Source organism: Panthera pardus, unplaced genomic scaffold (assembly GCF_024362965.1).
Source record: "Panthera pardus isolate Hobbes unplaced genomic scaffold, ASM2436296v1 HiC_scaffold_11, whole genome shotgun sequence".
In the NCBI taxonomy this organism is placed as follows: Eukaryota; Metazoa; Chordata; class Mammalia; order Carnivora; family Felidae; genus Panthera; species Panthera pardus.
The window spans coordinates 63,093,795-63,208,783 of NW_026526666.1; the positions used below are offsets into that span (position 1 = coordinate 63,093,795).

The following is a 114,989-nucleotide window of genomic DNA, read 5'->3' on the forward strand; positions in this document are numbered from 1 at the left end:
TCTATACTGACAGCTTGGAGCCTGGAGCCTGCTTCGGATTCTGGGTCTCCCTCTCTCTCTGCCCCTCCCCCACTCACACTCTCTGTCTCAAAGGTAAATAAACATTTAAACTATATATATATTCTCTAAATAGTAACTGTAATAGTTTCCTCTAAGAAATAGTCCAGGTGGGATTCAAATCCAGGCAGCAGATCTGCCTGCAAAGCCCAGGTCTTTTACTAGAGCAGGCGGAGGAGCCAATAGAAACAGGTCACAACCGTAACTCGCATTTGTAGCTGTAACAAGATACATGTTAGACGTTAACGTTGAGCACTTTGCACTTGGTGTTATTCTCAGGATCTAAGCGCGTTCCATAAATTAAATTCATTTAATTCCTTGCACTAATGCTATGAGGGGAGTACTGTTATGAGTCCCATTTCACAGATGAGGAAACTGAGGCACTGAGAAGTCAAGTAACTTGCTTGAGGTCACACCTAGTAGCTCCCGTCGGGTGAAGACTAATGCTGAGAGCCAGGAATCACTCTAGACACTTCCTATGCGCTAGCTTGTCTAGTCCTCATGACAGAGGAGCTGAGGCACAGAGGCTGTGTATCTCATCCACGGTCACATGGCTGGTGAGTGGTGCCATCAGGCCTCAAAACAGGTGGTCTGACTTCAGAGTCCCCGCTCCTAACCAGTGGCCCTAACACTTCTTGGCACGATGCTCAGTGCAGGGCCTGAGCTTGGGAAGTGTTGCCCAGTCTCAGCGTGAGGCTGTAAAATGGGTTCTGGGCTCCTGAGGTCTCGGAGAGGCCCTGACAAACTGCTGCCCATCACAGGTGCCTTGTCAGAACCCAAGGCTGCTCCCAGGGGAGCCTTCTGGGACCTGTGGCATCCCCGGCCACCGGTTCTGCCCACGTAGTCGCCAGAACACACAGTGCTGAGCCAGGCCCGGCTGCCCTGGACACTGAGCCTTAGGGCCCTCCAGAGCTGTTCCACATTCCCCTCCAAAGTCAACGAGGCCCCGGCTGGCTTTCCTCCTGGAAAATCAGTGGGGCTCACTGCCCTCTGCTGGCTTCCTCCAAGGCCGCCCGGACTCCAGGAGCAGCGGGCACTTCGGGGAAGGCTGCCCCAGCTGTATCTCTGCACCCTGGTCCTGCCTGGGCCTGCATCCTACTGCTTCCCTGAGCTCCCCTGGCTGTGGCTCTGGAGGGAGCCGTGATACCCCTGCCCTTGGAAGCGCTCGCAGAATTGGAGCTAGAGCAGTGACGGCTCCCGTTCCCTGAGCCCCTTGGGGAACACGGGCATTTAACCGCTCTAGTCCTCAGAACCACTCCGCTTAACAAACAAGGAAGCCGAAGCTCAGTCTAGCTGATGGGTTTGCCAGAGACCACCCAACTGGTAACTGGTGGAGTGGGGACCCGAATCCAGTTCCTTCCGGGGGCTCTTTCCACGAAATCGAAACCACATGGACTCTGTCCAGATGGCCCCCCTGCTCTCTGTGCTGAGGACTTCAGGGGTATTTATTCATGCCTTTGAGTGCCTAGCACTGAACTGGTAAGTGTTGGGGAGACAGTGGCAATGCAAGTGGTGTGGGTAGGCCTCCCCTAAACCAACAGTGACGCAAAGCAGGTGGATAGACGAGGAAACCCCACAGTGCCTGGAAGCAGCCTGAGTCCCTGGAGGCAGTGATGCCCCGGGCAGGGTGTGGGGAACGAGAAGACATTAAACTGGTGACAGTGGGGAGACGCAGGGAGAAAGGGCATTTCGGGCAGGCAATGGCTGGAGATTAGAGATTCGAGGGCCTCGAGGGAACCCCAAATTCACCAGGTGGCTACAGCACAGAGTGGGAGGAGACAGTGGAGGTGACAAGGCCGGGAAGGCAGGTGGGGACACAGCCTAACTTCAAGAGACTTCCCACACAGTGGCCATGTCGGTTCTTGGGCCCCGTTTGGTGCCCTCGGGATTCCTGTGTACAAAGGGCTCCCCAAATCATAAATCCGGTACACTGGCTTTATAGCTGAAGCTTGGAGAGAAGGTGATTGGCTTCAGGTCACCCAGAGGAGCCAGAATCACACCCAGGTTACCTGATTCCAAGGGACACCCTGTCCCTGCAGCACCATCTCAAAGCCCTTCCTCCTTCCCGGGGGATGAGTTTCTGTTCGGTCACCATGGGGGGCAATCAGGGCCCACAAACCTTGGGATTCCCCTGGCAACTCTGTGGATCAGGCCCGCCCATATCACCTGGGTGAGGGAGTTTCCCTGTCTTTGAGATCAAACACAAACCCCAAACAGAAACTGCCCCACACCTGAGCTCCAGGTAAATGCAGCCCGAGCCTGTGAGGTATACACACCTTTTGGCTCACACCCAGAAGGAAGCTGTTTGAATAAAAACTCTCCTGGATGGGTGCCCAGCGATTTATAGTTTGCAAAGTGCTTTCCCCAAATGTTCTGCCTTTTGATCCTCGCACCTGTCCTGAGAAAAAGGTGCTGCCCATTTTACAGAGGCAGAAACTGAGGCCTGAGAGGTGAAGTGCAATGCTCAAGGTCACAGAGGGAGGGCGCTCTAGGGTCAGAAACAAGTGGCCCCAGGAGGCGGCACGTGCCGGACACACATCGACTAAATGGCCCATCTCTGACGAATGCGGTGGGTAAAGCCAAGAGTGGTCATAGGAGGTGTCGCTGAGGTCCTTTCAAAAATGCATAGCAGTGACCAGGCAGAACTCGGGAGTGGAGCCTTCTGGGCCAAGGAAAGCGTGAGCAAAGGCCTGGAGGTAGGAGAAAGCAGGCAGACAGGAAACAGGGAATACTCCAACGGGACTGGTGCACAGAGTATGGGCGTAGCCGGGGGTGGCTCCCCTCCTTTCCCAGGGACCTCTTCTCCCCTCCCCTATCTCCCAGCTGCCTCTCTCAACATCTGCTCTACTCTTGCTGTTGGTGTTCAGATCTGTCTCCCCCATCCTTCTGGAAGCTCCTGGAGGGCAAGGACCTTATCCAGTTCATTTCTGTATCCTCAGTCTCTAGCACAAGGCTGGCCTGGCACAGAGATGGAGCCAGTTAATGAATAAGGATGAATGAATGAATGAATGAATGAATACACAGTGCCAGCTACATTACATGAAATAGCAGCTGAGAGTTTTTTGAACACTAACCACGTGCCACCAGGTGCTTGGCTAGCTACTTTTTATACACATCGTCTCTTTAATCCCTGCGAGGCCTATTATTTACTTTTTATTATCATCAAAATCTCCATTTTATAGGTGAGGAAACCGAGGCACAGAAAGGTGAAGTAACTTGGGTAAGGTCACAGAGTCCGCAAGTGTCCTTGGGATTTGAACTGAAGCCACAGGCTCAGTTGAGCGATTTTGCACACACTCTCGGCCACGTGGGGACACAGCTGCCTGCACAGGCACACACACACACACAAGAGCACCCAGGCCACAGCCTTGTGCTCCTAGACACCCAGTCCTCCCCAGATTTGCTTACCCCCTAGCATGGAGAAGGAGCTCACAGTCCTGGTGCCGGGCTGGGGCAGGGGTGGGGTGAGAAGGAGCCAGGTGGGCTCTGAGACGTGCTCACTCCCTTTCTCTGGAACGCAGCTTCCTGTCATTAGGCACCTCCAGCTCAGGAGTATAGAAATCCTTTCTTTTGTACAGTCTCCCCTTCTATATAATCCCTGCCACAAAATAAGGATTCCCTGCAATAAAGGAAGCAAAGATTTCCCATATGCCTCTGGGTGTACCAGGCCCTGTGCGGGTCTCCTTACAAACCCCGGGAAAGGTTTCTCAGTGTCCCAGGTCACCCAGGCTCAGGTGGAATGGGAGTTCCGATTTAGGTGGCCAGACCCTCTAGGCCAGCTCATCTTCCACTGCCCAAGTCCTTCCAGTACCCCCACGACCCCTTAACATCTGATAGAGGACAATCCAGCCTCAGGGAACAGGGAAGGGACCGGAGAGTGGAAGGCCTTGCCTGAGGTCACACAGCACAGCAGGAGCTGGAACCCGGACCCGAGGTGGGGATGGGCTGCAGGAGCTTATTTCCAGCCAGAGCCGAACTCGGGGCTGACTGGGGTGCAGTCTGGAGGTGTGGGGAGACCCTGCCTGGGCACTGGGCCTCTTTGCCAGCTCCATTTCATAGCAAAAGGGAAGGAGGGGCCCGCTGGGCATCAGGCGTCGGAACCAGGCCTGCCGGTCTGCGCAGCAGGGCGAGTTCGTGGGCCGTGGGTCCTTGTACTGCTTCACATGCATAGCTGCACATGAGCTCTCTCATGTGTGGCTGGGGCACAGGTGTGAGGGGCTGCGTGTTGCTGCGTGTGCAGGTGTATCTGGGTGTGTTTGAGAGCATCTGTGTGTGTGTCTAACATTACCCCCACCGCACTCTCATGAAACCTCATCTCTTCCAGTGTCTTATCTGATCCCCGTCGTAGGGCAGTGAGGGAGGCATGGCAGGGGTTGGGGAGAAAGAGAGGCCGAGGGAAGCTAGGGTGAGGGAAGGGCACCTGACTGCAGGAGGTAGCCCTGCGTGCCTGTTCCTGGATGGATGTTCCCATGCGTGTGCGGGTGCCATCTCCAGAGGGACCGGAAGTGATAACCCTTCAGGTCCGTCCTGGCTCTGCCCAGCATGTTCCTGCAGGGCTGCAGGGTCGAGTGTGTTTGGGATCTATGTGGGCAGGGGAGTGTGTCTGAGCAGATGTGTGCCTGGTGAGAGAGAAAGCCTGTGCAGACTGTGGGTGTTTCGGGGCGTCTTCTTCCACCAGACGGCTCCCAAGCGCCCAAGGCCTCAGAGAGGGATGGGGGAGCAGGCTCTCAGCGGGCTGGCCAGAGGCTCTCCAGGCCCCTCTGCCCAGCTGGGCAGAGGCCTGGGCTGGTGTTGGGCACAGCGCCACCTTGTGGGGCCGCAAGGAGGGATCTGTGGCATGTCCGGGAAGCTGATGGCCTCCGCAGGGAGAAAGAGGGATGGGGATGGGGAAGAGTGGTCCCGGGGAACCTGGAAGGCCAAACCGCTCCCAGAACCCGGGCCACCAGATCCGGATTGTGCCAATTTCCTGGGACAAAAGAGATCCAAGAGGCTTCCCTGAGGTTTTCCCCCTCCCTTCCTGGCTCCTCCTGGAGGATGCTCCTTCCTCTGACTCTTAAATGCTATTCCATTGACTAGGGAAGTCAGACGCTAACCAAATTCTTAAAAGTGAGAAAAGCCAAAGGTGGCCACGTGTCCTGCTTTCCCTTGGTTTGCCTGGGACTGACAGGTCTCCAGGACACAGGACCCTTGGTTTTAACATCAGGGAAGTCCTGGGCAAACGGGACTAGTTAGTCACGCTAGAGGAGCACGTGTGGCGGCGGGGAAATAGTGCAGACGATTCCTGGGGACCTAGGTTGGTCTGAAGGGTCAGAGGAGGCCTCTGTGCCCTCACCCCAGCAGGGGTCTTGTTGGCCACAGACGCTTTAGACAATCTCTTCTATCCTGAGGGTTTGTTACCATCTCCGTGGGATCTGGTGACTCCCAGTTGGGCCTCCACCCAGACCTCTCTCGTGGGTTCGGTCCCTCATCTGCTCTGAACTAGTGGGCCAGGCTGTCACACGGGCGTAGCCACCCCACAGGCCTCAAATGCGATTATGATGTCCCCTGAGCCTCTTTCTTCTCCTGTGTTCCTATCTCAACGAGTGGCATTCCCACCCACTGGTCACCCAGCCAGACATCTTTGATCCCTCTTTGATCCCTCTGAATCCCTCACCTTCCACATCCAGTCCTTTCAATTCCATGTACCACCATCTCTCCAGTCTACTTCTTTCTCTCTCATCCCCGCTGCCACTACACTGTCACCACCATCCTCCCCTGGCCTTGCGGTCTCCAGCAATTGCCCTGCGTTCATCTAGAACAGGCCAAAACGTGGAGTCTGGTCCCAGCTTAAGGATGAGTGAGAATGCTGGCTTGGACTCGGTTCCAGGTCCTCAGTCCTGAGAATTCTTGCCATGCCAGTCTGGGGACACTCTCTAGCCACCCTGCACGAGAGGAATGTGAGGGCCCTGTTTTTGTCCTTCAGGGCATTTGGGAAGGCTGGCCAAGGCCAGCTCAGGCATCTCTCTACTCCATATCCACTCTGCAGCTGGAGTGTCTTCCTGCTCAGGCCCCTCCATGGCTCTCCGTGGTCCTCAGGATGAAGTTGCAGCACCTGGACCTTGCTATGTGACGAGTTCTTATTGCCCTTAGAGTTACATTTCTAACCATTGCTCCACCTGTACCCGTTGTGCTGCTCGTTTTCTGTGTCCTGGTGAGAATGATGATGGTATGGGTGCAATGGTGTATATGTAGCATTATTGGTGTGTGTGTGGTGGTTGGGATGGTGTGTTTCTAGTGGTTGTGATGGTGTGTGTGTGATTGGGATGGCGTGTGTGTGGTTGGGATGACATGTGTGGTTGGGATGGCGTGTGTGGTTGGGATGGTGTGTGTGTGTGGTTGAGATGGTGTGTGTGGTTGGGATGGCGTGTTTGTGGTTGGGATGGTATTTGTGTGGTTGGGATGGTGTGTGTGGGTGGTTGAGATGGTGTGTGTGGTTGGGATGGCGTGTGTGGTTGGGATGGTGTGTGTGGGTGGTTGAGATGGTATGTGTGGTTGGGATGGCGTGTGTGGTTGGGATGGTGTGTGTGTGTGGTTGGGATGGTGTGTGTGGTTGGGATGGCGTGTGTGGTTGGGATGGCGTGTGTGTGGTTGGGATGGTATGTGTGGTTGGGATGGTGTGTGTGTGGTTGGGATGGTGTGTGTGGTTGGGATGGTGTGTGTGGTTGGGATGGCGTGTGTGTGGTTGGGATGGCGTGTGTGTGGTTGGGATGGCGTGTGTGTGGTTGGGATGGCGTGTGTGGTTGGGATGGCGTGTGTGGTTGGGATGGCGTGTGTGGTTGGGATGGCGTGTGTGTGGTTGGGATGGCGTGTGTGTGGTTGGGATGGTGTGTGTGGTTGGGATGTTGTGTGTGTGTGTCGTTGGGATGGCCTGTGTGGTTGGGATGGCCTGTGTGGTTGGAATGGCGTGTGTGGTTGGGATGGTGTGTGTGTGGTTGGGATGGTGTGTGTGGTTGGGACGGTGTGTGTGGTTGGGATGGTGTGTGTGGTTGGGATGGTATTTGTGTGGTTGGGATGGTATTTGTGTGGTTGGGATGGCGTGTGTGGTTGGGATGGCGTGTGTGTGGTTGGGATGGCGTGTGTGGTTGGAATGGCGTGTGTGGTTGGGATGGCGTGTGTGTGGTTGGGATGGCGTGTGTGGTTGGGATGGCGTGTGTGTGGTTGGGATGGCGTGTGTGGTTGGGATGGTGTGTGTGGTTGGGATGGCGTGTGTGTGGTTGGGATGGCGTGTGTGGTTGGGATGGTGTGTGTGGTTGGGATGGTGTGTGGGGTTGGGATGGTGTGTGGGGTTGGGATGGCATGTGTGGGGTTGGGATGGCGTGTGTATGTTTGGGATGGTGTGTGTGGTTGGGATGGCGTGTGTGGTTGGGATGACGTGTGTGGTTGGGATGGTGTGTGTGTGGTTGGGATGGCGTGTGGTTGGGATGGTATGTTTCCAGTGGCTGCTCTGGTGTGTCAGTGTTGGTAGGGGCAGAATAGAGCTTTCAGATCGCTCACATCTACTTTGACCAGAGCAGTTCCAATTGTGTACGTTTTATGGATTGGGGTTCCTTACGACTTTGTTTCTAAGAAGGCTTTTGCAGCTTTGAAAGGTTTGCAAAGAGTCATTGCTCTAAGATGACTAGTTGTTTTCTGCTTCTCCTCCACACCAAGCAGCTTCCCACCCCTGTGCTTTTACCCAGGCTCTTCCAAAGACCTCCATCTCTCTCTGTAGAAATGTTACCCTCTGAAATGGCCCCACCTCCAAGAAGCTTCTGGGGCTCAGTGGCAGGGACAGGATTGCTCCCTCCTCTACGCACCACTGCCCTTCACATCTACCCCCTTTGTGTCCTTGTCTTACACGCCTAGACTAAGAGCTCACCGCCTCAGTAATCTCCACACTAACATTCTTCTTTCTTCTCTGCTGACTCATGCACAGAGGTGAATAAAAATCGCGTCAGCGGTTTTGTGCAGCACACAGCCTGGTGGGAAAGACGGACACATAGCACTGTGACATCAGTGCTATAATGGAGGGGAGCTAGAGGCCCCTGACCTGGGAGCAGGGAGGCAAAAAAAGGCTTCCTACAGAAAATCATCCCCAAGCATAGTTGTTTTTTTTTTTTAATTTTTTTTAACGTTTATTTATTTTTGAGACAGAGAGAGACACAGCATGAACGGGGGAGGGTCAGAGAGAGAGGGAGACAGAATCTGAAACAGGCTCCAGGCTGTGAGCGGTCAGCACAGAGCCTGACGTGGGGCTTGAACTCATGGACCGCGAGATCATGACCTGAGCCGAAGTCGGACGCTCAACTGACTGAGCCACCCAGGCGCCCCCCCAAGCATAGTTTTAAAGGATGAAACATGCCCCTGGAGAAGAAGTGGGGAAAAATATCCCGGCAGAACCACCCGCCGGTCACATCGCACCCTCTCTGCTGCCCGTGTCCCCCCCTCACCGGCCTCACCGTGCTGAATCTAGATTTTTTGGACGGTGTGCAGCGAATGAACAAGCGGCAGCTGTATTATCAAGTCCTAAATTTTGGAATGATAGTTTCCTCGGCACTAATGATCTGGAAGGGGTTCATGGTCATAACTGGAAGTCAAAGTCCAATTGTAGTTGCTCAGTGGCAGCACGGAACCTGCATTTCATAGAGGAGATCTTCTCTTTTTAACAGAGTTGAAGATCCCATCCGAGTGGGAGAAACTGTTTTTAGGATAGAAGGAAGAGAGATTCCTATAGTTCGTGGAGTCTTGAAGATTCGTGAAGAGCAAAATGGACATATCAAGTTTTTGGCCAAAGGAGATAATAATGCGGTTGATGACAGAGACCTCTATAAACAAGGACAACACTGGCTGGAGAAGAAGGATGTGGTGGGGAGAGCAAGGGGGCTCCATGCTCAGCGTGAGCCCAACACAAGGCTTGAACTCGTGACACTGAAATCAAGAGCCAGACGTTCAACCAACTGAGCCACCCAGGCACCCCCCAAAAAATACAATCTTTGGGGCGCCTGGGTGGCTCAGTCAGTTAAGCGGCCGACTTCGGCTCAGGTCATGATCTTGCGGTCTGTGAGTTCGAGCCCTGTGTCAGGCTCTGTGCTGACAGCTCAGAGCCTGGAGCCTGTTTCAGATTCTGTGTCTCTCTCTCTCTGACCCTCCCCCATTCATGCTTTGTCTCTCTCTGTCTCAAAAATAAATAAACATTAAAAAAAATTTTAAAAAAAAATTAAAAAAAATACAATCTTTAAAAAAATAAAATCAAATCCCAACGTTGAAAATACAAAAAAAAAAAAAAAAAAAAATGTGCGAAGGCCCCAGCATCAGAAAACACGGTTGGCTTGTGCGACAAACTGTCAGCAGTTGAGACTGTGGAGTGACGACTGTGGGGAGCAGGGCATAAGGCCTGAGAGGTGGGGAGGCTGCGTCCCAGGGGACTCTGGGTGCCCAACTGTGGAGCTGGCACTTCGTCCCAAGAACAGGCCATGGCAGGGAACTGAAAAGATACTGACAAGGTCAGATTTCCTTGTTAAAAAAATGCTGTGGTGACATACGGCCTAAAATTTGCCACTGTAAACTAGTATTAAGTACACTCACACTGTCGTGCACCATCACCGACCACCCATACCCAGACCTGTTTGTCCTGTAAAACCGAAACTCGATACATAAACCTCCCCCCCGTGCCTGGCAACCCCCATAACCATTCTGTCTCTGTGGATCTGACCACTCTAAGCACCACATATAAGTGGGATCATACGCTATTTGTCTTTTTGCGTGTGTGTGTGCCTGGTCATTAGCATCGTGTCCTCGAGGTTCACCCGTGTTGTAGCATGTTGCAGGATGCCTTTTATTTTTAAGGCTGAATCATATTCCGTGGGGTGTATTTACACCACGTGTCATTTATCCATTCATCGGTCGATGGACGCTTGGGTTGATTCCACATTTCAGCTCGTGTGAATCGCGCTGCTAGGAACGTGGATGTGCGACGTGGATGTTGCTCTCAGTTCTTTCGGGTGTACGCCCCCACGTGCAACGCCTGGGTCGTGTGGTATGTCTATTTCTAATTTTTTGGGGAACCACCGTCCTGTTTTCCATACGGGCTGCACCGCTTTACATTCCCACCAACAGGGCACAAGGCTTCCCATTTCTCCACATCCTTGCCAACGCTTACTTTCTTTTGCTTGGTCTTTGGTTTGGTTTTGGTAGGAGCTATCCTAATGGGTATGGGGGTGGCATTTAAAACAACTAATTCACCGAGGTGAAGTTCGTAAGAACATAAAATTAACCTTTTTTTTTTTAATTTTTTTTTTTTTTTTACATTTATTTATTTTTGAGAGACAGAGAGAGACGGTGTGAACAGGGGAGGGGCAGAGAGAGAGGGAGACACAGAATCCGAAGCAGGCTCCAGGCTCTGAGCTGTCAGCCCAGAGCCCATGCGGGGCTCGAACCCATGAACCATGAGATCATGACCTGAGCTGAAGTCGGACGCCCAACCGACTGAGCCACCCAGGTGCCCGTAAAATTAACCTTTTTAAATTTTTTTTTTAACGTTTTTTATTTATTTATTTATTTATTTATTTATTTATTTTTGAGACAGAGAGAGACAGAGCATGAACGGGGGAGGGGCAGAGAGAGAGGGAGACACAGAATCGGAAACAGGCTCCAGGCTCTGAGCCATCAGCCCAGAGCCCGACACGGGGCTCGAACTCACGGACCGCGAGATCGTGACCTGAGCCGAAGTCGGCCGCCCAACCGACTGAGCCACCCAGGCACCCCTAACCTTTTTAAAGTGAACGGTGTGGTGGCACGTAGTACATTCAAAGTGTTGGGCTACCTTCCTCTCTATGTAGTGACGAAACATTTCTATTACTCCAAGTAAAACCCCTTACGTGTTATGTAAGTAGTTTCTCTCCAGTGTCCCTTCCCCCAGTCCCTGGCAACCGTCAGTTCTCTGCCTTATGGATTCGTCTGTTCTGGACATTTCACACAGATGGAGCCATGCGATACGTGACCTTTTGTGTCTGGCTTGCCTCCCGTAGCTTCGTGTTTGTAAGGTTCACCGGCTCGTCAGTACTGCATTCCTTTCTATAGATGAGTAATACTCTGCTGTGTGGATTTGCCACTCATGGAGTATTCATTTGCCTGCTGACGGACACTGGGCTGGTCAGGCTTACTCTTGACCCCTCGAGCTCTGTCCATACAATGGTTTGGAGGGAACAAAACAGGACGAGGAAGAAGGGCTGGGGCCGTGTCAGGGGGGCAGGCCGAGGGCTCTGGCCGTGGGAAAAACAGAGGAGTACATTATTTAGGGAGGCAGATGGTTGTGAGGTGCCGGAGGGAGAAGTGAGACATGTCGCCCCAGTTGTGTAAGACAAGCCATGAAGGAGGACAGGTGGGAGAAGACGGTCACGGGTTTGGTTTGGGCCTTGCAAGTTTGAGTTGTTTGTGGACCATCCAGAGGGAACTGTCCTCCATGCAGTAAGAGCTGTGGGCCTGGAGCTTGGGGGGAAGTTCTGGGCAGAGTGGGGCTTGGCAGTCAGCAGTGTGTCGCTGAGATGAACAGAAGAGAGCGGGGAAGAGGGAGATGGGAGGGCTCAGAACAGAGCCTCTTACACCGTGTACTCCCAAAGGCAGGACCTGACCACCTTGCTCCCCACTGATTGCCAGACCCAGCCACAATGACTAGCATATACACACAGCCACTTACAGCCCGGTAGGATGAATGAAGGAGTCCACAGAAGCCTGGGACCTCGCAGGAGAAATCAGAAAAACAGGGTGTTGGAAAAACTGAGAGGAACACGTTTCAAGGATAAAGTGGCTGGCTGATGCTGCAGCTGTCAGTCTGGGTAAGAAATTTTTTTTTTTTAAGTTTATTTATTTTTGAAAGAAAGGGACAAAGATAGAGTGCGAGCAGGGGAGGGGCAGAGAGAGAGGGAGACACAGAATCCGAAGCGGGCTCCAGGCTCCGAGCTGTCGGCACAGAGCCCGGTGCAGGGCTCGAACTCACGAGCTGTGAGATCATGACCTGAACCGAAGTCGACGCCTAACCTAACGCCACCCAGGCGCCCCGATAGTCTTTTTTTTTTTTTTTTTTTTTTAATTTTTTTTTCAACGTTTATTTATTTTTGGGACAGAGAGAGACAGAGCATGAACGGGGGAGGGACAGAGAGAGAGGGAGACACAGAATCGGAAACAGGCTCCAGGCTCTGAGCCATCAGCCCAGAGCCCGACGCGGGGCTCGAACTCACGGACCGTGAGATCGTGACCTGGCTGAAGTCGGACGCTTAACCGACTGCGCCACCCAGGCGCCCCTACCGATAGTCTTGATTTATGTGTGGAAATGGAGAGAGCACTGGTGACCCAGGCAAGTGACGTGGTGGAAGTGGAAGCCGGGGGTGGTGCCCAGTGAGCACGAAGTCAGATTTGCAGAGTTGGGCCAAGTCGGGGTAAGCCCGAGAGCCCTTGCGGGAGAGGTGCATGGAGTGGAGACAGTGAACCGAGAGGCCTCATCTGGTCAGTCTAGGCCAGTCAGGGAGCCAGGATCCAACTGAGTGACCTTGGCTGGGTCCCTCCCCTCTCGGGTATTCGAACAGCCGCTCTTGAGGGGTCTGCGGTGACTCAGCTCTCTGCTTCACTAGCTGTCCCCTCAGGTGACCCTCCCCAGGACCAGCCCTCACTTAGTGCTGTGACTAGGCCCTTTGGCTCTGCAGAGGGAAGGGCTCCTTACCTCAGGGAACCTTTCTACGTAGACTCGGGAAGTAGTTAGGTGGGGAAGACATAACTAGAAGTTTCTGGCTGCTATGCCAGAGTTTCCAAGACCAAAATAGTTTCCTTTCCCCAAAGCTGAGCTTTTTCATAAGCCCCAGGCACACCAGATGGGAAGGGAGAAGCATCTAGAAAAAGCTGAGAGGGGCGCTCAGTTAGACGTCTGATTTCAGCTACTGATCTCATAGTCTGTGAGTTCGAGCCCCGCGTCGGGCTCTGTGCTGACAGTTCAGAGCCTGGAGCCTGTTTTGGATCCTGTGTCTCCCTCTCTCTCTGCCCCTCCCACTCCCCCATCTCAAAAATAAACATTAAAAAAAAAAAAAAAAAAAAAAGGCTGAGAGACCTCAGGAGCACCTAGTGTCACAGGACTTTATCATCTTGCATCCAGACGGCTCAAAAGACCCCTGTCTCCACCTCACTGCTGGCCCAGAGGAGACACCCAGCAGTGGTAGGGGAGCTCTGAGGTAAGAGGAGGGACACCAGGTCTTTGCGTATGGTTTGATCACTTCCTTGCTGAGTAACCTGAGGCCAGGGGCTCCTCTTCTCCAGGACTGTTTCTTGTCTACCATGGATTCACCTGACTGCCAGAGACTAATAGCAGACAGCACAGCACGAAAGGTGCCCTGGAGAGGCAGTGACCAGAAAGGGGTGTGAGGCTTAAAGATTCCCTGGTTATTTATTGAGGGTCTACTAAGTACGGGGCACTGTGCCAACCACAGATGCAACAGCCTGGGAGGTAGGAACTCAGATTCGAGTCCCAGCTTTGTCTTTAACTCCCTGTGTGGCCTAGCCTCAAACATGAGCATGCAAGGAACAGAATCACCAGGCAGTGGCACGGACTGCAGGCCTTCCCCCCAGAGTTTCTGATTTAGTAGGTCTAGCTTCGGGCCCAAGAATTTGCATTTCTAACTGATGTTGCAGGGAGGAACCGTACTTTGAGAATGGCTGGCCTAACCATTTGTCTGAGTCTGACTTTCCTTGGCTCTCAACAGGGAGAATCGTGCCGGCCCGGCTTACCTCCTGCCAAGGGGTGCTCTGGGGTGCGAATCAAAAAGCTGTAGAATTATGGAACTTCTGAGAGAGCTGGTTGGGACCTCAAGATCCACCTGCTTTGAACTCCCCACTGGACAGGAGACGAAACTGAGGATCAGAGATGGCACAGACCAAGGTCACAGTCAATTTGAAGGCAACAGAGCTGGAGTTAGAACCCACAGAGCCTCCCGCCTTCTCCCAGGTTCCCCCAGCCCAAAGGAGGTGCTTTTACTATCTTTCTTGTAAGATGAAGTGACACTACATGGTATTTGCAGCAGATGCTCTGAATGTCCTGCCTGTGTCTCTTGGTGTCCACCATTTCTGTGCATCTCGACCCAGCAGCTTCCAAGTGCCAGCCCCTGCACTCTCCCTGAGGACCTTTTCTGGCCTCAAAGCCCACTTGGCCCGGCCTGCATTTGTGCAGGAACGCTGCCAGAGACCTAACATCTACTTCCTCTGAGCAAATCCCAGCCAATGACAGGTGGATACATACTCCAGCTTCCTTGCCCCTTGATTGGGACAACACTGAGGCACATTCTTCACCATTATCCAGAATCCCTTAGTGGAACTGAGCCCGGGCTGGTTCCAGCAGAATCTTGCTTGATAGTATATTCTTTGTTTCTTTCCCTTCCCTTTCTCACTTTCTAGCACAACCTCTACAGGGGTTTCCTCGGATTATCTTTCAAATCAACTGTTTCAAATCCTTGTTTCAGGGTCTGTTCCTGGGGGAATCTGGCCTCAGACATCATCGTTATCATCATCATCATAATAGTAACTGCCATTTATTGAACACCTACTATATACCAGGTATCATGTACATATGACCTCATGTGATCCTCATGACAATACTCTTATGCCTCTATGTTAACGGTTGAAATGATTCAGTTCAGAGGCCTGACCAAGGGCTGTCAGATGGTAAGCCTTTAGCAGGGCTGGGTGTTGAGGGACCTTGGTTCCCTCCCTGCGTGGTCACACCCAGAGAAAAGGCAACCTGGGGCATTTTTAGGCCCTGACACTGTCCCCACAACAGGCACTATTCACAATGGCAGCAGTGGGACTCCTTCTAAGGACCTCAACTAGTTGAGGATATTGATAAAGGAGACAGCTGGAGAGGAAGAACAGGCCAATATTTTATGATAACTGCAATCGACAGACTGGTCTGTGGCTACTCTTGGAGAGTCCCAGGAATAACTGGGGGACTCTTTGGGGATAATTTCTTCCTTACGTAGAACGGGGCTCAGGGCCATTGTCTTTGGACAAAAATAAACCTCCATTTTGTAATCACAGATTGGTGAAGCCGGGCAATGTTTAGGCTGCACTGAATACACTCCTAATGTGTTTGTGCAGACCGAATAGGGTCTTTGTTTATGGACGTGCAATGTTTTGCTTTAGGCTTCAGTTTCAAAGAGCGTGTTTCCATAGCAATTATTTTTGTTGTATAAAGAGAAAGCTATTGGGGTAATAAAATCATACACTCACATACAGTACAACAAACTCCCGGGATGGTACTCAGGGGCCTGCATTAGACTTCACACTGGGCCCATTCTCCCTGGTGGGAGCTTTGAAAGTATCTCCCCATTTCTGGCCTCAGTTTCCTCATGTGTCACAAGCGAGGCAGCTGCACGGGCCCTACGCTCTCCGAGGCCCCAGGTGACAGGGTCCATGGTTCTCCCTCAGGGCCGCCTGGCAAATCTAGGCAGCTTTGCTGCTCCAGTCCAGCCTGGAAGCAGATCTGTAATTGAGCCTGCAGGGTCCCTGTGACAGGCACAGCCTGTAAATCTCCACTGGGGAAGCAGCCCAGGGAGATAAATTGTACCGCAGCGGACTCTCCTTGCATTCTAGGAGCCGCCTGTTTCTGGGGTTAACGTGGAAAGAAGGGAGGGCCAATAAAGCCCTTCCCCATGATCAGACACTCAACAGGGTGGGGGGAACGAGGACCCAGGCCACCGCTGGCAGGGAAGGAGTGGTTGCAGCGTGGTGTTTGCTCCTTGGAGCCCATGAACACGGGCACTGGAAGATTTAAGCAAAACAGTGACTTGGTCCGAATGAATGCATTGTCATAGGGTGTATACATGCCTCTCTCCTCCCTCAGCTTCTGAGCCCAGACACTGTGTCTGAGTCAGCTCGGTGTGCCAGCGCAAGGACTGGGACAGGGCAGGCATCCCTGAATACAAGTAATGGAAAATAATCATGATAGCTAATGCTAATGAGCTAACGCTCAGTCTGTGCCACGCCCTGAGCTTATTGTTCTGCATGTATTATTTACTCCTTGCAATCCTAGAAGGCACAGCTCCGTGACACAGAGATGCTAAGTAACTTGCCCACGAGCCCTCAGCTAGTAAGTGGCTGGACCAGGATCTAAACCCAGGTAGCTTGGCTCCAGAGCCTGGGCCCCGAAACACTCTGCAAAATGATCAATACAGTAGTGACAACGACAATGGAAATTCACTGTGTCAGGTGTCTGTCACGGGGACTGTGGGAGGAATTGATGAAGGATAGGCAGAAGTCCACCGGCTGGCCTGGCAGAGGGAAGTAAAGGACAAGGGCTGAGAGGTCACCGCTTGTCTGAGGAATGAAGAGATACTTGAAAAGACCAGAGTGTAGAGGGGCAAAGTGACAGATGAATCTGGGGAGGAAGGCGGGGCTAGATCCTGCCAAGCCTGCGGTGCTGGGGGCCAGGGAGAACAGGTCTGTGGCATGGGCGAGGGCAGGGCAGTGACAGGCCAGGTGTGAGGACCGCACCACCTCTCACCGGCTCTGTGACCTTGGGCAAGGCACTTCTCCTCTTGGAACCTCAGTCTTCTCATCAGTAAACTGGGGTTGCTAATCCTGCTGCCTCTCAGGGCTTGGGCAAAGATTAATAAGGCAACAGATGAAAAGGATTTTATAGACTGTAAAAGATTTCACAAATGCAGGCTTGGGGGTGGGATGGAAAGAAGTGAAGCGATAGTCATTGTGAATTTAGCCAGCTGTCTTTACATAGAGACTACCAGATTCACTCCAACTTTTATGGTTATTAAAAATAATGACATTTGCATGTGGCACTGTTACTCGCCCTTTGGCCTTTACCTCACTTGAGCATCTCCAAACCTTTTACGTGAGATGTAATCATTCCCACCTTATGAGTGAGGACACTGAGGCACAGAGAGGTGCTTGGCCCACCCCAGTCATGCAGGCCAGAGGGGCAGCTGAGGCACGGTCTAGGTTTATGGCTGAGCAGTTGTGTTTTTTTCTATTTGGTCTCACAAAACTTGATTCATATTGAACGGCTTGTCTGAGCCGATGCCTCCAAAGGGTAAACCAAGGGCACAAAGGTACAGGAAGGCAAGTACAGCAAGACAGTCATCTAGGGGTATTTAGGATTGGAATGTTTGAGGTCTTGACTATTGGTCAATAACCTCAGAGGTTTCAGACAGGTCATAATCTGTCATTTTACTGAGGCCCAAACTTGAATTATTTTTTTTAATTAAAAAATATTTTATTATTTTTGAGAGAGAGAGAGAGAGACAGAGAGTGAGCAGGGGAGAGGCAGAGAGAGAGGGACACACAAATCTGAAGCAGGCTCCAGGCTCCGAGCTGTCAGCACAGAGCCCGACGCAGGGCTCGAATTCACAAACCACGAGACCATGACCTGAGCCAAAGTCGGATGCTTAACTGACTGAGCCACCCAGGACCCCCCTGCAAATTTGAATTCTCGAAGACCGGTATGTGGAGGAAAAGCCTGCCTGGCCTACACTTCTTAGCTCAACTTACTGGTTTTTCCTCCCCAGAAGAGGCAGGGTGATCCGGGGAGAGAATGCACGTGGGGTTAGAGGCAGTCCATCCGGGGAGAAATCCCAGTTCTGCCACCCAAAGCTGTGTAACCTTGAGGAAGCAGCCTCCTGTCTCTGAACCTTGGTGTCCTGATTTGTAATACAAGTATATTCATATCTACCTCAAAGGGCTGTTGAGGACTAGTGAGATCACAGTCATTCACGGACCCTGCAGGATACCCAAGGAACAGGTCACAGTGGGCTCTGGGAGGGGAAATGGGAGACAGGAGTCTTCACATAATACTCCATAAATGTTAGCTTTTATTGTTATTATATATATTGTTATAAATCAGTTTTTAAGAATCCGTTTATTTGTGGAAAATAACACCCCCCACCCCCGCCAAAGCTAAATGCTCCTTCATGGAGCTAAAGAGGAAGAGGCTAAAGCAAGTGATGCTTCTGAGTCAGAATGTAGGCGTTTCATGGGGCAGACACCTGCCTTTGACTGGGCTCCTTGCTGAGTCAGGTGAGGCTGATGCCTGGGCACCTGGAAGAGCAGGGCAGCTTTGCTGAGAGAAAGGCTCGTCCGCCCACGAAGGGCCTCAAATGCCTGTCAAACAGTCCACAGCCCTGGGCTTGGCACCTGTCCTTGTTACTTGCTGGCTGAGTAACTGTGGGCAAGTCACTGAACCTCTCTGAGCCATCAGATTTTCATTCAACAAATGAGGACAGAGTTACTCTTCTGCCTTGTAAGGCTGCTGAGAGGCTCTGACAGAGTCAGGTGGCAGCTACCTTCATCACATCTTCATTATTACAAGGCCTTTGGGCTTCCTTGGGGACAACGCAGACCAGAACAAGGCTTTTCACCGCTGTGGTGAGGTTGGATTCTAGGGGTTAGAGAGGTCACTTCAGAGGCCGGTGTGGGGCAGGGACTGAGAAGGATTGTGTGTGCGACCCTCCGCACTCCCACCCCATCTGACCTCTCTGGACAACACCTTTAGCCGGGAATCGAACGACCCCAACAAAGGGCTGATTCTGGATTGCGGCAGGGAAACAAAATCTGAATGTAACTAACAGAGCTTTACCTTATCCATTTGCCAGGGATGGTATTTATGCTAATCCTATTCCAAGCGAAAGCAACTCAGACTAATAACAGCCGCGCCTCGGTTCTGGGTTCCCCACCATCTGTCCGTCCGCCCGCTCTGGGTTAGGTTTTCCCATGGAGCGCAAACAGGGCCGCTCAGTGGTGTGGGCGCTCATGGGCCAGCTTGAAGGTGTGCAGGGGGAGACACTCATTCAGGACGTATGTATGGAGCCCTGCCAGGCACTGGAGACCCAGAGGAGGGACAGACAAAGTCACCGCACCCATGAAGCATGTGCTCTGGTGGGACAGGCAAAGGAATAAATGAGTAAAGAAGTGGAGATGGGGTTAAACCCTAAGAAGAAAAAAAGCATCGATGTGTCAGAAAATGACTTGGGGGTGAGGGCCTAATTAGAGAGGTGGCCAGGGAAGTACCTGTCTGAGGAGGTGAGATCTGCACGACAAGGAGTCACCACTGGAAGGTCAGAGTGCATGAGGCAGAGGGAGCAGTGGGGCAGACACCCCAACAAAGGGCCACGGTTTATGAGTGTGACGGACAGAAGGCCGGAGTGGCTGCAGCCGGGGGTAGGAGACAAGATGGAGACAGTGCCAGAGGTCAGGCCACCGGGGACCTTGTAGGTCACCGTAAGGGCTTTGTGTGATGGGAGCCACTGGAGGGCTTTGCACGGAGTGACCTGACCTGCAGTCTGTTTTAGATGTTCACTCTGGCTGCTGGGCGGAGAACCGATTACAGGAGGGCCAAGAGGGCCCCCAAGGAGACAAGGTCAGAGGCTCTGGCACTAGGGGTGGGGAAAAGAATAGGATTGAGGTTACGTTTTGGAGGTAACAGTGAGAAAAAGATACGGAGGGTAGAGTACCTAGCACATTCTCTAACATGCAGCGGAAGCTCACTATGTGATGGCTGGAGCTTAGATTAGTTGATACTCTGCCACACAGCCTTTCCAAAATAATACCTTTGAAAAATCCTGGTATTTGATCAGCTCAAGTACTGGCCCAGAGGCCCCCACGACAATGCTACCGCGTTTTCCCTTGTGGGCTGTCCTCAAATCATGTCCCCAGTGGCCACGTGGGCTGCTTACCTCTGAAATGAACCTCCCATGGGCCATGCATTTTCTGGCTCTGAAGCAATCCAACCCTTAGTGCTTCCTCAGGGAGCTCTGCTCTCTGCATCAGGCAGGAGAGGATGAGACTCTTGCATGTATAGAGAAACTGCAGAACCATGAGAGACTCATGAAAATCATGAGGGAGGGCTTGGCCCCTATCCTGCACGGTGAGAACCTAAACAGGACTCAGGCACCGGGTCTCACCCGGGCTTCTAATTCCCTCATTTCAGTGTGTGCGTGTGTTGAGTTCCTGCTCTGTATGAGACTCTGCTGGGGACACAGAAATGAATGAGACACAGTCCCTGTCCCAAAGCTCACCGTCAGGGTGGAGGAGGAAACGAACAAGTGCCTCGTGATGTGCCACAGGAGCTCAATATTTGTTGATTAACAGTTACCTGAGTAGTAGGTCCCTGATCCAGGACCTCTGCTTTTACTTAGGTAATTTCCTCATCTCAAAATATCAAAAATTCCCCAAGTAGAAATTTCCAGCCCAGAATTCAGGCCTTCACAGACTGTCCCCCACCTCAGTCTCCACTCTCACTTCAGGCCATTCGTCCTCTGTCTGCACTTTGGCTCTAGCCATATCATGCATATTATGGTTCCCTGTCCTTTGACATTTCTCTGGCTTGCATGTACCTTTCCTTGTGCTGGAGCACCACTTCTCCCATTCCCTGCCTGGTAAACTCCTATATAACTGTCCCTGGCCGGCTCCCAAATTAGCATCTTTGCAAAGCCTTTTTCATTCTCTCCAGACCAACCCCCTCCACAGGCACACCTAGCCCCTCCCTCCATAATGCTCCCACAGTCCCCAACCCATTCCTCTAGATGACAGATTGCTATGGATTGATGACCTGGTTCCATTGGAAGATGGGCTAGGACACAAAGCCCCTATCCGGCTCATCTCATCTCAGGGCCTGCCACAGAGGAGGGAGATATTCAGTAAGCGTTTTCGTTCATGAGGGTGATAAGGACATCAGTGTGGTCATAGCAGAGATAGATGAGAGGCACAAGAATGAAGCCAGAGGTCAGGAGACATCTGTAGGACAGGGCTCCCAGTGCCAGGCCTCAGGGTTGACTTCAGCCACTGGAGAAAAAGCTGAGGGAGAATAGGAAAGCCAGATCCCACTCAGAGGTGAATGAGTAGGGCAGGAGAACTATTTGGGGTTGTGATAGGGGATGTAAATATTGATTATGTTTACGTCATGTTCTCAAGGGCTATTAGCTCTGGGCTCATCTTCCAACATAAATAAGAGAAGATAACACTCGCCATTAAGGACTTAATGTCTATTAGTAGGCAACAAAATACCTGTAATACAAACATCATCCCCTTCTTCACCTCGAGACCATTTCATGACACATTCTCTTATTCAGATGGGGTACTGAGAGCTGCAGAGTTGAAATAGCGTGTCTAAAGCTGCTAGTTGAATAGTAATGAGCCAATGATTATCCTCCTCAAAGGCAGTCTTGAAGAGCTGTGGAGGTAAAAGTCTTGCCAATCACAGAATTTGTGTCTCACACAGCATGGTTGCTTGTGTTTTCTGCATTAAAAACATCACAATACGTGAATTTATATTCATTGTGAAAAACAATCCAATTGGATTACAGCTGAAAGTATGAAACAAATATGTGAGTCCATACTGATAGCTAGCTAGCTAGCCAGACAGACAGGGGAGAATGGACAGATCTTCCTTGGGGCAGAATTCCAAATAATACAAGTAGATACTCCACCCAGGAGAAAGGAGTTTAATCACCACCGCCTTTGAGGAAGGTCTGGACTTAGTGACTTGCCTTCAAAGAACAGAGTAGGGAAAGGGAAAAATCGTAACATTTACAGTGGAGAGACAGGGCAGACACTACCTTAACCAAGCAACAAATGTGAACATTCCCAGGGATAAGGTATATGGATGTCCTATACCCCTGGATGTGCTGTGACAAAGACAGCTCACCTCTGTGGTATTCTTCCCCAAAACCCATCACCCCAGTTCAGTCAGGAGGCCTTCTTCAGACAAACCCAAACTTAGAAACATTCTACAAAATGCCTGGCCAGCACTACTTAAGACGGTCATAGTCATAGGAAACAAGGAAAGACTGAGAAACTGGTCAGAGAGCAGAGAAGACTGGAGAGGCATAATGACGAAATGCAGTTCAATCCCAGCATGAATCCGGAACAGAAAAAGGACACTAGTGGAAACACTGGTGAAGGCCGAATGAAGTCTGGAGTTTAGTTCATAGTCGTGTGCCAATCGTGGATTTTTAATTTTGACAAATGCGCCACGCTGATGTACAATGTTAACGACAGGGGAAACTGGGTGAGGGGCAAATGGGAGCTCCTTGTATCATCTTTGCAACTTTTTTGTGAGTCTAAAATTATCCACAAATAAAAAGTTTATTGTAAAAAATCAGGTAAGGAGAGAGTGAGTCCCTCCATCGCTCCACGCAAAGCCTCATTCTAAATTGGGTACACATGTGTATACATCTTCTTCTTCAATATGTTTGTGGAGTGTTTCCCCTTCACCGAAGCGGTTCATACCAAAGTGGTACCTTCCCTTTTTCACTAAACCATATATGTATCAGTGGCATCTCCGCGGCAGTAACAGATTTTCAGTACAGATCTACGCCGTCCAATACAGTAGCACTAGCCACACATGGCTACTGAACACTTGAAAATGTGGTTGGCCCAAATTGAGATGGGCTGTTAAATGTAAAATACACATCAGACTGCAAAAACTCAGTACAAAAAAAGAACGTAAAATATCTCATAAATAATTTTTATGTTAATTACATGTTAAAGTGATAATATCTTCGGTGTAGAGAGCTCAAATATATGTCTCCTTTTTAAAAATGTTTATTTATTCTCGAGACAGAGAGAAAGAGAGAGAGACACACACAGAATGCAAGGAGGGGAGGGGCGGAGAGAGAAGGAGATACAGAATCCAAAGCAGGCTCTAGGCTCTGAGCTGTCAGCACAGAGCCCAACATGGAGCTTGAACTCAAAAAACCACGAGATCATGACCTGAGCCGAAGTCAGACATTCAACTGACTGAGCCACAAAGGTGCCCCTCAAATATATTCTTAATTTCATCTGTTTCTCTCTACAGCTTTCATTGTGGCTCCTGGAAAATTCAAAATTACGTATGTGGCTGGCTCATGTTATATTTCTATTGGACAGTGCTGCTTTATAGATCTAAACTCATTCTTTTTATATGCTGCATACTATTCCAAAATCTATAAATACCACAATTTATGTAACCTTTCTTTTTTTAGTGTAAGATTACTTCTAAAATTTTACTACAGACCATGCTGCCATTAAATTTTTGTAATGCCTACTTGGTACACTTGTAAAAATATTTCTTTAGAGTAGGGGTTGGTGAACTAAGGCTGTGGACCGAATGCCACCTACCACATGCCTTTGGAAAGTTTTTTGGAATACAGCCACACTCATTCATTTATGTATTATTTATGGCTGCTTTTGTACTATAACACCAGAGGTGAGTAGTTGTGAGAGATCATATGGCCTGCAAACCAGACTTTTTCTGTCCCTTTTTAGAAAATTCTGCCGACACCCGATTTAAGAGTTGTTACCAGCAATTAGAAGAGCTATGTTGCAGGTCCGTTCCCTGGAAGGTAGACCGTGAGATGGAGATTAGCGTACAGGAAGTTTGTTAGGGACTGTGTGACTTTATGATTTGGTGGATTTGATAGAACCCAGCTTATGATGAACAGCTTTGGCTGCATGGTCAAATACCATGGATTCTGCTAGATCATATGGTTCACAAGTAGCATGGCTACTTGTATTTGTTTAATGCTTCTTCTGTGGTATACATTCTCTGGTGGGTGTTAACATGGAATACAATGAACTTCACACTTGATGTCCACTCTCGTAGGTCCATCCACGTGCCTCTACCCCAGACCTCTTTGTCCCTGATTTTTCAATCTTATCCTTCCAGACCTCTGACCAACCAGCCAAGCCATTCACCACTGCCCACTAGATCCACGTGTCTTCTAACGATGGGCCCTCTGTCTCTCCACAAAAGGTGGATGACTGGGTGTACTATTCAGAGCTTGTCCGCTGGAAGAATTTCCTCCTCTACTGTCTTTCAAGGACACTGCAGTGGGGCCTGCAGTATAGCAACAGTCTATTTTTGGCTTACTCACACATACTGAGCTGACCCACCCATGAACAAAGCTTGGCTTTTTTTCTCCTCCTGCTGGATATAAGGAGCTCCTCAGGCAGCCATAGGTGACCTCAGGGAGAGGCACTGGTGCAAAGATGGTGGATGACATAAATGTCTGGGCCACCTGCTCATGCAGCTGTCTTGTGCCCTTCGGCCCTGTTGTGCCAAATCCCAGTTGTACCATGTCTATCCTGATGAATTGGGCCTTGTGTGACCCTATGATTTGGTGGATCTGACAGAATCTACCTTACGATGAACAGCTTTAGTTCCATGGTCAACTTGATGTTCTGCAGTCAGATGATCTGTTTGGTTTCCACCAGAACGCTCAGCAAACCAGAAGCTATTTTTTGAAAAGTGTGTTATTCCTGGCTACAGATGGCATGGCCCTGCTCCAGAACCCCAAGGGTCTATATTGTCTCCTACTCAGCCTTGTCACGAACTCCATACGTACCTTTTCCCACTACATATACCTCAAATACCATGGTTTCTGCCAGATTATATGGCTACTTGTATAGTCTGGTTCTGCTGCTGAGCCCTTTCCCATTCTGGGCCAGCATCAAAACTGGCAGCCTTCTGTGTCATCTGATATGGGGTGGAGCAGTATTCCCAGGTGGGAAATGCACTGCCTCCAAAACCCAAGGGGGCCCACCTGACATTGAGCTTCCTTCTTCATGCGGGGTGGAGGTGGGAGGTGCAATCACCATTATCTTTCACTTTGGAAGATATGTCCCTGGCATATCCCAGACTACTGGTCCCTAAAAATTTCACTGAGATGTCTATCAGGCCTCTGAATCTTCATAGCGTGTTCTTCCGCTCTCTGCAATGCATGTGTCTCATCAAGGCTTCCAGTACACTTTCTCATTGCTCATCTGGTCCAAGTTGATGTTCTGCAAGGTATCTAGGCAGTATAGGTCTTCTCAGACTAGGTCGTGAGAGGGCAGGAAGCTTAACAGCCCTGGGGCAAGATGGTAATTGTGTACTTTTGTCTGTTCCAAGGGAATATGAACTCTGATCTTTGCTTCTGATGGGGAAGGAGATGAAACACACTCACTAGGTCCACAGCTTTATACCGTGGACCTGAGAACATGCGAACGTGCGCTAGGACAGACGCCACATCTGGCACAGCACCGCAAGCAGAACCAGCACTTGGTTGATTTTGCCGTAATCCACAGTCATCCTCCAGGAACCACTTGATTTGTGCAGGGGCCAGATCAGTGAATGGAATGAAGACGATGAGAATCACTGCCCCTGCATCCTTTACGTCCTCAAGGATGGCATTGATCTTTGCCATTCCCCTTTTATTAGTAAGGTTGAGCATCTTCTAATATGTTTATTGGCTTATTTCCTTTCCTTTGAATTCCCAGAATTCACAATCATTTGTCTTTTTTTAATGGTTTATCTGTTTCTTTCATTAGACTGTGGGGCCAGAGACTATGTCTCATTTATCCCTGTGCCCCCCGGACCTGGCTCGTAAGAGCTCAATACATACACACTGAGTGAGTGATCTTAACAAGATGAACAAGTAGCATTTGACTGGACATCCTGGTATTCTTGGGATCTTGAGACTAAGCTCCTTTGCTTTTGGGTAAGCCTATCCCTGACAGCAATTTTATTATTTTGGTTGACTTAAAAGAAAATACAATGTTATCCAATCAAACCATCTCTCTTTTGAAACGAAGGCAGTGTCACTGACCTAATCAAAGCTCCCAAAGCCTTGTTTTCTGGATGGACTCCCTTTGATAGCAGTAATGGGCAGTAACAAGCCGAGCCCCCGCCCCATTTGCCTGTGATAAACGCATCCAAAACACATTACAAATCTCAGAGTGAGGCTCTGAGGCCTGAGGCTGCAGCAAAAGAAAACCAAGGTTGACATGCACAAGTTTAAGAACCTGATATTCTATAAATGAAAAAAGGCCAGCTGCCTGTTCCTTCACCACTGAACAAAGTAAATGCATTATCTCAGCCTCCTGCCATTTTTCAAACCTGGGACTCTCTAATGATATCTGTTTGGTCAACTCTAAACTTCATTTGTCAAAAAAAAAAAAAAAAAATCTCTCATTTACTGAATCTCAAGCGTGTCTTTCCTTTGTCTTAAGCTTTTGGGTTAACAATTTTTTTTTTCTTAAATACGTTTTTACGTAGGAACATTTTGATCTTTGTAGAACACACACCTTACTAGGTCCCTCACTTCCTCAAACACATCTCATGGCCTCCCATTATTTGAAGGTCAAAGTCCAACTCCTGCATAATGTCTCCACGGCCCTGGCCACTTTTTTTTTTTTGGCCCCATTTCTGCCCACCATTCCAAGAGCCTTATGCTTCCAACACACATTTGCCTCTAGTGAAACAAGCCTTTACACCTGTGCCTCTGAGCACACGCTGCTCCCTCTGCTAAGAACTCCTACCTCTACTTCAAGATTTGGTTCAAACATCAATGCTCTGTGAAGACTTTCTTTCCTTAGAATGGTGTGAATCATTCCTTTTCCCACCTTCTCAACATTTTAACTAAATATCTACAGTAAATACCTATTATCTTATACTATAATTATTTACCTATGTAAATATATGTATAATTATTGTGTGTGTATATATATACATGTATAGATATATGTATAATTATTTACCTATGTGTCTGTGTCGCCACCAGACTAAGAGCTCCCCAAAGGTAGAAATTATATCTCATTTATTGCGGTTTCCCCAGTGCCAGTCCAGTCATGGGCACACAGTAGATGGGCAACATCTGTTCATTGAGCAAATGAATGAAAAGACCCAGTCCCTACCCAAGGGCCCAGGACCTCCGATTCAACCACCAAAAAAGGACCAATAAACTAGTGGAGCAGACTCTAATGGTACTTAATTTCCTAATTTCCTACAGCAAGTAAATACAGAAGACATATTCATGCGTAGACTTACAGGTAACTTAGAGTCCTAGGGACCTCTCTCACCCCTTTTCAGGAGCTGTCCCTTTCACTTGTAACAGGCTGGAGCTCAGAGGTGCTTCTCTGTGGGTGGACAAGAGTACGTGGGCGTCTGTGAGCCTCCTTCCCTTTGGCAAGCACTCAGAATAGCTCCATTACCATGCATGGAAATTCTGCACATGCATCAAGGAGAAAACAGCCACAAATAACACAGCCTGCCTTCCAAATCTCCAAAGCACATCTCTGCAATCATTTCACTTTCTAACTATCACCACTGAAGCCTTTCAGCTAGACAGCAATTTGTTTTCAACTTACTCTGGGTTCCTAAGTTAGCGGAACTCTTTAGATGTTTATAAATGAAGCTTCCTCCTCCTGCCCAGCTCTCCCTGCTCTAGCTTCTCTTCCACACAGCCCGGTAATAAGAAACTAACTAGTTCCTGCTTGCAATCAGTCCAAACCTCTTCATTTTGTGCTCAAGACCCTTCAGATTTGTCCTGGTCCTTGCCCTCCCATCCGGCCTCATCCCCAGGTACTCTCCTGCATGTGTTCTCTACTCCAGCTATACCAATCACCCCCTAGGGATCACAGTTCCAGGGCTTTCCATACTCTGCTTTCTCTGCCAGGCATACACCTCAACCACCCAATTACCTACTTCTGCCCTTTCAGACCGCACACAGGTTGTCACCTCCCCCAGGAAGCATTCCCTGATTGGATTAGATGACTTTCCTGTATGCCTACAACTGGCCATTCAATTATTCAATAAACAATTATGGAGACAAAGTTTGTGCCAGCCTCTGTTCTAGGTGCTGGAGGTATAGTAGGAACAAAAACAAAGACTCTTGCTATCAAGAAGCTTAAATTCTTGGGGCGTCTGGGTGGCTCAGTCAGTTGAGCACCTGACTTTGGCTCAGGTCATCTCACGGTTTGTGGGTTCAAGTCCCACATCGGGCTGTGTCGGCACAGAGCCCGCTTAAGATCCTCTGACTCCCACTCTCTCTTCCCCTCCCCTGCTCATGCTCTCTGTCTCAAATATAAATAAACATTAAAAAAATTAAAAAAAAAAAAGCTTAAATTCTTATAGGAGGTGAGGTGATAGGCAATAAAGAAATAATAAACTGTATCAAGGAAGGGGATGAATACTCTGAACAAAAATAAAGCAAGGTAGAGTATTAAAAAATGATTGGGAGAGAGTGCTGTTTTGTTTAGGGGAGTCAGTGAAGGCCTTTCTGATAAGGCAAACAGAGACCCAAATCAAGTGAAAATAGGAACATGCAAGTATCTATAAAAAGAGCATTGTAATCAGCGTAAGAGTTTAAGTGCAAAGGCCCTGAGGTAGGAACATGTCTGGTGTGTGTGTTCAGAACAGCAAGGGAGCCAGTAGGACCACACAGGTGTAAGAAAGGGAGAGAATGTTACGAAGTGAGGTCAAAGAGGCGGCCAGGATCCACATCACGTTGGGCCTGGGAGGACATTGGAAGGGCTTGGAATTTTGCTCTGAGAGGGAAGCCACTAGGTTTTGAGCAGAGTAAATACATGATTTGTTTTACATTTTTAAAGGTTCACTCTACCTACCCTAGCGGATAATAGATTCTAAGGGGAACAAAGGTGGAGGTAGACAGGGCATAGGCACCTGGATATCCATTAATTCCACAAGTACGTATTGGGTATTTCTATGGGACAAGCACTGTTCTAAGGATTGAAGATACCCAGAGGAGTAAGACAGGACTTCTGACTTCTGGCAGGACTTCTGAAGGAGGTTCCAATCGAGTGGGGATACAATCAGAAGCATAACCAGAGAACATGTGAGTATGTATATAGAACAGGGTATTACAGAAGGGGCAGGGGAGGGAATTAGATAGAGAGTAGCATTCCAGAGAGAGAAAACGCTCATGTGTGAAAATGCTCCAAGGGGGAGTGACACAGTGGGATTTTCAGTTTTGATATGTCACTTTGTTTCTAGCACAGAGAGGCCAATTTGAAGAGGTTAAGACTGGAGGCAGAGGGATCAGTTAGCGGGGCATGTGATCACCTGGGAAAGAGAGGATAAAGTCCTGAAGTTGTGCTAAATATGGAGGAGAGACAAGAGACTGTAAACCTAGGTGAGAAGTAAAACCATCAGGATTTGGTTGGGTGGGTGGGGGGGTGGAGGGGGTGAGGGGATGCAGAGCTTAGGCTGACCCCCAGGCTCCTGGCTAACGTGCCAGTATTGCCACGTACAAGAAGACATGTTACCTCTGAGATGCGCATCTAGGAGATTCTGTCTGAAGCTCAGGGGTCTGAAGACACAAACTGGAGAGTCATCGGCATATACGAAATGCCTAAGGGCATGCGTGGACGAAATCAACCAGGAAGACCATCTATATCAAGTAGACTTCAGTTTTGGATCTTGAACCTGCCATTCACCATCTGTGTGCAACCCCGAGTAAGTTACCAGCCCTTCTGAGCCTCACTTTCCTCATCTTTAATCAGGTATTAGTTTATTAGTTTTACTTTTTTATTTGGTTTGTTAGGAGTTTTTTAAATGTCTACCACAGTCCCGAGCCCGTGGTTAAGTGCTCGATTATTATTCTAGCTCCAACAGTTATTAGCAGTGGGGAACCGAGCAAGACACTTCTGCCTGGTGAGCCTCAGGGTCTCATCTGCTGCTACTGCTCGGTCGGTCCCACAGTGCCCCGAGGAGTGGTGCTCAGTAAATAAGTGCTAAATAAATGAAGAAATCTAAAAAACTGAAACAATATTTACTAACGCAACAATGAGAAGGTTAAACAGGATTTTTAAGACACTACATAAACATCAATGTAAATGCTAACAAATTAGCTTAGGAATGGTCTCTAGCACTTAGAAGGTAGACGTTAGGCCCCTCTCTTTTCTCCTTGCTTTTGAACGTAGCCCCTCTTTTTAAACGGTTTAATCTCTTCCTTTCTATTGGCTCCTTCTCTTCAGATTATAAACATGCTCTCATCTGCCCTAACCTAAAAAGCTTTCCTTGGGTATTGCTATCTCCCTCAAATTCTCATCCAGTCATTCTTTATTTTCACCAACTGTCCCCTTTCTCAACCCCAAATACTTTTCAATGAACGGGCCATACCTTTTGTTTTAGGCAAAAAAAAAAAAAAAAAAAAAAAAAAAAAAGTCCCAGTTTATTATGACTTTAAAAGAGCAAATCTCATTTATGTAATTGTTCAAGCAGGCCTGTACAGAGGCATTTCATTTCAGAATATAGATGTGTTTTTTTCTACTGTGGTAATTCATTTCAAGAGAAATTTCATTATGTATCTTCTACGGAGCCCTAAACCAAGAGCCAGCGTATTCAAATAAACCCCAAGGTAGGGGGACGCTTCAGGCCAGTTCCTCATTAGAAGCCTCAGCATGGGGGCTCTGGAGACCAATGCAGAAGGTCTTCCAGGGAGAGCTGAAATGTTCAGATAAGTGAGTTCTGGAAAGAAGGGGTAGTTGGCTGGCTCCAGCAGGCTCACCCCCGGGGTAGAGCAAAGAGAACAGACAGGGGAGTTCTGAGAGGCACCAGAGCTATCTAAACTCAGGGGGATGGAACTGAGTGTGCAGCCACAGTAATTGAGTTTCAGTTACCTGCAGGGTGGCGAAATAAAGTAGTAACTTCATCTGCCTGACATGGGGGAAGTTTAGAGGTGTCCTTGGCGCACTCACAGTGAAATCTGTCACCCTTTCACTGGGTTGGGTGATGGCAACCATACCGCGCTTCCTAGTGACAGCCAGCGCACGTCCCGTGAGGCAGCGCAAGTGCATACAGCTAATGAAGCATCTCCCGCAGGCCTGGCTCCCGGGGCTCTCCGCATCCTCTGTCTGAAGGAATGGCACCATGGGAAAATTTAGCACCACCAGCAGCAGCCATCACCCAAACTCAAAAGAGTCTTTGAATGGCAGAGAGAGGCCCATTTTGCTTTCTGCCCAGCCCAGCTTTGGAACCATCCTCGGGTCATTTTTTGTGGTTCTGTACAAACGTGCCGACTGGCAGCGAGCCGTTCTTCACCTGAGCCCGGATTTCAGCTCGGTGCTTTAATGTGAAGACCAGGGCTCTCACCGTCCGCCGGTATGGCCCATTAATGAGGCGGGAGCAGAGATGAAACGTTTCCCGCTCAATATTTTCAACCAGTAGGTGATCCATCTAAAAAACAGCAAAATTATCAAATTAGGGCCTTGCATTGCATAAGGATTAAAAGCAAGAGAGGCTGGAGCACTCTGCTCAGAGGCCTCCATTAATCAACTGAAATTCAAGGACATCTACTTCCTGTCACAAGAGAAACAGGAAGAGCAAATTAATTCCACCCTAGCAATTAAGGAACAAGGCCATGTGCTTTGTGACAGGGACCTCATTCACAACCCCTGCCGGGTGGTAATATTTGCCATTATAACAGGAAACTGGCCTGAACTAAGCAACGGGTACTGGGCCCTGTACTTTACCAACCAGGAAACGAAGACCAAGGATAATAAATCAGTATAACAGTTTATACTTTTTTTGGTTTGTTTTTTAAAGTGCCTTTTAACCCCTTACAACATTTTAGAAACACCGGGTCTGGGTCCTGATATGTGTGTAGAACAGTTTATAAATCACTTTTCACATTTAATGCTCACAACTCCTGTTACCTCATTTTACAGATGAGGAAATAGGTTCAAGGGTAAAGAAAGGTTCAAGGTCTCACAACTAAGAGGCAGAGCCGGCACTCTGACCTGGCACCCCTGACCCCAAAGTTCATGATCCTCTCCTTTCACCATACTAACTGCCCCCTTACTTTTGGAGAGACCAGTTGAGTTTGAAGGGACCTCCACGGGGCCAGCTAAGCAGAGTGGCCCTAGCGGATGGGACCTGCGGCAATTCTGGGGTGGTCCAGCTCAGGCCCAAGCCCTCCTGAAGTCACAGACCTAATCAAAGTAGGACAGGTCTGGGTCTTTGTCCACAGTCTGGATCCAGGCCAGACTGGGCTGCTGCTCAGAGACTCCCTCATTACCCTCCTTTCCAGGCCCACCTCCCACTACTCGCCTCGCCAGCCCTGACCGTGGCCCAGCCTGAGCAAGCCAAGGTGCTTTCACATCCCGCTGTGCCGCTGCCCAGGTACATGTTCCCTCAGCAAGGTCCACTTTTCCCAAGAAACATATTCCTATTTGCATGTGAAAACTCAGCTCAAAACCAAAAAGCAAAAAAGCAAATCCTAGCTCAAAGGACTGAAAGTTCTTCCTTGGGTGGCCACAATGTCCCAAGCTTCCTGTAGACACTTTCATAAGATGAATGACCTATTTTCTGAGTTTGTCTTCCCTGAAAACAGGAAACAATTTTCTTTTTCTCACTTCCTTTTTTCCCTTCTCTCCCCACCCTGCCACTCATTCAAATACTTATTCAGCACTTACTATGTGCTAGGCTCTGTGCGTGGGCTGAGGAAAAAGCAGTGAACAAGGCTGACAGTCCTTGACTCCACGGAGAGCACAGCCCAGTTGGAGAGAAGTAGAGAACAGGACCGTAAGTATACGGAGTATCAGGAAAGAGAACAGGAATGGGTGCTGGGGCGCAGAGCTACAGCAAAGGGTCCCAAGCCAGGAGGGCAGCGCCTGGCTTTGGGAGAGAGTGATGTTTGACCCGAGACTTATCTGGTGAGGTAAAGTGGGCATTTGTTTTGTGAGAAATTCACAGAGCTACATACACATCTATCTTCTGTGCACTTTCCTATATATGTACTACAGTTCTATTTAAAAGAAAAGTTTAAGAAAAAATGTACTAAAAGTAAAAAAGGAACACCTGATATTCGATAAAACATCCTCACATAACAGAGAGACCGACAGAACAAAACGAATAGAGAAAGGAAGCTTGGGAGAAATAAGGACCAGGCAGAGAGCAAAACAGGACTGAGAGAAACAAAGAGAGAGACAAGGAGAATGACTGTCTAGGCCCAGACGTCTGCCTATGTGTAGCAGACAAAAGATGCTCAGGGAAGTTCGGGATCCTGATGACTATCTCCAAGGCCTGCATTGGAGTGAGTGGTATGGCAACATGGTTCTCCAGAATCCAGACTCCTTGAGCTTCTCGTAGCCTCCTGGGAGGGCACTGAACTAGCCCCCGGCCTGAGGCAGCCCTGGTACCAGACTACTTTAGGAGATGGCAAGGGTAGCTGCTGTTGGCCCACTGTTTGTCCAGCAACATTTGCCAGAGAGGCTGCTCACCTCAGTGTGAGGATGGTCAGTCACTGTTCAGAGATTCTCTTAACATAACAGACAAGAGGAAGTCTTCATTTTCCTTTTTTTTTTGAGGAAAGTGGTTGTTGGGGGAGAAGGGTATATGTGCATTTGCAAAAAGAGGTCATGGCCATTCCATCAAACTGTAATATACATATAAAAAGAACTTTAAGAGTACCTTGAAATTCACATAACTGGATACAACCCATACTTCATTCAGCAAATAATTCCTGAGTCACTACTCTGAGTCCGGCCTGATTTGGGTATTAGAGACACAGAGCAGAAAAGACCTGACCCTGCCCTCCAGGAACTCCCAGTGGAAAAAGGAGATGGCATGTATACAGATAACCGTGGGGCAGTGGACTGTGTGCCATACCAGTGATGTGACAGGGACAGGAAGCAAACACCTAACGATTCTCATGCATGCTTCTTGTTAAATGGAGGCCAATCACAAGGAGGAAAAATAGCAGTGATATTAAACTGTAAATCATAAGGGAAAAGAATTCATCACACACCCATGTGTACAAGTTCATTGCCCCAAGTGAAGAGTGTCTATCTTCTAACTGCCTTTGGATATTTCAAACCTACCCAAGTTGTTGAGTCCTCTCCAATGGGTCCTAACTTGGTGATTCAGGTTAAGTCCTTTGGGGTGAAAGGACCGGAGTCTCACTGAGACCTTGAGAAAAAGAGGTTTTGCCATGAGAAACATCCATGTGAATGGAAACGGGAACCAGAATGGGATATATCTGTATGAATGGGAATGGGAACAAGAAACCTAGGGATTTATTTAGAGACCATACCCTTTCTCTTGTGTGTCTCAAGATCTGTCTGGTCTCTTTCTTACATGTTTTTGCTCCTCTCTATTTGCCTTACTACCAATTCTAACCGCTTTATTCTCTCCCCTGTTCTACACATCTCTGCCCACAGCTTCTGCTCCCTCGTAACTCTTCCAACACCCCTTCTGCTTCAACACTCCTACTGCTGCTTTCTTGCCATTTCCTAGTTCACACTTCTCAGAGACAGAGAATCTGATTTGCCTTCCTTATCTATTTGTACCTGTAAGTTAACTGTGTGTCCAATCCTGGACAAACTGGCTGTATCTAGGGAAGATATAAAATGTGACCATCTAGAGCTGTCTTTCATCAAGGAGTCTGGACCCAGTGGGAAATGGTGCCATAATCAATTAGTGATGTTTGCCACATCCTTAAGCTCTTTAAAAGCAAGCTAAAGGAGGTCTTCTTCAGGTGTCTACCTCAAGTGTAGAACTTCCCACATTGGATTGTGACTATTTATTATCTATCTCCCTCAGAAGATGGTGAGCCCCTCTAGGGTTGTTACCATGTCGGAATTATTCCCGAATTCCTGATGCCCAGCATAGGTGCAGGCACAAAGCAAGTGCTCAGTAAGCATTTGTTAAATGAATATCCTTTTTCCCTGTGTATACTTCCATCCTTTCCTGCTCTTTCAATAATATCCTATGCATAAAAGATGAGATCTGAAATATAATGTTTCTATTTTAATATGTATTTTCTAGTTAGGAAAATGCTATCCCCTTCGACTGTCATCTCTTCCATAAAACCTTCCCAGATTCCCCCATCAGACTTCACTGTTCTGTCCTTTGTGTGTCTATACCACTTGCCAAACCGCTATTCCAGACATATTTTCATCCTGCCTTATATTTAGTCATTTGCAGGCTCTCAGCCAAGAAAGGATAAGCTTTCTTAGCCCAGGAAATGCGACTCATTTATGTTTATATTCTGTCCAGCACCAGCACCAATACTAAACATTTGTTGACTTGAATATCCACTGGGAGCAAACTTTGTATGAGTCTTCCAATAGCTTGACTGGATTTGTACACATCTTCCCACACTCCTTTTTGACCACTCGAATACATTTATGAGAGAGCTGGTCAAAGCCAGAGGTGCAGTCTGAGGCCATTAAACAAAGGAAAAACTAACAGTCCCATATGGGGACGTACCCCTGACCTGGATCTCATTAGCACCATCCGACAACCAACTGGGCCAACCGGCCAGTGTTTCATAACTCTTAATGATACGGGCTCACTTTGAGAATCAGGTTCATTTTTTTTTAATGACATAATAGGAAAATGATCACAGGCCATGAGGTAGGAAGGAGAGTGGATAATGAGGAAGGGGAAGTAAGAGAATGACACCACAGGGGACGTTCATATGAGGAAAGATCTAAAAGACAGGGAAGAACAAAGAAGATCCGGAAGGGAGAAGTAAAGGGGAATGGAGCATGGGTCTCAAAAGTGGAGTTTTTATTCATCTATCCCATTATTCCAAGAACAAGGAAACAATCCATAAATCTGGAAAGCGAGACCTGTGTAGAGTAATAAAGAGATGCGCCTTTTGGCTGTGTGTGTATATTCTTCATCTGTGGCTTTCACTACTAAAGGACATGACCCAAACAAATAACACGAGACCCTTTTTTCTACAAAAATGTAATGAGTGAATTTGCAAGAACACATACTAGGATCAAATTGTAAAGGCTTTTTAGTCACTGGGCCAGTAACTTACCCAATGGTTTACTACTGGCTGATAGAGTACATTTATGGAGATCTGATGTCTGATTTGAATGCACTCAACATTGGTTACTGTCAAAGACCAGATACTGGATTAGATGGTTCATTGATTCACCCTAATATGGAAATATTTCAGATGATGATAGGTGCTAGAAGTTAACCTTATATAAAAGTGCTTATATTTATATCTTCTGACATACCAAACTGATAAAAATACTATCAAATGCTGTTTATTATGCAAGGAAAACAGATTGATTTTTTTTGCCGAAGGAAGATGGTAAGATGCACATTTTTAATTTTAAAAATTTATTCTTTGGGAGCAAAACCATTTAGCTATGCTTAATCTGATATTTTTTCCAATTACATTGGGAAGCACTAACGAATGTATCACTTTTTTAACTTTGCTTTGTAACACTTGAGTGCTTACCACTTGATGTGCCATTTAAAGGATAATTAATGGATAAACTAAAAGGATAATTATTATGGAGTTTAATATAGCAGGCAAACTGCTCATTAATCCTTACAAGCATAGCTTCATTATTATCATTTACTTAAAAAGATACCACAGGGAACTGGTATTTACCACCACATTAACTACATATTATATACCCACACTCTATGTTCCTGCAATAATTTTGGCTTATTTAAAAAATAAACTTTATGTAAAATATTAAATAGCAAACCTTGTTGGCTAATCGATACTCTGGAAAATTAGACTTACAGTCTTCGTATTTTTTTCTTCTTTCAAGGGTTTAATAGTCATATTAAAACTTCGTTTAGAAGAACTTAAGCAAACTTACAGCATATTAATTTACTAAACTATCAAATAGACATTAAAAATTATAAACATGAAAAAATAAAGATATATAGAAAAGGATATATAAAATGACACTGATAATGATCAAGGTTAAAAGTAAAATGCAAATGTAAATAATCGTCAGTTTTCGGCGGTTATTTAAATAATCAATAAAAGCATCATATGGAACATTTAGCATATGATTGGCTCTTAATAAATATCGTATAATCATTAACTTGCCCAATATTCATTTAAAGAACTATAATAATTTACCAAACAGAAAATGCACCAAAATGTCAATAAGATTATGTCTGATGGTAGTTCAATGGTGATTTTATTTTTCCTTTCTGCATTTTCTCATTTTCTATCATAAGTTTGTATTAAAAAGCCCAAAACTCTATTTTTAAAAAGTAACATACCACAAGTCCATTTACCTTTCTTTTGTAGATGTATAATTGAGATAGAAAGGTTAAAATATTTTCTCAGAGAATGCAGACCTAGCGTTTAAATCAGACTTTTGAAATTGTTTCTTTTGTTAATAATATTAAATTATTCTTATTTATTTTTGAGAGAGTGTGAGTGCGTACACATGCCAGCAGGAGAAGGGCAGAAAGGGGGAGAGGGAGAGGGAGAAGGGGAGGGGGAGAGGGAGGGAGAGGGAGGGAGGGAGGGAGGGAGGGAGAGAGAGAGAGTGAGAGAGAGAGAGAGTCGCAAGCAGGCAGAGCCCAATGCAGGGCTCAATGCTGTGACCGTGAGATCATGACCCAAGCCTAAATCCAGAGCTGGATGCTCAATGGACTGAGCCACCCAGGTGCCTCTCAAATTATTCTTTAAGTATATTTTAATAGGGATATCTTAAGAATAGGAAAAAATATGGATGTTACATCTGATTTTTCGAAAATATTAATTGATCTATAAGATTTGTTTTTGATGATTATGAGCAAAACTACCAGGTGTACCTCAAACTACTAACATTTGAACTCTCAGCTATGGAAACAACAGAGATTATGTCTTGCCAATTGATTATATGCCTTGGAACTAAAGGTATGAGTGCTGACATTTTAAAAAAGGGGGAGCAGTGTCTTTTCAATAGACTGATAGTCCATAGCAGAGTCCATACCAGAATTTTTGCTTCAGTGGGAAGGGGAAGAATTTTAAGTAGGAAGGAACCAATACTCGTTAAGTGACTTCTAATCATCACATACTATATATACTATTCTTTGTGTGTTTCATTTCATCTTTCCAATAATTATAGGTGATAGGAATTATAATACTCATTTTACAGATAAAAAAGTCAAGTCTCAGAAGCATTAAGGGATTTGCCTACAGTGACACAACCAGTTCCTAATAGAGCCAGGGTTTTAATCCAGGTCTTGCTAGTCTTTCTGCAATACTATCTCCCAGAATGTTTACAAATTCAGAATCCTTAAAGAAAGCCCAGGTAGAGTTGGGGGGTGGGGATGAGGGGAAAGTGGGTGATGGGCACTGAGGAGGGCATCTGTTGGGATGAGCACCGGGTGGTTTGTTTGGTTTTTTTTCAATATGAAATTTATTGTCAAATTGGTTTCCATACAATACCCAGTGCTCATCCCAAAAGGTGCCCTCCTCAATGCCCATCACCCACCCTCCCCACCCTCCCACTCCCCATCAACCCTCAGTTTATTCTCAGTTTTTAAGAGTCTCTTATAGTTTGGCTCCCTCCCTAACTTTTTTTTTTCCTTCCCCTCTCCCACGGTCTTCTGTTAAGTTTCTCAGGATCCACGTAAGAGTGAAAACGTAAGGTATCTGTATTTCTCTGTATGACATATTTCACTTAGCATAACACTCTCCTGTTCCATCCACGTTGCTACAAAAGGCCATATTTCACTCTTGGTCATTGCCAAGTAGTATTCCATTGTATATATAAACCACAACTTCTTTATCCATTCATCAGTTGATGGACATTTAGGCTCTTTCCATAATTTGGCTATTGTTGAAAGTGCTGCTATAAACATTGGGGTACAAGTGCCCCTATGCATCAGCATTCCTGTATCCCTTGGATAAATTCCTAGAAGTGCTATTGCTGGGTCATAGGGTAGATTTTTAATTTTTGAGGAACCTCCACACTGTTTTCCAGAGTGGCTGCACCAGTTTGCATTCCCACCAACAGTGCAAGAGGGTTCCCGTGTCTCCACATCCTCACCAGCATCTATAGTCTCCTGATTTGTTCATTTTAGCCACTCTGACTGGAGTGAGGTGATATCTCAGTGTGGTTTTGATTTGTATTTCCCTGATGAGGAGTGACGTTGAGCATCTTTTCATGTGCCTGTTGGCCATCTGGATGTCTTCTTTAGAGAAGTGTCTATTCATGTTTTCTGCCCATTTCTTCACTGGATTATTTGTTTTTCGGGTGTGGAGTTTGGGGAGTTCTTTATAGATTTTGGATACTAGCCCTTTGTCTGACATGTCATTTGCAAATATCTTTTCCCATTCCGTCGGTTGCCTTTTAGTTTTGTTCAATGTTTCCTTTGCAGTGCAGAAGCTTTTTATCTTCATGAGGTCCCACTAGTTCATTTTTGCTTTTAATTCCCTTGCCTTTGGAAATGTGTCAAGTAAGAAATTGCTGCGGCTGAGGTCAGAGAGGTTTTTGAGCACTGGGTGTTGTATGGAAACCAATCAGACAATAAATTATATTTAATAAAAAAAAAAAAAAGAAAGAAAGAAAGAAAGAAAGCCTAGGTAGAATAAAGCCAAAGCACTAAGACTATGAAAGATCATTACGAAAATGTGAGGCTCGTTTACCTAAGAGAATCACATTCCAACCAGGAGACATTACCTCTAATTCCAAGGCTTCTGAGAGTAATTTCTGGGCATTTTTCCTGAATGTCTCAGTTTTGGGGTCACTTCGCACTTCAATAGAAGGTCTATCTAAGTGTTTTTCAATGAAAGTTCTCCACTCAGTGTAAACTTCTCCAGCAAGACAAGCCACTTCTGAATCTGAGTGCTGACGCATCTTATTCACAGTGTGACCTGAAACAAGAGAGGAGAAACCAAAGGAAAGGTTGTTCTGTTTTCTACTGAAAACTACAGGACTAGAGGGACTGATGTGTGACATGCAGAAAGTCATTTACATACCTAAGGATGTAAAGCCTCTTGTGCAAAGGAAGACCCATTTCTCAAAGGCTGAGATAACCAGATAATCATGGCAGGAGAATCACTAGACTTGCCAATGCAATAAGTCATAAAATAGAAGCATGATCAATAGATACTTAAAATGGAACAATTAAAGTACCAACTCCTCAATTCAAAAATTGCAATAAAAGAAAATGAATTAAGCATTTGTCTTGTCTTTTTGGTACATATTATATTTCAGAACAACCAAATAGCCCTAGTTATTGAGGGAATGTTCTTTATTCAACTAAGAAGTGTGAAAAGATTGACAGAATTTTAAAAATTTCATAGCCCATGATGAAATAATTCATTCAGGTGACAAGCATCAGTGGATGAACTCATTCGATGAAAGGCTGATGGGGAAATTTATAATGGAGGGAGGAGCTGTCAATGCCTGAACCACTAATCAATCTTAGTGCCCCGAAGAGTGCGGCTATCGGACAGACGTAGCACTTCACAGCCCTACCTATGAGTAGTCCTGCACCCTCCTCCCAAAGAAAAGAGGAACCAGAATCCAACTAGTTATTCAAAGCTATCTGGCTAATAGAAAATATGAGAGGCAGCAGAATAAGTTAAATTATAGTAGGAGGAAAAAGACACATCCTGAATGTGGGACATTCTACAGGACCACAGACCCGATTTCCTCAATAGTCAATGGCATTTTTATTTTGTGTTATAATTAAGTTTTTATTTGAGTGTAGTTGACACACAATGTTACATTAGTTTCAGGTGTACAACATAGAGATTCCACAAGTTTATACCTTATGCTATGCTCACCATACAATGCTATGACAGTCCCATTGACTATATTCTTTCTGCTAGGTTTTTCATTCCTGTAACATAGTCATTCCATAACAGGAAGCCTGTATCTCCCACTTCCCTTCACCCATTTTGCCCATCCTCTACTCCCCCCCTCCCCTGGTAGCCATCGGTTTATACTCTATGTTTACAGGTCTGATTCTGGTTTTTGTTTGTTTTTTATTAAATATTTTATTTGTTAAGTAATCTCCACTTAACCCAATGTGGGGCTCGAACTCATGATCCTGCAATCAAGAGTCACATGCCCCGAAGACTGAGCCAGCCAGGTGCTCCTGCTTATTCATTTGTTGATTTTTTTTTTTTTTTTTAAAGGGAGTAACGTTATGGACTGCTATAGATTAAGAGTCTTTTGAGCTCAAACTACCACATGCAATGTGTGATTCCAATCCTGACTGCAACAAATCAACCAACTATTAAAAGAGATTTTGAGATACACAAGGAATATGAATATACACTAGATATTAAATTATACCAAGAAATTACTATTTGTTAGGAATGATAATGGAACTGTGGTTATGTAAGAAAATATCTGTATCTGGGGTGCTTGGGTGGCTCAGTCAGTTAAGCTTTCGACTCTTGATTTTGGCTCAGGTCATGATCTCATGGTTTGTGAGTTCAAGTCCCACACTGGGCTCTGTGCTAATGGCGCAGAGCCTACTAGGGATTCTCTCTTCCCCTCTCTTTCTCTGCCCCTCTCCCCTGCTTGCTCTTTCTCTCTCTCAAAATAAATTTTAAAAAAATTAAAAAAAGAAAATTTGTATCCGAAAAATATAGGAAATTTTCAGAGATGCGTACTGAAGTCTGTAGAGCTGAAATAATAAGAGGTCTGGGATTCTGCTTTAAAATACTTCAGCAACAGCACAAAAACACGAAAAAAGGAAAGATGAAGTAAGTGGGACCATATCTTTAAAAAAAATTTTTTTTTAATTTGTTTATTTTGAGAGAGACAGAGACAGTGCAAGTGGGGGAGGGGCAGAGAGAGAGAGGGAGAGGGAGAATCCCAAGCAGGCTCCACGCTGCCAGCAGAACTGCCCAAGGCGGGGCTCAAACTCACAAAACCATGAGCTCATGACCTGAGCCAAAACCAAGAGTTGGACACTTAACTGACTGAGCCACCCAGGTGCCCCAGGACCAAATCCTAACAGTTACTGAATCTGGGCGAAGGGCATATGGGGGTGTGTTCTATGATTTTCTTTATTTTTATGTATGTTTGAGATGTGCATAATAAAAATGGAAAAAGAGGGAAAGGATCAAAAATATATCAATATGCAAAAGTACTCAAAAATAATTACACAGAAAAGCAAAGAAATCAACTAAACACTTAGATTTAAAAACTTAAAAAGTAGGGGCACCTGGGTGGCTCAGTTGGTTGGGCGACTGACTTCGGCTCAGGTCATGATCTCACAGATCGTGAGTTCAAGCACCACGTCGGGCTCTGTGCTGACAGCTCAGAGCCTGGAGCCTACTTCAGATTCTGTGTCTCCCCCTCTCTCTACCCCTCCCCTGCTCACACTCTGTGTCTCTCTGTCTCTCAATAATAAATAAACATTAAAAAAAATTGTTTTTAATAAAAAATAAAAACAAAAAGTAGAGGGGCACCTGAGTGGCTTGGTTGATTGAGCACCCAACTTCAACTCAGGTCACGATCTCATGGTTTCATGGGTTCAAGCTCTGTGTCAGGCTCTGTGTGCTGCTTGGGATTCTCTCTCTCTCTCTCTCTCTCTCTCTCTCTCTCTGCCCCTCCCCCATTCACACTCACTCTCGAAATAAATAAATGATAAAAAAAATTTTTAAACACTTAAAAAGTAGACAAATATTAGCTATATTTAAAAAAATCAATTGCTTTCTTACATCTGCAATAGCTAGTCTGAATACATTAGGGAGAGATTCTGCTTAAATAAGTAAAACCATAAACCACTTAGCAAAAGATTAACAAGAGTGGGGTACCCTGTCTTCGGGCATGTCATCTCTGATTCCAACAGCCCCAACTGGCTTCTCTGCCTAAGTTTCAAACCCCTTAATGGCATCTCCCACACTGCAGCCAGAGTGGCCTTTTTAAAACCTAACTATTCTTTCTTTCTTTTATGTGTATTTATTTAATTTTGAGAGAGAGAGGGAGAGAGAGAGGGAGCGAGCAGGCAAGGGGCACAGAGAATCCCAGGCAGGTTCAGCAGAGCCCGATGTGGGGCTCGAACTCATGAACTCATGATCATGATCTGAGCTGAAATCAAGAGTTGGACGTTTAGCCAACTAAGCCACCCAGGCACCCCAAAACTTAACTGTTTTCTGTTTTCAGGATATTTTTTCTAAAACATAAATCTGACCATTTCACTCCTCCACTTACAGCTTTCAATCCTGTATCCAAACTCATATCTTGTCACACAAGTCCTTTCACAATCTGTCTCCTCCCACCTACTTTCCAATGAACATTCAGTCTGCCTGGAATACTCTTGCTTCCCTCTATCTGGTTAACTTCCCTTCTGCCTTTAAGACTCAGTTTAGGAGTCCCCTACTCCAGGAAGTCTTCCTAACACCCCCCAGTCTTGGTTGGTGCCTCTCCTCCCCTGTGCTTCCTTAGCACCTTGTGCTTCTGTTCACAATAATTGTCACAGTAAGTTGTAATCATCTGATCAGCTATCTCTCTTGCCCACCAAAGACAGCTTCAGGGCAAGAGCTGTGACATGTCCATCTTTGTCTCTCCAGCAGAGAACACAGTGGCAGAAGGTAGGGGTTGGCAGAGTGGGTGTCCAGTGAATGTTGGTGGAATGAAACACCCATATAAAGAATGTATTTTTACTAAAATACGTGAGAAAATGTGAACGAAAGGGGAAAATGTACAACGTTGTGAAATAGAAAGATTAGCACAAAGAGAAACAAGTAAGACACAGTCCTTGGAATTTAACCTACACTCACTCTGCCAAAGTGTACAAAGATGATACGTGTGCAAAAATACCCTTATAGGTACTGTGATAGTGAAAAGCTAGGAACAATGAGAAGTTCATCATTCAGGGTCCAATTTGTTAAATAAATTATAGTCCACTTGAACAACGAATACTTTGCAGCCATTAAAGACTGGAATAGCTCTACATGTAGTAACATGGAAAGATGATTACTTTACTCAGGTTCTCAGAAGAGCACGCACAGCATGAGCCAATATTTACTTTCACAATTATATTTGTGTATACATATAAGCACACATATTTGTTTATATGCAGGGACAAAGTCTAAAGAATTTATAATGAAATTATTAACTGGGGTCTCCTCTGAGTCGTACGACTGAATGCATCTGTGCAGTTCAGCTCAGTCTCATGGGTTGGCTCAGCCTGTACGCAATCCTAACGGCATGGTTGTGTTGTACTAGAGGTGCATTCCGGTTTCTTCGGAACACAGATCCTTCTCTTCATGTGTCCCCCTTCTTATCCCTTTCTCTCTCCAAGAAAGACACTGTTGATCAGGCTTTACATGTGAGCAATGAAGATGCCGAAGTCCCTCAAACAGCGTCCCTCTGCTTGTCAAATCCAATGGACCTTCTCCATCCTGATGTAACTTGATGCCTCTGTGGCCTCTGATATTGTTTTCTGTCTTCTGAAATATTCTCTTCCACCACTTTTTGAGACACCACCTGTTACTGTTCTTTCTCTCTCTTCTGCTGGCTGCATATGCCTTACCCAAACTTTAATTATCAGTGAACCCAAGCTGGGGCATTGTCCTTGGTCTCTTCTCTTCTTTCTCCACCTGCTCTCCCTGAGGAATCTTACCCACTCCTGTGGTCCAACTACCATCTGCAAGCAGATGACTCCCAAGTATTAGCCCAAAGGCTCCCACTGACACCAGTCTCCTACTGGACACCTCCACTTGTTTATTTTGCAAGTACCTCTAACTCAACATTTCTAAATGGAGAATGGAACTCACTATTATCCCCCCTCAGTGTCCTGTACTTGTCCCTCCTGTACTTGTCATACAACAGCACCACCACTCACCCATCATTTCGGGCTCCTTAACATTTTTTGTATCTTTCCCTTTTCTTCCTCACTGCTACCTTAATCCAGGTCCTCATCACCTCTCCACAGGTCTACTGCAAAAATGTACTAACCAATCTCTGTCCCCAGTTTGGTCTTCTCCAACTCAATCTCATTACTGAAGTCAAAATAACCTTTTACAAACACAATGTGATCTCATTACTCCCTTACCAAAAGTCCTTAAATGGCTCTCCTCACTGCTCTTAAATTAATTCCTAAGTATAACATCCAAGCTCTCGATGACTTGGAACTTCCCCGGCCTTACCTCTCACCTTTTTGCCCTCTTTCCTCCCTCCCAGCCCTCCTACCCCTTTGCCTCCATGAGCTAAGTTCTGGCTAAGGAGAGCAACTTGCATGTCCTTGTTTTGGGTCAGGCTGTCTGGCTTTCTTACATTTCTGTGCCTTAGCTCACACTGTTCCCTCTGTCTACAAGGTTTAAATACCCACCTTCCCCTCTAAACTGTAAACATCTTGAGGGCAGGACCCCATACGTCACTCCAAGTTATATTGCCAGCTCTTGGCATAGTGACTAGCACAATAAGTGTTTGCTGAACTGAATCAAACAGTTAAATAAAAACCACTTACATTTGGCTTTCAAATTGCTTTTGTACTAACATTTGAATATGGATGCAGTTGATTGGGAAAATCACACAACTGCAAACAAAATAATGGAACTATACTACAAAGAATGGAATCCAAAGGCACTGGGAAAATGAAAAGTTTCTAATTCTTACTCATTGTTAAGAATTCTTCCTACTCCAGATTGTATATGAATTATCCTCATTATGTAGTTATTTCATTTTTATAACTGAACAACGAAGTAAAAACTATTCTATCTCCTTTTCCAAATGAGAAAAGGAAGCTCAGCAAAGTAACTTGCCCAAGGCCTCACAACCAGTAAGTGTATAAGCCAGGATGTGAACACACACAGCCTGACTCCAGAGCCTGCACACTTAGCCGCTTATACCCTGTACTTCTCTGTATTAGGGACTGGCACATGGGGAGTGTTTGATATAATGTAGTTCACCTTCTGGATATTCCCAAATCAGAAGAGCACAGGTCTTAAGAGGTGGCCAAAGGGCAAAAGGCTTTGACTCTCAGGCCAGGCCAGTGGGGTCACTGCTTCTGGCCTGTAGGAGGCAGTATACCTCACAGATGCCCCATAGGAACCCCACCCAGACTGGTCAGGAGGTACTGCCAACACCAGCCAAGCCCTTCCGGGAAGGGTAGCACTGTAAGGGAGCCCAGGAAGATCCAAGATTTGTCACCAAGAGGGTGACAGCAGGAAAGGTAGTCGGTCCGGGGCAGGAAAAGAGAAGAGAGGGGGTCTAGGAAATCTTCTAGGACAAAAAAAAAAAAAAAAAAAAAAAAAGACAAAATAACAAATTTTAGATCATAAAGGGAATTTCATGGTAACAATGATGACAGTTAGTCACTGTGCTAAATGCTTTACCTACCTTAACTCACTTAAGCGTTGGAACAACACTATGAGGTAGGTGCTGTTAGGATTCACCATTTTACAGGTAAAGAAACTAAGGAACTGGAAATTAAGTGACTTGTGGGACACCACAAGTAAGAAGCAGGACCAGGTTTCAAATGTAGGCAAAGTGGCTCCAGAGCTCACGCTTTAATCCTATACTCTTGTCTCTGGTAATGATACAGTCCTACCTCCTCCTGACTGAGATGAAAAAATATGAGGCTCTGTGACCTTACCCCAAGGTCACAAGTTGGTCAGTAGCTACATCAAGGAAGTTTATGATCTGCAAAGTCATTATGTGCTCCATGAAGTTTATGTTTTAAAGCAAGCAGTGCCCCTGGCTGGTCTTATGATCTAAGTCCAGTCCCCTAGGTTTAAGGGTAGGGGGTTTCTGCATCCCAACACATTGTTAAGACGAATTCCCTGCAGGAAGCAGTCTTTTTGCTCATTTGGCAAACATTACCGAATACAAAGTATATACCAGGTCTTGTGCTAGACCCTGGGATAGAATGCTGAATAAGACAATCCTGTACTCAAGGAGCTCCAGGTAGGTCTAAGCCTAGGAGAAGACACCTAAACAAAACAAAATACGGAAGTATTACAGGCAGTTCCAGGGTCCTAAGACAGTATTGAAGTGGAAACCCAGGGGGGTCAAAAGGACAGAGGAGTCAATTCAGCTGGCAAAGGGGAACACCATGAAAAGAGGTAATTCTCGTCTTGAGTCTCGACAATGACTCAAGAAGACAGGACTCACATGAGAAGTACAGTGAACGAGAACATAGAACCTGAAACAGCATGGCATAATTTAAGGGCTGTGGTAAGAAAAATAATGATTCCCAAGGATATCCATGCCCTAATCCTCAGAACCTGTGAATATATTACCTCACATGGAAAATGGGACTTTGATGAGATTAATGTTAAGGACCCTGAGATGGGGAGATTAGCCTTAATTATCTAAGTGGGCCCAATATACTCACATGGGTCTTTAAAAGTAGAAGAGACAGAAGGCTTATGTTGGGGAGGTAAGTGTAAGAATTCGACCCACAACTGCCAGCTCTACAGATGAAGGAAGGGAACCATGAGCCACAGAATGTAGGTGCTTCTAGAAAGTAGAAAAAGGCAAGGAAACAGATTCTCCCCTAGAATATCCAGGAAGGAAGACAGCCTTGTCAACACCTTGATTTTACCCAATGAGACTTGTCCTGAACTTCTGACCTATAAAACTATAAGATAATAAATAAATCTGTGTTTCAAGGTTTTCAACCACTAATTTTGTGGCACTTTGTCATGGCACCATTCAATGGAAAATGAATACAGGAATCTATAAGTACTTCAAGATTGCTGAAGCAGTGACAATCTATGGGACAAATCGAAAAGAAAAGGTCATTTGGAAGGTCTTTACCACTAACTTATTCCATAACCTTTATCAAGTTAAATCGCACACCCATTCATTGACCCACTCACTAACTCACTTATTCATCCAACAAACATTTTTAGCTTCACATAGAAGACTGTTTCATCTGGGTCTCAAGTGAAGGAAAAGTAAGAGTTCACCAGGGACAAAGGTGCGTCTTTAGGTTTCAAGAGGTGGCATGACATGGCGTAAGTACATCAGAGCTTTGTCACTTATTATTTGGTTTTCTGACCTAGGGCAAGTTCCTTCAAACTCTCTAAGCTTCAGTTTCCCATTTGTAAAACGGAGAAAATCATAACGTTTCCCTCACACACCGTTAAGTGGATCAAATGAGATCATAGATCGGAAAGTACTTTGGAAGTACAGGGTTTTTTGCTGTTGTTAACCAGTCGTGAATGAAAGTAAGACGTCTCTGAAATCAGATCAATAGGACTGACATAAAACTTTCCCCAGAATATTCGTGTATACAATATGAAAAAAGGGGAGCATGCTTGCTCACTCTACGGCCTTACGAGACATTTACCCAGTACTCCTTGCCCACTTATTTCCTCTATAATAAAGGTATCCAGTCACAGAGCCCTTAATTAAGTGCTAGGTCCAAAGGCTTTTGTCCAGCCAGCCCTCGACTTCCCAGACCACTTGAGAATAGTGAGGGCACACATTTCTCCTGCCTCCTAAAACACTCTCCTCCTGGGCCTGCACATCACTGTACTGCCCTGGCTCTCTCCCTCCTCCTTCTTAATTACACCTCTACCTCTTCACTGGTTCCTCTTCCTCCTCCCACTTCCCCTCCACAGACATTCGCTCAGGTTCAATCCTTCACCCCTTTAATCTGTTCTTTTACTCAGAGAATTCATCCACTTAGGTGACTTTAAGCAAATATTTCCAGGCAGATGAACTTCCAAACATGTATTTTTAGTCTTAAATCTCTCATCTGCACTTCAATCCCACATCTCCGATTGCCTGTTGGACATTTCTACCTAAGAGAGTTTACGTCAGAGCAAAATCCAAGAGATGCTGACTAAAATGGGAATACAAGGAGAAAACTCTCAACTGGGGTACATAAGAAATGGCACTAAATTCTGACTTAAAAGAGGTAAGTTTGAGCAGATGGCAGAACCCATAGAAATGCTCCAATAAAATAAAGGCACATATGGCTGGGGTCCAGGGCACAATGACAGTCTGTCTGCTAACCAGGAAAGAATGCTGCCCCAAGAGACCTGGGTTCTCATTACATTGCTAGTGCTAACCTCACTAAGTGGCCCTGGATAAGTCACTTCATCTTCCTGGGTCTTAGTTTCCTTCTTTACAAATTCAAGTAGCTAAATGGATTTAAAAGTGTTACAACATTGACATTTATAGAATTCAGAAATAGATAACAAAAATTAAAAGATCTCAACAGTAAACAAAGAATACAATTCACAAAGAAAAGAAGAGAGTGCCTATAAACACAGAAAACAATTCATTCTATGCAGCAAATGAAAAACAAGATGCTATTTTTACCCATTAAATTAGTAAGATTTTAAGAAAATGGCAGGAATATAAACTGGAACATTTCTAAAAGTCTAAGATTCAAAAATGAATCAGGCTAGGAGATATATATGCCCAAGAATTACCTGAAATAAGGCCTCAGTTAAGCTGAAGTGGACAAGCTCTTTGGGTAGGTACTCTAAAGTCCCTTTTGTTTGGGGAAAGGGACAAGGACTGAAGAAAGAGAGAAGGGCAAGAAACAGGATATACAAAGCTAGAAAGAGCCATGGAGGGAATCCTTGACCCTGTGGTTTTCACTGATTTGATGAACGTATCCTGAGCTGCTGCTATATGCCACACTAATGCTTGAAAAGCACTGGTGAATAAAATAGCATGGTCCTGCAGGCACAGAGCCGCAATTTAGGAAATAAAAGACAAACAAGCCAAAAAATGAGCTAATTATAAAGTCAGATAAGGCATATGAAAGAAATAAACATATAAAATAACAGACACAGAATGGGCAACAGGTTCAGTGCCATTTATGTCAACAGAAAAGAGAGTAATCAATGGTCTCAAGTTCACAGATCTGGGAAGATAAGAAATGAGACAAGAGTATTGGATCTGGGTAGAAAGAAATCACTCGTGTCCTGTGAGGAAAGAAGAGTGGTGTAGGAGAAGCCAGGATGGAAAGGGTTTAATGAAGGAATGGGAGGGGCGGGAATGGGAGTTGTGAATGCGTATCAATCATTTTTAAAGGAATTTGGCTATAAAAGAGAAACAGGTGCCTGGAAGACGCAGCAGACAGTTAAAGGGGAAGATCTGAGTGTGTCTGAGGGCAGATAGGATGAGCTGGAGGAGAGGGTAACAAAGCGAAAGGCATGTTGGCATCCTCATTCCCTATCACTTCCACAGTCAGTCCCTGCTAAGCCCAGTCCGTTCGCCCAGACCAGGTTCCCTCTATGAACCTGTCACTCCGCAGGCTGGCTTCTCTCCTGTTCCAAAAGTCAGAACTTTCTTCCATCCCACATTTCTTTTCTGATACTGCTGCCTCTCTTTTCTTTCAATACAAAATTTTTTAAAATGGCCAGTTTCATTTCCTTACTTCTTCCTTACTCTTCCCGTTTCTGCTCCTAACCTTGCCTTTGAAGCTGTCTTCATCAAAACTGTTAATGACCTTACTTTGCAAAATCTAATAGATTTAGCTTATTTGGCCCTTTGACAACAATGGACATACTGACACTACCCCCCCCCCCCCCCCCCCCCCCAGCAAATGCCCACTCCTTCCCACTGCATGACAGCATTCCCTCCTGTTTTCCTGGTCACACCTTCACAGTTTCCTTCTACAAGTCTCTTAAATACTGGTGTGCCTCAGGATTTTGGACTTGGCTCTTAGCTTTTCTTATATACTCTCCCCGGGCAAGCTTATTATTTCTGTTGCCTCGGTTTCTAGCTATATGCTGATGATGAATCTCAAGTGTATATTTATAGTCTCTCCTTAGCTTCAGCCTTGTACATCTAACATCTTGTTGGACATTTCCTCTTGGATGCCCCACAGTATATCAAATACAGTAAGTCTAAAATGGAACTTGTTATTCCCCCCATCTCTATGGTAATAAGTGGTACTGCCATCCACCAATTTGCCCATATGAGAAGTCTGGGCTTCAACCTTCATTCCTTTATCTTCATTCCCAACATCCAATCAATGTCTACATCCTTCGGATTTTAATCTCTTGATTCCAACCACACTTCTCCATACCCACAATGACTATCCGATCCAGGTCACTCTCATTTCTCACCCAGACATTTCAATTGCATCTTAACTGGCCTCCCTGCCTCTAGGTTTGCTTTTCTCCAACACTCTTCTGGTAGACAGATTTCCCTAAAACGCAAATCTGAATATGTCACTCCTCCATTCAAAACACTTCGATGCAACCACTTTTTATCCTTAAGAACTCAGGCTTTACGATGGACTAAAGCTACCCTTGCACTGCAATACACTAGATAAATTCTGGACAAAAGTGACTTCATTCCCTCAAAAAAAGTAGACAGAGGTTAAAGAAGTAGGGTTATCCTAAGGGGTGATGTTACAGCGATGTTACTAAAATACTTAGCTTTGGGCCCATGGTGAAGTGGGAGAGTTAACCGGTTAGTTGGACTCTGATACTGGGCTGGGATCTTTGCAAGGTGTGCTAAAGTATTCCAGGTAAGAAGTGGTCCTTGACTACTGGCAGAAAGAAAAAAAAAAAAAAAAGTGAATCCCCTCTAGAGATAAGCTCCAACTTAACCCCACAGAATTTCCATGGATTAAAAGAAAAGAATGAGCTCACAATTAAACATCAACGAGCACATGGAAAGGCAAGCACCATAAGACTTAGAAGAAACAAAGATTTAAACCCCCAAGGACTATAAATATTAGAATAGTCAGATGAAGTATACAGAAGAACCATACATTAATATTTAAAGAAATCAAAGGCACTATCACAAGGATGTACAAACAATATTTAAAAGAGATTGGGGGGAAATTTTATAAAAATGTAAAACAGTTTTTGAAACAAAAAACTCAGTGAATGGGTTCAACAGCTGATTAGAGTGAGCTGAAGAGAGAATTAATGACTTGGAAGATATATATCTGAAGAAATTTACTGGAATTCTATGGGATAAGGAGATAGGATTATGACAGACAAGCTAAGGGGTATGGAAAATAAAAGGTCTAAACATACTTCTAATTGTAGAATCCAAAAATGAAGGAATAATGAAAGAGAAGCACTTTGGGGGCGTCTGGGTGGCTCAGTTGGTTGAGCATCCAACTTCAGCTCAGGTCATCTCATGGTTCATGAGTTTGAGCCCCACACTGGGCTCTCTGTTGTTAACAGAGCCCACTTTAGATACTCTGTCCCCATTTCTCTCTGCCCCTCCCCTGTTTGCACTTTCTCTCTCTCAAAAATAAACAAACATTAAAAAAAAAAAAAAAAGAAATACATATTGTGGTAGCCAATCTACTAATAGCCTCCAAAGATCCTTACCTCTTGGTGTTCATAACCTGTATGCAGTTGCCTCCCAAATTTTACCTGGGTTGGTCTCGGTGACAGAAGCGATACCTTGCCACTTCCAAGATTAGATAATGAAACACGCTGTGGCATCCATCTTGGTTGTTCTCTCTTGGGTCTCTTGTTCTGGGTAAGTCAGCTGCCGTGTCATAAGCAGCCATAAGAAGAGGCCCATGTGATGAGGAACTGAGGCCTCCTGCCAGCAGTTCAGTGAATGAGCCATCGTGAGATCCTCAAGCCCTGGTGAAACTTTCAGATGACTGCAGCCCCAGCCAACAGCTTGACTGCAACCTCTTAAAGGACCGTGAGCCAGAACCACCCAAATAAGCAGCTTCCAGATTCCTGACCCTCAGAAAAACTATGTGAGATAACAAAAGCTTAAGCTGCTAAATTTGGGGGTGATTTTTACACAGGGATAGACAACTAATACACACACTAAGACCAAACAGGCTTACAAAGAGCCTCTTCCATCTGGTCCAGACTGCCTCTCCAGTTTCATTTCTTGCCACACTTTCCCGTTTATTACATTTCACACACACCAAACTTTTAGTTTCTGGAATGCATCATGTTCTCTCCCCCCTCCAGTCCTCTGTAAAGCTCACGTTACCCACTATCTAACACATTCTTCAACACCTTCTTCTCTACTCCCAATGCATATACTCCTTTGGCTAGCTTCTACCCATCATCAGAGCACTCATCACACTGTATGATAACTCTTATTAAACTGTCTGTCCTTCCATTAGACTGCAGGATCCAAAAAGGAGAGGACAATATCTGTCTCCTTTATTATTACGCCAGCGCAGTTCCTAGCACAAAGTAGTCAGTAAATATTTGTCCCTTTTAGCCCACAGGATATGGACAGGCAGGAGGCTAAAGGTAGAAGAATGGAGACATTTTCAGGCAATGATCCAAATGAATCTTCAGCCTAGCAACTGAAGTAACTACAAAGGAACCAAGAAACCCCTATATTCCATACAACCTCAGGTTTAGGGAGGGCTTAGGGTAAGGTCAGGAATCAAAAGTTGGATAATTTCCAGCTCCTCCTAAGTTAAGCCTCCTTGTTATGGTTTCATTATGATCCTTGAATTGAAATCTATGAACATCAGACACACCCATTCTTAAAAGCACACTTGCAATTGTACTCGAAGGACAAATAATTTTTTTTTACTTGATCTCTGTGCCCAATGTGGGGCTTGAACTCACAACCCTAAGATCAAGAGTCACCTGCTCTACTGACTGATCCAGCTAGGCACCCCATAAACAGAAATATATATTTTTAAATGATCATCTGGTCTGTGTTTGTGGGACAATTCCAGCCTATTCCGTTGATATTTATGATCTGGGCAGAAATGGCATTTGTGGTGTGTGCCTAAATATGAACATACACATACACATATGTACATATATACATGTCACAAAATATTAATCACTAGTACCCTCTACTGGTGGAAATACCTTATCGGCTCATATGAATGGTCTTATTGCCCTCTAGTGACCATGACTTATAAAGAGAAAATCCAGCAGCAGATGGGAGAATCTCCTTGGCTGTAATGATGGGGTTTTATGTTCTTTAAGCATCTAATTTTCTCAGATTCTGGTTTATATTACAGGGGTGCAACTCTCGAGACTCTTGGGGGGCCCTCTGGGGGATTCCACACAGCTCTTGCCAGCTGTTAGCGCCAGTCTGAAGCTGCTCTCTCTTTTGCTTCCCATGAACAAGAGGTCAAGGGGAGGCAGAGAAGGCATTGGTTGCACTGGCGAGGGCAAGAACAGCAGCTGTGAATGACTACCCTGGACTCCCTAGGGAGCTGGGAGCAGCTTGAGGAACACATGTTGGCCCTCCCTTACATATTATTCACAGTTGTGTACTGTACTAAAATGGCAATTCAACGTAGTCCCTGACTTACCTTTTAAACATCTCAATGCTGTAATAAAGGATGTAGCGGCAAATGTTGCCATCATTTTGTTTTTACAAACCACACTCTGCAAGTTATTTCTGCTCAAGACAGAAAAGCTAAGATTTAACTGTCAAGATTTAGCAGAAATGTCATCTCTTCTATGAAATCTTTTCTGAATTCCCCAGATGTAGGTGACTGCTCTGTCCTTTGTGCCAGCAGGTACCTTGTACAGAGTACAATGATATCCAGGATACTCTTTATACGTTTTTATTTATAACCTATAATATTTTCTGCTCCTCATTGCCTACACGCTTGTTTCTCCTACCAAACCTCAAGTTCCTTGAGGTGACAAACCATGTCTCATTCATTTCTACACATCTTGCGTCAAACGCGCTCAAAATGTTATCCCTAGATCACTGCTGGTTACCAGTCTATGAGGTAAGTACAGAAACTGAAGTATGCATTAAGAAACTTTAATAGCAATTTGACGGAGTAATTCTGTACCTGTTGAATCTAAAAAAAAAAAAAGAAAAAGAAAAAAAAAGAAGAAAGAAGAAGAAGTGTGGCTTGTATTTTGTATATTTTAATTTTATTTTTCTGGAAATTTTTATTATGTGTTATAGAAGTATTGGTCTGCAACCAATGGAGAATTTTTTAAACAATGGTCCTTCACCACGGACAGTCTGAGAGGCACTGATATGATAGATAACTTAATGTTTGAGGCAGGGAAGAGAGGAAGAAGAGACAAAATATAAGCACTTTTCATAAAATTCAGAAGAACATACCTATCCTTGTTGATTTTAACACTTCCCTGGAGGGTATTTTCTTCTTTAATTCTCGTAAAGCTTCAACTAGATTCTCTCTGGTCTGACCAGGAAGCTCCAGCGTAGTTTTCCACCTTTTTATGTCTTCTATAACCACAACTCTCTGGGAAAAAGAAAAGTCATTTGGAAATGGAACATTTTCATTAGAAAAACATCTGCCTTCACCTGAGTTAATGGGGCTCCTATTGACATATGAATTATTGATTATGACCTGAACCAAAGCACAGTACGTGATGGCCCCAAATGATGGGTAATTGCTTAAAAGCAGGTCCCGCTTACTGCAAATGAGGAAGAGAGTTACATCTATTAGGAAAAGTGCAAGTTTTAATCTCACCATGTCAGACACTGCTGGGCACTTAGCAGAGAGAGGCAATAAGGATGAGAAGAAAAGAAAAATGATACTAAGGTGAATCAACCTTATAGCTCACTTAAGTGTCTTCATTCACAAGCAAGGATAGAAAGCAAAGAAGCCATAAAGGCATATTTATTTCAACAATAAAAAGCATACTTCAACAGCTCCCCACTTCCTAGATGATAAAAGTCAAACTCTCTTGTTTGAAAAGTTTTTAAAACTCTGAAACACATAATAAGGTACAGAGTAACTATTTATAACTGAAAAAAAGTTAACATTTTGCCATTTCCCATAAAATAACAAAACATTCTAAAGTTTGTCTCCTTACACCCTTCACTAAACTCATTTCTCTCCTGTTTCTAAGAGAAATCACCACCTTCAAGTTGATATGCATCTCTCCATTTGGTGTAAAATATGAACACTTAAGGAATCTGGGTGAAGGGGATGAGGAAGTTCCTTGTACTCTGTTGCAACTTTTTCGTAGTTCTGAAGTTATTTCAACTAAGAATTAAAAAAATTAAACTGAAAGACAAAATAATAAAGTTGCTTTCATAATTACAAAAAAATACTGTCTTGGATGGTTATTTCCCCGGGGAGGTAGGCCCAATTAGGGAAAGAAAGGGGGCACAGAGGGCTTCTGGGATTCTGGTAATGTTCTGTTTCTTGATCTGGATACTGGTGACACAGGTGTGTTCACTTCGTGAAAATCTGTCAAGATGCACATTCGTGATTTGTTCACTTTTCTATATACAGGTTATAGTTCAATAAAAAGCAACAACAAAATCTCAATTTCCTTCCCTGGCTGGGGTCTGCTTCCAACCTAGCAGCCCATGGTGGGAGAGGTCTGACTCCTCTCGCCATTTTGCTTCCCCTTCCCCCATCTGCTTGTTTGCTTTGGCCTCTGACCCTTCCAGGTTTGAAGCTGGGAAAAGGAGGAGAGGTAAGGGACAGGAAAAGCCTTCTCCTCTTTTGTGATACTACACTAGTCCGGTTTTAGTGTGCTCTCTAGACTTGGCAGATTCGGAAAGCAGACTCTTTTTTCTTTTGAGGTGTTTCTGTGGTTCCTCGGAGAGCCCCCATTGTTGAGACCTCACTTGCCATCCCTGTAGTGTTGGCAATGCCTCTTCTAGCCAGCCACGTCCAACTCCCCGCAAGCTCCCAGTTTTCGGCAAACCACTTTACACACGCTCTCTGTGGGGGTCCCACTGACCTTCCAATGATCCTTGTGAACTTAACCCCTTTAAATCAACTCCAGGCCAGCTCACATTTTTTCTGCTATATCCTCATCTTTGCCCTGAAGAATTCTAAGGGTTAACAGCCTTCCCATTCAGCCACTCTCTGTTTTTAGTCTTTCCCAGGCACAGATCTGGTCTCTGTGTCCACCAGATCCAGGTACAGAGGTCAAGTTCTCCAAGTGAAAATACCACAGCCCTCCCACTATATCCAAGGGAACTCTCTCTCCTCTCTTCTTTTAATTTCAACCTTCTTTATGCCCTAGAGTAGGTGATGGGTTCGGGATTCCGAAACTGGTCTTCATGTACCGCCTTCACAATTTCTGCATAGTCTAGAAACTCATCTGGGAACACTTTGCTTTGTTCTCAGCCTTGGGGTGCTTTAGCCAGAAGGGAGACAAGTTCTTTGTTATGATCTGCTACAATACAAAACAATACTGTCAGTGGTATATGGTATGCAAAATAAATAAATGAAGCCAGTTAAGGGGATATTTTCAATAGGAAGAAGATGTAAAGTATAAATATCATATCATTCTGCAAAAGGCTTTTTTTCACTCAATATATTTTCTCCATTCATTCATACTCATATACATAAACGCAGTTGATCCACTTAATAGTAATGGATAGTATTCCATTATTTTTACACACAAATGTCTTAGAATTTTAAAATCTATTCCCCTAATGGATATTTAGGGTCACCCCACCCAACATTTTTCCTGTTGTAAACATTGCTAGGATGAACTCCTGCCTGTGACATAGTCAACATCGTCTTCCATCCCTTGCCTTTTAACTCTTCTGGGTCACTATGCTTTAAATGGCCTATGGTTGCTTTATTTTGCCCCTATTCCCCATCCAATCTGAGAATCTCTATCTTTTAACAGGCATGGTTAAGCCACTTGCATTTATTATGATTACTGATATAACTGGATATACTTCCTCTTTGCTTCTTTTACTTTTCCTTTCTTATCTTTGTAACAGCTTGAGTTTTCTTTGATCTTTTCTTTACGGTTGGCAAATTATACATTCTATTTCTATCATTACAGTGTTCATTATTATACTTTTTAAGACATATGCTCTATGAAATCTGTATCAGTATCCTCCTCACAAGCTTCGGCTTCAGAAATCCCTACTAGAAATATAAATGACTTGTCTATCCTTTCGTGTACCTTAACTGTTCTTTCATATTTTTCTCTATTTCTCTGGAATGAATTCTAAGTGATTTCCTCGCCTCAAGCTTCCAATCCACTATTACTCTCTGTAGCTATGGCTTGTCTACTTTTAACCTGTTCCATGTCTCCATCAAGGAATAATTTTTTCATAGGACAACTTAATATTTTCCTCAAAATCTACCCAATTTCTTTTCATAGTCTTTTGGTTTTTTCTTACAGTATCTCATCTTTTCGTTATAAAATTCACATATTTAAGATCTCTTTCAGGTTGTGCCCTTATTGCCACTTCTTGGGGTAGAAATGCTATTATTTATCTCTATCTGCTCATTCTCCCTCTGGATAATTTTGACCATGAGTTCATCTTTAATGGAGACTATTTCCATGGGGATCTGGTGTCCTAGGGTGTGAGGTGTTTTAACAGGAAATCTCACATTTGCCTTGGCCAAAGCCTCTGGATTTCTCTGATCTATGCCAGTTATGTTCACTTTTTTCCTGCTTTGCTAAGAGTGTAAATTTAAAACCACGCATAGTAGTAAGTATGGGGTTCTAATTTATTATAGTCAATTCTTTTTCCATCCAAAACCCCTGAGAAGATCATCACTTTCATGCTATTGCCTTGGACTTGTGGATGGAATTTTTCTAGTTCATTTTTCACAAACATGGTAGACCTGTTTTGGCTCCCAGCTTGAAGTGGGAATTATTAGCCTGAGGCCTTAGGCCCCACACCGGCCCTAAAACTTCACACCCCAAACATTATATCTAGTTTCATAAAACTGTTCAGCTTCAGCCCCCACTTAAAGCTTAGGGTTTGAATTTCCTCTCTCTTTCTGGCATCTGAAGATTTCTCGTTCTTGCTTTCAAGCTCAGCTCTTGTATTAGAGACTTTTTATCTAGCATTTCTACATGGTTAGAATGAGGTTAGGGATTCCACATGAGATCATTCTAGTATATGGAACTACAGAAGCCCAAACTCTAGCATGGCATAAAAGGCCTTACATGACTTGGCTCCTGACATCCTTTGCAGCTTCATAATTTGCTCCAGCTACACAGCAAACTATCTGAAGCTGCCTAAATGAATTGCAGTGTTTCACACCCTCTGCCTGGGATGCTCTTTTTTTTGCCTCAGCCATATGATAAACACCTACTTATATTTTAAGACTCCTTTCGAGCATCCCGTCTTCTATGAGGCCTTTCCTGACTCTCTCCTACCAAATTTTGACCACACTCCCTTTTAAGTCCTTTGTAATCTGGACACATTCCTACCACTGTATCTGCATTTTATGCACATACTTATTTATAAGGCTGTCTTCACCACTGACTAAGCAATTTGAGGGTTGGGACAATTTATTTGTCTCTCTATTCCCTGCCACACTAGGTATTATTGAACAAGTCATCTTACCCTCAAGGACTAAATCCAGTATAGTTTTCAGATCCGAAATTTTAGCTCAGAAATAGAAAAATCTGCAGTCAATTCCAGAACAGAATTCCACATATATCCAAGAATGTTCCTTATTTCTGTCCAAATATGGGTCTCAAAAGAGATATTTCAAGTTATTATCTGAATTATTTAGAGGAACAAGGGAAGTGGACACAAAGTATCAAAGGGGAAGCTACAATGAGCAGTGGAAAGGTTATCACCAGAAAGACATGCTCTCTCCTATACCATCTGGTCTTATAGTTGTGGATGGCTGAAACATCAGGTTTGACAAAACCAATTAGGGAAAATGATTCACTTAGGCAATAACATGGAAACCATCCCACCAGAGGGGGCAGGGGACAATCTATTGGCTGCTCCATCCTACAGAAGGAGGAAAGGTTTACAGAACATTCTAAAGTGCTGAACCTAAAAGAATTCACATATTCTTGAATCTTTTAATAATAATTTAAAAAAATCTATTGCAACCAATAAAGGAAATCACTTTCCCTTCAGGAAGTAAGGAGAGATTAACCAAATTAACCTCTACCATTCAAATGTATATTACACACGCTCTATTGGGTATCACTTCTACTGAATGTGATAAGGCTATGGCAAAATTACTTGTAATATACCGATAACAGAAGTACAATGGTCCCAATATCCAAGATTTTTATACCTCTTCTGCTTGACATTCAGAAACCTCCACTTTCTTAGTTCGCCCTGTAGGGGGCAGACAGTGGAACCAGACTGTCTAGGTCAAATCCCAGCTCTGCCACTTAGAGCTGCATGACCTTGAGCAAGCTACTTAATCTCTCTGTGGCTTAGATTCATCTGTAAAATATAAATGATAAAAGCATCCATTTCACAGAGCTGTTATCAGAGGTTAAAGAGTTAATATATGTAAAGCACTCTGCACAATTCCTGGCCCAGAGAAACGGGCTCAGTGTTAGCTGTAATCATGACCATCGCTATCATCATCACTGTTCCCAGCTCTAGTGTTACCACACAAGCCCCTCCTTTTCCACACATGAAAAGAGAACATTACTGATCAGTTTTACTATATGACATGCACAATGCTTAGCCCTTTCAACATGTATTTATCTATTTAGCTCTCATAACAACCCTGCAGGTTGTAGTTCTTTCTAATGTTACTGATGAGGAAACTGAGGCTTGAACATTCAGCAGATTCTTGGCATTTAAATGTGACACTGGTAGGTGGGAATAAGTTACTTGGTAGAGTAGATGTCTTTAAAATGCAAATTTAACTCAACTTGTTTTTAATTTGTCATTGTGTATACATAAAGCAAGCATGTGTGTGCGGACAAAGGGAAGAGAGCGGCAAGTACTACTTATTATTAAGTGGTTATACATCACTACTTCCCTCTACCTCGCCAAATCTTTTCAAATCTTTAAGGTGCTCTGAGCACTAAAACAGACACTGAGCTCTCTCCTCTTATCTCTTAACCTTTACTGTCTAAACAACAGTTTTGTAATGGATCACATATGATTTTCTATCATTACTTATTAATTTCTTATAATATGATCCTCCAATAGGAAGTCCCATGAGGGTTCATACTTTCATCTTAAATTTCTTTTATGGGGGCACCTGGGTGGCTCAGTCGGTTAAGCATCCCACTTCAGCTCAGGTCATGATCTCACGATTTGTGAGTTCGAGCCCTGCCTCAGGCTCTGTGATGACAGCTGGGAGCCTGCTCCAGATCCTGTGTCTCCCTCTCTCTCTCTCTTCCCCTCCCCCCTGCTTATGCTCTGTCTCTCTCTCTCTCTCTTAAAAATAAATCAACATTTAGAAAAAAAATTTTTTTAATTTCTTTTATGTTCCCTGGAGTATCTAGCATAGTGCTGGGCATGAAGTTGTTTTGTAATAATATTTGTTAAATAGTTTACTATACAGACCCTGCAAGGGCATCCCCAAATAAGAATGATTATTATTTAGTCAATAAATTTTTACATGCAGGCACTGTGTTAGGTCTTGGAGCAGAATCAGAACATAATAAGACACTGTGGTCTCAGTGCTCAGGAATTCATAGTAGACTGGGGAAAAGTACAGGTAATCTGATCATCACAATACAGTAAGGTACGTGCTATGAGGATATTTGAAGAAAGTGCTGAGACAGTATTGAAAAGGGAAGGACTAATTCCCTCCAAAGGACTCAGAAAGCACTTCAACACTCACTTATTTAACCACTTAATATATGCCAAGCACTGTGACAGGAGGTAAATAAAATACCCAAGGTCCCTGTACTCATTAAACTTATAATCTAGGATTCACAAGGAAAGTCGCACTTGAGTGGGTTCACCAATGAGAAGCATTGTCTCCATAAAAAAAAAAAAAAAAAGAAGAAGAAAGAAAGAAAGAAAGAAAGAAAGAAAGAAAGAAAGAAAGAAAGAAAGAAAAGTTTGCCAGGAAAAGGGACCAGCATCAAGTCAAATCACTGGAGACATGAAAGAAACTAGTTTATACAGAGAACAGCAAAGAACAGGGTGTGGCTGGAATGCATTCCTGGGAATGGGGAGCCATAAGGGATGAGATGAGAAGGCTCACTGGGGCAGAACAAGGTCTCATACACAATGCCAAGGCTTTTAGTGTTTTAGTTCATTTGATCATTCAGAAAAATACACAGTGATCTTCTATGTACCAAGCCCTGTGCCAGGTACCAGGGACGCAAAAATCAGTCAGACACAGTCTTTCAAGAAGCTCAGAGTATAGTAGGATACAGCATTAAAAAAGACACAATATAGCACAAAGGAGTGCAAGGACAGGGTCATGTTTAAGATACAGGGATGGCTTAGAGAAGAGAGTGATTAGATTGGCTTTCTGTCTGGGAGACAGAAGGGTGGTCAGGAAAGGCCTCATAGTACAGGAGACTCTTGAACGAGGTCATAGTGAATAAACTGGAGGCCATAAATTGATAACAGCAAACACTTGCACAAGTATTTATTATGTGCCAGTCTCGGTTCCAAGCACTTTACATATATTGGCTCACTCAAACTTCAAAACTACCTTATAAAATAGATAGTTCATTAATCCCACTTTATGAAGAAAGACACAGATTAAATGACTCGCCCAAGGTCATGCAAACAATAATTGGCATGGCTGGGATTTAAACTTAGGCAGTTTGCTTCCAGAGTCTGTGTTCTTTTTTTTTTCTAAATGTTTATTTTGTGAGAGAGAGTGTGTGCATGAGTGGGGCAGGGTGAGAGAGAGAGGGAGACAGAATCCCAAGCAGGTTCCATGACATCAGTGCAGAGCCTGATGCAGGGCTCGATCCCACAAACCTAGAGATCACGACTGAGCCACAATCAAGAGTCAGAAGCTCAACTGCTTAACCAACTGAGCCACCCAGGTGCCCCCAGAGTCTGTGTTCTTAATTACCATACTATATTGCCTCCAGGACAAGAACGTAAGGCCATTCCAGCCAAACAGGACAGCATATGCAAAGGTACAGAGGTAAGAAACAGCACACCATCTTTGGAAAATTGAGTGGTTGGCACCGGATAGAATGTAAACAAGGAGAGCAGCAGGGGATGAAGCAGGCAGATGCCAGGTCACAGAGGGCCTTGGGTGCCAAGTAAAGAAATGTCTTCATTGACAGGTAATGAGAAACAGCTGAAGGGTTAGGCAGGGAAGTCACCTGACAGATTTTCTTTTTTTTTTAAGACTGATTTCTCTGGCTTCAGTGTGAAGGGGAGAATGAAAGAGAATGCCAAAGGCAGGGAGACAAGTTAACAGACCATGGCACTGCTCTAGATGAGGGATTTTTAAATTTAAAGTTGGAGATGTAGAGACGAGAAGGACTTTTAGGAGGCAGAATTGGAAATTAGATACAAGAGAGGAAAGAGTTAAGGAGGGCTTCCACGTTTCTAGTCCCAGTTTCTTGGCATATGGATTTAAAAGTAAAAACAAGAGAATAAAGAACAGGTTTGAGAGAAAAGCTACTGCATTTAAGGGGAAAGTTATTCCCCATACACACTTATTATTTATTCTGATTCCATCATCACGTGACATATTCTCATCTTCACATACAGGGACTCTCAACTGAGGCCCAAGTGGGGACACAGAGAGGAGAAGGGGCAGGTGGAGGTATATTAGAATCTGGGTGTTTGTATGTGAGTGTATGAGTAGTTTGATTACTACCCTCCTCTTTTTCTTCCAGTCTGATACCACAATCCTGCCTACCACGTCATTGAGAATCACTATTGTATACACGTATCCATGAATACTCTGATAAAACACAGACAGTTGAAAAATCTGATTATGCACAGAAATCCAAGACCAGGAGAGACTTTTAAAGATCATCTAGAATTCAGTAGGTCTAAACCAAGGGCTGCCTGGAAACACGAGGGCATTTTTGCTTATCACAATGGGAGGTGCTGTTGGCATTTAGTGTCTGAAAGCCAAGGATGTTAAATGTCCTATAATTCACAGGACAGTTCCAAATCATGAAGAATTAACCTTGCCCCAAATGACAACAATGTTCCTTTGAAGAAATACTGATATGTTCGACCCCCACATTTTACAGATGAGGACAAATTGAGATCCCAGGTAAGAAATGACTTGCTAAAGATCACCCAGCGGCACAACAGGGCCGAGAACCAAGGCTTCTGTTTATACTCCCCTGCACTGCTTTCTAATCAGGGTCTGGTAAATCCGTAGCACGTCTAGAAGAGGAGTCCAACTAAGTATGGAAGTTAAGTACTCAGAATGCTGCCTTGCTATCATAGCCCTGTGCATATTTTCTCTAGCCCCAGATCCCACTCTCACCTTCAGAGACCTAGGCTGGAGCTACACATTTGGCAGTCATCACCGTGGGAAGCCGTAAGACAAATAAGGTTACCCTGGCCAAATACATAAAATGTGACAAGCCCTGGGGAGCACAAATATTAGGAGTCTGGTGGAAGAGGAGGAGCCCATTAAGGAAACTAAAAAGAAAAGGCCAGAAATGTATCAGTTCAAGAAGGCAAAGGGAACTAATTACAACCGTTTGTTTGTTTGTAGTGAAACAATTCTTACTTGATCATTAATTGGGTACCTATGTCCATTGATGCATTGTTGTCTATCCTGTATCTATTCCCTTGCCTCTTCTTTGCCAACAGAAATCAGACATGTCGGGGCGCCTGGGTGGCTCAGTTGGTTGAGCGTCCAACTTCAGCTCAGGTCACGATCTCACGGTTCGTGAGTTCGAGCCCCGCGTCAGGCTCTGGGCTGATGGCTCAGAGCCTGGAGCCTGGAGCCTGCTTCCGATTCTGTGTCTCCCTCTCTCTCTCTGCCCCTCCCCCATTCATGCTCTGTCTCTCTCTGTCTCAAAAATAAAAAAAATAAAAAAAAATAAAAAGAAATCAGACATGTCAAAGTTGCAAATAGTCTTGTCAAAATAGTCTGTTTCCCAGTCTCAGCTGTAGCTGTTAAGACCATGTGATACAGTTCCAGCCAATAAGACGGGAGAGTATAGTATCATCACCCAGCCTTATTGAGTTTGTACAGAATCATATTTGGTACTTTAACGTTCCTAATAAACCAGAAAATCTTGCAAAAAAAAATAAAATAAAATAACCTAGGGGGCTTGTCCTACCAGACAGCAAAACACACCATAAAGCCAAAGTAATCAGAAAAGTAACAGAAATGCATGCAGGCCTTGATAAGTAGAAGTCTGTATACGGTATGAAGAAAATAAATTAGGAGTGATCAGGAACCCTTTGGGAAGAAAACAGCAAGAAAATTCACAGGTCTTCCACAGAACTCCTCCTGCACCACCTTGCTATCACAGTCCTTTCCACATTTTCTCTGGTCCCATATCCCCTCTCACCTTAAGAGATTCAATCGTGGCCTGCTTGTAAATCTTTGCACCAGGATCTTTCTTCTGAGGGCTATTCTGGATTCTAGGCGTTCGAATGACGAATTTATCCATGGCTAGGGGACTCCCAACTACCTTCACGTGCTTGCAGCGTGTTCTGCTCAAGAAAGAGGGAAGATTCTAAAACGTCATCAAAACTGCTGTGATGTGTGCTCCTAAAGTAACACAATGGCCTTTTATATACTCTGGAAGCCTTCCTCAATGAGGAGGACTGGGGTGGGATTTACAGGAAACAAAATTTCGTCTTGGAAAAGAAATATCTTGCTATGAACTGAAATTGTATATAACGATCAGTCTAATTCCTGAGTTAGGAGGTGCCTAGCTTCAGAAGTGCACGCTGTGCAAGGGATTCCAATATTGGGCCAGGCGTTGAATCTGGTGACTTCCAAAGCTTCTTCCAACCTAGGTGAGGTTGAGGCAGGATTAAAAGTTCCACCGAGTCCCGTGAAGCTCTATTAACAACTATCTCACCATAATCACAATTCCAAAGATCCCCCTAGTAACCAGCAACTAACAACTACCTCCATATCTCAGCAGGGTCCTCACAACAAGCAACCATCTCCAGGTACTGCTCGGTGGTCAAAAGACCCTAACCAGGACTGTCGTGTTGTGGATCCCCCGGCAAAGGGAAACACCATCTTCCTCTACCCTCAGCATTCAGGGGCCCAGCAAGGGGAACCCAACAACGGTCTGACGTGAAACCCACCAGGAAAAGCAGTCCTGCCAGCAGCTGGACCCTTCCAGAGCGCACCCGCTGAGGACCCAAGCCTGGGCCGTGGGGGTGAGAATTAAACCGACACTTCCTTCCCCGACCGTGGTTTCTCGGAACTGGCTCCGCCACCCAGCGAAGCGTCTCCGAGCCACAGCAAACCACATTCCCCAGAATGCACTGCAAAGGAGCCGGTGAGGCCCGCCCAGGGCGATTGTAGTTCTCCGAGATCAACTTTCCCGGCCCCACCGTGCACTGCTAGCCAGCGGAGAACTACAGCCCCCAGCGTACCCCGCGGAGGGAAGGAGTCAGGGAATGCCGGTTCGTTCTAATCCTCGCGATGGTTGGATCCATCTCTTCTTGCCAACCTAAGAGAAGATCGTAGATTTGGAGGTGGGACGGAAGGCGGCAGTTTCGGGGCGCGGGGTGGGCTCAGGGCGGAGCTGAGGAGACGGCGGAGGCGGAAGCGGCGGCCTGAGGGGCGGGGAAGGGGCTGGCCCCGGAAGGCGGAGGAAAACCTGAAAAGAAAACAGCAACAAGCTGAGCTGCTGTGACAGAGGGAAACAAAATGGCGGCGTCGAAGGGGAGCCTCTGGGTCAGGGCCCAACTGGGGCTCCCGCCGCTGCTGCTGCTGACCATGGCCCTGGCCGGAGGCTCGGGGACCGCTTCGGCTGAAGCGTTTGACTCGATCTTGGGTGATACGGCGTCTTGTCACCGGGCCTGTCAGTTGACCTTCCCCTTGCATACCTACCCCAAGGTAGGGCCCGTCCGAACCGGGCTACAACCCTCCCCTGGTTGCCCATCTCCGCTCTCCCGCACATCTGTCAGCTCTGGGAACCTGGGTGTCGAACCCACACCCTTCAACCTCTGTCTCCCGCCTGTGTAGCTCCTGTTTTCTTCCCTAATTCTACCCCACACCCCGCTCCTGCTGTAATTAATGGGAAGTTTGTGCTGCATCTACTCTATAATATGGGCTGGGGGGACTCAAAGATGAAAAAGACAGGACTTCTTTCTTCTGGGAGCTTGCGAGGCGGCTGGGGAGGAGGATATGGATGATTAATGCAGGGTCTGGATGATTAATGCAGGGTCTTCACCTTCAACGAGCTTAAGGGACGGTCGCGGGGGAGGAGCAGATATGCAAACCCACAAAAGATTAGTTCGTAACCAATGTTTACTGAGCGCTTCTCCGGGCTGGCAGCGCACAGTCTGTTCTGGGAGTCCGACAAGTAGACAATTCCACTGTGGTATGAAACGTATTAAGTCAGCCCTAGGAGTTGTGAGACGCCCAGGAAGGGCTTTCTGCTTGTGTTGAATTACTGTGTGCAAGACGCTGCCACTAGGGCTTTGGGATGGCTTAGAGAAGAAGCAGTTAGGTTTCTGCATTCAAAGAACGTAACCGTTCGGTGCAGAAGACAGGGGGAATTTGTGGAGCGAGTATAGAAATGAGACTGCCCTGGGGCGGGGGTTGGGGGGGGTCAGGGTCCCAGTTTACGGAGGGGAGTGACCCAGCTTTCACTCCTTGTGCACCCGTCTGTGATGCCTTTCCTTTAATTCCATTCCACTCCTCAAGTTGTTTTTCTCAGTTTAGGAACTCTGTTTACTCAACATGGTCAATTGCGTGGCGACTCCCCACCCTTTCCCATATGTAATTTTGGATCTGTGCTCCCCTCCCCCCACTGCTTTTTTTTATAAGAGCTTTTGCTCATGTTTCTGGCCTTGTTTCTCCTTGTTTTCCCTTCATCTCTTCTGTGCTGTTGGCTTTACCGTGTGGCTAGCCCTGTTTGCTCTCTCAGACTACAAAGTGACCGTGAGGACAGGGTTACTGAAGTTTAGGATGTTTCTTATTGGCAAAATACTTTCAGGTCTTTGAAATGAGAAGCTCTAAATGCTTTCACTTCCCCTATATCTTGTCTACTGCAGGATTTTACATGGCATGAGGATTATCAGTTTTCAAGAAAAAGTGTGGGAGAGATTACCCTAAAGTTTTCAGTCAGACACTAATATAGCAATCAAGAGAGAAATGAGAAATTCTGACTTCCAGGCTTAAATCAGTATGTACTGCCCCTAAACACATTACTTTCTTCTCTGCTTATAAACCTCTCATCAAGATTGAGGAAACTCACTAATACTGATTTGGCCTGGCATTGGGCGGAGACTTATTTTGTAACCTAGGGTTTGGTTGTGGTTTTTTTTTTCCCCCTTTTTGAGCTTTTCCTAGCAAACTTGTAGTGTGACCCAGAATGCTGGGAGAGTAATTAAGTAATGTAAACATTTCTGGAAACTTCAGGTACTTTTATAATATCCACAGTTTAACAATTTTTAACAATTGATGTGATATCTGTAAGTCATTTTTGCTTACTTATTAAAGCTGTTCTCACCAGGAACTCTAAGTCATCTGGCTCCCTGTATGTTAGATCAACTTAAAATCTATTAACTGCCTACTCTCTGTGAGCCAGTGTGATGAGAGAGTTACACCCATTATCCCTAATTCTCACAAGCATGCAAAGTAGGGCTTTACAGTTGAGGCTCTGAAAGGTTAAGTGACTTGTCTAAGGCCACATAGCCAAGAAGTAGTGGAGTAGTAGGAATTCAGTCCTAAAACTGGCTACAGTGTGCTGCCTTCTATTAGTAAAGTTATATTTAAAATTTTTAATTTACTTACTTCACTGATTTCTGTTGGCCCTCTGAATTGTTGTGCTTTGCAGTTCAGGAAAAAGCCTTGTGTGTTACCAGAAATGAGATGAATTTAGAAGCTCACATAGCCTTTCTAGTCTGGTATGTGCAACTGGAAGATAGGGTCATTTTAATGACTCTTTTTCAGAATTAATTATTTGTTGCAAGAAAGTAGAACACTTTACCTGTTTGTAAGTAATTATTTTAAAATTACTATGTAGTTACCATTTCACTTTCCTCAGCAGTGCAATTGTGTCATTTGTCTGGATCCAAATAGGAGAGACTTATGTTAACAACAAAACTAATTAGAACCAGCTTGGTCATTTTTTGTCGTTGTTGTTTAATGTTTATTTTTGAGAGAGAGAGTGGCGAGGGGGGAGGGTAGAGAGAAAGGGAGAGAGACACAGAATCTGAAGCAGGCTCAGGCTCTGAGCTGTCAGCACAGAGCCTGATCCAGGGCTTGAACCCACGAACTGCAAGATCATGACCTGAGCCGCAGTGAGATGCTTAACTGAACCACCCAGGCATCCCATGCAGCCTGGTCGTTTTTAAACAGAGTGGGGGCTCTGGAACCATATAAACCTGTGTTCCATTCCCAGCTCCACTTTTACTGTGTGTTTTTGCTGATCAGTTAACTTCTCATGACTTCATTTTGTCAGCTGTAAAAAAACAAACAAAAACAAAACCCTTACACCTTGCAGAGCTGGCGTGATGATTAAAGATAATGTATGTGGCACTCTTATCACAGTGCCTAACAGATGACAACAGGTAGTTATTTCTTCTGCTATATGTCATAAAACCCGTTTGGTACCTATAGTATCAGTGGTGCTGAATAATGAGAATAGTTAGCTCGACTTAGCTCTGGGAAAGAAAATGTGTGTATTCTATAGATAGTATCATTGAAGTGCCTTCTAATTATTTATCTGGTATTTGTTTTGGTGGGGAGCACCATTTCCTTGTGCTCTAAATCAGAGGAGATATATTTTAGATTAGTTTGCGAATAATTTGAGATACATAGAGCATGAAATATTTACTTAGAACAATAATATTATGTAGTACATGAAACAGTTGGAATAAGGATATGATTTTTTTTTTAACGTTTATTTATTTTTGAGACAGAGCTTGAGTGGGGGAGGGTCAGAGAGAGAAAGGGAGACACAGAATCCGAAACAGGCTCCAGGCTCTGCACTGTCAGCACAGAGCCCGACGCTCACGGACTCCAACTCACGGACCGTGAGATCATGACCTGAGCCGAAGTCGGATGCTCAACCGACTGAGCCACCCAGGCGCCCCTGGGATAGGATTCTTAAGAGCTACCGACTGAGTACCTACTCTGTGCTGGATATTGTATAATACTTTAGGTGTTAGCATGGTGCCTGGCACATTGTGGGTACTCGTTGAATATATTATTGTTGTGTCTATTTACTAGATAGTATAGCATAATATTCATGATATTGTGGATACAAAATATATAATCCCCATCATAAGATTGATTCAAGAGTATTGTCCCCAGCTTACAAAGAAACAGACTGTGAGAGAGATTGTCACCTTCCCAGGATTGTACAGAATAAGTGGTGAGGCTGAGCTTCAAACCAGGGCCGATTCTTGGACCCTGGCTCTTCTCATCATGCCATACTCCCTTTTGAAAATGGGACTGGAGGGCTTATTGGCTTGGTTTAACAAAAGAAAACATACCTGAAAATGGAATGGCATGCAGTATAGCTCCTACTAATGAGCTCAGGCTTCCTCTGCAATATAAGAAAACGTGTACTCCAAATACGTAAGAGAATTCTTCCACTTTTCCAAAGCTGCAAAAGCTACTCAGGTATGAAATTTATCTTAATTGTTAAAATTCTTTCAGTTTCGCCTTAACAGTAGATGCAACTAGAACCAAGGTCCAAATATATGCCACCTTCAAAGTCGTCTGATAACAACTGCTTAATATTAGACTGCAGCCATCTCTTCTTAATGGATTGTTGCTGCTGCATCAATTTTACTGATCCTTCTACTGGAAAGAAATGCATACCTTTGTGTTCATTGGTTGCTAACTGGTATATGCACATGCTGTTTGCTTCCTTATTAGGTGCCTGCCAATTTGTACACAGTGGATCACACAGTAAGTTGAGGGGGTTCCCCCACATGTACTGGTTTGTTTCAAATACTGTATATATTTCCTCTAAGAAAAACCTATTGAAGACATTGTCATTAGTCTTATTAAGCAGCTAACATTTTCTGGTAATGAAAAACCTACCCTGTCCTGAGCTCCCATAGATATACAATGATGCCTGCAACCGTTGTTTTGTTTTAAAAATCTGTTATGATTAACACTACTACCGTTTACTGAGAACCATTTGTGTCCCAGCCACTATACTAGGAATAGCTATCTTCCAGTATTGTTGAGGGGTTTGGAGATCATTTATAGCTATTATCCCCTTTTATGATGAGAAAACTGAGGTTTAAGTAGGTAAAGTAACTTCGGCAGCATCACTCGCCCAGAGGATTTTAGTCCAGGTCTGGCTGATCCTAAAGGCCTTTCTCATATGCCACACTGTTGCTCTTGTTTGTGTTTTCAGTTAAAGTAAGCCAAGTTTCAATAACCCTTTCATGTAAGCATTTTTATAGCTGTGTGCCTCACTTTGTGGGGGCCTTTATGACACTATTTGCTGTGTGAAGCCAGTCATACTACTTTTTCTTGAGAAGCCTGATGATTTGTATAAATATTTATGTGGCAGAAGTATGCTATTCATCCTAAGGTACTTGCTCACTCATTTCCACCTCTGCTAAATTTCTGATGATGTCACTGTTGTTTTTATCTCCAATTTTTTCCCCATAAAATGTGACCTTGGAATATTGGAAAAAGGTGATACTTTTACCCGGTAGGCTTTTTTCTTGGGTGTCACTTTTAAAATAAGAAACTAAAGCCTCTTTATATGGCAAAGGTCTTGGGTATCAATCACCTGGCTCCTATCATATTTCTTTCAGTTATAAAATTTTATTGGACCGTTTATAATAAACCCTACTAACTTTGCTTTCTTTTTGACCTTCTTTTCCCCGAGAGAAAAGTACTGTTTTATTTTTTGGTAATCCTCCTTCTTCTTGAACTCCCTAGGAAGAGGAGTTGTATGCATGTCAGAGAGGTTGCAGGCTGTTTTCAATTTGTCAATTTGTGGATGATGGAATTGATTTAAATCGGACCAAAATGGAATGTGAATCTGGTAAGATGCTATGCTAATGATATCAGCAATATATAACATTCTGCTTTCTTTGGGTTATGTTATGCTCTTTATGTCTTTTCCTCAGAAAATGGCAAGCATATTGTTTAAACTAATTTCGTGCATATTTTAATTATTATGAAGTCAGGGTTGTAGCAGCAGCTGCTAGAAATTTCACGGGCTTTAAATTTCATCTGTAGGAGTCCCCGCTGTATGCAAGTAGAGTGTTCCTATGAAACCTTTCATAAGCCACAATGGCATAAAGCAAAGCAATTCCCCTTAATTTACATGGAAAAATTTTTGAGTGCTTTTAGACCCAAAAAATAACCTCTCTTAGGCTTTTCTGATACTTTAGGACACATCTTGCTAACGGATGCACAAAATAAATCAAGATAAAACACAGATGCTCACACAGTTCAAAGCCATGGTGGCCTGACGCTGAGATGCTGAGCGTTGTTCCCAGGGAAGGAGGTTGGTGGTGCCGCTCTTGCTGCTTGAGCGCGCTCTGCCTCTGTGGGGGCTCACTGCGGAACACTTGCTGAACGCTGTTTTCGCTTTCTTTTTTGAAAAGCACAAATCCTCTTTTGATTTCTTTTGGTTAGCAAAAATAGGTATGAACTTCCGAAAAGCAGGGGATACTTCTGTTTGTTGAGACAATATTTATTTTGTACTATGGATAGGACACCTTTGTTTAACCAAGCATTTGGTTTAAATGCAGTAGTAATTACCCTTCTCATAATTCATCACTACCTTTTCAGTGGATAGTATAATTTTCCAAAGCCTTTCAATCATAGACCAGTTAATTTAGCTCCAAGTTTTTGGTTTTTTTTACTGAATCAGACCTTTGACTCACTATTTAATAGTGTATTCTTTGTGGGTCATGCCGATAAAAGAAGTAACCAAAGTCTTTGTCATCTCTTAAACCACTGTTTTTACCTTTTGCTGAAAGAGATGTGTTTAATAAAAGAAGCCTGTAATCGAGACAAAACTGACATTTAACTTTTTAAAGAACTGTAATGGAATTTTCTCCATTCATTACATCATGCTGTTTCCTCAGTGTAGCAGGAAGTACCTCTCTTCTCCCTATCACTATGCCATGACTCCTATCCAGTCTCCTTGATATCATAACTTTACTTTTTATGGCTCAGTGTCCTAACTGGCCATCTTTCTGTTTGCTTAGTGCAGCTCAGTTTATGATCTAACACCTTTGAGAAGTATATTACAAATGCATGACTGGGTTGGAAAGAAATAAAAGATTGTTATAGTGGTAAAGTGTTCTATGTCACAGGAAATAAATGGCTCTAGTGAACTAAATGAGAGGGTATATACTCATTTCAACTTCAGAATCCTACTATAGAACATTTTCTAAGTTCAGTTTCTCAGAATTTAGGGTGTTAGGCTGATTGCTTTGTTTTGTTCTTCCTTGCCGTGGGAATACCCTTGATTCTCAGCGAAATGATCTAATTCTTTACAGTAATATCATACATTTGTGTCGATCATTAAAATATATTGTTTTGTTCAACTCCATGAAGTAGGTGATGCTATTTCCATTTTAAAAATATAGAAGTCAATAGTTGGAGAGGTTAAACAGCACAGCCCAGGTCACATACACAGCCAAGTGTGTATGGAGCCAAAACTTATGCTAGACCTGTGTTTTTTCCACTTTACAGCCTTAGCTGTGAGGATTCCCTTATTATGAATGTTATCGTATAGCTGAGCCTGAGTGTGTAATCAGTAGATTTATACCCGAAACATCAGACATGTGAGAGGTAGAAGATATGGGGTTTATTAAAAATAATATATTTGCTACTATTACCAAATTTGAGAATTCATATTGATAAAATGCTTTTTACGTATAAGAAATTTTTATATAAAATGCCAAGTCCCTTCTTTTCTATCCTTCCCCCTTTTCTTTTCTTCCTTCTTTCTCCTTTTCTTCTTTCCTCTCTCTCTTTTTCCTTGTAATTTGACTGTTTTTCTCTTACAGCATGTACAGAAGCATATTCCCAATCTGATGAGCAATATGCTTGCCATCTTGGTTGCCAGAATCAGCTGCCATTCGCTGAACTGAGACAAGAACAAGTACGAAACAATACTGCCTTTCAGAATTGCCTGCTTAAATTGCACTGACTTGTATTGAAGTGTTTATCGCCCACTTGATACTATTTTAGTGTTATATTTTATAATTAGTTTTCAGCAAACAAATTGTATGTTTGCAAATAGAAAACTCAACTGCATAATTACTTTTGTATAATGCTTTACTGTTAAAAGTTCCAAAAGTTCTGTTCACATCCATAATCTCTTTTGTTTCTTCTCTCGGTCCACTATATTATCCCCATTTTGCATATGAAAAAACTGAGGCTCAGAGAAGTTGATAGTTCAGAGTCATTTTTTTCCACCCCAACTGCCATTGCCTTACTTCCTTACTTAAATCATCATTATTTCTCATCTGTATTACTAAACTTCCAAACTATTTTCCCACTTTACCTGCTTCTAGTCCATCCTTTAGTCTTTGTTCAGATGTTTATTTTCTAAGTGGAACTCTCATCATGTTATTCTCCTATCTTATATTCTTCAGTACCAGTACCTCCCATTACATACAGGAGTAAGTCCAAACCACTTATCACAGCCTGGCTCCTGATTTCCTCTCTTATGTCATCTCTCTTCCCCACCCCTCATACTCTGTCCTCCAAACATACTGGAAAAAATTTGTTCAGAGGAAATATACTTACATGGTAAAGAACTCAAAAGGTAAAAAGAGTATGTAGTGAAATATCTCGCACCCCTGTATCTCTTATTCAATTTTTCTCCATTAATGTAGCAAGTGTTACCAAGACAGGTATTTTATGCATATACAAGGAAACAGATAATCTTTCTTTTTTTAAAATACAAGTATACACAAAGAATGTCTGATCTTTTTTTTTTTTTTTTTTTTTTTTACTGCATAATCCATTATAGATGTGTCTATTTAAGCAGTCTCTTATTTGGAAATGTACCTTGTTTCTAATCTTTTTCATTTATAAGCGATGTTGCCTACTTTGCACATTTATACGAATAGAATAAAACCAGTCGAATTGCTGAGTAAGAGGTATCTGTATTTTTAATTTTGAGAAATAGAGCAAATTTGCTCTTTGTGGAATTTTACCAATTTTTTAACTCAGGGTATAATTCACATACTATAAAATTCACCCTTCTAAAGTATTCAGTAGTTGTTAGTATATTCACAAAGTTATGCAACCATCATCACTGTCTAATTCCAGGAATTTTTATCACCCCAAAAAGAAATCCCCTACCCACTCCTTTCCTCCTTCCCCCCTTCCCCGACTCCTGAAAATGTACCACTTTTAAGGTAGTTTAAATTTATGTTTCTCTTATTATGATTAATGTTAAACATGTTTTCTAATTTTTAAGAGTCGTTTTTTTTCTCTTAATTGTATACGTAGTGGACAGTTCTTAATTTTTACAGTATGATGAGTTATTACGTGCTTCTGTTTCTTCTACTCTCCATCCTTCTATTGAATCCCCTTGATTAAGGGCAGGTGTCATTTCCTGTGTGAAGCCTTAACCACTCCTCGCTCTGGTTTGGGTTAGGTGCCTCTCTCCATAGACATGTATTACCCTATTTTTAACCTCTGTCCTATATAGATTACACAGATTAAACACAGGTGTACGTTGATGTATAAAATACACATGGTCCCTGATATCCTAAAATTTATAATCTCAGTGAATACTTGTTTGGTGAATTAATCAATGAAAGATTTCACAGCTATTAGTGGGGAAATTAGATCATGAATATAGGTCTTTTGATTCTAAAAACTGATCTCTTACCCCGTAATGCCTCTCTTGAAATACAGCAGAACGAAAGCTATCTCTAGAGTTCAGCAAATGGTATCTCATACTTGTGCTCTAGAGGGGCCCACTGCTGCTAATAAATAAGCAAAGAAGTCAGAATTGGGGGAATGGGGACATGAAACCAATTAATGTTAAAATGAGTAGCTTATATATTAGGAGCTGAATATATATAGCCCATAAATACTCCCCTCACCCTGCCCTATTATCAGATGTCTTACATTTTATGCATATATTCTTTTGATTGATTTTTTTTCCTTCCCCTTTTTCATCAGCGTTCATTGTAGAATGATTTATTTTAAATTTTTTTAATGTTCATTTATTTTTGAGAGAAAGAAAGTGCATGCAAGTGTGAGCAGGGGAGGGGCAGAGAGAGAGAGAGAGAGAGAATGGGAGACACAGAATCTGAAGAGAGAGAGAGAGAGAGAGAGGGAGACACAGAATCTGAAGCAGGCTCCAGGCTCTGAGCTGTCAGCACAGAGCCCAATGCAGGGCTCGAACTCACATATGGTGGGATCATGACCTGAGCTGAGGTCAGATGCTTAATTGACTGAGCCACCCAGTCGCCCCTAGAATGATTTATTTTACATAAAAACATCAGAGATGAGGATGGTATAATTTCTCCCTCCCCCTTCTATCTCTTGAGTCCTTGCTAATCCTTTTTTAATCAAATCTTAAGATTCTCCAAAATGTATTTTGGGACCTAATTCAAAAGCCTGATAGAGGTGCCAGGTAGTTTATATGTGTGTTTGGTGATAAATTAAAGTAGCCTGGGATATTAAGCTTTATCACAGTTAATTTGCATAGATAACTAAGAGTTTAATGCTAGTAGAATCACTTAACTTTTTATTCTCTGTCTCAATCAGGATTTGAGGAATGTTGATTAAGTTTGTTCTCTTGAATATGCATATATAAAAATAATATATGATTTTATTTTATTTTTTTGAAGCTCATGTCCCTGATGCCAAAAATGCATCTACTTTTCCCTCTAACTCTGGTAAGGTCATTCTGGAGTGACATGATGGACTCTGCACAGAGCTTCATAACCTCTTCCTGGACTTTCTATCTTCAAGCTGATGATGGAAAAATAGTGATATTCCAGGTAATGACTATGCTTCAGAGATTCATCTAAATACTGACAAGAGTAAATGTACATGTCTTAAATGAATGTCTTGGCATAGAGCCATATACATCATCAAATAATAATTATTAATTTGACCTACATTAAAACATTGGGCATCAGGGCACAGTGTGACTTATTCTTCTGTCTACCCATTGGAAGCCTGTGGAAGCCCCGCTGATCCTTATCTAACAAGAATTCTGAGTCTTCTAAGTTTTATAGTGGTTAAATTGATGAAATGAAACCACTAGATATGAGAGATAAGAATAATAAATATACTTTGAATGTAAATAATGGCATGTCTATATATCACATACGGATATTAAAGAAAAGCAATATGACATAATTTTTAGCTTTTTATAGTGCTTTTTCTCATAATTCTTGTAAGAGCTTGTTAAAGAAGCATATTGCCTCCTAGAGAAGTAACTTTTCTCCTACCTCATTATTTACCATGTGATGTGATGATAATAGCTGCTTTTCTTGAAGGTTCTTAGGTACTAGGCATTTACATATATTATTTCAAATCTTTGCATACCTTCCTGAGGTTGTATTATCCCTATTTTATTGATAAGGAAACAGTCTAATTTTTAAGATCACCCTGCCAGTAGGTAACAGAATTAGACTTAAGACAGGTCACTTTTCGCTCTCAGGCGCATATCACACCCTACCATGCTATCTTCCTTTTAATTTGGTACTTAAATTTCTCAAATGTACCACAAACTATGTTGTGGCACTTTACCCCATGTAATAAAGTAAACCTTTTAATATTGCTAATAGAATGGCTCACTGTAAGGCTACCATGTAATTTTTAGCACTATCCTGAGTCTTGGGTCCTCTGTACATAATTTGGTCATAAGTAAAACACAGAAGGACTTTTTTCTCTTTAAATTTTTGAATAAGTTCTGTGTCCTAAAGCTAATTAGCTTTTAAAGCTTGAGTTGAATGTGAGAGTAGAGCCCTCATTCATTCCTGATTGGATGTGAGATTAGCTTTGTTTCTTTGTATCAAGTGTAACTACAATGGAGAAACCCCCACTCCAGGGGGTCTGTGCTCCATAGAGGATGAAAAGTATGGAGTGTTTAGCTATAATGTATGAGTTACTCATACTGAGGGAAGAATGGAATGTTTCAGATGAGAAAAATAGAGGTAACACTAGTGTAGCCCAAAATTTCAGCAGCCTGCTAAATTATTCTTTTTTCAACTAGAATTAGAACTCATTTTTGCAGGGTATGATATTTAATGCAGTATGTTGTCATTTGTCCCTGCTTTTTAATTTTTTTAATGCTGTCAGAAAGTTAAACTGACTAGATACTTGATGATGCCAGAAATCTGTCTGTTTCTTTGCAAGGCACTCGATCTGATGTTTAGGAAGTGCAATTAAAATATATTGTGGTAAATGTGTTTTATTTTTTATACCATACTTCTGTTACTTTTTCTCAATTCGAATGTTTATACAGATGATGTGTTATAGAACTTGTTACTTAGAAAAGCATAAGAAGTACAAATGGCTTAATTGCTTTCATTATCATTTTAGTCTAAGCCAGAAATCCAGTATGCACCACAGTTGGAGCAAGAGCCTACAAATTTGAAAGAATCGTCGCTAAGCAAAATGTCCTGTAAGTTTTATTTCTAGTAGCTTGGGATAACAACATTAGCAAATCTGGTTGTGGTCTGGAATTAGTTGTATGATTATTCTTACACTAATAGAAAGTGAACAAATAACTCTTAAACAGTGGTTCTCAAACTTTAGCTTGCATTAGGATCTGAAGAGCTTGTTAGAACAGATTTCTGAGCCCCACTTCCCAAGTTTCCAATTTACTAGATCTGGGATAGCACCTGAGAATTTGCATTCCTAACAAGTTCCCAGATTTTGTTGATGCTGCTGGTCAGGGGATCACACTTTGAGAACCTATAGTATAAAAACATGTAATTGGCTTTGAAGGATATTTTGACTATAAACTAGTAAGATATTGTGATATTTCCTAATATGCTAACCAAATAGTGAAATCAGCCCAAAGGTGTGAGTTCCTGTTCTGTTTACTTATATACTAGAAATAAATTTTAACTTACAGGAATATAAAACATCAACCTAAAGCTGAGCTCACCTTTTAAAATGTACTGGCTCATACCTTATTTTAGATACTGATTTAATTAATTTTTGAATTATTTTGTAATTAGAATTAAACAGAATGTAATTAAACAGAAAGCAACGTCAGTAAGAATTTGGAAATAAAATAGGAAATCCATAACGTGGTAGAATATCCATTTGGTTTTTAATGTGCCAGAGGAACTTGCATTCATTATCAACATATCAGATTACACTTCTAAAAACAACTGGGTGTCTGTACAGTGAATGTATCTAGGAGTAGTCATCTGAGGCTAGCTCTTGGGATACAGGATATCATAAATTGTACCTTGTTATTTCAGCAGATCTGCAAATGAGAAGTTCTCAAACACACAGGAACTATCTTGAAGATGGAGAAAGTGATGGCTTTTTGAGATGTCTCTCTCTGTAAGTATTCCTGTTTATTTATATGTAGAGGAGGTAGAATCTGGCTTGTAGCAGATGCATTCCTTTTTATTATTTTAAAATTATATTTGGGGTACCTGGGGGCTCAGTCAGTTAAGCGTCCACCTCTTGATTTCAGCTCAGGGCACGATCTCCTGGTACGTGAGATCGAGCCCTGCATTGGGCCCTGCACTGACAGCACAGAGCCTGCTTGGGATTTTCTGTCCCTCTCTTTCTGCCTCTCCCCACTCGTGCGCGCACACACTCTCCCTCTCTCTCAAAATAAATAAGTAAAATATGAAAAAATAAAATTATACAAGGTGCTCAAAAGTAAAAAACTTTTTTAAAACCCTTTTCCTGCCAAACTTGTACTTTGGGATATTTTAGTTTGTTTAAAAGGTAATATACTACTGTAATAAAACCCAAGCAGGTAGTTTTTTTTTTCACAATACCAAAGCATTTTTGTTCTTGTTAAGATTCCTTGATTTATTACGTTAAGAAATGTGCTTCTCCAGACATTTAAAATAAGCTTTAAAGTATGTCTGAATGGTTTGGGGTTGGATTTTGTTTTTATCTACATAGCCATCTGGGGCACCTGGGTGGCTCAGTGGATTAAGCGCCTGGCTTCGGCTCAGGTCATGATCTCACAGTTTGTGAGTTCGAGCCCCACATCGGGCTCTGTGCTGACAGCTTAGAGCCTGGAGCCTGCTTTGAATTCTGTGTCTCCCTCTCTCTGCTTCTCCCGCACTCATGTTCTGTCTCTCTCTCTCCTTCAAAAATAAATAAAAACATGAAAAAAATATGTATGCTTCTCCTCCATAGAGTTCTGATATGAGCTCTCCCCCTATATCCACCTCCATCCCTCCAAAAAAAAAAAAAAAAAAAAAGATAAAGACAGTGGCCTGGAGCACTTACTGATAATCATCTACTCACCAGACAAAGCATTTGGTAAACCAATGCCTGCCCTCACGGTGTGTATACTCCAGTATATGCTGTTCTGTCTCAAGTGTAACACTGCAGTAGTCTAAACTGCCCACTTCTTTCATTTCTTAACAATAGAAATAGTTTCTCGACAGGTTTTGTCAGGTATCAGTAGGGTTATTTGGCACCTAAAAATTAATACCTTTTACCAAATTCTTTAAAGACTGGGTAAGAAAATGGGGCTTTAACTTTAAATTTTCCCTTCCTTTCATCTCTAAACCTGCTTTTGACCTTGGCAGAATATGGGCAATTTTTCCTCTCTCTAATATTTTGGATCTTTGTTGTAGTTTGCTGGTCTTAGGAAACCTAAGTAATCACCTAATCTTGAGTTACAGCTTATTCTCAATAGTATACTACCTGGTAGCTTATTGGTGACTTACACTCTTTAGCATTTTATCGTTATATTTCATGTAGTTCTTTTAAATCTAACATTTTAGAAGTAATTTTGTAAATGTTTAATTTATGAAAAAAGTAACTTTATAACTAGAGTTTTAATGCCTAGAAATTTCTGTGCACAAACATGAATTATAATAGTATTCTACATTTTAATAAAAAATACTCTCTTTTTTTGGTTAATGTTTTCCCCCCCTCAGTGAGCTCATTTGGCTCTTAGAACAGTACACTGTGATAAGTAGGTGGGTCAGAGGTGAATTGCCCACCCCTAAGGTTATATATACCCACTATGTTGAAGTGCAAACCTAGCTTTTCTAAACCTACATCTTTTACTTGTCCTGTTCTGCTATAGTTGTCTTTTCTAAAGGGTCATGAGTTTTTCATGATGAATGCAAGATCACCTGGCCAGTCAGTGAAATCTGGCTCTTAACTGCAGTGCTTTTTATTGTACTGTATAGCTGTTATGGAGGTACCCTTAGCTTCTAGAATGGAAATTGAGGTCAACTCATTTTTCCACTTGCCGTTTCTTCTCAAAGAGTCTATTGTGTACCAAGAACTGTGTTAGGGACTTTGAACCTAAAGAAAGAATTTCAGTCTCTGACTCTATGGAGTTCTCAGGTCTAATATGGTAGAGACAGACATGCAAACAGTCAACAGTGGTGATTGCTGTGTGTCACATACACATACACATCTCTCATATACAGAATACAAGGAATATACCTTCAAAGGGAGGATTGACAAAGGAAATAGAAATAAGTCTTAAATAATGAATAGAGAGTTTTGCTAGTTGTAGCAGATTTCATTTTTTTTCCAGTTATGCTGGCTTCCTACTAAATACATAAAGTGTATTACTATGTATGGAGAGTCAGGAGAATCGGGGATTTGACCAAACCAGGTGGACAGGAACTAGGTAGGAGCAGGCAAGTAATCAAATCTAAGTATTAGGAAGAGGCTTCTATGTGAAGGATAGAAGATCAGATTGGAGAGCTGTGGTAACTCCTGAACAGAAGAGAGAAGAGATAGTTGAGAATCTGTAGGATCGTTTTATTGTGGAAGTTGAAGAAGCAGATTGATTGTACACTGAGCCCCTGTTTTCTGGTTTAACTAGTTGTCACTAGAATCCAGATATCAAGTATATTCTTCTCATTTCATGGAAGGAAATTCCTTAGTACTCGGGTTAGGGCTGGGATATGTAAAGTGGGTGTTTTTTTTTTTTTTTTTTTTTTTTCATGAAAAATGTTGTCTACTGTTATCTTTCTAAATTGGAATACTTAAAACATCATATAGACGTTCCCTGCTTTTAGATGCAGTGCATTTTTCAGTGTCCACCTCTTTTGCCCACACACAGTGACTCCGCATACCTTTTCTTTAGCATGTTCAAGTGTTGGTAAACCATCAAGTAAATGGGTTACAGTGGGAAGTATAGACCTTTAGTCAGGCAGTATCGGATGAGCACAGATGTGAAAATCAGACTACCTGCCTTAAGTATCAGTTTATTCAGAACTGGACTACTAGATATTTAAAAATAGCTTGACTTTTGTTTTTATTATTGTTTCGCAAACAATAGGTCAATTATAGAAAAAACTCCAGTTGCTAATTCTTGTAACTGGCCAATTTTATGATATTTTAAACATAAGAGAAATTTAACTATCTGTTTATTAAGGTATGCTATAATGGGTACAGAATGCCTCATAATAGATGCGCTTTTGTAAATTGGTCCATGGGTTTCGAACCCAGCATTGGGCTCTGTGCTGACAGCTCAGAGCCTGGAGCCTGCTTCAGATTCTGTGTCTCCTTCTCTCTCTACCCCTCCCCCACTTTTGCTTTGTCTCTCAACAATAAATAAATATTTTTTTAAAAAAATCTAACAAATAGTTTTAAAGGTAGTACATGTGAAGTTTTAATTGTATTATTAAACTAAATACGTCAGGTTGATTGCCTTTAATTATTAAGAATCTCCTTCTTTTTACATTAGGAAATTTTAACATGACTAACTTGTTTTTCAGTAACTCTGGATGGATTTTAACCACGACTCTCGTCCTCTCAGTGATGGTACTGCTCTGGATTTGTTGTGCAACTGTTGCCACGGCTGTGGAGCAGTACGTTCCCTCCGAGGTAAATTTAATTCCAACCCTTTGGCCGTTTGAAGTATGAGCCATATGATTTACCGTTTTGAACGCCTCATTTGTTAACTAGAGGAACAAGGCCTTTCTGTTAATGGAATGAGAGAAGATTAGGTGGTTTTAATCACACAGATGCGTGTCGGCACACATGGAAATGGCAGGTTTGCAGCAGAAGAATCACTGTTCCCAGTTCTCTGTGATGCTACCAGAGTGACACATATGTTGGCTGGTTTGAGTAAGGTGTCTCTCTTTCCCTGGTTTTTTGAGCATAGAGAGAACTTGGTGATACCAGTTTCTAAGGTGATATGTAAGAAGGAAGACTTGTAGAACTACTTAAAATTTTAAATTAATTGCCACAGATGTTCAGCAGGAATTGCTGCTTTAGAAGTGACATGGCTGGAGTATTTGGTTTTGAGTTACTGTGTGCTGTTATCTAACCCTGACAGAGGTGGAAGACGATTGTGACTTCCTTGGTAATTAAAATTTAACTGGCCCGAGAAACCTAACTGTGTAAAGGATTTTTGTTTGCGGAAAACACTATAATTTGGTGACTCAACTTAGCTTTCAAGAAAAGAAAGTTATTTATGTGACGTTATTTATGTGACTGTATAGAGAATAATAATGTCTGTTGACATCAAATCCAACTGAAAGAAACTTTAGTTTTCCTGTGCCTCCAAAGTGTAATAGAAAAAGACTTAAAAGAAGAAAGAGAAATTAAAATAGAATCGAATAAATAGTTAGGACGTGCCTACCATGGTGCTTGAACAATAATAGCCTTATCTGAGTAGACTAAAAAGGTAGTTTTTAAAGATAGGTTTTATTTAATATAAGGTTACACATGAGTAATGATTACGATATTTCATATTTTTTATTAAGATACTGTGTGATACAAGCAGCTAGAAACTGGGACAGGATAATGTTGGTAACTAACATTTATAGAGTTCTTTAAAATGTACAAAATATTTTCATGTATCTTCTATGTCTAGCAATACTCTGGAGCAGGTTTTCTTACCATTTTGTAGATGAGTAAATAGGCTTACAAAGTCTAGGTGACTTTCCTGGATTTCCACAGCTATGAAAATATTGAGGCTGGAATTCAGCTTATGTCTTTTGACTTGCGACTCCTGTTTTTTTTCCTGTATACATACCACCTTTCCCATGGCTAATAAGGTGGCACAAATAGGAAACGTACAAAGTGTTAAGGAAAGCACAGTCTATGTGCGGAGATTGTCAGGGAGGGCTTTTGGATAATGGGGGTCTTGACCTGAATTTTGGAAAATGGCTAGTAAGGTATAGGTTAGCAGAGAGAGGAGGGTGGATAATTTTCCCAAGTACAGGCAAGAATAAGCTGTCAGTGACGGACTGTAAGGAATTGACTTAATTAAAAGAACTTAGGAAATTAAACAAAATGAATAAAGTTAGGATTAGGAAGAACCTTGAACTGTGGAAGTATTAGAGAATGAGTAAATTTCTATAGAACTCATCTGTTTATGATATGAACATACTAATAACATCCTCTGGCTACATTATCTACTTGTGTTCTTGTTCAGTTCTGTTGTCCATATTTTAATCATTTTTTTATTCTTGATAAAACCGAAATTACTTATGTAACATAGGAATGCCTTGGCCTGTTCCTTTAGAGCTGCCCCATGCTCTCTCTAAACCCTCGTGACAACAAAGCTACAAACCTCTATTACTAAATCTTTGTTGATCCCCACCCACCCTGTGGCACTTCGTTCCTTGCTTTTTGTATGTCAGCACAGCTCCTTCTCCTTACTCCCCATAGAGATTCCATAGAGATTGGTCTGGAATCCCTAAAATTCCATAGAGATTGGTCTGGAGATTGCCGGGAAGGACTGAATGGCTGGCCTCAGGCAGAATGTACTTTGTAAGTCCACCACAAGCTGGATCCTGGTCCCCAGGCCTGACTGACGTTGAGCACTTTCTCGCAGACACCCTTCTAGGTGTTTTACCTGAATTGGCACATGGGGTCCTTTCAGGAACTCTGAGATGGCTGCTGTTATCATTCCCATTTCCCAGGTAGGAAGACTGTAAAAGAGAGTGTTTAATTTCCCCAGTGTCACCTACCAGTAGTGGTGGAACCAGAATTTAAACCCGGGGAATCTGACTCCAAAGCTAGTACCCTGAAGTGTCTTTAGTTAGCCTGAAATCATAAACAGCAGGGTTGATTATGTGGTTCATCTCAGGACTGATCTCCCCGTGGGACCTCTTTGACACTAGGAAGATAGATACCACCCGGACCACGTGGTTCATGTTTTTGCGCCAGGATCTTCAAATTCTCTCCTATCCAAACAGTTCATAGGTGGACATTTCATAGTTTTTCCTCTCTTATCGCCTTACTTGACTTAGTGGAGATGACTGCTTCTCATCGTGGCTTTGGTTACATCTTATAGACCTGGGGCTCTTTCCCTCCCTTTTAGATGACTCTTGATCTTCTCTTCTGTTCAGATGTTGTCTCTGCTCTGATGAATTTTGTTTTGATTGTATAGCTTTAATTCTGTGAGAAATTTTCTCTCCTGTTTTCCAAGTTCTTTGGGGAAACACCTCACTTGTTGCCACATATGCCCCCACATGCTTGTGATCATAAAACCTAAGGCATCAGCACCACGCAGAGTCCTGTGGGCAGCTGGTATATTCCCCCCAGATACCTGCCATATGGATGTTACTTTCTCACCCCTCTCTAGAACTCTACTGCATATCCTTAACAATCAAAATTATGGCTCCATCTTCAAAGGACCTGTGCTTTTCTAAGAAAATAGATTTTCTAGAAAAACGTGTGGAAAACAGCCGCTTAGATTCTCTGCTCTTAGGCTTTACTTTGTAATGCGAAACCACACTTTGGCTAAGTAATAATGTAGTTTTAACTATTGTTTTCTCATTATAAAAATTGCATATATTTACTGTCGAAATTTGTAAAGTACGTATAAAGAAACAAAAAAGTCAGTCACCATCCAAAACTATCATGGTGTTTCCATTTTAGCAAATTTCTTTTCAGCACAAATAATTTTTAATATTGGGAAACCTGGGTGGCTCAGTCGGTTAAGCGTCTGACTTCGGCTCAGGTCATGATCTCATGGTTTGTGGGTTCGAGCCCTGCGTCGAGCTCCATGCTGACAGCTCAGAGCCTGGAGCCTGCTTCTGATTCTGTCTCTGGCTCTCTCTGCCCCTCCCCCGCTTGTGCTCTCTCTGTCTCTAAAATAAATAAACGTTAAAAATTTTTTAATAATAATTTTTAATATATATTGTTAATATTTTGTTTTTGTTTCAAAATATCTCTGTCCCTGGTATTTGTTCCTCTATTTACTCTAAAAAATAGCTGAAACTTAGTACTAGAAAAATTACTCGGTTTTCTTGGCCAAAAGCCACCTATTTTAAAACTTTACTTTCATAAAGCCTTTTTGTTGATTTTATTATTGAAACACAAATTATTTCTGACCCCTCTCCATAGTAACAGGAGACTTCATTTTAAGTTCCACAAGTATAACTCATGTGTGAGCCATGTTACTTATATGTTGTTAAATTACTTACATATATAATCCTGTGTGTTTGTAGGAAATCATAAGCCTGCTGAGAGTCTCTCTTCAGTACTGATCTGGTATCTGAGAGCTCAAACATGAAATATAAAAAGCTTCCTTTTCGGTCACTACAAACCAAGCTTAAAATGGTGGTAATAAAGGTCAAGAGTGTGGTCTTAGGAACTTACTAGCAGCCTTGTTTTTCTTATTTAGGAAAGCTCTGTAATAATTTATCTTTAGCCTGCTTTGCACATAGTAGGTACTCATCATTTATCATTTGATTATAATGACCAGAAAGAGTTGGCAAAGAATTTCATTTGTTTGGTTGATCTTAAAGCAGTGTCATTTATAAAGATTTTGATTCTCTTTTCTCTCCTTTTTTCCTATTTCACATTTTTAATGTCATTTTTGAAATTTCATGGCATGACGCTTTCTCTTGTTGAGCTATCCATTTAAGATAAAGAGTCGTCATTCATAGTGGCCCTTGTCAGGAAGGTCAAACTTGACATGTGAGATCAGGATGTAGCAGTATTGGATTATTCATTCCTAGAGATCAGAGGGAAATTTTCTGTTGCAACAGATGGTGATATAGATGCTGTTCAGTGTTCCCATCTGTGTGCTTCCTTTTTTCTTATTTTTCAAGATCGTAATACTCTGATTTCATGCGGTCAGTTAGAAAGGGTTTTATCTCTCTTGAGCAACTCCTATGCAGCCTTGTTGCAGAGTGTGAGCCAGACACAGTCCCTGCCCGCCCTGGTCTGTAGTGCGTGTAGCTTTTCTCCTTTATGGTGCCTGAGGTAGTATACCATGGAGTGGAGAAGATGGAGACTTTTGTCTTCCAGGCAGAAATTGTCTGATTCTTATTTCTTGTCATCAATACTTTTTATTCCAAAAAGGAAGTTTTCCTTTGGGAGTTGATCAGTAATGCTTCTGATGCTTTGAACCAGATTCACTATGAGAGCCTGACAGGCCCTTCCAAGTTGGACAGTGCTAAAAAGTTGAAAATTGACATCCCAGTCCCAAGGAACATAACGCTGACTCTGGTGGACACAGGTTGGCATAACCAAAGCTGACCTCATAAGTAATTTGGGAACCATTGCCAAGTCAGGTACTAAAGCATTTACGGAGGCTCTTTAGGCTGGTGCAGACATCGCCATGATTGGACAGTTTGGTGTTGGCTTTTATTCTGCCTCCCTGGTAGCAGAGAAAGTGGTTGTGATCACAAAGCACAATGATGATGAGCAGTATGCTTGGGAATCTTCTGCTGGAGTCTCCTTCACTGTACATGCAGACCATGGTGAGCCCATTGGCTAGGCTACCGAAGTGATCCTCTACCTTAAGACCAGACACAGTACTTCGGAGAGTCAGGTCAAAGAAGTGGTGAAGAAGCACTCACAGTTCATAGGTTATGTTATCACCCTTTATTTGGAGAAGGAACAAGAGAGAGAAATCATTGATAATGAGGCAGAGGAAGAGAAAGGTGAGAAAGAAGATAAGGATAATGAGGGGAAGCCAAAGACTGGCGATGTATGCTCAGATGAGGAGGATGATAGCAGGAAGGACAACAAAAAGAAAACAAGACTAAGGAGAAATATATTTGTCAGGAAGAACTGAACAAGACTAAGCCCATTTGGACCATAAACCTGATGATACCACCCAGGAGGAATATGCAGAGTTCTACAAGAGCCTTACCAATGACTGGGAAGACCGCTTGGTAATCAAGCACTTACCTCTAAAAGATGAATTGGAATTCAGAGCATTGCTGTTCATCCCCTGTTGGGCCCCTTTTGACCTCCGAAAGCAAGAGTAAAAAGAAAAATAACAAATTCTCCATCTGCCATCTGTTCATTATGAACAGCTGTGATGAGTTGCTATGGGAGTATCTCAACTTCATCCATGGTTGTGGTTGCCTCTGAGTACCTGCCCCTCAGCATCTCCTGAGAATGCAGCAGAGCAAAATCTCGAAGGTCATTTGCAAAAGCATTGTCAATAAGTGCCTTGAGTTCTTCTTTGAGCTGGCAGAAGACAAGGAGAATTATAAGAAATTGTATGAGCCAATCTCTAAAAAGTTAAAACTTGGAATTCTTCGAGACTTGACTAATTGGCAACTCCTTTCCGAGCTGCTGCACTGTCACACCTCCCAGTCTAGAGATGAGGTGAGTTCTCTGTCAAAATATGTCTCTCACATGAAGGAGACCCAGAAGTCCATCTGTTACATCACTGGTGAGAACAAAGAGCAGGTTGTCAACTCTGCTCTTGTGGAGCAAATGTGGAAGCAGGGCTTCAAGGTAGATGACTGAGCCTACTGACTATACTGCACGTAGCAGCTCAAGGAGTTTGATGTGAAAAGTCTGGTCTCAGTTACCAAGGAGGGCGTGAGCTACCTGAGAATGAAGAGGAGAAGAAGAAAATGGAGGAGAGTAAGGCCAAGTTTGAGAACCTCTGCAAACTCATGAAAGAAATCTTGGATAAGAAGGTGACAGTTTCCAGTAGGCTTACGTCTTCACCCTGCTGCATTATGACTAATGCACTTAGCTAACGCGGAACAGATCATATCCCAGGCACTTTGGGATAACTCTACAATGGGCAATAGGATGGCCAGAAAGCGCCTGGAGCTTAACACTGACCACCCCGTTGTGCAGACACTGCACCAAAAGGCAGAGGCACATAAGAATGATACGGTTGTCAAGGATCTGGTGGCGCTGGTATTTGAAACTCCACTCCTGTCTTCTGGCCTGCCACTTGAGGATCCCCAGGCCCACTCCAGCTGTCTCTACCTCACGGTCAAACTAGGCCCGGGCATTGATACACATGAAGTGGCAGCACAGGAACCCAGTGCTGCTCTTCCTGATGAGAGCCTCCCCTTGAGGGTGACGAGGATGCCTCCCGCATGGAAGAAGTAGATGAGGGGGCGCCTGGGTGGCTCAGTTGGTTAAGCGTCCCGACTTTGGCTCAGGTCATGATCTTGCGGTCCGTGAGTTCGAGCCCCACGTCAGGCTCTGTGCTGACTGCTCAGAGCCTGGAGCCTGTTTCAGATTCTGTGTCTCCCTCTCTCTCTGACCCTCCCCCGTTCATGCTCTGTCTCTCTCTGTCTCAAAAATAAACGTTAAAAAAAAATTAAAAAAAAAAAAGTAGATGAGGAGTTTCTGCTTGCAGAAGTTGTGCCCTCAGCATAGTGTCCCCATGGCTCTCCTAGTAGCCCTGAGTGGCTCTGGGCTACCTTGTTCCCTCTGCTGATACCTAGTGGGTTTTTTTCCTCTCCTGTCTTTCTAAGGCAGTATCCAAGGGCCTCAAACCCTATTTCTTCCCACATTTGACATTAGGTTTGGATGTATGTTGTGGGGGGTTTTGTTTATTTTGTTCAGAATTCTAACTGCAAAATAAGATGCAGTTTTCTACAAAGAAAAAAGGCTTTTAGAAGACTCCTAATAACATTCATGTTAGTATATCACATACATTTATGAGTAACTTGATATGTGCCAAGCTCTGTTCAAGGCACTAGAGATACAATTGAGAATATTATGATCAAGATGGAATGATAAAGGCTTCCAAGACCTGGGAAGTAGAGTAAATATGTCTTAAACTGTAATAAGGGGGCACCTGGGTGGTTTAGTCAGTTAAGCATCAGACTCTTGATTTCAGCTCAGGTCATGATCTTGTAGTTTCCTGAATTCAAGCCTTAAGTCAGGCTCTGCACAGTCAGCACAGAGCCTGCTTGGGATTCTTCCTGTCTCTCTGCCCCTCCCCTGCTTGTGTTCTCCCTAAAAGTAAATAAATTTAAAAATAAAAAACTGTAATAAGCATTATTTTTTTAACTTAAAAAAGACCAAAAACCGTGCTGTTCTGAAGTATTAAGTCTGATTAGAGTCAGAAAATCAGAAAACAGTGTAAATGCCACAGCTTTTAAATGCAAATTCTGTTAAGAAACTGAGTTTGAGAGATTTAAGTAACTTATCCACGATCCCATAACTGGTTAGTGGCAGAACGAGGCCTAAAACCCAAATACATATTTATTAATTTACTTTTTAACTTGTAGAAGTACTAATGCATGTGAATTAAATTGTCTTCCTTTTCTTCACTTCTCAGATAAACCAGTTAATAGTTTAACAATTTTTCCAAGTAGCTGCCACTTTTTAATTTTATCTTCCGTTTTTATTTTTGTCTTTGATCTTCTATTTTATCTTCCATTTTTTGTTTTATCAACTTCAGACATCATCTAAGGTCTTCCTACTGAAGAATGAGGAACTTGGTTCACTTATACTCTGTCCCACCTCACCTTGTCTCTCCATGCTCTTGTTTTTGTAATGTGAATTTTGTACACTTCTAGTGATCTACTTGAACTCCTCATACTTCCTTACCTTCTCCTTTCTTCCCGTAGTCTCTCTCTCAGTTTTCATTAGTTATTATGACCCTTGACAATAAAATGTAAATATTAATTATTTATATATCCCTCTGTGCTTTTCTAATAGATTAGTTTGAAAAATTAAAATCCAGGGGCGCCTGGGTGGCTCAGTCGGTAAGTGTTCGATTTTGGCTTAGGTCATGATCTCATGGTTCGGTAGACCCCACATCAGGCTCTCTGTCAGTGCACAGCCTGCTTCAGATCCTCTGTCCCCCTCTCTCTCTGCCCCTCCGCCCACCCACCCCCCACCCCTACATGTGTGCTCTCGCTCTCTCTCGCTCTCTCTCAAAAGTAAAAATAGGGTACCTGGGTGGCTCAGTCGGTTAAGCTTCCAGCTCTTGATTTCAGCTCAGGTCATGATCTCACAGTCTGTGAGTTTTCGTCAGACTCTGTGCTGACAGCATGGAGCCTGCTTGGGATTCTCCTTTCTTCCTCTCTCTCTCTGCCACTCCCCTGATCATACTCTCTCTGTATCTCTCAAAATAAATAAATAAAAACTTTTAAAAAATATTAAAAACATTAAAATCCAGTAGATAGCATTTACAATATGATTATGTAAATATGCAAAATAGAACCAAATACAGTGGTGATTAGAGTCACATAAAAGCAAATGTAAACCTGAATTACTTAAAATTTTCCCAAGAGAATCTTCCAAATATCTTTGCTTAATGGAACCTTTTATTGTTTTGTTCTAGCCTTCTTCTCATTTTCTAAGTCATCTCAACTGCTACTGTTTCTCGTATTCGGTGTGTTTTGCTTTCTTGAATTCTTTTATTTTGCTGGAGTACTTTCTTAAGTAGTTGTTTTTCATAAAGGATACTTGGATGGTAAACTTACCAAGTTAACACTTTTGAAAAGCTCTCTGTTGTACACGCATATTTAATTGGAATTTGAGAGTTCAGAGTAGTCACAAAATCAGTATACCTACTGGTTACAGAGTGTCCATATACTCCCATTCATTTCTCTGCACACATTTTACACTTTTACCCTGTTCTAGGTAGCTTCTTCCACGTGGATGTTTGAGATCACTGAAACTGGTCCTGGTCACTGCTTCAAGGTCTAAATGCCGTTAGGGTCGTGAAAGTATCTCTCTCGCCGTGCCCCAGAGCAAATTAGCGCCTGTTAGTTCTGGGGTTTAAGGGGAGGCCACAGCATATCAGATTTATGTCCAGTCCATCAACCACTGAATTTGTCTGGAAGATACTCCCTTACTGGAAAAGTGTAAGGTACTGGGCTGCCTCCTTGTTGTAGAATAGTTGTTGCCTTGCAACCATAGGCAGCAGGCTACATCTGAAACACGTTCAAGTAAACAACCATCGTGACGATCTCTTGTAGAACATTTTCATCATCCCAGAAAGAAACGTCCTACTTACTAGTAGTCTCTCCCCACTGCCTCCCAAGCACCACCACTACCACCACCACCCTGAGCCATAGACACCCAAAATGTGGTCTCTTATGAATGACCTCTTTCACCTACCATAATGTTTCCAGGGCTCATCCATGTTATAGCATGTAATAGTATTCATAGATACTTAACCTCATGAAAGTGCTCTTTATTCAGCATCTTTTAAAAGTACCTTTCTGGGGTGCCTGGGTGGCTCAGTCGGTTAAGCGTCTGACTTCGGCTCAAGTCATGATCTCACGGTTCGTGAGTTCGAGCCCTGCATCGGGCTCTGTGCTGACAGCTTGAAGCCTGGAGCCTGCTTCAGATTTGTGTGTCCCTCTCTCTCTGCCTCTCCCCCGCTCACTCTCTGTCTCTCTCTCTCCTTCAAGTATAAAAATAAAAACATTAAAAAATTTTATAAAAGAAAATAAATAAAAAGTAAAAGTACCTTTCCAACATCAAGTACTTCTAGGTGGTTTTGCTTTATAATGTAGTCAATTTCCCTGTCAATAGCATCAGCACTTCAATTTTTTTTTTTTTTTAACGTTTTATTTATTTTTGAGATGGGGAGAGACAGAGCATGAACGTGGAGGGTCAGAGAGAGGGAGACACAGAATCTGAAACAGGCTCCAGGCTCTGAGCTGTCAGCACAGAGCCCGATGCAGGGCTCGAACTCACGGACTGTGAGATCATGACCCGAGCCAAAGTCGGCCGCTTAACCGACTGAGCCACCCAGGCGCCCCAGCACTTCAATTTTTAACTGATAGATTCAGAGGTTTGTTGCTGTATGACTTAACAAAACTACCCATTATTTAGTAAAAACTTCTCACTTTGCTTTTCTGCCTTTAGGAGATAGACCTAGTCTAAATAGGCCTACTCTGAAAAGATATTAATGTTGCCATTATACTTCAGTGAGTTTTATGATATTTACATTGATTCTGTTTTATGCTTTCATTCTTTTGTTGGCAATATCTTCTTGAATATGATAGTAACAATTTGAGGAGCTTTTTATATATTTCTGAAGACCTTTCTATCGATGTTAAAGTGTTTCATGTATATCCTTTATTCTACTCATAGCTTTTTAAAAATATCCTTTTTCAATGTGTCAAGTTAAAACTTACCCCACATCTCATTCAGAGAACTAAGATCTTAAAGGAATCGATCGCCTGACATATCAAATATCCAGAATCAGTGCTCTTGGTTTGACCACACTAATTCCACTGAAACCTGAGCAATTTTTCTTGATACTCAGTTGCTATACCTCTATGTATTTTAAGCTGGGACCTGTGGAAAAATTTTCTTTGGCCATCCATTGGGAGCTGAATCGCTTATCAGTAACATTGAGTAAAAGCATTCTTCATTCTTGAGGACGTCGGTAGAGTTTTTGTTTCTGTTTTACCAAATACCTGTAGATTAAATTACTATTTGAGGATGTACTCAGAGAGGTTCTTAACTATTGTAATACGCATTGATTTTCTTTTGCAGAAGCTGAGTATCTATGGTGACTTGGAATTTGTGAACGAACAAAAGCTAAACAGATATCCAGCTTCCTCTCTGGTGGTTGTTAGATCTAAAGCTGAAGACCATGAAGAAGCAGGGCCTCTACCTGCAAAAGTGAATCTTGCTCATTCAGAAATTTAAGCTTTTTTTTTTTCTTTTTTAAAGTAAAGGGTAATAGACATCTACATTTCCCTTCCTCATAGAGCTTTTAAAAATGGTTTCATTGGATATAGGGCTTAAAAATCACTATAAACTGCAAATAAAGTTACCCAGATCTGTGAAGACTGTATTTGCTGTAACTTTATCTGTAATTTCTTTTCTAGTAATTTAAGAGACAGATATTTGAGATTGCATTTTTATTTTACTAATATCTGTAGCTATTTTATTATTTACATTGTTTTGTTTGTTTTTTTTTCTTAGCCAAATTGTGTAAGTTGATCATTGCTCTTCCCCTCCTCCTACCATGATAGTATCTGTCGTCTTAGTTAATAAACTGAATACTCGGTAGGATTTGATGCTTCTGCTCAGAAATGGCCCACAAGCTGTATTTTGAAATTTAGCAGGAAATGCCCTTTATGACACTACATTTTCAGTTGTGTTGACTGAAGTCATTAAAATTTTATTTGAATAATTATGTGCCAAAATTTGAGTTAATATACTCTTGATTTTCCAGATCTTCCCCTTTCACCCCAACCCAACCTAGAAAAGAATTATGAAATGTTCTATGTCTGTCGCTATATAATATGATGATCAGAGAACAAACTGAAGCAAAAATGACTCTCTCAGAAGTTCATTTTATGTTATTTTGTATAGGCTATAGAGTTTTTGCTGGATGAGTAGTTCCAAAAAACGATTTTTCTGTGTTAGAAAGCATATCAAGTATAAGTTTCAGAGAAAACCTTTCATGTTGATGGTAAGAATTAGACTCTTTGGGATGCAGAATTAAGTATAGATTTCACTTGTCAGAGACTGTTGTTATCATCATTCCTTTAACCTACAATAATTCAGATTTAAAAAGAAGAGTGACATTAGGCGACATAGTACACCACAGTCCGAACGTGATTCTGTGTCATTATACCATGGAATGTTAAAGAACTTTGCAGACCACTACTTTCCCTACTCATAGGGCATTGCGTGCCAGCACTCTGCAGAGTGAGTCACACGCTTACCTTCCAGCCGAGTCATCAGCTTTCTCTGAGTCAGAAGAAAATAGGGTTAACTAATCAAGTGACACTTTGGTCATAAAATGATGGGTTTTATTTTTTAAAATAGTTTGTCTAGATTTGAAAGACAGAGGGTTTGAAAGTATGCGAACACATCCAGAACGGGTAGAAGGAAGGAATTATTAAGCAGTTGTCGAGCAGTCATTGTCTCTTTCTTATTTTTTGTAGAAAACAGTTGAAAAACCTGAGGAATAGATTGGAGTTATCTAAAAACACACACAGTGGTCTTACTTTCCCACCCGTGGTACATACTTAATGTTCCTTAGTCAGGCACAGGTTTTATTGTGATGCATCCAGTGAAGCATGCTGCGAGGGAAGTACACCAGATGATGCAAATTTATAGTAGCCTGAGAACCCACTGTTAGGGAGGGCCTTCCTTATAAAACACTACAAAGGAATGCGTAGATAAGACGGAGCAACTGGATAGTTGTCCTAGATTCTCCCACCTTCTCTTGGTCTTAATTCTCTTTGCTTCTCGAATGAGGTACCCCGGAGACACTCTCCTCTTGAAAGTATCGATCCAAGTTTAGACAAACTATCCCCTCTTGTGTATGAGATATTTCCATATATGTGGAAATACCCAATCATTCCTGTTATTTAGTAGGCATGCAAATATTTGTGTTCTGACTTTTTATTTTAGTATGAAACCAAAAAGACATTTTCGGAAAGAGTTTAGCTTAAAAAAAAAACTCCTCCCCCCCCCCCAACAAAATACACACAACATAAAAATGTTTGACTTGAAATTCCAAAAGAAGCAACGAAACCAGTTCCTTTTTTTTTTTTTTTTTTTTCCTTCTTTTAAAGTTAGCCCTTTTGGGGCATCGGGGTGTCTCAGTTGGTTAAGCCTCCAACTCTTGATTTCGGCTCAGATCATGATCTCACGGGTTCATGGGTTCAAGCCCCGCGTTGGGCTCCATGCTGTCGGGTGCGGAGCCTGCATGGGATTCTCTCTCTCTCCCTTTCTCTCTGGCCCTCCCTCTCTCTCTCAAAATAAATAAACTTAAAAAATAAATCAATAAAGTTTAGCCCTTGTTGGATGAGCCCATCTTCACTTGTTGCCATGAGACAGGCAGCACCTTCTTTCCTACCACACAGCATCTTCTTGAGAATCTTGTCTTGGCCCTGGACAAATTATCAAGACCCTTGAGTCTATGACTCAAACTCCCCACACTCCAAAGATCTTGGATCAGGTCCCTGGTCTAAGACACATACTAACTCAGGCAGTTACAGAGACTAGTATTCCCTATAATGAAGAATGTAAGCCCCAAGAATCCCAATCTTTTCACAAAACTTTATGGACATCTTTTGTTTAGGATACACTTTTTTCCCCAGGAAATTAGAAATGGCCAGATTATCTGGCCTATCAATCCTGTCTCAGAAATTCCTATGATACATTATCAGCCGACCTGAGCTTTCGATCATCATGTGAAACCTGTTTTACTCTGAGCTGATAGTCTAACCAAAAGCAAACAACTTTATCCTTTGTTATTGGTCTGGCTTTATCTCAGATATATGTGCCATTTCCATTATGATTTTTGTAATATATAAAATAGCTCTGTTAGGATTTTTATGAGCTGTTGTGTATCTTAGGGCATATATTGGGAATCTTGACCTAAAGGTTTCTAGACCTTTTCTGATAAAATTAACCAGTCCCCCTCACTTTTGGAGCAATCTATAAAACAGTCTCATCTGAGTCCCAACCCCCACCCCCACCCCCGCCACACACACACACACACCATGGCAGTGAGTGATTTTGTGCAGGGATCCTGTTCCCGGTTCACAGTGTAACCATCCAACAACCACTTGAGAGCCTGAGTGTCAGGCCCTATGCCAGGTGATAGGACTTTAGCAACAAACAAGACTGGTTGCTCAAAGTCTGGGGAAGGAGATGACTATTAATGTGATAAGGGCTATGAGCAGATAAGCATAGAAGTACTATGGGAAGACCCCTAACCTTAATTTGTGGGAGGAAGTCGTATCCAAGCTTAAACCTGGAGGAGAAAGGAAAGCCAGACAAAGAAGTATCCCAAGCAGTGGGAGCAGTGCGCACAAAGACCTAGACATGTGAGGACTGCAAATTGGTCGGTGGGTTGAGACAGAGTACGCAAAACCATAACGATAGATGGTGCTGGGCGGGCAAAATAATAAAGGACCTTCTTAAACCCAGACTTGATCCTGAGCATGACAGAAAGCCATAGGAAGGTTTGAAGCAAGTTATAGCGTTTTAGAACAGATTCACTTGACAGCAACGTTGAGGATAGACCAGAGGGGCAAGTTCAGAAGCCAACAATAGCGGTTCTGTAGTAACCTCTAGAATCTATTAAATTATGTACTTATTCAGCCACACCAAAATGGGAAATTCCATTCCTTTCCCAGAGTTCTTTTTTTTTTAATGCCCAATAATCCTGTTTAATTTTACTTCACATATATTTTTGAGTCCTTATCTCTAAGTCTCTCTGCCCCTCCACATTACTGTTTGGATGGTAAACCCTAGGACCGGTGTCTGGGTCCTGGTCACAAGCTAAGTGTTACCAAGCCAACTGGGAAGGCTGTTCCATGAAGCCCAAGCTTCTTACCAGACTTACGTTGGACTACATTTTTAAACTGCAATGCTAGGTCAAATTCTCACCATCCTCAAATTCTAGGTTTGCCAACCCAGTCTCTTCCAACCCAGTGTGCTCCTGAGCCCCTCCCACAAGCTTTCCAGTTGCTAAGGGTGTCATGTTTACATTTGAGTATCATCAACATTTGAGTTACCTTTTTTTATCTTTCTTTCCTTGACCACTTGTTCTAGAGTCTGGGGGTGGAGGTATGTACAGTAATGGAGATTGAAATAGTGGGAAATGCAGACTTCCATGAGAAGCTAGATTGTACGATGAATGTGCATTTTCTGACTCCTTGTGATAATTATACTGGGAGGTACAGTGTATATACCTTTTCTGAAAGTTGTGATTGTTGAAGTCAGCTCCATACATTTCAAATTAAGTGCTCTCTTCCTGTGATGTTGATGACTTGTTTAGAGCAGGCGTTCTTAACCCTGTTCAGGCCGTGGGCCTTCTTGGCGATCTGGTGAAGACTGTGGGCTCCTTAGAACAATGTTTTCAAATGCATAAAACTAAATATGAAGGACTGCAAAGGACACTAATGATGTTAAAATATAGTTCTTAAGAGACTTTTGAAATGTTGTGGTTGTGTATATAGCTATTTCTTTATTAACACATAAATTAAGGTCTAGTGGTGGTTCTAAAACCTCTGTAATTTCAAAGTGATTGCGAATTATTATTTTGAAATATCTGCAGCAACTGTAATATGATCTCTAAATGTCTGTGATTTCTATTGGTGACAAAGTCACAGGTACTTCTCATATACTGTCGATTGTTGCCTGTATTTCATAACTGAAGGAAATGATAGATTTCAGTTAGAAGTTAGTGAAAATAAAGATTTAATTTTTTCCCATTCAAGTTTGCTGAATCCTTGGTTTAAAGGATGTCTAACTTTTGTCATTTTTTATAAGATTTTATTGAAATTCCAGTTCACCTACAGTTTTACTTTGTCACTTTAGGAGCAAAATATTTTTGTTTGCTTCTTCAATTCTAAATTATTTGGGTTTTTTTGTTTGTTTTTGTTTTTTTACTGTTTCCTGTGTGCTTTTTATACTTGAATTGTTCTGCAACATTGGAACAGCAATAATTGAAGGCTTGGGCAGAAAGAAAACAGCGACTGATTAGACATGAGAGGTTTCCACAAAAGCTCGATAATGTTACCTCAAGATGTACCATCAGGCAGTCATTGCTGGAGCCCACATCTGTTGAATCACAATGCTTAAGTATGTCAACTTCAATAACGTGAGGATCATCTGCATTAAACTATATTACAATGCTATCTTGGAGAAGTGTCTGCTTAGATCTATCACGATGGCGTTTGTCACTTCTGCCAAGCCCTTCAGAGCAGTATCACTATCACGTTAAATGGGTGCTTACAACATTCTTCTAGGAAAGCAGGCTGGGACCCGCTATTCCCATTCTAGCCTTGGCGTCGACAGTCTCGGAGAGGAGAGACGGCCAGCCAGCGCTCCCCAACTTATAGGGGAGGAGTGATAAATGCCGAGGCAGGGACCAGGCCTCACTCTAGGGGGGTCTGGAAGGAGATCTCTCCGGTTCCCGGGTCCATGTAATAGTGGCACCCATTAGAATTCTCCAACTCAGTGTTGGGCACTGGACTGAGAAGCAGTCCTAGCGGATCTCTCTGTGATTGTAAACAAACCAAGGCCTCCAGAAACAATATTGCAGGGAGCGGAGCTCTTTTCACATAGGGGCTCTTACTTCATAATACACGTAGCCCTTTGAGGTAAGTGTCCTTATCTCCATCCTTCAGATGAGGAAAGATTGCAAGAGGCTGTGACTTGCCACCTTAAATGAGTTAGTACTAATCTGACAGAGTTGGGATGAAAACCCCGGTGTGTCTGACAAGCTGAGGTTTGCTGATCTCACATCTAGGGGGTCTCTCCTAGCCACAGCTGGGCTAAGACAGAACCCCACAGGGTAAGGTATATAGGGAAAGGTAAATCCAGGGAGGAGGGAGAGTCAAATCTTTATCAAGTGAGGTTTTTACCCGGATCTGGGCACAAAAGGTGGATTTAGAAAGGCAGAAGGATGGGGCGCCTGGGTGGCTCAGTCAGCTGAGTGGTTGAGCATCCAACACTTGATTTCCACTCAGGTCATGATCTCACAGTTCATGGGTTTGAGCCCCCTGTCGGGCTCTGTGCTGGCAGTGTGGAACCTGCTTGGGATTCTCTCTCTCTCTCTCTCTCTCTCTCTCTCTCTCTCTCTCTCTCCCCTCTCCCCTGCTTGCCCACTCTCTGTCTCAAAGTAAATAAACTTCCAAAAAATCTTAAAAAACAAAAAAAGGCAGAGAGAGCCAGCAGAAGTCACTCTAAGCAAGTGACAAGCTATAGTCTGGAGAGAAATGTATAACCCATGTAACAGTTTACTCAAATCCAGCATAAAGAAATCCATAAATCAGTAAGAAAATGACACACCGCCCATAGAAAAATGAACAACAGATAGGAAAAAGCAACACACCAGGGAGGAAATCCGCACGACCCGTGTATAAAAAAGAGCGGCACAAAAGCATGGAGTAGGACAAGGCTTTCCAAACTGAATGTGCTTTTGAATCTCCTGAGACTCTTGTTAAGATGCAGGTTCTGGTTTGGTAGGGCTGGAGTGAGACCCCAGTTCTAAACAGCTCTCAGATGATGCACATGCTGTTTGGAGAAGTGAGGGTGTGGGTACAGGTAGGGTGTGAACTTTCCAGCCAGCCATTTCTGTATCTTGGCTCTGCCTCTTTTTTTTTTTTTTTTAATTTTTTTAAATGTTTTTATTTATTTTTGAGACAGAGAGAGGCAGAGCATGAGCAGGGGAGGGGCAGAGAGAGAGGCAGACACAGAATGTGAAGCAGGCTCCAGGCTCTGAGCTGTCAGCACAGAGCCCGACGCGGGGCTCGAACTCACGGACTGTGAGATCATGACCTGAGCCGAAGCCGGACGCTTAACCGACTGAGCCACCCAGGCGCTCCAGCTCTGCCTCTCTTCATCTGTGAACCTTGGGCAAGTCACCTAATATCCCCGTGCCTCAGTTTCCTCATCTGTAAAATGGACATGATAGTCCCCGTAGTCTGTGCTTGGGAGGAGCACAGACTCGTATGTAAACGAGTCAACATACATACAGCCTGTAGCACAGCGAGTGGCAAAAGCGAACGCTCCGTAATTGTCAGTGATTAGTGGCAGCAGTAGTACTTACTAGAGATGTACAAATTAAACCAGAGATACGATTTTTGAACCTACCAGACACAGGTGTTTGAAAGTCTGACCACTTCAAGGCTGGGGAGACGGGAGGCAGAAACTCCCACACACTGCTAATGGGCGTGCAAAGCAGTTTGGCAAATTCTGGTAAAACTTAGGTGTCCTTACCATGTGATTGTGTGTGTGTGTGTGTGTGTGCGCGTGTGTGTGTAGAGAAGGCAGCAGCATTGTAAAAATCAGCCCCTGGAAGCATACAGGGCATAGTCAGGAAACTGATGGGCTGCAGGGAGGGAAGGAAGGGAATAAACACGACTGGGGAGAACAGAAGCCTTTGATTTTGCTGAACTTAATAGTAAAGACGTCTGAAGCAAAAATGACTAAGTCTTGCCCTCTGTTAACTCCGGGGGTAGGTACATGATTATTTGTTACATGATTCTTCCTACTTTTCTGTGATAAGTTTTGGAGACTCTTTTTTTTTTCCAAGGGAGGGAAGAGGGGAAGAAGGGAGAAGTGAGAGTAAATAGGGAAAGGGCGCCTGGGGGTGGTACTGGGTGTTGAGTGGGGAGGACAGAGAGGTCCTTTTATTGGGGCACCACCTTTCTTCTGGAATGAATGGATAGGAAGCTTAGAGATATAGATGAGAGAGCTGAAGCTCAGAGAGGTTGGGTAACCGACCTGTCAGAGGCCACACAGCCAGCGTGGGACCATTTGGACTCTCAGCTCCAAAGCTCCTGTTCTTGCTGGAAGGTGGCTCCAGCAGGCCCCAGCCAAGGCCAAGGGAGCTCAGCAGCGTTGCCCAAGGGAACCCATGGTAGACGTCTCTGCTCAATCTTAAAACCCTGAGTCCTGACCTCAGAAACCCTGCGAACCCCGTGCGCCAGACATCCTCTACCAATCAGTTGCCATTGGCACACCAGATGGGATCTAGCCGGCATCTTTAGCAGATGGTGTGGCGCGTCCCGCCCATAGCCCTCAGCCCTTTCCATGTCAGGGCACATCAACCTAGCCCGCATCTCTGCACCTGAGGCAGGCCAGCGGTGCCAGGAGTGAGTACCCTCCAGCGAGTCTCAGCCAGTGACTAGCACGAGCGGGCAGATAAATACCCCAGTGCCCTGGCCTTCAGGTGGGGGGACTCTTAGGTGCCCGTCGTGGGAATGTGCTCGATACCATGCCCGTTACGGGGTCCTTCCTTTCCCCGTCTCACTTCCCGCACTCCCCAGCTGGCATTTCCAGGCATCACTCCCAATTAAGCCTATTTGCCTTTCAGTCTGGTCTTATGGTCTGATCATAGGAGTCCCCAGCTAAGACGCCCCCTTCGTCTAGTCTAAGCTTTTCACCTACGCACGAGGAAACTGAAGCTCCGCGAAGGGGAGCCACTCACCCACAGCAGCGCCAGTGGCAGGGCCCTCAGGAGAGCCTGCGGGTTTAGCCCTTCCCAGAGCCGCTGCCTCCAGAGGGCTGCCCATCCCGCCCTACCGCAGGCGCATCTGGTACTTAATATCCCAATGCAAAAGAGAAGGTCAGTCACAGGTTAGACAACCCCTGGGTATCAGAGGCAGGCTGCAGAGGGACCTTCCCTGGAGGCCCCAACGGACACCTCTCCTCCCTTGGTCCTCCAACCAGTCCCTTAAGCTCCCTGGGCCTTGGTCTCCCCAGCGGTGGGATGAGGGTTGGGCGGCAGAGGTTTTTTAGGTGAGCAACCTGCCCACCCCTCCCCCATCAGGGGCCCCACTGCCAGAAAGATGAAACCGTATGTGGCAGGGCTCCCGGGTGGCTCAGTCGGTTAAGCGTCAGACTCTTGATTTCGGTTCAGGTCACGATCTCATGGTTCATGAGATTGAGCCCCACATCGGGCTCTGTGCTGACATCACGGAGCCTGCTTGGATCCTCTCTCCCCCTCTCTCTGCCCCTCCACCGCTCATTCTCTCTCTCTCTCTCTCAAAAATAAATAACCATTAAAAGAAAAATTTTTTTAAATTTTAATGTTTATTTTTGGAGACAGAGAGAGACAGAGCGCAAGCAGGGAAGGGGCAGAGAAAGGGAGACACAGAATCTGAAGCAGGCTCTAGTCTCTGAGGTGTCAGCACAGAGCCCGATGCAGGGTTAGAACTCACAAACGGTGAGATCATGACCTGAGCCAAAGTCGGATGCTTAACTGACTGAGCTGCCCAGGTGCCCCTAAAAGAAAATTTTGAAGGAGAAGAGAAGAGAAGAGAAGAGAAGAGAAGAGAAGAGAAGAGAAAAGGTACATGGCTACTTTTTAAAATAAAATAATTTAAAATTATATCTGCTTTATAATTTTAGTGGAAAATTCATATTCTTTCCACATAGATAACCTATGAAATTGAATAGAAGAACAATAAGAAGACGACTCCTGTTTTTTAGCCACTAGAACATTAATTCTGGGTATTTCTGCCTGGATCTTTATGTGGCCGAGGGGCCGGAGATCCCCCAGTCTCATCACTGATGTAGAGGAAAAAGGTCTGAACCCCGCTTGCCCCCTACTGCGACACTTGGGGCAATTTCTCCCTCTCTGAACCACAGGCTCTTGGTTGGTAACATGGGCGGGAAGATTCTAACCTGAGAGTGTGCCATCAGACTGCAGGGTGGGGAGAGGCCAGGCAGGAGCCTGGGAAGGGACTGCCCGCAGGGAGGGTGTGGCCAGGCCTCACACCCTCCCTCCTCCAGGCTGCCCCTGGTGACAGGGCAGGAACCCGCTGAGTTCTCTGCATGGGGCCCCCAGTGCCAGGAGGCTGGAGCTGGGAGCTAGAGGCCAGAGACATGAACAAAATCTTCCCCCAGGTAACAGCTGATTGATGGATTGATTTTTTTTTTCAAATTTTATTTCAGAAAGAAAGAGAGTGTGTGAGCAGGGGAGAGAGGCAGAGGGAGAGGGAGAGAGAAATCTCAAGCAGGCTCCATGCTCAGTGCAGAGCCCAACGTGGGGCTTGATCCCACAACCCTGGAATCATGATACGAGCAGAAATCAAGAGTCGGTTGTTCAACCAACTGAGTCACCCAGGTGCCCCAAGAACAGCTTTAAAATGGCTCCTGACCTGGGGGAGTCAACCCCGGGGCAAGGAGTGGGCAGTAAAGTGGTGAGGTGCTGAGGTGGCCCAGGTCCCCCTTGCTCTGGAGGCTCCCTCCCAGATTGTAGGGGGCCCAGCAGGTGAACCAGCTGCACAGTTTGGGTGGTGGGTGCTGGAAGGGGGACAGAGGAGCCAGGTGGACAGGAGGCCAGGGGAGGGAGCCATCACCGTTACGGGAGGGGGCAAGGAAAGCCCCTCCAGGGAGGAGCCCAAGCCAGTTTGAAGGAGGTATGTTTGCCAAGTGGAGAAAAAGGCATTGCAGGCAGAGGGCACAGTCTAGGTGTAGGTGTGGAATCGAGAAGCAGGTCTGAGACACTTAGCACGCTGGCGTATGGGGGCCTGTGGTTCCATGGAAGACTCTCCGTGACCCTTCTGAAAACCCGTTCTGTCTCTTGGGCAGGGAGATGGCAATGGCAATGCTGCTGCTGGAACCAAAGCCCTCCCTGGAGGGGAAGGTAAAGGACAGAGGGCTCCCAGGTGGGGCTCCCTTGAGGCTGGGCCACGGCTACAGACGCATGAAGAGGGCTCCCCACGGCTCCCACTGTCCCTCAGACCTCTGCCCCCATGCTAATGTCACCTGCTCCCAGCTTCCTGGCCAGCCCTGCTGATGGTCACCTGCTTAAGAGGCTTGTTCTTTCTCTCCATGCGTTCGTTGAGCGCCTACTGTGCGCTGCCTATCACAGACCCCGCGCCACATACAGCGCCCCCTGTAACCTATACAGGGAAGAGCTCTGGAGCCAAAGTCCTGACTGAGTGCATGACCTGGGCTCTGCTCTTTACCTCTGGGGGATAAAGTGGGCAGGATCACATACTTAGCACCTCCATTGTGACACTGACTCACGGTGTACCCAGCACAGTTTGCTTTCCCTTTACGCAGTAAAGGAAGGAAGGAACGCACATCTATTGAGCCCTGTCTTGGCCCACTTCTGTCACCGAGGAAACAGAACCAGAGAGGCGGATGATAATAATAATGGCTATAAAGAATCAACCCCCCTTGTATGTGCCTGGCACTGTATGGCCTCTTTTTAATCCCCAGGCCGCTCGGGGAAGGGGTCCTGTTTGGGGCAGTAACAAGACGGGGCAGCTGAGGAGAAGGGAGTTTGGGGAACTTGGCCAAACTGGGATCCCACACAGCTGGGAGGTGGGAGAGGTGGAGTTCAAATTCGACCTGGGGTTCCTCTGGCGGCAAAGCCCCTGCGTCCCTGTGGCTCCACACCGGGGCTTGTGTATTTCCCAGTGCGGCTCCCGGTGGGCGTGGCTGTGGAACAGAGAGTCTGGGTTCCCGTCTGTCCGGAACGGATTGGCGCCAGAGGGCTTTTTAGCTTTGCAGAGCGGCATCTTCACCTGGGCTCAGGCCCTGGTGCCGCCAATGGGTCTCAAGCGTCTCCCACGACACCCCGCCCGCAGCCCGTGCTGCACAAATATTTGAGGAGCAGCTGCTTGGCTGACCAGGCTCCCCGCTGTCTCCCTGGTTACCGGAGTTTACTTTGTGTCTGCCACCGACCAGGACTGCGGGGGTTGGGGATTTTCAGTTCATGCTGCATCGCTTGTTCTAGCTCCTCTCCCAGGGCACACCTTCAGGGGCTCCAGCCACTTGCCCTTCCCCGCGCGCCCTCCATCAAGCCTTCACTCTTACACTCTCTACCTGGGATGGCTTGTCCTTGCACCCTCCCCTCACCTGCCTGTGGAACTCCCACCTGTGCTTCCCACACCCCTCCGTCCAGCAGCCATGCCACCTTGCTCATGCCTGCTCGACACTTAGTGCCTGGCACCGGAGCTGCCCGTGTCCAGGTACCCATCTGACAGGCGGGCAAGCACAGAGTAGGCAGCTCCGGAAATGTGAGTGGACTGGAGGGAAGTGACATGAACTCACCCGAACTGATGGCCCTCCCGTATCTCTGGGATCTCTAGGTCAGAGTGGTCACAAAGCACCTACTGTGTGTCTTGCCTCTCAACGGGACCCTGGAGACCTAGAGATGCCTAAGACCTGTTTCGCTCCCTTTTCTGCAATAACTGTGGCCCAGAGGACAGGACAGCAGTGGGCACCCACACTCTTCCTTTTCCCCATCCATGCCTTGTCCTCTAAGTACAACAACAAGCTTTCAGGGCATAAGGACCAGAGCCATGACTACTGTTTTTCTGTCCTTTACAGAGCAGGGCACCTCATAGGTCCTTAATAAAGCTTTCTTTCATTATTTTCATGAGGAAGCAAAATTTAAAGGAGCCAGGGAAGTTAAAGGAGCAGGATGTCTCCTCTCACAGTTATTTCCACAGTGCTTAGGATACAGCTTGGCACATAGTCGGTGCTCAGCAAACAATAATAGCTAAAGCCTTTAGAACACTTACTATGTGCCAAGCTCTGCTCTTATCCGTTAACTAGCTTAGCTTAGCTCTGTCAACAACCCTAAGGTAGGTATTATGACCCCCATTTTCCACATGAGGAAATAGGCCTAGAAAAATAAAGTGGTTTCTCAGTATGGTCCAGTTGGGATTCTAACCTGCATCCTGGCTGGCTCCAGAATGGACAATCAGCTGGCATCGTGCAAAGGGCACGACTCATGTCCCAGCTCTGCACAAGGTGACCTGGACATTTTCTTCTCTGAGCCTCAGTTTCCTCATCCATAAAATAAAGGTTCTTTTTGAAAATTAATGACTATGAAGGCCCGCTTTAGTTTTTCCCCAGGCAGGGGCTCACCAAGCAGGTGGGCATCTCTCTTGGCCCCCTGAGGAGAAGTCCTCGAGGGAGGACATCTGGGTGAGGGCAGTGGAGCAGTGACTGGGATGTTTATTCTGACATGTTTATCACTGGCCAGCTACTGGCCGGGGCGAGGGATGGGTGCTTGGTGGAGGTGGGCCCACAGGTAGGACCGGGAGCATCGTGGAAGGCTCAGGCACCCCCTCCTCCAGGGAGCCCTTCCTGCCCCTGCACCCCTAGGAGGGGAGGCACACCTATAGGGGCCAGGGATTAGGATCCCTAGCTGCTTGGTCACTGGCTTCCCACCCCGTACATCATAGGCTTTGGCTCCCTCTGTTGCTCACGCCGAGGCGCCTGCCTCTCAGCCTTCTTGCTCCTGCTTCTGGTGACTCTCGCAGCCCTGATTGCCCTGGTCGCCATCCTTGGACTCCCCCCGCGCACACCAGGTCAGTGTGGTCAAGAGAGGGTGGGCTGGACTTACCAGGAGGGGATCCGGGGACAGGGAGATAAGGAATCCTAACGCCGCTGGCTGCTCCACGAACAGGCTTTGGGACAATTCCCAGGGTGTGTGCGCAGACACGGCCCACATGCACGTCTGAGCTGCCATTTGCACATCTGTGATAGGAGTTATTGAGAGGACCGGCTCTGACATCACCTTCCTCAGGAATCCTCCCTGGCCCATAGGCTAGGCCATGTGTCTCGATCCCCACAGCCCCACATACTTCCTCTTCCCCTGGCCTGGCTATCCTGGGAGGTGCCGTCTACCTGTGTATCTGCCTCCACCATAAAGGACAGGGACGTGTCTGGTACATCCCCGCAGCCCTGACTTCAGTGCTGAACCCCAACACAGTCTCTGCCTCGTGGAGCTCGCAGTTTGGAGATTAAAGGACATTCATCAAATAAGCACCTGAAGGCAGGATTAATGGGGGCTCTGTGAGTCTGGAACAGGGGCACTGACCCAGTCTAGGAGTCACGTGGGTGCCCTGAGAGGTGAAAGGGAGCCGAGCCATGAAGAAAAAGTGGGAACTGGTTACTGGAGGGGGTGGCAGGAAAAATGTCCTGGGCACAGGCAACCCCATGTGTAGAGTCCCTGGGATGAGAGGAAACATGAGGAGAAGGAGAGACTGCAGGAGGCCAGGGGACACCCAGGGCAAGAGCAGGGGGCGAGGCAGGTGCCCAGGGCCTCAGGGCTGTCCTGGGGAGGGGTCACCATCCAGAGAGCCATGGGAAGGGGCTTAAGCTGGGGGTGGGGTATCATTTCTGAGAGAGGTCTCTGGAGCCAGGTGGGGGGGTATAAGGGGACAATGTGGGGGTAGGGGGTAAAATCCACAGTACTCTATGTGCCTGTGCAAGAACACGGGCACTGACGGTAGATGTGAACACATGTGGAGCTGCACTCATGTGCCCGTGAATGACACGTATGTCTGTATGTGTGTGTCAGTGTGTGTGTGGGTGTCTGTGTGTGTGTTCGTGTGCATGTGTGTGCACATGTCTGAGTATGTGCATGTGTGTCACTGTGTGTATGTATGTGTGACAATGTGAGTATCTCTGAGAGTCAGTCCCCCTCCTAGAAGCCAAGCTAGCTCCGGGAGGTGAGACGTGGTTCATGGGTGCCCAAACACACGTGCACAGCCCCGATCCCATCTCCAACCTGCACGCACGTATATATACACAGGCACAGCCCGTGGGGCCAGGGCGACCCCCCACTTGTCTGCCAGTCTCTCTCCTTTAGTTCTTTGGAGCAGCCACGGGGTGGGTGTTCCCCCCAGTGGGATGGAAGAGAAGACTCTCAGCTGGACACTGGGGGACCAGCCTCAGCCTCAGGGAAGAGCCAGCCCCAGCAGGCCTGGGCTATCAGCGGCGGGACTGGGCCTTGCATCTGTCTGAGCCTCACTTTTCTCATCTGTAAAGTGGGGCTAATGATGACACCTCACAGGGCTTTTTGGGGAAACAGTAGAGTACAAATGTGAAAGGGCTCTGCAGCCCATGAATTGTGCCCACAGGTAAGGGGCTGTGGCCTAACGGTCCCCAGCAGGCCCCACTAGATTGCTCCTGCCAACCTGACCTTGGCACCAGGACCTCCACCATTAAAACCACTTCATGGACTGGAACGCTGCCCTCAGGGGCCTCCATGGGACTGGCCCTAAGCTCTCAGTAAAGGAGGGAACCATGACTCACTCTGCCTGCTCTCTGTGGTAGGGTCATTCACACACAAGCTTTCATGTAATCTCTCCAGCAGTCCTATGGGCTTTGTGCTCTGATCTCCATTGTACAGACAAGGAATCTGAGACTCAGAGAGGTCAAGTAGTCTGCCCAAGGTCACACAGCTGGCAAATGGTAGAGTGGGGGCTTGGACCTCATCTCCGTCACCATCCCGCCAGGGTCACACCTGGTCCTGTGGGCAGGCTCAGTGTAAGGCTCAGCTTCAGGTACTCGTGATGTCCTTGTAAGCACCGCTCTTGAGCCTCCGGGGTCTCTCCCTGCCAACTCAGGCGTCCAGACCTGTGTGACACTGATGAACAGGACAGGCTTCCTGTGCCATGACCGGAGGAGCTGCGTCCCAGCCAGCAGGGTCTGTGACGGCATCCGCACCTGTGCCCAGGGCGAGGATGAGGACGAGGCCATGTGCCGTGAGTACCTGCTCAGTCCTGCCCTGCCCCGAGTGGGCCCCTCCAGGGCCCATTTGCGGTTGCCCCCCACTCTGTTCTCCCTGCAGCCATACTGAAGCTCTACAGTCCCCAGTCTACCAGGCACCTTCATGTCCCCCAGCCTTTGCTTGTATGGGACCCTCAGCCAGGAGCACTGTCCTCACCCTGTCCCAGGCACATGCACACATACGTGCCCATGCTAGGAAGGTCTTCGCTCTGGGCATCTCCACTCCCTGAGAACCTGTATCCATCTTTCAAGGGAGAGTTCAAGTGTTAACTCCACCAGGAAACCTTCCCTGACTCTCAAAGTAGGTTAATTCCCTCCCCTGGGCTCCCATAGCCCCCGTGCTTCCCCCTGTCCCAGCCCTACTCACATTGGCACATTGGCCACCCCCACCAGACTGTGAACCCCTCTAGGGCAGGCCTGGTCTACTTGGTCTGGGGGCTCCAGTTCCTGGCAGAGGACTAGATCTGGGATGATTTCCTGAATCAATGATGGAATGAGTGAATGAGTGGGAAAACCTGGTCCCAAAACTTAGAGACCTGACAGTACTCAGGAGAGAAAAACCATGGCTGTGTAGACGAGGCACTTTCCATGTAGGAGAGAGAGTCTACTGTGTTGGAGTGGGGGGGGGGGGAGCGGATGGGGAAAGGGTCACTTTATCGTGGACACGCTAGACTAGAGGAGATGTTAAAGGTCATCTGGTCCATGTCCCAGCTCATGCTCAAATGCCCTCATAACAAACCCAATAAAGGCCACCGAGCCTCTGCTTGCATACGTGTAGGATGGGGGGCTCACTACAGCGTGAGGCACTGCTCCCCTCCTTCATCACATAGTTTCCATGGGAATGTCTCCCTTGTGCCAAGTTTAGAGCTGTCTCCCTGCAGCATCCTTGATTGGTTCCAACTCTGTTCTCTCATCTGAACCACATTTTAATCTATCTTCCATGATGGGGGCACTGCATGGATTTGCAGATTGCTCTCTCGCCTACCGTGAGAGTCTCCTTCCTCGGGCCACACTCTGAACACCTACAGTCATCCCCTCATGCTTGGTTTTCTCCATTCCACCAGCACACCATAGGACACACACCAGCTACCCTTGTCCCTCTCCCTGGTCGGGCTCCAGAAGCATCCATGACGTTTCTGGTTGGCCCTGGCTTGTCCAAGGAACAAAGGCTTTTCCACTTCCAAAGGTCTCTCGTGATGTGGCCTAAGTTTATGTGAATTTTTGGTAGCCCTTTCACCCCTCTAACACAGAACCCATTTGCAAGAACGGTGCTCTGATGCCCTCTCACAAAGTATGTGAACCCACATCCTCTGAGTTCTGGCGCCCGAATGCAAGATTTCATGTTTACTCTTGTTATGTTCCTGTTGGAGGCTTCCTGGAGGTGAAGGAACTTGAACCTGGACTTAAAAGTGGGATGGTTTTGGAGAGGTGTCAAGAAGGACATTTCCGGAGGAAGGAATAGTGCAAGCCCTGGTGTGGGGTGGGCATGCACCAGAGCCAAGCCGGAAATGAGGAAGGGAGATGCCACTCTCTGGGCATCTTGTTGGGCAGACAGGGAAAGAGCACTCCTCTGCCCTTGACGTGACCTCCACCCCAGGAAACCTCCTTGTGAGCCCGTTTGGCAACTGCCAGGGTGGCCAGGACAATCCACCTCCTGATAGATGTCTGGAGGCCGGATGTGGACTTCCCCCTGCTTCACCTGTCTCCCTGTAGGGGATGTGCCCCAGAGCCTCCCCAGCTTCCTCGTGGCCCGCTGTGGAGACCCGTCTTCCTGGATCTACTCGGACCAAAAGTGTGATGGCATTAACAACTGCGGGGACTGCTCAGATGAACTGAGCCCAGGTAAGGGTCTGGGCACAGGCCGGGCTGAGGCAGGTGACCAGGCAGTGGCCAAAGGGCAGAAGTTGACCAGAGAATCTCAGAGGTTCCCCCCACCTCCCCTTCTCACATACCATGAAGTTCTCCACCCCTGCTTGAATGCCTCCAGTGGCGGAGTGCTCACTACCACTCCAGGTGGCTCCTGCTGGAGGGTTATCCTTCTGTGGTGGGGAGCTCACCCTCAAGGGCACAGATGAGGAAACTGGGGCCCAGAGGGTGGTCACGCAAAGAGTACGTACATGGCTGAACTGGGATGTGAACCCGAGTTTCCTTCATCCCCTCTGTACCTCCCAAAAGCCCTGTGAGGAAGCAGCATAGGAATCACTGGCCCCAAATTCATATGTAGGTAAACTGAGGCCAGAGAAGGGACTTAATAGAATAAGTGATAGGAAAGAAGCATGGGTATAAACCCAGGTCTCCTGACTCCAAGTCTGAAGCTCTTTCACTGCCCAGACTTTCCTTTCAATCTCTCCCCCATTGTTCAATCAACAAACGTGTTCCGAGCACTGTTAGGGGCTGGCCCTGGTGCCAGGTTCTGCTGGGGGATAGTCAGGAGTCAAACATGTGTCCTACCCTCAGGACTAACATCACGTTGATGCCAAAAGGAAGTGCTGGGTTCCAAAAACCCTAGAGAGGGTTTGCGGGGCAGTCAGTGGGGGGTGGGGGTGGGGGTAAGAATCAAGGGAGACTTCTCAGAAGAGGCACTGTTCAAGCAGGTTTTAACAGGCAGATGCTGAGTGTGCAAGAAGCACACTGGAGGCCCAGGGTACAGGATGAAGGCAGGAAGTCTGTGAGCCATCCTCCGAGAGTCGCCATAAGTTGGCTGGCGTGGCTGAGTCAGAGCGAGGGAGGGAAGCCGGGCTGCGGGAGACAATATGCTCCCCTTAATATCCCACACTGACCATGGGCCTGGCACTTTGCTTATCTTCCTTAATAACATCCTTGAGCAGATGAGGAAAGTGAGGCTCAGACAGGGTAAGGCTGTGTGTGGTCACATAGCCTATGATTTGGGGAGTCTAAATTCTGTCTCCCACTGGGAGATAAGGCATACAGGCGACCCATGTCTGATGGGGTGGCTCTATGGGGAGCTATGGCAGATTTCAGAGCCAGGGGTGGGCGGGTGCCTAGGGCACTCCAGGACACAGCAGTGGCCCTTCTGCTGGCTCTTGTGCCCACAGTGACTACATGCCCACCCTGTGGCCCCGGCTGGTGGCGCTGCCCCTCCATTGTCTTCAAGTACTGTGACTGCATCCCAAGGGTCCTGTGCCGTGACCACACGCAGCACTGCTCCGACTGGTCTGATGAATACTCCTGTCCTGGACCCTGAGGGGGCCACCCGGGCCAGGCTGGGAGGCTGGCTGGAACGGCACTCATAACCCTTCACACGAGCATCACGTCCAAGAACGCGAGGGCAGGAAGGAGGCTACAAGATCATCTAGTGGGACCATGCACCACTGCCTGTGAACAAGAATCCCCTCTCCTGGGGGGCGCCTGGGTGGCTCAGTCGATTAAATCTCAAACTCCTGATTTTGGCTCAGGTCATGATCTCAGGGTCGTGAGTTCGAGCCCTGCACCAGGCTCTGAGCTGAGCATGGAGCCTACTTAAGAATCTCTCTCTCCCTCTCACTCTGCCCCTCCCCTGCTTGCTCCCTCTCTTAAAAAACTGCCTCTCCTGCCTTCAAGTTGGTCAGCCTTTCCTTGAATGTCTACAGTGATAAGGGCTCACTACCGTAATAGGCAGCTCCTAAGATGAATGGAATCTGCCTCCATGATTTTGGGCCTGTTTCTGGGCGACACAGAAGAAATATGTTCCTCTGCCCTAAGACAGGCTTGCAGATCCTGACCTTGTACCCCTTAGAAAAAGGTTAAGTCTGGGCCTTAAAAAACCAAGCTAAGGAATTTAGCTCTTAGGGATGGAACATACATGTGAAGTGTATGCCACTTTCTGCCCCTCTGGTACCTAAGACAAACGGCCGGGCTCACGTGCAGCCTTAGCATTTTTCTCAACACGGTAATCCCAGCGAGTGCTACTGATTGATCACAGAAGATTGCATATGAGGCAGGGTATGGGCCATTCAGCCATTGGGAAGCTGTCACCGGAGGCTCTGAGCGGAAGAATAGAAGGTCAGGAGAAAGCGAATCTTGAGGAGCTGCTCACTGCCCATTCTCCACCCTACCACTCCCCACCCTCTACCCTGCGACCAGCTGCCCAGCCAAACAGCCCAGGTTTCCTGAAGTAGGTATTATATTTTGGTGCTGGTGTCTGAGTGAATGAACTGTTTCTTTGAATACTTTCTGGTTTCACAATAGCCAGACAGACGAGGACGGTATCCCCATTGAACAGATGAGAAAACTGAGGCCCAGAGGAAGAAATGGCTTGCTCAGGTCATACAGCAAAGACAGTGCTGGAACTGGAACTCAAGCATGGTCTCTGGTCTCTAGGCTCTGAAGCCTTTCCTGCTACCAATGTGATTATACTTTGGCCAGGAACAGAATCTCTGTGGGGTATTTAAACAAGGTAGCTTGAAGGGCAGAATGTGGCCTGCCCTTATTCCAAAAGAGAGACTTAGAATCTGGCCAACAAGAGGGTTCCTGTTGAAGGAGACAGACATATCTCCATTGGAAATTAATTGGTTTTATATAGCAGTCTTTTGTGAGTTTTGAGTTGAAAATGAGCATCTGAGAGATTGCTGAGCTCCAGTTCATCCTTTGACTCACTGCACAGCCTCCGTGCACCTGCTGTGGGCCAAGCCAGGGCCAGGCACCCAAGAGTGAAGACAGCTGGATCCCAGCACACGAGGAACAGAGTCTCATGGGGGAGGCACCTCACATGTAGAGGGATGGATGGGCAACAGGAAATGCTGGGATCAGGGCACCAAGGAGAGGCCTTTGGGGAGTGAGGATACAATCATGTCCCCGACACTGACGACCTGAGGACCAGCTCCTGGAACAAGGTGCCTCAGGGATGCTGGTTGAGGGATGGTCGGCCCAGGGCTCTGGCACCCTTGGCTGAGCTTCATTCCAACTAATGGCACAAGTGAGGCACTTCTGACACCTGGTCCAGAGCAAGGACACTTGGGCTGGCTCTGGAGGGTAGGAGAATTTCCAGGGGTAGAGGTGGAGGAGAAGGGCACTCCCCTCCAAGGGGCCAGTGTGAATGAAAGTATGGGTGTGTGACAGGGCACAGCTCGGCCAAGGAATGCCCAGCAGGCCAGAGAGGCCAAAGCATGGGCTGGGGGTAGGAGACAGTAGGAGACAAGGTGAGGAGGCAAAGAGGGATGTGATCCCTCAGGGCACAGCTTGTCACGCTTTATCCTAAGGGCAGTGGGCATCATCGGGGCCAAGGAGCAAGGAAGTTTTCTGGACCTCTGATGAACTTTAATTGCAATAATCCAAGAAAGAGATGCCAGCACTTGGACCAACTGGGCAGAGGGGGTAGTCAAGGGCTACTTATGGGTGGGGAAACCTGGGCCTTAGGGCCCTATGGGAGCATGGGTGGGGGCAGGGAGAGGAGGGCCCTATGGGAGCATTGGGGGGCAGTGGGGAGAGGAGGGCCCTATGGGTGCCTGGGGGGGGGGGGGGGCACGCGCGGGGAAAGGGAAAAGGAGATAGAGGAGTCCAGAGGCCTGAGAAGGAGTACAGTCCTCCCTCCCTGGGCCATGCCTTCTCCAACAGGACACCCGTCTCCAGGGGAAGAAAGGAACAAGGAACGTTCCAGAGGCACATTCCAGCACTCAGATATAATGTGTTTCCAATGCCCTGAGCCCTGGCTGTTGAAAACAAAGTTGCTGGGAGGAGGCCATGGGAATATGCCCTTAGTTTGCTCATACCAGTCAGCCTCAGTGGTTCAGGCAGCAGGAGAGTGCCCGGTTCCCGCCAGGGAAACATTTCTTATTGGTGCCATGGTTGGGCCCTGCAGAGTAGAGGCATGTGGACCCCAGTGGTCATCCAGTCCTGGGCTTCTTCAGTGGCCGCGGTTCTTTTCAGAAAGTGCCCGTTCGGGGTGCCTGGGTGGCTTAGTCGGTTGAGCGTCCGACTTCGGCTCAGGTCACGATCTCACGGTCCGTGAGTTCAAGCCCCGCGTTGGGCTCCGTGCTGACAGCTCGGAACCTGGAGCCTGCTTCAGATTCTGTGTCTCCCTCTCTCTCTGCCCCTCCCCCACTCAGGCTCTGTCTCTATCAAAAAATGAATAAACGTTAAAAAAAAAGTTTTAAAAAAAGAAAGTGCCTGGAGGCCCCACTGTTTGCACATCATTTTACCCTCCTCTCTCCACCAAACCCCTCCACGGGCCCCTAGGAAGCACGTGAAAGATGCTTCCTTTCTCAGGACAGAGAAACAAGGCTGGGACAAACTTGTCCCAGTCCACGCAGTGTGCCAGTGGCAAGGCAAGGACTAAAAGCCAGCTTTCCAGGTGCACACAGTTGGCACTTGATGAGTGCTTACTATGAGCCACGCATGCACAGTTCTAAGTGAGAGCTTAACCCTCCGACCGGTCGGGGGCAGAGCCAGGGGCCTGGGCACTTAGCTGTGGCAGTCTGCTGTTGAACACCGGGAAGCTTCTAGTGGTGGTGATGCCTGAGTAGGGCCATGCAGGAGCCAAGTGGGAAGCAGGGACAGGGTAGCTCAGGCTGAAGTGTGCAGGCAG

General features: G+C 44.7%; 3 protein-coding genes and 1 pseudogene across 8 annotated transcripts; 3 read left to right on the plus strand and 1 right to left on the minus strand.

Annotated features, from left to right (window-relative positions):
* Positions 1–22,179: 22,179 nt before the first annotated feature.
* TCEANC2 (transcription elongation factor A N-terminal and central domain containing 2) lies at positions 22,180–65,493 on the minus strand. 2 transcript variants are annotated; one of them, XM_019449207.2, is made up of 6 exons: positions 65,320–65,493; positions 64,566–64,710; positions 54,532–54,673; positions 39,268–39,461; positions 33,700–33,787; positions 30,941–31,054 (listed from the first exon to the last, which is right to left on the minus strand). In XM_019449207.2, the coding sequence occupies exons 2-6, from the start codon at positions 64,665–64,667 to the stop codon at positions 31,035–31,037; spliced, it is 546 nt and encodes a 181-aa protein (XP_019304752.1). In that variant the 5' UTR covers positions 64,668–64,710; positions 65,320–65,493; the 3' UTR covers positions 30,941–31,034. The 2 variants fall into 2 exon arrangements, with proteins under 2 accessions (XP_019304751.1, XP_019304752.1); XM_019449206.2 differs by lacking the exon at positions 33,700–33,787 and having other exon boundaries at positions 22,180–31,054; positions 65,320–65,490.
* A 307-nt stretch (positions 65,494–65,800) lies between these two features.
* Positions 65,801–93,635, plus strand: TMEM59 (transmembrane protein 59). Of its 4 annotated transcripts, none has more exons than XM_053895054.1 (9): positions 65,801–66,079; positions 70,079–70,111; positions 71,105–71,210; positions 73,195–73,289; positions 76,006–76,158; positions 77,711–77,792; positions 78,604–78,688; positions 82,066–82,174; positions 92,990–93,635. In XM_053895054.1, the coding sequence occupies exons 1-9, from the start codon at positions 65,891–65,893 to the stop codon at positions 93,143–93,145; spliced, it is 1,008 nt and encodes a 335-aa protein (XP_053751029.1). In that variant the 5' UTR covers positions 65,801–65,890; the 3' UTR covers positions 93,146–93,635. The 4 variants fall into 4 exon arrangements, with proteins under 4 accessions (XP_053751029.1, XP_053751034.1, XP_019304746.2 ...); XM_053895059.1 differs by having other exon boundaries at positions 65,802–66,079; positions 78,607–78,688; XM_019449201.2 differs by lacking the exon at positions 70,079–70,111 and having other exon boundaries at positions 65,804–66,079.
* On the plus strand, positions 85,897–88,825 carry LOC109266841 (heat shock protein HSP 90-beta-like; annotated as a pseudogene).
* A 9,080-nt stretch (positions 93,636–102,715) lies between the features above and the next one.
* Positions 102,716–111,871, plus strand: LDLRAD1 (low density lipoprotein receptor class A domain containing 1). Of its 2 annotated transcripts, XM_019449205.2 has the most exons (6): positions 102,716–102,829; positions 103,517–103,571; positions 106,132–106,257; positions 108,304–108,441; positions 110,180–110,308; positions 111,523–111,871. In XM_019449205.2, exons 1-6 carry the CDS (start codon positions 102,758–102,760, stop codon positions 111,669–111,671), a joined length of 669 nt encoding a protein of 222 aa, XP_019304750.2. In that variant the 5' UTR covers positions 102,716–102,757; the 3' UTR covers positions 111,672–111,871. The 2 variants fall into 2 exon arrangements, with proteins under 2 accessions (XP_019304750.2, XP_053751057.1); XM_053895082.1 differs by lacking the exons at positions 106,132–106,257; positions 111,523–111,871 and having other exon boundaries at positions 108,335–108,441; positions 110,180–110,302.
* Positions 111,872–114,989: the final 3,118 nt, after the last annotated feature.

Excerpts from the sequence above, each read along its gene's own strand:
- TMEM59 (XM_053895054.1), top strand. The coding sequence starts at position 65,891 with ATGGCGGCGTCGAAGGGGAGCCTCTGGGTCAGGGCCCAACTGGGGCTC. Across the intron at positions 66,080-70,078 it reads CCTTGCATACCTACCCCAAG|GTGCCTGCCAATTTGTACAC; the intron begins GTAGGGCCCGTC and ends CTTCCTTATTAG. Across the intron at positions 76,159-77,710 it reads GAAAAATAGTGATATTCCAG|TCTAAGCCAGAAATCCAGTA; the intron begins GTAATGACTATG and ends TTATCATTTTAG.
- LDLRAD1 (XM_019449205.2), top strand. The coding sequence starts at position 102,758 with ATGGGGCCCCCAGTGCCAGGAGGCTGGAGCTGGGAGCTAGAGGCCAGA. Across the intron at positions 103,572-106,131 it reads AGCCCTCCCTGGAGGGGAAG|GCTTTGGCTCCCTCTGTTGC; the intron begins GTAAAGGACAGA and ends CGTACATCATAG. Across the intron at positions 108,442-110,179 it reads TGAGGACGAGGCCATGTGCC|GGGATGTGCCCCAGAGCCTC; the intron begins GTGAGTACCTGC and ends GTCTCCCTGTAG.
- TCEANC2 (XM_019449206.2), bottom strand. The coding sequence starts at position 64,667 with ATGGATAAATTCGTCATTCGAACGCCTAGAATCCAGAATAGCCCTCAG. Across the intron at positions 39,462-54,531 it reads GTTAAAATCAACAAGGATAG|GTCACACTGTGAATAAGATG; the intron begins GTATGTTCTTCT and ends CTCTTGTTTCAG. Across the intron at positions 31,055-39,267 it reads CAGAAGCCTTGGAATTAGAG|ATGGATCACCTACTGGTTGA; the intron begins GTAATGTCTCCT and ends GCTGTTTTTTAG.